The following is a 144,179-nucleotide window of genomic DNA, read 5'->3' as shown; positions in this document are numbered from 1 at the left end:
GAGACTACACACATGGCCGCCCACTTTTGTTCCAGGTTATCTACTTGTCAGACCACCTACCATCAACTATTGGACCCCTAAAGCCACTGCCATATCATAACCGGTTGTTGGGCATGTGCTAATTTAGTGGACAACTTCATTTACTTATTCAATTCAAACAATATATCAATCATTCCACTTTGATTCATGCTCATGTAAATCGAACCAAGTAGCAACATCAAATACCAGTTATGCGAAGATCAGGAGTGTCAACCTAAACTTCCATGATTATTCGTACAATTCTATTTACAAGTTCACACATAGTCGTGATCATATAACAGATTTATAACAAGTGTTTTTATACTAACCGAACGAGTCAGGGTACAAGATGAACACAACGTACAGCTTCACGAGAGGGGGCCCTTCCTGCCGATCGCAAGTTTTAAGGAGGAGTAGGGTTTGTTGTGTCGCAGATTTTGGAATATAGAGATGTCACGTAACATGCCATTATAATGCCCAGATAACGCTAAATGGGCCGGTGATCCATCTTGGGCCGAGATCAGATTGAGACACCAAAAAATATGTTAACTGGGTTTTAATGTTGTAGGCTTAAATGGTGTGGGCCGAACTTAAGCGAGTGTAGGGCCGAGATAAAAGAATTAAGGAAATCTGACACACTCACAAGCATACTCGGATACGTTACACGTTAGACACGTTTATAAAAGTTACTAGCGTTTAACAGGATATTATAGTACGGAACATGTAACACGTAGGAGAGAATTAACGAAGAGCTAGGATCACTCGTTTAAACGTTACAACCCTCGAAAGTTCAGGTTGTCACATCATCCCCAACTTGAAAGAAATTTCGTCCCGAAATTTGACAAATAAGCACCAAGAAGTGAAGTGATAAATCAAAAGTGTTGCGAATTATTCTCGGGTGCCACATCATCCCCAACTTGAAAGGGAATTTCGTCCCCGAAATTCACTAGTTGCATCGGAATTGATTCAGCAGATTCGCACGATTGCGGATACTTAGTCTCGAGTTCCGACGAACTCCCATAGTTGGAATTTGGCAGTGCTCGCAAACCCTAACCTCCTGGGGCATGATTTCAATAAGCACCTTGACAATTGCAACATGACATTAGACACAGACTCTAAGAAGGTATCGCAAGCGTTTCGTCGGACAAACACTGCTTTAGACTCGTGACGCAGATGACATAATGAACGTTACCCAATTGGTCGGGTAACTCGAGTTTTAGGCGACGTGACCGATTCTTTCCAGTATTCCGAATAACCCAACATAACGTAAATTAAGCTTGTCATGCTACCCAAACGTACCACACCCTCCCAGGGTGTTGTGTATTGCCTAACACAGATCATGCATAGATCAAATTCAGGGATGACAGGAGTTGGCACCTCGTGCCTAAAAGCTTCCTCTCTGAGAGGGACATTCCCAACTGTGAAAACTCGTCAGTTTTCTTGATTGCGAGAAAGTGTGCTGGTAACTTGAGTCTATCAATGATCACCCAGGTGATAATGTTTCCATTTTGAGTTGTAAGTAGACTAGTGACAAAATCCATGGCATCCTGTTCTCATTTCCATTTACATTCCCACATGTCGGATTTCGTTCGCACACATAGCTAGGTGGGCCTTCATGCCCGATCACCAATGCAAGATTTATAGATCCTAATATCGCTCATCAAACCCAGACGACTAGAATATCGAGGCCGACGTGTTTTGCTCATCACGAGTTCCCTACGGTTGCTGTATAATGAGACCCACATTCGTTCCAAGAGGTAACGAATATTGTCCATCCTGCAAAGGGTTGCTTCTCCATGCCCCGCACGGGCTTAACTTGAAAATTCTCTTCCTTCAATTCCCTAGTTTCAACAAAACGAGTTTGATCAGGTATGATAGGGTAGATAGTGAGTTGCAAAGCTCGTGCACGTTCCGGTTTCATAGCTGTATTCATACAAAAGTTCCCTCCAGCGATGTCATTAACTGATTTAACTCCCTCATAACCAGCGTACACGGGAGGCCCTTGTGATCGGTCTAAGTAGTGCATTCGGTACCGTCCAGGTGATGCCTCCATCTTAATTCCAAGGACCATGGCTTCCATCGCAGGTCGTGAATCATGTCGTCCTTCCTGTAAGTCCACCACGTGGGCGATCTCCTTCTCGTGTTGCATTGATGTGTAACTGGGACTCGGATTCGAACCATCATGGTATACCGCCAGATCATCAGTACCCTCGGATAGAAGTGATGCTCAAAGCGTTGCAGGGTTGGGTTTCAAAAGCTGAAGAAACGTTTCCCTGTTTTATTTCCCATGAATTCACAGCTCCCTGTTGTGCTAAGGAGGTTGGAGTTGCGCCATCTTCGAAAATCTCATGATGAATCTGCGATAGTATCCAGCGAATCCAAAAGATTGCTGTATCCCAGAAGGAAATCAGGATTTGCATAAGGTCAGTCTGAAATTCCACCTAACGATGTGGAAGTAAACCAGGTAACTCTTCAGAAGACACGTCAGAAAATTCACGAATAACTGGGACATACTCGATCTTCCTTTCTTAAAGTGGCGAATCAGTGACGAGAGCTAGAATAGCAGGGTAGCCCTTCAGTAGACACTTCTGGGCTTTCATGACTAAGACGATGCCAACAATGTCACCATTACGATGATCTTGAACTGATAAGGATTCCCCACTAGGGAGAGGGATACGCACGATTTTCTCTTTACAGAGAATTTTTCGCTCAACGACTACGTCAAAACTTACAAGAATATCGGAAAGTGGGTCAATGTCGAACACTTGACCCATGAGATCAAGTTTACAACCAAAAAGGACATGAGAAGCTTCTATGGATTTACTATCAGCTAATTCTACTACATGCTTATTCACAAGAGGGGTGGGAGTCAGTTCTATCTGACAACTGAACCCTAGAGGCACATAACTCCAATCGAAACAAGAGTTGAATAAAACAGAAGCTAAAAGATCATTCAAAGAAGACGTACCGGCCTCAGCATTACCCTTCATTGCGAGTTTCCCCCAGCGCCAATAGTAAATGCTCTTCCACGTGCTCCGTTCCCACCATTGTTCCCATTGTTGTCATTCCCAGTATTGTTGTTGTTGCCAGCATTCTGATTAAGCTGAGGGCAATCCCGCTTAAAATGACCCTCTTCACCACACTGAAAGCACCCCTTCTGATTTCCCCGATTCTGTTGTGGCTGTTGCCTCTCCTGTTGCTGTGGCTGCTGCTGCGGCTGCCTTGGAAGCCAGACCCTACAATATTTAGCCATATGACCCACCTTGTTGCACCTATGACATACCCGGGTGCACGGTCCGCGATGGTGGAACATACACTTATCACACTTTGGTAGTTTTCCCGCGTAAGAACCCTGATTTGAATTGTTGCTCTGATTCTAGTTCACAGAAGACGACTGGCTGAAACTACGGTGGATACTGTTGTCTGCCCTTTTCTGAGATTGGCTGGCACTGGTTGCTTTGTCAGTATCGTTCCATTTTCGCTTGTGATCACTGGCAGGTGGGGTAGCTGTAGCAGTCGAGATAGTAGCAGAAACACGTGGCGGCAAGTTGCCACGTTCGACCTCTTGGTCAGTAATCTTATGTGCCAAACGGACGATACGGGGCAGATTGTCTAGGTTTGCAGCAGTAACGTACCCCTTAACAGCTGGTGCTAAGCCCTTGAGATACAACTCAATTCGCCGAGGTGGGGGTCGAGACATGTTAGGGCACAAAGTTGCTAAATCATTAGACCTCCTAGTGTATGCTTCAATCTCAGATCCCTCCATTTTCAGATTGTAGAACTCGTTCTCCAGTTTCTGAATCTCATCACGAGGACAATACTCCTCTCGCATCAACTCCTTGAAATCATCCCAAGTAGTGGCATTCGCCATCTCAATACCCAACATCTGAACCTGGGCATTCCACCATGTAAGGGCACCATCCTCGAGTGTGCCCGTAGCATACTTCACTCTGTCCCCAGCTGGACAGTTACACATTGCAAATACTGATTCTGCCTTCTCGAACCATCGCAGGAGTCCTACAGCCCCTTCAGTCCCGCTAAAGGTCTGTGGCTTACAATCCATGAACATCTTGTACGTACAAGCAGGTGGAGCAGGTGGATTGTTTTGATTCGCAGGTTGACCTAAGACGAAAGAACGTTCAACGCACAGGTAAGATTCGAGTATACGACACAAGGATAGAAAGTAATTGGCACATATCGTACCAGCCTGGTAAGCCGCTAGGGCTTCAGCTACACGAGTGTTGATCAAGTTGGTCAGCTCAGCTTGCGTCATCGCGATGTGACCACGTCCATGTCCTCGTCCACTCATGATTCTATGGGAGAAGAGGGAAAAGGTTACGAGTCGAAGTGAGGTACAGGTCAAGTATCACGTTGAAATGTACAATCTACCAAGTTTTCACACAATAGGGCAGAACCCTTCTCATGCTCGTTAAGCCTCACTGGGACTTGCATGCACCTCACGTTATTATTATGTGTGCACCCATAATAATAAGGCGATTTGCATGCTTATCTCAGCGCCTCTTAACTTGCGCTAAAAGGTTCCCCACGTTCAAATAGCAAGCGAAAGGTTTTATATGATCAAGAATCACAATAGTCGATGGGTAGTGCCACGCTAACAGTTCACATAACAGGGGTCGGTAACATAAGGGCTCATACTGTTGTGCCAAGTGTGCATTCACGTGTAATGTTATACATAAGTGTACACTAGATATACTATGTAATAGTAGATAAGAAACGAACCTTGCAGTCTGGAGCTGAGTGTCATGGTCGATTTCGGATTTGTTCGGTTATAGTCTGGTTTTATGAAAAACGTTTTTCCCCTTTCTAAAACCAAGTTCACTATAACCAATGGCTCTGATACCAAACTGTCACACCCCCAAAAATACCACCTAGGGAATGTCCCTGTTAGGCGTGTGATGTACCGACAACGAGCCACTAATTACATTGAACCCATTCAAGTTATAAATAAAATCATCATTTATTACTGAAAAACATCGTCAATAAGTTTGAGTGAAAACCGACATGTTCAGCGGAAGCAAATAAAAGAAAACATAATTAACTGTTTCAAAATAAATGTATGTAATCAATAAACTCAGCATTCGTATCCAATCAGCACGACCCATGACCACTCCAGCTACTTCAGACAGCAAGTTCCAAATCCATATAATCTAACGACCTGCGAGCATGCAACAAGTGTATCAGACAACGCTGGTGAGTTCATAGTTTTACGAAAACGTTGATTACCAAGTGTTTAGTTAATCCATTGAATTTAATTCCGAAAGTAATGTTGAAAACAATGTTGATAATACCCCAATACAAGACGGCTTCTGATTATTTTGCCCTTTCTCCAATGCTCCTATCAAAGCATTGGTCATGACTAGGTCATTAGTTCAACACCCGTCCTCCCAGGTACGGGGTGAGGTTGCCAAACCTAAGTAGCGCTACTAACTAATACCATGTTACAACCCAGGTAACCAAACAACACGGAGGGACTTTAAAGGTGATAGGAAGAGTATATTATCCAACATTCCCGTTTTTACCCAAAAGACTTATCCATCCCAGGATACCCACTGACTGTCCCAACCACCGGGACGCATGCTCAATAGAGATGAACTCACCTTCGGTTTGCTCGGTTAAGTTAAATGCTCGTTAAATAGTTGGTCCATCAAACCCTATCGTAGTTACCAGATACAGTCAGTTTTATGAATTCAAAATCCTCGTATATAGTCACACGTATTGCTCAAGCAACAACGACCAAACATGTAGTATCAATACCGACACACATTCACATTGCAAGCTAGGGTCGTACACGTATGTTTTATTTTATTACATTTACGAGTTTGCCAATCACAAGAGAATAAGACTCAAGTCAGTTAACATGCAACTCAATTGTTACTCACACAAGTGTTTCAGCCCACTCTAATATGTTGTGAATTTTCATAGAATAGTTACCATGCTACCATACACAATACATGTGATCTATTTATCTAATACATAACACCATTATCATCGACAGTAACGGTATAATGAAATCAAAGCGAATATTGAACAACATGTCCTTTCTACAACCATTTGATTAGAATCACCTCAACAATTATTACTATTACCTTAATCAATCTAATCTATCCTAACCGTGCATACACAGGAATCATTTTGTACTCGGCCCACAAGTCAAATACGTTTCTTCAGGCCCAACTACCCCCTACACGTGCAGCCCACTTTATTTTTTTGTACCAGGAGTCAAATACCCATTTGTATAACCCAACCCTAAACCATTCCAATACACACCATAATGCATTCAGATTGCAATACATATGGTTGAAATTATAAACATGAATCCATTCAAAAAAAAGTCAAGGCATCGCACACAGATTTCTTGCATATCAAAATAATAAGCCACCTAATTAACATGTGACATGATGCACAGAAAGTCTTTTAAGTTACTGACAATATTATTAGAATTCTCCACTTTGTCTGATTTGATTGAGACTACACACATGGCCGCCCACTTTTGTTCCAGGTTATCTACTTGTCAGACCACCTACCATCAACTATTGGACCCCTAAAGCCACTGCCATATCATAACCGGTTGTTGGGCATGTGCTAATTTAGTGGACAACTTCATTTACTTATTCAATTCAAACAATATATCAATCATTCCACTTTGATTCATGCTCATGTAAATCGAACCAAGTAGCAACATCAAATACCAGTTATGCGAAGATCAGGAGTGTCAACCTAAACTTCCATGATTATTCGTACAATTCTATTTACAAGTTCACACATAGTCGTGATCATATAACAGATTTATAACAAGTGTTTTTATACTAACCGAACGAGTCAGGGTACAAGATGAACACAACGTACAGCTTCACGAGAGGGGGCCCTTCCTGCCGATCGCAAGTTTTAAGGAGGAGTAGGGTTTGTTGTGTCGCAGATTTTGGAATATAGAGATGTCACGTAACATGCCATTATAATGCCCAGATAACGCTAAATGGGCCGGTGATCCATCTTGGGCCGAGATCAGATTGAGACACCAAAAAATATGTTAACTGGGTTTTAATGTTGTAGGCTTAAATGGTGTGGGCCGAACTTAAGCGAGTGTAGGGCCGAGATAAAAGAATTAAGGAAATCTGACACACTCACAAGCATACTCGGATACGTTACACGTTAGACACGTTTATAAAAGTTACTAGCGTTTAACAGGATATTATAGTACGGAACATGTAACACGTAGGAGAGAATTAACGAAGAGCTAGGATCACTCGTTTAAACGTTACAACCCTCGAAAGTTCGGGTTGTCACATTTATGATGCACACTTAACATAGCTTTCGTAATACTTGAACGATAAGTAGATGTATCAAGTCAGCTTTGGCCAGAAGTGATACATCAGAAGCTCATTCAAGTTAAGCCATTTTGGTTTTGTAAAACATTATTTGATCCTCATTAATTAACTAATTAATTACAAAAACCAATCATTTAATAGCAAACCACCCGTTAGCGCGGATCGAACTCCGCGGTGAGTTCACTGGGGTTTGCGGGGAACAGCGTGCCCCCGCCCGGGGTTCGGGGCGGAGCCCCGAGCTAAATCTTAGTTCACATTAAACAGCCTAAAATAATGAGGTTTCGAGTCAGGTTTCGACTGAATTATGAGATCTCGAGTCAGTTATGAGGTCACGAGTCGCAACCTTGTTGTCACGAGTCGGAACCATGGTCTCGACTACTATATCTTATGAGATCTCGAGTCATGATGAGGTCTCGAGTCGCAACCACGGTCTCGAGTCGCAACCTTATGGTCTCGAGTTATGACGTTATGGTCTCGAGTCACAACCTTATGGTCTCGAATTATGACGTTATGGTCTCGAGTCGAGACCTTTGTCTCGAGTTGTAGACCTTTGAGCCCTTATGATTTCGAGTCGAGACCTTATGGTCTCGAGTCGAGATCTGTTGGTCTCGAGTTGTGAAGGTTTAAGGACCTGATGATTTCGAGTCGAGACCTTATGGTCTCGAGTCGAGACTGATGGTCTCGAGTCGTAATCTGATGATCTCGAAGCTTCCTGTTAACAACTGTGAATGTGAAAGCATAACTGAAAATTCGAATTCTAATGGATTATGAGATATTATTTCCTATTTTAAGATGATCTAATTTTATCAGCATATTTCGAAAATTATAACTGTTTATCTAATAACAGTTTTCGAATAAACTTAAAAATTAAAATTGGATCAAACATGGAAAAAACACTCATTAATCCTAAAACATTCCAAAACATAATAGAATTTTCGAATTTTCCTAAGAACATGATGAACCCTAAAAACATAAAACATAAATTCTGGAACCCGAAACCTGAATTTTAATAGTTTTTCTAAACAGATTTCGGTCTAAACATAACCCAGTTGAAATCGAGTGAACATATAATTAAATCCTTTTTCCCGAAAACAGAGATCTCGAGTCGATCTTCATGACTCGAAACCGGCTGTCACCGTTTTAAAGTTACAAAAAATCCGTTTTCCAAGTTTCAATCCCAGAATTATGGATACGAAAACAGAACTGACTAATCAACATATGCTCTGATACCACATGTTGGTTCAGTTCTGTTTATACATGAAGGAAAACATGAAAACATACCTTTGATTGCATCAGCACAGGCCAGCAGAGAATCCAGATATAGATGCAGCAATAGTGTTTGACATAGTTGTCAGTTTTGTCTGGTTCCTCCTTAGGGTGCAATCTAATGATGGTGACTAAGAAAACCGAAAAGGGTATCGGCTGTAGGAGAGGGAGGTCGAACATTATGATGTTATGACTAATAGGGTGTCTGATTGTGTAACTGAGTAACCCCTTAACCTCCATATAATTCTCCTTATATAAGCACCCAGGAGGAAACCCTAATTAGTTAATAAGGGTAATTGGGCCCATCAACAATTACCAACTAATTATTTAATAGGATTGTTATATATTTTGATCTATATAATGTAAATGATTATAATGGCTACCAGATTAAATATAAAATAAATATATTTAATCTTACACATCAAACCAACTATTATTATCCATACATCCATCGTTTGGTGATATAAGAAAGTTACTGTGACGGTTTTATCGTCGGGAAAAGTGGGTTTAATCTGATTTAGTGTTCGTAAGACTTTATAATAATATTAATAATAATCAATCATTAGTATCATCATTACATAATTATTGGTTTTCATAATAATGATTGTTTAATTATAATAGTTTATATTATATTCTAATTAAAAATAATAATAATAATAATAATAATAATAATAATAATAATAATAATAAAAAGGGGTTTGTTTGGTTTGTGAAAAGATTTGATGGGTTTCGAGGTGCGGTTCAGAAAGCGGGTTCATTCGATCGCGTGCAAAGTATTTGAGTTGGCGAGTACACGGGTTCTTGTTTGGTTTGTGTTTTGAGGAGAAAAACAAAAGTATCAACCACCCGCTGAAATCATGGCATTCATATTTCACAAACCTGTGGTTCAAGAAATGACTGTTGAAGATACACTTTCTGTTTTCTGTACTCCTGAGTGTAGGGAAAGGGTTGAAGCTTATAGAATACACAATGCTGAGCTAATTCAAGATTATCAAGATATAAAAAAATAAAAATTTCACATTATCGAAAAACAAAAAACTTTATAAAGAAAAGATTGAAGCTCAGCGAAAAGATATCATCAAACTCAAAGATGATGTAAGTGTAAAAACAGCCCATTTTCTTGAAGCTCAGGAGAAAGTATGCATTTTAACTAAGGAACTGGAAGATATCAGAAATAGATATCAAATAAATGAACTTAATATTAAGAAATATGATTCTTCCAGCAAACTAGTTAAAAACTTGTGTGATCAACAGCTTGCATACAAGAAAAAGAAAGGGTGTGGTTTGGGTTTTAATCAGGCTCCTCCTCCTTATAATGACAATTATACTTATTTACCTATGACAGAGGAGGAGATGATGAATGAAAGTAAAATGACTTATGGTTCCAAAAACAACAAGTCGACTTCTCATGACAGACAAGTTGAGAAACAGAAGTCTACTCCATTAAATTTTGTTTCCAAAGGCTTTATTGATGCTAACGTTTCGTCTTCATGTGCAGATGATATTTCTGAAGTAAAGTGTGGAGATGTTCATGGGAGTGAACCAGTCGTTATTTCAAATATTTCTGAACCTTATTTTGAACCTTATTCTGAACCAACTGAATCTGACATTGCTTTTAGTCGTTCTTTATTTGCGTCGTTTTCTGCTTATGTTTCGTCTTGTGAGCCTGTTGTTTTGGGCAAAACTGATGATGTTTGTGTTGATAATTTGAACAATAAGTGTGGTGATGATTGTTTTTCAGCTAATGTGTGTGATCCTAATGTTTCTAACGTTTCAGTTAATGACAGTGTTACAGGTGAGGTCCCTCAGGACGCATTCAGTGAAACCACTGAAACGACTTCTCAAGAAAATCAAGAGTATCCTGATTCTTCTTCTGAATCTGTCTCAGTGGGTGTCCCTAATGTTGAATCTAGTGGGACCCCATTGGAAACAGTAGTTGAAATTGAACCTGAATCAGTTTCACATGATAAATGCGTTGAGGAAATGCATATTGATGAGACTTCTGCACGTTCAGATAATGAACCTGAATTAGTTTCACATGACAAATGCATTGAAAAAACGCATATTGATGAAACTTCTGCATCTTCTGAAATTAAAACTGAACCAGATGTTGCAAAAGAAGAAGTGGTCACATTAACTGAAAAGTCACAAGAAAATGTTTCTAAAAGGGAAATTAAAACAGAAACTGAATCGTCTTTTCAAAATGATCCTGTTAAAATTATAAAAGACGAAAAACATCATCCGTCTGAATCTCATGCTTCTACTAGTTCTGATCAACAGGTACAGAAGGAATCAGAAAAGGCACATGGAACACAAGCAAAGCAACCTAAGAAAGCTTGGTCATCTAGACCCATCGGATCAGCAACTGCTGCTATTACTCCGAATCTCCATACATTGAAGCGACAGACTTGTTTCAACTGTGGAATTCCTGGACACATTGCTAGAAATTGTGTTCATCGTCCAAAAGTGCAGCAAAATGCCAATACTCACTCTTGTGCTAATGTTTGTGAGCCGGTTCACAAAAGGCAAAATGAGCCAAAACGAGCAGATCAAAGTCGGGGGTATACGAAGTCTGCTTATCAAGGACAATCACGATCTCATAAGGCTCGTGACAAGGTGATTGAAAGCTCCAATAAGGGAGAAAAGACGAAGAATGGTGCTCAGAGCAACAAGACTTCTGCAAACAACAAATACAAGCACCCCAATTTGTCTTCATCTAAGAGAAATGTGCAGGCACATCCAGCGCAAAAAGGACCGGTTTGTCCTTCAGGACCTGCTAGAGCGAATCAAGCTGCTCCAAACGTCTTTCCGATGAAAAGACAAACTTGCTACAACTGTGGCATTGCGGGTCACATTGCTAGAAACTGCACAAGGCGTCCCTACGTACCCTACTATATGCAAAATCAGAGGGTTACATTAAAGAATAACAATCATTCCAAGCCAATGAAGGTATCTTCACCAAAGGCAATGAAGAATGTGAATCCCAAGGTTAAACCTTCTGATGGGGATTGGAACACTGCCAAAAACAAACGTAAAGCTTCTCAGGAACAAAAATGTTTTTCTAAAACTAACAAACCTGAAACAGCTAAAGTTGCTCAACCGAAGGCAACAAATGCGTTTGCTAGACCGAAACAGATTTGGAAACCCAAATCCAAAGCAGCAATGTCTCCAATCTTTGAAACAAAAGGGGACTTGTGTTTGAAGGAAGTGTCTTACTTTGATGCTTCAGGAAATCCCAGGACCACGATGGCCTGGGTACCAATGTCTTACTAATCTCCTTACTTTTCAGGAACAACCAAGGAGGAGTTGTTGACAATCTCTGGAATGTTGATAGCGGTTGTTCCAGAGATAAAACGGGTAACATTTCACTGTTGCAAAAAGTTCAAATTTTTTTTACAGATGATGTGTTTCCTTTGGAGGAGATAAAAGAAGTAAGAAATGATCAGCAAAATGTACCGTTTAAATTCAGTACTTTGATTTGAATATTGATTAGTCTTTAATCTGATGATAGAACGGTTGAACAAAAATATTTTCCCTTTTTCTTAGTTTATAACCTTGTATATAAAGTGTCCTTTCTCTTGTAAATGGTAAATTTGCGCAAAAAACCAAGATTTATGCACAAATTTAGGGGGAGAGAGAGACATATATAGAGTTTAGGGGGAGAAAATGAGAAAAATATAAAAACATTAGAAAAATGAAAAAGCCAAAAAGAAAAATTGCATGATATGGGAAGTGAAATAAATGTTCGTGTTAAAGGGTTTGACTAACACATGTAAGGTGCCATAGCTGAAAAGACTAGGATCTACTGCGATATGTCGATAGGCTTGACGCTCAACATGATAAAAGATACTAAGTGATATAAACATAACGAACTATGTACCATGTGGGTAACATACCAACGGTGTATGATTTCATGGTCTTAAATCTTGCGTTGATAGATAGCCAACATCTGAGGTTTCGGGTCTTTATATTTTTGAATCATCCGGGAATATCTTGGCTGTCTTTTTGTTCAGAACTAAAATTGTACATGACCCCAGGAAAGAAAGTCACTTGGAATTAGCTCATTTCTATTTGAATGTCTGTATGTTAACCCGATACACACAATTTTGATTTGATTCTGAAATCTTCTCTGAAAAAGTCGTGTACCTCCTCTGCTGCATCCAGATATATGCTGACCTGGAGGTGCTAGGCAACGACAGCTTCTGCTGCATCCAGATACATGCTGACCTAGCTGTACGTTGTCGCGCTATAAATCTAATACACCCGAAAGAGGCCCTCAAGTGCCCAAAAGAAACCCAAAGAAACCTATATCAAATTGAGAAAAACTCGTTTGATCTGTATATTATACCATCTCTGCAAAAGATCTATTCTGTTCTCTTCTCAACCTATTCCCAGTTAAGATTTCAGAAATCTGGATTGGACTTGTGAAATATGTGGTAGGAAAGATACTTGCATGATAGAGTGTGCTGTTTATATTTCCAGGATTTGATTAGTATTTATTTGGGCGTTCATTGTTAAGAAATCAAAACATGATAAAACAGATTATATGCAGACCTAGACATAATCAGGATATCTTAAAGGATGTCATCAGTATACTCACCTGCTACGATGAATCGTTGTGCTTACCTTGATCGCGGGGGTATGTCTTGGAATGGGACACACAGGTATAATAGTATAATATCACCTTAAGCATATCACGAAGTTGAAAATTGAAAGTTGAGCGTTAAAGTTTAAGTGGACAAACATATTGGCAATCGCATAGTCCAGTTTGATTAGGCTCGAACTGAAAAGTGTTCCTTAGTCTGCCTGAGAACGAATTTTGATCCCATTGAAATTGTAATTGTATATTATGGTAGTTGTTTATATTTTGAATTTTTATTTGTTTTAGTTCTTAAATTAAAAATTAAAAAAAATGAAAAATTCAAAAATCCAAAAATAGAGTGCTTATTTGTTTTTTAAAAATTAAAAATTATAACCGTTCTTGAAGATTTGACTGATCATCAAAAGTTGAAAGAATTTAAATTGTGAAATCCAAGTACAAGTACTTGGATGTACCTAGTGTTTATATGGTACTCTCCCTGTGGCATAAGAAATGTTTGCTTATGGGTTTGTGAGCATGTGCAGAACTTGATTTCAATAAAGGACAGGGGTTGATGAAGAAGGAGATGCTGTTAGTTGCTGAAGAAGTCTGAAGCAGCACAACAACAAGATGTACCTGAGTCAGAAGAACCGGATACGAGACGCCGTCTGACAGTGAAAGTACATTTGAAGAAGTACCGTGAACCTGCTTGAAAGACAAAGACTGAAGAAGAAAAGAGCTGTTGAGAATCCTCCTCTCACATTCTTTTTGACAAAGATTTTCAAGCAAAGCTGATCGAGATCCTGATATGAAGCTAACCACAAGAGCTGAAGAAAGAGACCCAGTGCTGAGAGTTCAGAAGTCAAGAACTTCCACAATATCTGCAGCATAGCGATAACCATAGACTACGTTGAAGATGTTGCTGATTTCAAGTATGAAGACAATTTGATGGCATCAGTCTAGGGGGAGATTGTTAGGCCCTGAAGTGTGAGACTGACGCATCAAATTAATCCAACGGGCTATGGTTACAAACTGGGCTTTACCGGGTTAGTTTATATTAGGTTTTGGACCTTTATAGGTCACTTGGGCCAAGCTTTAGGCCATGTGGGCCAAGCAGGCCCAAGGGGAGCCCATGTAGGGACTTGGGCTTGAGTTAGTATATAAACAAGTTTACAACTTGTTTTAGGGTTTGAACTTCTTGGAACTTCATAGTTACAAAATTTCTACAGAGAGAGAGGGAGGCGATTTGGTTGTGAAAGATACTTGTACCAGACGTTTTGCTAATTCATAGTAATAGAACGTGTGCAAGTATTAAAGGTGATTTTGGTGTTCTTGATATTTCATATTTTCGTGTTTTTCTTGAATCTCACCAAGTTTGGATTCCGCACAAACTTGGTGATTGTTTGATATCATTGAAAGATCCGGTTTCACGGGACTTACAACGCTTACCGAGTTGTGGGCTGCTGCCAAGTACATTTTAAGCACTTCGTTAGGTCGTGCGCTGTCAGCATGGGTAATCTTTCTATGAAATGTTTCATGTCTTGCAGGGCTTCTTCCGCTTCACCGGTCCATTTGAAATTCTTTTTGTTGAGGCAATCTTTCAACGTTTTAATAAATGGCAAAGATTTTTCAGCATGCCTTGCTAAGAACCTGTTGATCGCCACTAAACGCCCATTTAATGCTTGCGCTTCTTTCAAAGTTCTTGGAGAGGGCATCCGCGTTATGGCGGCTACCTTTTCCGGATTAGCTTTAAAACCGTCCCGGGTGACAATCACTCCTAAGAACTTTCCTTCCTCTACCCCGAAAGAGCATTTCTTGGGATTGAGTTTGATGTTGTACTCTCTCAGCTTTTGGAAAGTTTCCTCAATGTCTTCTAGCATTTGTTTCTCTTCCCTACTTTTGATTACAAGATCATCAACGTATACTTCCAAATTTCTGCCAATTTGTGTTTTGAAAACTTTGTCCATGAGTCGCTGATAAGTGGCCCCGGCATTTCGTAGGCCGAAAGGCATCTTTGTGTAACAAAAGATGCCCACATCAGTATGAAACGCCGTTTTTTCTTCATCTTCTTTGGACATCTTAATCTGGTGATACCCTTTATAAGCCTCTAAGAAGCACTTGTACCTATAAGGGACCAGGGAATCAACCTTGAAGTCAATTTCAGGCAGTGGGTACGCGTCTTTGGGGCATGCTTTATTTAAATCTTTGAAATCAATGCACATTCGCCAAGTTCCATCGGGCTTTTTTACCAACAAAGGTTGGATACCCACGTATGGTATTGTGTTTCTCTAAGGATTCCAGCTTCCACCAATTTTTGTACCTCTCTAATAACCGTTGCCTTTCGATCTGGAGCGATACTGCGTTTACCCTGTGTGACTGGCTTAATGCCTGGGAGCGTTGCTAGCTTGTGCCCTGCCTTATCGCGGGGTATTCCTGTCATGTCAGAATGTTCAAAGGCGAAGATATCGACATTCCTTCTCAGCAGTTGTTTCAAATCGTTTTTGATCTCGGGAGAGAGGTTGTCCCCGATTGTAACTGTCTAATCCGGGTGGCGTGTGCTTAATACCCACCTTTCTGGACCAACGGCTCCGGTGGGGCCTTGGCGACATCTTTTGGCGTTTAATACCTCTCCTATCTTGTCACGAAATATTGTTGCAACACCCCGCGGGGTAGGGAACTTCATAAAACCTCGCGCCGTAGAAACGATTGCGTCCAATTTCCCCAGAGTGAACCTTCCAATGATCACATTGTGATATGACTCAGCGCGTACCACGAGGAAAGTTAGGAGTATGGTTCTTTCTCTTGGTTCTTGTCCAAATGTAACTGGAAAGGTAATCTGACCAATTGGGTCCACCTTTTCTCCTGTAAAACCTTTGATGGGGGCGTGCACCGACTCAAGCAGCTTCCTGTCTTCCGACTGCATTCTATTGAAACAATGCTCATAGATAATGTCTTCTGAACTCCCAGTATCTACTAGGATTATTCTCATGCGGTAATCCCCTACTGCAGCGGATATGATCAGGGCATCCGTAGTGAGGTGTAAATCTTCCACGCGAGGTTCAATAGTCATGGTTGCTAACATCCAAGGTTCGAGCGTGGAGAAACTCCGCTTTGCCCCTTTTCCCTTGTCGGCGTGTACTATATTAAGTTATCGCGGTCTTTTTCCCGCCGCCTTATCATTCTCTTCCTTGACGGCGGGCGGGCCCTGCTTGATGTCTCTCACTAAGTGTGCCAGTTTGCCCGCTTTCACGAAATATTCAATTTGCTTTTTTAACTGAAAGCAATCATTCGTATCATGGCCGCTTCCCTTATGGTATTCACAATATTTACTTGTGTCTTTGTTAGGATTATCTTTCAGCGGCTTTGGAGGATTAAACTTGAGGTTCTCCGAGGCCAAGATCTCTGCGGGCGTTTTGCTCAAGTTGGGATATTCGGATCGCGGTTTAGTGGAATCATTCCTTGAATAGGTATTTCTGGGTCTATCATACCGCGAGTCCGTCCTATCATTCCTGTGGTATCTGTCTCCTCTGCCCTTAGCTTTAGCCCCTCGTTGTTCTCTTTCTTCCTGGTTTTTCATGGCCACTTTCTTTCTGTTGGCTGCATGACTGGCGGCCATGGCCTTTTCTTGTATAACGTATACTTTAGCGATCCTTAGTATTTCGTCAATGGTGGGAGGTACGTCGTCCCTTCCATGAAGTGTCCTTAACAACTCATCGTCGTTTACTCCTTGTAGGAAAGCTCCACATGCTAGATCGTTTGTAATGCCTGGAATTGCCAGGCTTTCCTTATTGAACCTAACGATGAAATTCTCCATCGTTTCGTTGTCTCGCCACCGGATGTGGAGAAGCTCGTTCCGATCTTTTGTGTGTCTGTGTTGCTGGCTAAATTGCAAGATGAACTTTGCCTCTAGATCTTCGAAACTGTCAATTTCCCCCGTAGGCAGGCTGTCCCACCAAACACGAGTTGCGCCTACTAGTGTTTAGACGAACATCTTGCACCAAAGGGGCATGGGCCAACAGGCTATTTCTCCTGCACTTTTGAATAGGTTGAGATGATCGTCTGGATCACCTAACCCATCGTACTTGCCTACCGTCTGGGGCATCTTGGGTTTTTCCTTGATAGGGGCTTCCGCTATCCTTCGAGTGAATTTGGATTTGAAGGTTGCATCTACTGGTTTATATGGCCTGGTAAGTTCGTCTTCCTCCACGTTGATGGGTTGCACAGGAGGGGTTATCCCGCCTTGGCTGACACCCTAGGTTACCGTAAGTGGGATTGGAGCAACGTTGATTGTTGAGCTTGGGCCACTTCCTGGGGAGAAACGCGGTCTAGATGTATTTCCTCTATCATATAGAGGTTCCGCCGAGGGAGGGGTCTGACTGTAGACCGGTTGGGATGCTGGAAGAGCCCACCAAGGCGGCATAGACGCTGCATATGGCGGCTGTTGAGAATAACCTTGTGGTCCTCCCTGCGGAGCATACATTGGCGTGTTATATGGAGGCAAGTACCCGTATGGGGGTGCAAAGTAATATCCAGGAAAGTAAGCCGGATTCCCCGGGGTCACAGGGGCATTCATGATTCCCGCAGGCATAACCACAAGCTGATGAGGTGGCGTGGACAACGCCGCTGTAAGCGCCGCCGAATACAGGGGCGGCATGGCGTAAGTAACTGCAGGCTGATAATAGAAAGGTGTGCCTCCCTGCGATATAGTGGTGCTAGGGCTAGCCGATGTGATAACCGGCGCAGTGCTGTGACGTATGGTCTGTGCATTGGAGGTTGCGGTTGAGGAAAAGACGTGTATGCTCATTGTGATTGGTCCACCTGATTGGAGCTGTAAAGGAGTGTACGAAAATAAATTTGTCGCTCTTGTCCCAGAAGAAGCTGCGACGGTATCGGCAAAACCTGGTGGGGGTCCCTCTGCCTCAAACTCCAGGTCGAGTGACCTGGTTACAATCGGTGAGACCGGCGTGGAGACAGCGGGGTTTGTTTATTCCAACGGATTGCCAGTTAACATCGCCTGACTCAGTGTTGTTGCTATGTTCTGATCGCTTGCCATTGGGGTTCGGTCTTGTTGTTGCTACTGATCTGGTCCCACGGATGGCGCCAATGAAGAAACACTAACCTTCACGGTAGTATCCAACAAGGACTTCTACACCTGGCGATCGAACAACTTAACTGCAAAACAGAACACTGTTAGGACTCGTTACAGGAATGGGGTTATTCCTGTAACCACCCTCCGGCGTGAGAATAAGTCTCGGTTTCGGGAGTAAAAGAATGTGTATAGAGAGAGAAATAGTATGAAAGTAGATAGATCTATACCTTAGATGTTTACCTCTATTTATAGTTTACTATTAGGGTTTCCCTTAACTTATGGGCTCCGATAGGTTAGGGATTTGCATGATCTTCCCAAAAAGTTGGAGATTTGGTTGTGTAACCTTCCATGCAAAGATGGAATATTCTAGAATAACCGTTTATAATTATTTGTTTATAATAAAATAGTAGGTAATGACCGGGTCGGGTTGGCCGATGCGGGTCATACCTCGTCACATTCTATACTTAATCACCACATTCTTGCATACAATTTCACCTTCTAGCTTTACCTAGTCATTTCATCAAACACTTGGTGCACGTACAACATTTTAAGCTCTATGTACATGTGTTTTATGCATAACCTACTAGTAAACTTCACTAAACTCAATCATTCAACTAATTTCACATGATTCATCCATCCTATAACATAATTGGCTATCATTACATTAGTGATTATGCTTCCATTCAATAAAATTACACCATTTCAAGACCATCATTCATCAACATACTACTAGAACAAGTGGGTTTCACCACATAAACAACAAATTCACCCAAACCATGCATAATCGATGTTCTAGATGATGATTCTAACACATGCTCATAATCAATTTCATACCAATTCGCGGATTAGAACATAACCCACTTCGTGCTAGATCACCAATCTAGAATTTAAGACATACCTTATGATCCCCTTGTGAAGGTGATCATTATTCTATGCTCGGTTATGAATTTAAGCTTCGTTTGGCCTTTCAATTTGATGAAAAAGATGAAGTTAGGGTTCTTGGCTCCATGGGAGCCTCCTGCTCCTTCTCGAACACACGATGTGTGTGTATGTGTGTATTATGTTTTTATAAATTCAACTTTCATTTACTCCACTTTAGTCCCTCAAGTTTGCCATTTATTATAATTGACACATGTGACACCTGTGTCACTTCAACCATCAAACAAATTCCAAAACAATGAAATATTGTATCTCATACTTGGGATTCGTAAAAATATGTGTATCATTTGCACACATCAACTCTTGTTCGATTTTAAGCTTTAAATCGCTCTCTGGAGGGTTATACGCGCTCTGATGCGTAAAAATAACCAGTTTAATCCAACGAACACTCCGGAATAGTGACATAGGCTTAACATACCTTAAATAACTTTTACATAACTTAGAAATAAGTTTTGAAGGCTTTGTTATGGCAAAAACAAGTTAATTCGCTTACAGGGACTAAACTTGACAAACTGCGAAAGTATGCCAATTTGAACTGTAACGAACATTCCGAAACATGTCCATAAGTTAAACATACCATAAACATCCTTTACATAGCTTAGAAATAGGCTTTGAGGTGTTTTGTATGCTAAAACAAACTTTTGGATCATTCAGGGACTAAAAGTGTCAAAAAGTGCACAAGTTTGCACTTTCGCGCATAACTTACGTTCTGAATACATCCGGACATCCAAAAATTTATGTAAGCATCCTTATATTATGCCTTAGTGTTTGGCATGAGAAAAATCCATTCGTCGCGTCATTTGGATCGTTTTTCGCGCTTATGCGCATTCCGTCGTAATTAACCGAACATCGCGACCGTACGGCCAAACGAACCGACATCCGAGATATTTTTGAGCACATTTTAAGTTCCCTATACTTTAACATCATTTTAGAGCTTTGAAATGGGGTTAACGGGGCTTAAACGTGTCAAAAATGCATCAAATACCAAGTTTTGGAGCTGCAGGGACCAAAACTGTAAATCTGCCAAACTAAGGGCTTACGGACCATAAGCCAAAACCCATAGGGTCCGTAAGGAGTCCCCAGTACAGCAGATTCATTGAATCCACTTGCAGTTGGCCTTTCGTTCGTTCAAGGGGCAATGCCCTTTCACCCAATCAAGGGCCAATGGCCATTTTCAGTAACCATAACATTTTGACAAGTGGACGCTTAGGATCGTGGCACGAAAATCAAGAAACGATCCTAACGGCTTTGCCTTTCCTATAAATACCCCCCCCCCTTGTTGCTAAAAACTCACACAGTCTGATCAAAATGCTCTAAGTTGATGCCATTGCTTCATACCTGAGCTCTTTGATCTAGATTAGCATTCGGGGACCCTCCGTAAATCTTCTTTCGTTCTTTTATTCGCTTTTCGAGTCCGAAAGTCAACGTTTTGTTGACTTTCTGCATTGACCAGCCTATGGTCAACCAGAAGTTCATGGAACTTCATAACGTGAGCGTGATCACGATGGTTATAGTCCGTAGTGACTATACCTACTAATTACCACGTTATCTAGGCTCAGTGACGAGTCGTAGTTTCGGCCAAAATGCGCATACTTGCGTGTTTTGTAACCAAACTACTTGTGAGCATCAAAGCCTTTTGTTTTGATGCCGAACCTGTTTTCTAAACTTAGTTAAGCATGTTCTAACATGCTTAGCTCGTCACTTTTAGTATAGTGCTTATATAGGGTCGTAAGGTAAGCGATCTAAACCATCGCTTATACTTTCGAACCCGACCCATTTGGTCGATCATTAGGATCCGACCAAACACATTAGGTGACCATAGCTATAACCTTCCGAGGTTATACCTTGTGGTCACGATGTTAGGCATTCCAAACGCGTTCTACGCGAACGACGCGCTAAGGTAGCATAAGCTACCTAAACGGGTCGTAATGGGCCGTAAGCACTTAGGTTAGGTTTCATTTTAGTATGTAGGCTTTGTTAAACCATATTACATGAGTCTCCATACTCGTTTGGTTTACGAACCCGCATACTATCCGATCCTCCGATTTAGGTCCGGTATATTAACATAGCTACCTATTAGGTGCCGTTTGATATTCCGTGATCTCTAGCATTGTTTGGTTATCATACAAGAACTTCTAAGCAATCTCAGGTGAGTACATAGTTCCCCTCTTTTACTGTTTTCAACTGTTTTGGGGTGAAGCATGTGTACCTATCTGTTATTTTCATGATTCAAAGTATAATTGATTATACATGTTAGTATTTATCTTTTGACAAACTAAATGACTATCTATGGTTTAAACACTGATTTCTCAAAGATTACAAAAGTAATTGTTGGAATAGTACTTATTTTGTTCACCAGACCGATTGGTAGTATGATATAGCGCTATAGGACTAGACACCCCATTCCTGTTGTCATGGAATGTCTGAAACCAATTTGTTTCTCCATCCAAATAGGGATTTCCTTTGTGGTATCCTTATAGTCTCAAAGGTGTAGTTTGATGCACTAGGTCTGAATGAATTCTTAAATCGCACCTTTAAAGTATATTTTGATATACTCCCAAAAAGTATAGTTTGATATACTCTCATGTGTGGTATTGTACAGAACCAACCTATGCATTTTATCAACAAACCAAAACATATTTTTAATATGTTATTTACAAATCCAAAGTATACTGTTAATATGCTACTATAAGGTTATTCATTTAACCTTACATTATTTTACAAAGCATAACTTTTGATTTATTCAAACACCTTGTTTTGTACAATTTTTACTTGTGGTTTAAGAAATCTCATTTCACTTACCATACATAACTTTTGTTTATACATTACATGGTTTACATTTAACTTGAGTTATACAATAACCTTGGACTATTGGTTTAAACATGAACATTTTATATTGGTGGTTTGGTTTGCGAAAGTGACTTAAGTAACGAGGCGGGTGTAATATGATACAAGCATGGTGGATACGCTGCTGGTACTTCCTATATATAAGTGTTTGTATGGTATCACATATCGTAGCGTTATTTGAATCATTTCAATTTAGGTCATATAACATTTTATACAAATAACACACTTTTCACAAGACAATGATTTACAAACGACTTATCTTATACAAACTCATTTTACATGGTTATCCATTTAACCACACAGTGTTCTCTTATTTTTACATATCATCTGATTTTACCATTTTTTTTAATGATTTACAAGACAAAGCAAATTACAAGGTTGATGACTGACTGTTATTAAACGTTTTCTTTAAACTCAAGTCATGAATCCCATTTTCACAAAACCTATGTATCTCACAGGCATTTTTATGCTGACGTACCTATTTTTACACATGTTTCAGGTGCCGTCTTGAGATGATTGTTGATATATGCTACATTTAGGATGGACTCGTGCCTTAGCAACTTTAAAACTTGGAAGATCATAGTTGTACTTATTTGATTGTATTAGAACAATGAGTCCATTTAATCAATAAAACAATATTTAAATTTCCGTGTGTTATGAAACAATGATTCTGTTACAACACTCCCCGACGTTTCCGCCACGTTTTGTTGTTCCACGTGGTCGGGGTGTGACAGAAAAGTTGGTATCAGAGCCAATGGTTATAGGGAATTAGGTTATTAGTAATGCTTTGACCTAGTCTATAACCTTCCTAGGACCCTAACGCGAGTTTACTTGTGTTTAGTCATAAAACAATACCGTCACCTATCCTTAGGCGACGACCACAACAAGAACATAAATTTCAAAACCGCTTTGAAAACTAATCATTTGTTCTAGGATGATTGATTACTAGGTTTTGAACCCTCTGTTATAAGGTTTTGAACCCCTTTGAATTTTCAAAACTCTCGTCAAAGTTTTGGGTCCTAAATAGTGTGAACACGTGCAAACTGGAAGAATGAATGCCTGTGCCTTGGGATTTCTGTCTAAGGTTAGAGTGTTCGTACAAATCCACATAATCGGACCAGTCACTCTTACGTGGGAACTCTTGGGGTGAGTGTCCACTTATAGGCGAGCATGTCTTTGCGATACACTATAAGGATCTATTTGCTTTGATTCAGCCTTGGTGCTGTTTGTTTGCTTCGTGGTTCAAACAAATGACCATCAACCATGACTATGGTCGGTAATTGTAACATCCTATTCTTACCCAATACCATTTCATTTGCTTTCTTCCCTGTTTCTCTTTTAGAATGCCTCCTCGACGTGAAAACCAGATAGCAACGGCCGAGCTGGCAGAAATTATTGCGCAGCAGATGGCTGCCCAATTCCCAAATCTCTTCGCTCAATGGAACTCAAGCCATCAACAACAACAATGCTCCATGCAATTTCAAGATTTTTAACTCGGCTAAACCACTCAAGTTTAGTGGTTCTGAGGGAGCAACTGGGATTCTTCAATGGTTCGAGAGCATTGAGAATACTTTCCGTCACGTTCAGTGTCCTGAAAATCGCAAGGTCGAGTTTTCTTCGAGTGTGTTTAAGAAGAGGGCTCTTACGTGGTGGAACGGGGTTATGAGAGACAGCGGTGCTGAGGTTGCATTAGCACGGACTTGGGCCGAGCTTAGGGCTCTTATGATGAAGGAATTCTGTCCTCGTCATGAGCTTAGGGCTCTAGAAAGGGAATTTGATGATTTAAAGCAAGACAGTGGGGAACATCGAGCCTATACTGACCGCTATGAGGAATTGAGCTTGTTATGCCCTACTATGGTTACGCCTCTGGATAAGGCGATTGAGAAATACATTGATGGGCTTCCTGATGTAGTTCAGGATATCATTACTGGCAGCAACCCTACTACTGTCAGACAAGCCATTGAATTGGCTGCCACTCTAACTGAATCCCATATCAGGAAGCGCAAGCTGTTTCGGAAGGGCGACTTAAGACCATCTGACAAGACTGCTCATGTGGAACCAAAGGAAGAAAATGCTGAGGTGTCCAAGAAGAAGAAGCGCAAAGCCTCTCAAAGCTACGCTGTAACTGCTCAAGACAAACAAGTTGCACCGAACCAGCCAACACAACCTCGTAAAAGACAAAACTATGTTGGTACCGCACCTTTGTGCAACAAATGCAACCGTCATCATCTAGAGCAAGAGCAGTGTCACAAATGTACCCACTGTGGGCGGTTGGGACATTTGATCAATGTTTGTCGTTATGCAAATCAAGCTGCTGCAAACCCTGCTGCTGTTCAAGCACGGTTCCCTCCAGGGTCATGTTATAACTGTGGTGACCTTACCCACTACAGGAACAATTGCCAAAGGCTTGTTAACATACCTCCAGCGCGTGGACGAGTGTTCAACATCAATGAGGCAAATATGAACAATGATGCAGCAGTGAACAATTAGTGTTTTGTGTTTCCTTGGTTGTTATCTTTTGACACTTCAAGACAATTCCGTTGTTACATAAATAAGATTTGTTGTTTTTATTTCTGCAAAATTTATGCGTTTGTATGAATGCTTGATGAAACCTTATGATGTCAACCCAAAGACAAACTACTCGTATGGTTCTATCATATTATGATCACTTGTGATCTCCCCAAGAACCTTAAACTCTCGTTTCTTTTAAGAAACAAAGTCAAACTCTTATTGAGAATCCCTCTATCTTTATAGACAGATCCTTAAAAATCATTAAAGTACCAAATGAAATCCATGGATTGGATTCCTAGTGTGCTTTGAATATCCATACCTAAATGTAACAAAATAAAGAATCAAGTTAACTAAATTTGTGCTTATGTGCTTTCTTACATGTTTTGTGGTTGTATATGATCCATCCAAATCCTCATAGAATCATTCATATCTCATACGAGAGATTCATAATAGGATATCCAAAGATACTATCTTAAACCCTTAATGGATTTCAACATTGTAGTTAAGTCCCTCTGGTTATAAAGTATTATTCTATAATTGGACCTCTTGAATGGTCTACTTAAATAGATTGATCTTGAAAATCTGATTAGAAATATCATGTGATGATGTAACTAAAAATGATCCCTTAAGTGGTCTATTTGAAGAGATCGTACGACGGCCTAGTTAAGAAGATCATGTGCTGATCTAGTTAAAAAGATCGTTCGTTGATCTAATTAAAAGGATCCTTTGGTGGTCTAGTCGAATCGCTTCATGTTTATTCAAGTAATTTTTCCTGCGCATTATGAAATGGACTGTGCGGACTGTGCAAGGAATTACGTAATTATGGAGGCCTACATAATTATGGAATTCAGTGCACAGGAGCCACAGGAAGCTTCATCATGTGTTAAGACCTAGTGACAAGAATAATGTTACGGGAGAAGTCTCGGACCTCGAACAATGTCATTTATTCTCACGCTCTCCCAATTCTGATCTCAATCACACACCAAGTTTCCTATGATAAGTCTTCATAAGAAACGTTCTTCTGTCCGTAGTTCAAAATTCCATGTTTTATTATTACAAGGAATTCACTTTGAGGGTTAACAAATTCGCTAAGAGTCCTAACATGGCCCCGAGTTTTACTTAAGGGTTCAAGGGATCTATTAGAAGGCGAAACCGTCACAACTGTCTTCACAAGTTTCCTCTAGAATTAAATTTCGGGACGAAATTTCCTAAAGTAGGGGAGACTGTGACACCTGTGTCACTTCAACCATCAAACAAATTCCAAAACAATGAAATATTGTATCTCATACTTGGGATTCGTAAAAATATGTGTATCATTTGCACACATCAACTCTTGTTCGATTTTAAGCTTTAAATCGCTCTCTGGAGGGTTATACGCGCTCTGATGCGTAAAAATAACCAGTTTAATCCAACGAACACTCCGGAATAGTTACATAGGCTTAACATACCTTAAATAACTTTTACATAACTTAGAAATAAGTTTTGAAGGCTTTGTTATGGCAAAAACAAGTTAATTCGCTTACAGGGACTAAACTTGACAAACTGCGAAAGTATGCCAATTTGAACCGTAACGAACATTCCGGAACATGTCCATAAGTTAAACATACCATAAACATCCTTTACATAGCTTAGAAATAGGCTTTGAGGTGTTTTGTATGCTAAAACAAACTTTTGGATCATTCAGGGACTAAAAGTGTCAAAAAGTGCACAAGTTTGCACTTTCGCGCATAACTTACGTTCTGAATACATCCGGACATCCAAAAATTTATGTAAGCATCCTTATATTATGGCTTAGTGTTTGGCATGAGAAAAATCCATTCGTCGCGTCATTTGGATCGTTTTTCGCGCTTATGCGCATTCCGTCGTAATTAACCGAACATCGCGACCGTACGGCCAAACGAACCGACATCCGAGATATTTTTGAGCACATTTTAAGTTCCCTATACTTTAACATCATTTTAGAGCTTTGAAATGGGGTTAACGGGTCTTAAACGTGTCAAAAATGCATCAAATACCAAGTTTTGGAGCTGCAGGGACCAAAACTGTAAATCTGCCAAACTAAGGGCTTACGGACCGTAAGCCAAAACCCATACGGTCCGTAAGGAGTTCCCAGTACAGCAGATTCATTGAATCCACTTGCAGTTGGCCTTTCGTTCGTTCAAGGGGCAACGCCCTTTCACCCAATCAAGGGCCAAGGGCCATTTTCAGTAACCATAACATTTTGACAAGTGGACGCTTAGGATCGTGGCACGAAAATCAAGAAACGATCCTAACGGCTTTGCCTTTCCTATAAATACCCCCCCCCTTGTTGCTAAAAACTCACACAATCTGATTAAAATGCTCTAAGTTGATGCCATTGCTTCATACCTGGGCTCTTTGATCTAGATTAGCATTCGGGGACCCTCCGTAAGTCTTCTTTCGTTCTTTTATTCGCTTTTCGAGTCCGAAAGTCAACGTTTTGTTGACTTTCTGCATTGACCAGCCTATGGTCAACCAGAAGTTCCTGGAACTTCATAACGTGAGCGTGATCACGATGGTTATAGTCCGTAGTGACTATACCTACTGATTACCACGTTATCTAGGCTCAGTGACGAGTCGTAGTTTCGGCCAAAATGCGCATACTTGCGTGTTTTGTAACCAAACTACTCGTGAGCATCAAAGCCTTTTGTTTTGATGCCAAACCTGTTTTCTAAACTTAGTTAAGCATGTTCTAACATGCTTAGCTCGTCACTTTTAGTATAGTGCTTATATAGGGTCGTAAGGTAAGCGATCTAAACCATCGCTTATACTTTCGAACCCGACCCATTTGGTCGATCATTAGGATCCGACCAAACACATTAGGTGACCGTAGCTATAACCTTCCGAGGTTATACCTTGTGGTCACGATGTTAGGCGTTCCAAACGCGTTCTACGCGAACGACGCACTAAGGTAGCATAAGCTACCTAAACGGGTCGTAATGGGCCGTAAGCACTTAGGTTAGGTTTCATTTTAGTATGTAGGCTTTGTTAAACCATATTACACGAGTCTCCATACTCGTTTGGTTTACGAACCCGCATACTATCCGATCCTCCGATTTAGGTCCGGTATATTAACATAGCTACCTATTAGGTGCCGTTTGATATTCCGTGATCTCTAGCATTGTTTGGTTATCATACAAGAACTTCTAAGCAATCTCAGGTGAGTACATAGTTCCCCTCTTTTACTGTTTTCAACTGTTTTGGGATGAAGCATGTGTACCTATCTGTTATTTTCATGATTCAAAGTATAATTGATTATACATGTTAGTATTTATCTTTTGACAAACTAAATGACTATCTATGGTTTAAACACTGATTTCTCAAAGATTACAAAAGTAATTGTTGGAATAGTACTTATTTTGTTCACCAGACCGATTGGTAGTATGATATAGCGCTATAGGACTAGACACCCCATTCCTGTTGTCATGGAATGTCTGAAACCAATTTGTTTCTCCATCCAAATAGGGATTTCCTTTGTGGTATCCTTATAGTCTCAAAGGTGTAGTTTGATGCACTAGGTCTGAATGAATTCTTAAATCGCACCTTTAAAGTATATTTTGATATACTCCCAAAAAGTATAGTTTGATATACTCTCATGTGTGGTATTGTACAGAACCAACCTATGCATTTTATCAACAAACCAAAACATATTTTTAATATGTTATTTACAAATCCAAAGTATACTGTTAATATGCTACTATAAGGTTATTCGTTTAACCTTACATTATTTTACAAAGCATAACTTTTGATTTATTCAAACACCTTGTTTTGTACAATTTTTACTTGTGGTTTAAGAAATCTCATTTCACTTACCATACATAACTTTTGTTTATACATTACATGGTTTACATTTAACTTGAGTTATACAATAACCTTGGACTATTGGTTTAAACATGAACATTTTATATTGGTGGTTTGGTTTGCGAAAGTGACTTAAGTAACGAGGCGGGTGTAATATGATACAAGCATGGTGGATACGCTGCTGGTACTTCCTATATATAAGTGTTTGTATGGTATCACATATCGTAGCGTTATTTGAATCATTTTAATTTAGGTCATATAACATTTTATACAAATAACACACTTTTCACAAGACAATGATTTACAAACGACTTATCTTATACAAACTCATTTTACATGGTTATCCATTTAACCACACAGTGTTCTCTTATTTTTACATATCATCTGATTTTACCATTTTTTTTAATGATTTACAAGACAAAGCAAATTACAAGGTTGATGACTGACTGTTATTAAACGTTTTCTTTAAACTCAAGTCATGAATCCCATTTTCACAAAACCTATGTATCTCACAGGCATTTTTATGCTGACGTACCTATTTTTACACATGTTTCAGGTGCCGTCTTGAGATGATTGTTGATATATGCTACATTTAGGATGGACTCGTGCCTTAGCAACTTTAAAACTTGGAAGATCATAGTTGTACTTATTTGATTGTATTAGAACAATGAGTCCATTTAATCAATAAAACAATATTTAAATTTCCGTGTGTTATGAAACAATGATTCTGTTACAACACTCCCGACGTTTCCGCCGCGTTTTGTTGTTCCACGTGGTCGGGGTGTGACAACACAACTCTCATCCCTTAATTGTTTCTACCATATTCTTAACTAGGTTAAATAACCTAGTCATTTATTTCTTGATGTACCATATCATAACATTTAACGAATATAAACATTCGGGTTTTGGGGTGTTACATCACGGATCTGAACTATCTTGTCTGTCGTCTCCAGAACTATATCAGGTCCTGACAATTGGGTTTCTCCAACTTCCACCCAACAAACTGGCGTTCTGCATTTCCTTCCATACAATGCTTCAAAAGGTGCTGCTTGAATGCTTGAATGATAACTATTATTGTATGAAAATTCAACCAAAGGAAGATGGTCATCCCAACTTCCACCCAAGTCTATAACACAGGCTCGTAGCATATCCTCAAGCGTTTGAATTGTACATTCGATTTGCCCATCAGTCTGAGGATGATAAGCAGTGCTGAAATTTAATCGAGTGCCTAAAGATTGTTGAAAGATTTTCCAAAAATGCGATGTGTATCTTGTATCCTTGTCAGAGATAATAGATACTGGCACTCCGTGGAGAGATACAATCTCATCCACGTATAGCTGAGCTAGCTTATCGGAGCTGTGCTGTCACACCCCGATATTTCCACGTATTACCGGTGGGCCCGGTGGGGAGTATCATGACGTAGTTGATATCATCCTAGTCAAACAACACAAATTATAAATGCACAGCAGAAGCAAAAGATAGATTCATTTCAACTGAATAAAATTGTAATATTAAGTATCACAAGATAGTTGAAACAGATCCACAGGCGGATCGAATAAAAAGGAAAGCTGTTCAACAGACTTTGACATCTAGAGCTTGCGAGACTTGATTATTGATGCCTGGAGTAGCCAGCCTATTACGTATAGTACCTGCACTTAGCTTGAGCAAAGTATAAGTCAAATACAGCAAGTGCACATAGCTTTTACTGGGCTCCTAATCAAGGTCCTATGCACGACTAATGATCACTAGGAATGAGTCTTGAGCTCCAGGAACCTCCAGAAATGAAGTTGTGAAGATATCAAGTGAATGAGCCATTGAAGACCCCAACTCATGGCCTTTATATAGGTGTTTTGATGCAAGTAGATCATGCCAAGCAAGTCTATAGATGTTATGGGATCCTTCCAAGTGTCCCTAGGCCACCATAAACCATCAATCAAGCCCCTAGAATCAAGAAATGGTGAATTGAGGCGGTGTAACCAGCTGAAACAGCCACCTGTGATGTTTTTCTGTTGCTGGCAGTCCCAGGCGGCCTGCGTAAGGTCCCCATAGACCCTTACACGGCCGGTATGAGGGTCGGGTCAGGTCACATAACTTTCATTTATTACGTTTTGGCCCCTGTTCAAACGTGGTTTTGAGCTTGTTTCTTGCACTTTTGGCCCTCCAACTTGATTTTTAAGGACCTCAAGACTTAACCAAACATTGTTAAGTCCTAGGTTAACTTTGTGATCACCCGCAAAGCCTTTAATTTCAACATTGACGCTTTTAACCCCTCGTATACGAATTTTATCATAACTAAGCTAAACTGAATTAAGAAAGTTTAAGAGGTGTTAATGATGTAACACCTCGAAAATTTATTTCCAATAATATATTGACACGTGTCATAAGCTTTGAACGTGTGAAAGAATACTTTAGAGGGACTAAAGTTGATAAACAGAGAAAATATGTGAATATAAGGGTTCAAAGTGTCAACAATGGATAAATATATCTTTCAATAACCCTACATGATGTTTATACCCTTAAACGAATAAATCATGGATCATACGAAGCTAATTATGAAAGAAAGTGAGGAATTACAAACTACAGGGGTTAAATGTGTCAACATGTTTAAAGTATACCTCTGAGTGACCTTTTAGTGAACCCTAAGCTTTGTAATGATTAATTATACTCACAAGAATGTGTGATAAAAATTTCACAAAGTTTCGTTATCGTATGAAAAGTTATGATAAAATTCGTATACGAGGGGTTAAAAGCGTCAACATTGAAATTAAAGGCTTTGCGGGTGATCACGAAGTTAATCTAGGACTTAACAATGTTTGGTTAAGTCTTGAGGTCCTTAAAAAACAAGTTGGAGGGCCAAAAGTGCAAGAAACAAGCTCAAAACCACGTTTGAAAAGGATCAGGGGCCAAAATGTAATAAATGAAAGTTATGTGACCTGACCCGACCCTCATACCGGCCGCGTAAGGGTCTATGGCGACCTTACGCGAGCCGCCTGGGACTGCCAGCAACAGAAAAACATCACAGGTGGCTGTTTCAGCCGGTTACACCGCCTCAATTCACCATTTCTTGATTCTAGGGGCTTGATTGATGGTTTATGGTGGCCTAGGGACACTTGGAAGGATCCCATAACATCTATAGACTTGCTTGGCATGATCTACTTGCATCAAAACATATATATAAAGGCCATGAGTTGGGGTCTTCAATGGCTCATTCACTTGATATCTTCACAACTTCATTTCTAGAGGTTCCTGGAGCTCAAGACTCATTCCTAGTGATCATTAGTCGTGCATAGGACCTTGATTAGGAGCCCAGTAAAAGCTACGTGCACTTGCTGTATTTGATTTATACTTTGCTCAGGCTAAGTGCAGGTACTATACGTAATAGGCTGGCTACTCCAGGCATCAATAATCAAGTCTCGCAAGCTCTAGATGTCAAAGTCTGTTGAACAGTTTTCCTTTTTATTCGATCTGCCTGTGGATCTATTTCAACTATCTTGTGATACTTAATATTACAATTTTATTCAGTTGAAATGAATCTATCTTTTGCTTCTGCTGTGCATTTATAATTTGTGTTGTTTGACTATGATGATATCAACTACGTCACAATACTCCCCACCGGGCCCACCGGTAATACGTGGAAATATCGAGGTGTGATAGGTTGGTATCAGAGCCAACACTGAGTGAATTAAACACTAGCCTTTTGTGTTTAATCTCAGTTACACAGTTGCACATTCTCGAGTCTAGACAAAGAACATAGGACTAATCCTAATTCGTTTTATTTTGTCCTTTATTTGTTTCCTTTGCTATTTTTTTTATTAGCCCTTAAATTTAAAATAACATTCCTATTATAAGATCTACCATTATAATAAAATGGCAAAATCTAAAAAGGACAAGACCTAGCCATGTGTTACCTTAAGACAGGGCCAAGATGGTAGTTCCTCAATTAGATTCAGATCCTTATTAACATCTCAATTTAGGATTGTTCTGCGTTAAATATTAAAAAGAATCTTAAAGGTAAAACCTAGCCTAAATGTCATTGCAGACATGGCCAAGATGGTAAAACCTATTCAAAAGATTCAAATCCTTGTTAACATCTAAAGATATGTTAACATTAGTGACAAAGATGTGATTCGATAAAATCGCATAAGTCATCCTTAAATTGGATTACTCCAATTTTTCCTTATTAAATAATCATCCCTCTAAGATGAAGTGCCTACGGGCTATAATTAACGTCCCCTAAGACTAAAGATAGTGGTAGCCTACAACTCCCTGTCAGGAAAAGGTAATGAACTTTGATTCAACCTTAATACCTCGATTCTGTAAAATCCTGGTTTAATAATTAAATCTCTCTACGTGACTAGGCCTTTTTGTGCAATTATTAACTTATAATTTAAGGTTATGATAAAGATCCTGAATATGAATATATTTAGCAAATTAACCAAAAATAGTTATTAAAACCATGGTTAATAAATCGTCAAGAACGATAGTACTGTATAGGCTTCTAAATAAACCTTGTCCATATTTGATTTTATGTAGCGATTAAAGCTACATGGCTAGGTCAGAAGAGGTAAACAGTCATCCGGTGGAAAACCATGAAAATACTAAGATACATGTGACCGGTGCGGAACTGCAAGCACTGATAGATAATGCTGTTGCAAAAGCTATGGAGTGACAGTATAATGAATCTAGTGGGACGCATAGTAGAACCTCATCAGTACCCCACTCTAAATATGTCCCTAAAACTCATTCAGAAGCTCACAGCAAGCCACCCTCTAAGAAAAATGAACCCAAGAAAGAGGATGTTCAACATTCCTCAAACCAACACAGTATTCCATTTAAGAGGATAGTGTTCGATAATGAACCGCATACCAAGTCTTGTACCTATAAGTACTTTGTTTCCTGCAAACCCCGGGATTTCACTGGGGAGAAAGGGGCAATTGATTGTATGACCTGGTTGGATGAGATGGACACAGTAGTTGACATCAGCGGTTGTGCTGAAAGGGATGTAGTGAAGTATGTATACCAATCATTCAAAGGATAGGCATTAGCGTGGTGGAAGTCTCTCATTCAAGCTGCTGGGAAGATCCCACTCTACAATTTGTCATGGGATCAGTTTGTTGCTCTCATTAAGGAGAATTACTGCCCTCAGCATGAGGTTGAAAGGATTGAGTCAGATTTCTTATCATTGGTGATGAAGAATCTAGATTGTCAAGCTTACCTCACCAGTTTCAATACCCTGTCCAGGCTAGTTCCGTATCTGATAACATCGAAACCCATGTCACACCCCAACCACATAAAACAACAAGACGTGGCGGAAACGTCGGGGAGTGTTGTAACAGAATCATGGTTTCACAACCATGGATAAAATACTTTTGTTTTATTGAATCATTGAAATCTTTGTTCTATTACAAATCAGATAAATACAAATATTATCTTTCAAGTTTATAGTCGCTAAGGCATGAGTCCATCCTAAGTGTAGCATGTATCAACAATCATCACAAAGCAGCACCTGAAACATGTGTAAAAATAGGTACGTCAGCATAAAAATGCATGTGAGATACATAGGTTTTCTTGATTTAGGATTCATGACTTATAAGTTTAAGGAAAAATGTTTAAGAAAAGTAGTCATGATCCTCGAAAAAGGTTTTCTTTTATAAATCATACTAAAATTTATAACAAATCAGATGATATAAAATAATAATACATAGGTAATTAAATAATTAAGAAAAATGAGTTTGTATAAAATATATTGTTTGAAAAACAATATTTTGATCAAAAGGTTTATAGTATATGCAAAAATATACTTTGGTTTTAAGAAAGTCGAATAAGTAATATATCAAAATATATTTCAGTTTCAAAATCGTTTACCCAAGTGTACTAAATAACGCCACGGTATGTAATGTGATGAAAACACTTATATATAGGAAGTACCAGCGGTGTATCTACCATGTTTTCATCACATTACACCCGTCCCGTTATCTAAACACTAACCAAAACCCAATTGTTAAACAAATAGTATATTAAATATACTTTTGTTGTTAAAAATAATAATTTTCAATAGTACATTAAAAATATACTTTGGATTTATAAATAACATATTAGACTATGTTTTGGATTGAAAATAACATATTAACTATGCTTTGGTTTTTAAAATAACATATTAAACTATGTTTTAATGATTAATAAAATATATGTTGGTTTTGTACAATATCACATATGAGAGCATACCAAACTATACTTTTGGGAGTATAACTAAATATACAAAAATAATGTGATTTAAGAATTCATTCAGACCTAGTGCATCAAAATACACCTTTGAGACTATAGGAATACCACAAAGGCAATCCCTATTTGGATGGAGAAAAATAAATTGGTTTCAGACATTCCATGACAACAGGAATGGGGTGTCAAATCCTATAGCGCTATATCATACTACCAACCGGTCTGGTGAACAAAATAAGTACTATTCCAAACATTTATTTTATAATCTTTGAAAAATTAGAGTTTAAATCATAAATAATCATTCAGTTTGTAAAAAGATAAGTACAAATATGTATAATCAATTATACTTTTGAAAACATGAAAATAACAGATAGGTACACATGCTTCACCCCAAAATAGTTTGAAAACAGTAAAAGAGGGGACTATGTACTCACTTGAGAGTGCTTAGAAGTCTTGAACAACTACCAAGCAAGCTAGAGGGAGCACGGAATCAAACGGCACCTAATATAGGTAACTACATAAATAAACCGGACCTAAATCGGAAGATTGGATAGGATGAGGTCTCGTAAACCAAATGAGTGTGGGAACTCATATGATATGGTTTAACAAGGCCTACATACTAAAAGGAAATCTAACCTAAGTGCTTACGACCCATTACGACCCGTTTAGGTAGCTTGCGCTACTTTAACGCGTCGTTCGCGTAAAACGCGTTCGGACCGCCTAACTAGTCCTATGACAAGTATTATATGCCTAAACATGTTTAATTATGTTGCATAATCAGTTAAGTGACAAAAGTTTGGGTTACATATGCTTAAACATAAATTATGCATAAAAAGGGTATTTTGGTAATTTTCCTAAGGCATATAAACTACCTATCATATGACTAACTAAACGAAGTGACCATAAGGTATAACCTCGGAAGGTTATTCCCTATACAACTATGGTCACCTAATGTGTTTGGTCGGATCCTAAAGATCGACCAAACGGGTCTAGTTCGTAAGTCTAAGCGGGTGTTTAATCCGCTTGACTTACGACTCTATACAAGCACTAATCTAAAAGTGACGAGCTAAACATGCTAAAACATGTTTAGTTAAGTTAGAAAACAGGTTTTGGTATCAAAACAAACGGTTTTGATACATAGAAGTAGTTTGGTTACAAAATACGCAAGAATACGCATTTTGGCCGAAACTACGACTCGTCACTGAGCCTAGATAACGTGGTAATCAGTAGGTATAGTCACTAGGGACTATAACCATCATGATTACGCTCACGTTATGAAGTTCAAACAAACTTTGCATTGACCATAAACTAGTCAATGCAGAAAGTCAAACGCAGTTTGACTTTTAAGCTAAAAACGAAAGAAAAGAACGAAGGAATACTTACAAAGGGTCCCTGCAAGCAAATCTTGATCCAAGTAGCTCAGGTATGAAGCAAAGGCTTCAACTTAGAGCATCTTAGATCAGATTTGAATGAGAAAGAAGTGAAACTATGGTGGGTATTTATAGATTTGGCACAACTGTTAAGATCGTTCATCGAATAACGTGCTTCGATCTAGGCCGTACACATGTGCCCATGGTTTTGTGAAACCATGGGAGCCCCTAGAATGGCCCATAGTACCAAAAATACCATTAAATACCAGCTCCTGGTTTTGCAAAACCATGGGTTAAAACCATTAACACTTCAAAATTTGACTAGGTTCATTGAATCTGGTCAGAAATTTCAAAAATGGTCCATGCACTTGTAAAATTTGATTTTTTGCACTTTTAAGCCCCGCTAACCCAATTTCAAGGCTCTAAAATAAAGTTAAAGTATAGGGAACTTAAAATATGCTCAAAAACATCTCGGATGTCAGTTCGTTTGGTCGTACGGTTGCGTTGTTTGGTTAATTACGACGGAAATCGTAATGAACGCAAAAACGATCCAAATTACGCGACGAATGGAATTTTATCATGCCAATCACTAAAATAAAATATTTTAATGATTACATAAATTTTTGGATGTCCGGATATATTCAGGACGTAAGATATGCGCGAAAATGCAAACTTATACACTTTTGACGCTTTTAGTCTCTATTGATCAAATAAGTTCATTTTAGCATACCGAACCCCTCAAAGCCTATTTCTAAGATATGTAAAGGATATTTAGGGTATGTTTAACTTATGGTCATGTTCAGGAATGTTCGTTACTATACAAATCGGTATAGTTTCGCAGTTTGACACAATTAGTCCCTGCGATCGAACAAACTTGATTTCAACACACCAAACCATCCAAAACTTATTTCTAAGTTAAGTGGAGGTTATTTAAGGATGTTAAGCCTATTTCACTATTGCGGAGTGTTTGTTGCATTAAACTGGTTATCAGTGCGCGTATAACCTTCCAGAAAGCGATTTAAAGCTTGAAATCGAACAAGAATTGATATGTGCAGACGATACACATATTTATACAACTCCCAAGTATGAAATACAATATTTCATTGGTTTGGAATTCGTTTGATGGTTGAAGTGACACAGGTGTCACAGTCTCCCCTACTTTAGGAAATTTCGTCCCGAAATTTAATTTTAGAGGAAACTTGTGAAGACAGCTATGATGGTTTCGCCTTTAAATAAATCCATTGAACCCTAAGTAAAACTCTGGGCCATGTTAGGATTCTTAGCGAAATTGTCAACCCTCAAAGTGAAGTCCATGTAGTATCAAAACATGGGGTTTCGAACTACAGACAGAGGAACGTTTCTTATGAAGACTTATCATAGGAAACTTGTGTGTGCTTGAAATCAGAATTGGGGAGTGTAAGATAAAATGACATCGGTCAAGGTCCAGGACTTCTCCCGTATCATTATTCTTGTTACTATAGGTCTTAACACATGACAAAACTTGTTGTGGTTTCTGCGCACTGAATTCCATAATTATGTATGCATCCATAATTACGTCATTCATTGCACAGTCCGCACAGTTTATTTCATAATGCGTAGGGGAAAAATCAATTGAATAAACATGAAGCAATTTGACTAGACCACCGAAGGATCGTTTTAACTAGATCAACGAACGATCTTTTTAACTAGATCAACACATGATCTTCTTAACTAGACCGTTGTATAATCTTCTTAAATAGACCACTTAAAGGGATCTTTTCAATTATATCATCACATGATATTCCTAACCAGATTTTCAGATCAATCTGTTTAACTAGACCACTCAAGGGGTCCAATTATAGATTAGTACCTCATAACCCAAGGGACTTAACTACAACGTAAAAGTCCATTAAGGATTTAAGATAGTACCTTTGGATATCCTATTATGAATCCCTCATATGAGATATGGAAGATTCTATGAGGATTTGGATGGATCACATAAAAACACAAAACACATAAGAAAACACATAAGCACATAATCACATAATTGTTTAACTTGATCTTTACTTTGTTATCTTTGGACACGGATATTTAAAGCACGCCAGGAATCCAATCCATGGATTCCATTTGGCACTTTAATCATTAGAATCTAAATATGAAGATAGGAAGATCTTAATAAGAATTCGGCTTTGTCCTTATTGAATCGTAATGTACGTATTAAGGCATACGAATAATTCAATTAAGGGCTCCGATTTGAGTGATATTCATCCACAAGGATCTAATTATGAGGATAGAAAGATCCTACATGGATTTTGGAATTTGTGTAACGAGAGGTGCTTCGACACCTTGCACTAGGCGTGCTTAAGTCGATACACAAGGTAGAAAGTTCATGAGGTTGAGGCGCTAGATATGCCAAGGCGACATATGAAGCATAACTTGAAGGTTAAGCAGCAACAGGGTTTGCAACTGCTTTGCTTTGAACAGCAAAGCGACACATGTTAACCAAATGTCTCCATCGTCCACCGTGGGTACATTTGTAACAGGGTATTTGATTTGGATGATGACGGTTGCATTGATTGCTCCAAGGAGCGATTCCCTTGCATGGCTTCATCTCTGAGACGAGTCATGGTGATAGCTAAATCAACGGTCTTCTGGAGTACGACGCCTATTTGTTGGGCAATTGTAGCACCTCGTCCGGACACTCGAGTCTTGTTGCGATGAAGAGGCATTATGAAGAAAATGGAAGACATGGGAGGAAACAAGGGAAATGAAAACAGAACGCATAAAAATTGCGATCATTTGTTTGCTACCTAAGGCAAACAAATGAGACGGTTACTAATCAAAGTAAATGGGTCAATATAATGTATCGCGAAGACATGCTCGCCTATAAGTGGACACTCACCCCAAGAGTTCCCAAGTAAGAGTGACTGGTCCGATATTGCGGATTTGTACGAACACTCTAGCCTTAGACAGAAGACCCAGGGTACAGGCACCCACCCTTCCAGTTTACACGTGTTCACATTATTTAGACCATACTTTGACGAGATTTTGAAAACTTAGAAGATTCAAAACCTAGTAATCAATCATCCTAGAACAGATGATTGGTTTTCAAAGTGCAAACTGTTAGGAAACTTTATTTGTAAGTATTGAAGAAAATCTCAATCAACTGGATCTCTGAAGAAGATAACAGTCCTGAAGATCACAGCAAGATGAAGAAAAACAGATAGGACAACTGAAATGCAAAGTATCTACTACAAAGAATCACAAGTTGATCAAGAGTTGATTTGGATTATCAGAGAAGGTCATTTCCGATGGATCTGATGATATTTCTGATGAAATATCATTAGTTTCTGACAATTCTGATCATCAGACTTTCTGATGATTTGTTCACCAGAATTTCTGATGAAGTGGTTTATCAGAAATTCTGATGAAAGCCCCACTTGTCTAAAAATCACAACTCTATCCTGCCACCCATGACCGAAGCATGACATTATTGGTTTTCATGATTACAAATGCAACTTGAACGATGGATTCAATGAATATGTCAAATTGCTACTTGATGCAGGACTTATTGCATGAATAAACAATTGTTTATTCATGTCCACAGCCGTCTATAAATAGAAGGCTCGAGAGGCAGAAGATACTTGAGTTTGAAGCTTAGCATTCATATACAAACACTCAAACTCCACTGCTTCTCTCACCCACAGAAATCAAGATTCATTTGTATTAGATAATAATCTTACAATCACCTTGTTAAACTAATTTGTTTCAAAGTGATATAAACTTGATAATTCTGTAGGTCTTGTTTCTTGAAAGTCTGATTTCCATTTCCGCACATCTTTTTCACATATACTGAAATCACTTGCCATATTACGTAAAAAGAAGTTGTTAAGGCCATACTGGGTCCAACAATTGGTATCAGAGCAGATTGAATAAATTATTTTCAAACGATCAATCGCTCTTCTCCTTTTTCTAAATATGGCCAGCTTTCAAACCTGGAATATTGCTTTCAATATTGGTTCTATGTCCAAACCTCCGACTCTGGTCAGGGAGGAATACCCCCAATGGAAAATCAGGATGGTCAATTTCCTTAATGGTCATGACCGAGCTCTGTTTAGATCCATTGAAAGGGGTCCACATATACCAATGACTGAAATACCTGCAACTCCAGCAACTGACCAACTACCTGCTATCCCTGCCTCCCGAACTCCCAAAAGTGAAATACTTTGGAGTGAGGAAGACAAGGAACTGGTAGCAGGGGATGAAAGAGCAAAATCACTCTTAATAATGGTCATCCCCAATGACATATTTTCACAAGTTGATGCTTGTGCATCAGCCAAGGAAATATGGGATCAGTTGGAAAATCTTTGTGAAGGAGGAGAAAGGATGAAAAGAAACAAGAGAACAAACAACGTCTCATCCTATGAAAGGTTTAAAATTTTACCTAATGAAAAGTTAAATGACACATATCAAAGGTTCACAAAACTTTTAAACGAGCTAAAGAAATTTGGAATAACTAAATCAAATGATGTAAGAAACATAAAATTTCTTGATGCTTTGCCTAGAGAATGGAGAAGTCTCACAATGACTTTGTCCTCAACCTTAGAACTAGGAAACATGAGTCTTCATGACTTATATAGCATCTTGATCCCCAGAGAGGAAGAAATATTTGAAGAAACCATTCAAAGAGGGGGATCTTTAGCTCTTATCTTGAACTCACAAAGACAAACAACTTCCAATGATCCACAACCATCAAACAGCCAGAGTTTTGAAACTTCTGATTCATCGTCAGATTTTTCAGCTTTTGCTAATGCAATAGCACTGCTCACTAAAACATTTGAGCAGAGGTTGAGAGGAGGAGGCCAGATGTACCAGAGGAGTGATAGAAGGAGGATGGATGATAGATCTAAAGAAGAAGTTAGATCTAAGGATAAAGGAAAGGCTGAGGTGGTGTGTTACAAGTGCAAGCAAAAAGGTCATTATGCATCTGAGTGTAAGACCAAGAAGCTGAAAGATGTTGCTTACTATGAAAAGAAGCTTGAGGAAGCTAAGAAGCAACAACAGCAAGTCAGCTTAATTGCTGGAACAGATACATGGCTATCTGATGATTCTTCTGATGAAGAAAAAGAAGAAGAAATGGCCAACTTCTGTCTCATGGCATTTTCTGATGACATACCAGAGACTTCAGGACAACAGGTAAGTTTAGACAATCTTGATCTTAAACACAAGCTAAATGAGCTCATGTCAGATTTTTTAAACTTGCAAGTTAAACATCAATCAGATGGTAAAAAATCTGATGAGTTGCAGGGGACCTTGAATAAAATCATTCTTGAAAACCAATTACTTATAGAACAAAGTTTAGATCAAAGAGCTAAAATTGAGTTCTATGAAAATGAAAGAAGAGATCTTTACAAGAAAATCAATGATAAAGAAATTAATTTAAGAGGTTTTCAAGAAGCAAAAGAATTCATAAATTTCATAGAGTCCACTCCAAAGAACAAAGGAGAAGGTTTGGGTTATGTAAGAACAAATAATAACAAACCCACTGTCTTTGTAAAAGCAACTCAACAGACTTCTGATAAATTCTTATCAGAATCTGATTCTGAAACTTGCAAATCAACATGTTTTGAATACTCCTTTGATAAGCCAAATTTTGAACCAAAAAGAAGTGAATACAGTCAAGAGTTTGTAAAAACTCCAGAAGCAGTTCACTCATCTTTTCAAAACTATCCCTTCATTCCATCACAAGAAGGAAAATCAGAAAATTCTGATGATTCCTGTATATGTGTTGAAATACTGAAGCTTGTTCAACACCATCTCCAAAAGAAAAAGAAAAATTATGTTAATGGCTCAGCATTTAACAGACATTCTGATGAAAGGTCATCTAGAAGAAATAATAGAACCAGAATATCATCAGAAAGTGTACCCAAGCATGCCTGGGTACCTAAAACCCTCTAATCATTTCATTTCAGGACCATCATGTGCAGCAGATCTGGTACTGCGACTCAGGAAGCTCCAAGCACATGACTGGAGATAGGAGCTTACTCAGCAACTTTGTCTCAAAGCTGGGTAAAATGGTGAACTTTGCAAATGAAATAAATGAAAGGAACGTAAGAAAATCTGACCATTGAAGAAAGTAGCCTACATAGGCTTAAGGTATATTCTGCTAAATCATGGTCAAAATTGTGATAAAGTTATCTTTGATTTATAACTTGTTTAAAAAAAAGGAATCATAAGAAGAAAAAGTGCTTTTCTGATAAAACACCAGAAAATCTGATAAATTATAAGAAAATCTGATACGTCATCAGAAATTCTAACAAGTTATCAGAATTTCTGGTAACAAATCAGAAAACTTCTTGAAACAAAATTATTTAATGATTATTTGAACAAGTTCATACATTTCATCACCTTTATCAATAACTTAAATTGACAAATTCATAACTTATAATTGTGTATTTTCTTAATTTTATTTTTTTTTAAAATTGAAAACGTCATATGACAGAAGATTTTCTGGGGATTGATAGTAGGTGTAGAGATTTTTTTTTTCTTCTTCATTAAATACACTGAAATGACAACAGTATGCAATCATGATAGAAAACTGAAAAATAGCCGCCTAAATCATTTAATGAAGAGAGTTCTATCTGGGTTATTCTTAATGTCACCTAAGAAAACAATTAAATAACCAAGATTGTGGTAGACAAAATACAGTGGGTAGATACCATTTATGGCAGTTCTTAAATTTACTATATATGTTTACCACATTAAGCAAAAACAATCACCTTCACTTAGAAATTCAGAAAATCTCTTCATCTTCATCTTCACTCATACAGACTTTCACAAAAAAAAATGCTTACTATAAGAGCTGATCGTTTCCCACTACCTCAACATCCATACCACAACCTCAAACGCAGAACCAGTTTTGAGGGTCCTCTCTGGGATGGATGTCAAACTGTGGTAAACATGCTTATGGCAAGTAACCTAGGGTATGCTCTCACTGCCAACATAACAATATTCCCTGAAATTCTTCAAACATTCTGGCAAAACGCAACATTGTCAGAAAGTCAAGATAGAGGGAGGATATGTGTTGAAACTAAAGTTCTCAATCAAACTATCAAAATAACTTAAAATACCATCAGAACAACTCTTCAACTCAATGATGACAATAATGTTCTGATGTTCTCAAACGATGAGATTGAAGAAACTTTGGAGCACATGGGGTATAATCCTGAAAATGATCCCAGAGCAATCAACAAAAATGGCTTCATCAAACCATGGCAGTTTCTGATCACTCAACTAGGTGCATGCTTCTCGAGGAAGACCATAAATCATCATGAAGCATCTAATAAGTTGTTAGAAATTTGTCGAGCTGTCACATTGAAAGTTCCTTACAACTCCTCTTATTATTTAATGAGAGACTTTGCAAGCAACATGTGGTCAAGCAAGCCATTTTTGATGTATCCTCGTTTTCTGATGAAGATAATCACAAGCCAACTGGGCTTTGGTGGAATCCCTGCTGGTTATCAAAGAGCAGAGCTGTATCTTCAACAAAATGCAAGCATAGCTTTACTTAGACCAACAAATAAAAATTTTGGTTTAGTAACCGAACAATGGGTACTTCTTGAGATTGAACATGGAGATGGAATAGATATTGATTAGAACCCTTCATGAATAGATCTTATGTGTGTAGATGGTATGTTATATATATATATATATATATATATATATATATATATATATATATGTTTATATAAAATGCTACATGTTTTGCTTTAAATTTTGCTTTATAAATGGGAAATGGATAAATAAGAATGATAATCGAAAAAAAAAAATTCTGGTAACCAAAAACAAAATCTGGTAAAAGAATCTATTTTTCTGTTAAAACAAGAAAATATCAAAAAAAGACCAAGAAAGCAGGAAGATATCAGAAAAACCAGAGTAAGTCTTCTAAATTTACCTCATTCCCTCTCAACATAAAAAAAAGGTTTATCAAAAGTATTGAAGTGATTAAAAAAATCTGATAAAAACAGTTACAAATTTAGGGGGAAAACACATCAAATTCTGTTGACTTTATTTGATCATATCAAAAAGGGGTCAAATAAAAGTCAGATCAAAGGAAATACATATTTTTCAGCAGAAATTGTTGAATGACTGAAGACATGGAATTTTGACTTACAAGAAAAGAAATGATGAAGATGAAGAAAGCTAATTGGACCTCCTCAAAAAAGTAGGGTCCACAAAAATGGAAAGGTGTCATATAACCGATAATGTTTCTCCAATCTGAATTCAGATGAAGCACTTCAGTGAAACTACAAGTTAAAAAGAACAAGTTGAAAGGGCACAACCACGATTACACGATTAATCATCATTAAAGTCTTGATACCCATGATCTAACGGTTATATCATGAATCAAAAACCGACATCCCATGATCAAACGGTAATAAAGACAATTAATGATCTTTTAACCGCCACTACATGACACGTTCCATATCCTCTCAACTCCATAAACCCACAACATTCTGCTAAAAACCTTCATTGTATAACCCTTAGCAGAAAATTCAAAAATCATACCTTTCTCACAAATTCCAAACCAAAGCAAACTTTGTTCCTCACTCAAAATCCCTAAATTCCAAACCCTAATTCACAAACTTCAAAAATGGCCGAAGTAAACCTCAACATCCCAATTGTTCAACATGATGTACCTTTCATTGAAGACAATGAATTTCTGCCAATGAAAGAAAACAATTTGCTGATGAATACAGAGCATTCAGAATATGATGTGAGATGTCAACTTCTGATAGAATATCTCATGAACTGTCCAATTTCAGGAGCTCTAACAAAAGAGAGAGAAGTACCAGAAAAGCTGCTACAACAATTTGTTCACACCTTTGATGAAGTTGAAGAAAACCAACTCTCTGCCCATGTATGGGAAAATGTTTCCGTAACATTAACTCCTGCAAGGGTAAGAGAATGGCTTGAACTACCTATCCTTGATAACTATGTTGAAGCACCAAGCAAGAAAGAGCTATTAAGCTTTATTATTGGGATTGGTTACAAGTACAAGAAGATCAACAAAATTGGTTCAATCAGAAGAAATGAATTACCAGCAATATGGCAAGTGATGATGGAAGTATTAAACAAATGTCTCACTTCAAAAATTGGAGGAACTGATCAGATTAATCAAGCTATTCTAACAATCATGTATGGACTCATAACTGGGTTCATAATTGATTATGGATTAGAAATTTTTAACCTGATCAAAAGGTCAATCATCACCAAAAACGGAAAAATAATCTCACATCTACCATATCCGAGATTAATTTCTATTTTCATTTCTGAAACATTTGCTGCAAGAGAAATGGAAATTCCAATTCTGGAAAATCTGTGGAGATCAAACACAATAAAGGCCTGGAGTTCTAATCATGGATGGGAATCTGACAAAGATATTCCTATATTACCAGAAAGCATGCTATGTTTCATTTCACAAGATTCACAGTTCAGAATACAGCATGAGACACTTCTAACCAAATCAGACTCCACAACAGAAAGAGCCAGCAGAGAAGTTTTCAAGTGCTCTTCATCACTGGAAGGAGATGAAGAACAAAAGTCAAGATCATCAAAAGAGGCAGGAGGAGAAGGAATTCTGATGATTACCAACGCACCAGATGATGCTGAAAATGATCAAATTCATGAAGGAAGAATTCATCAAGATTTTGATATGCTATAAGAGATAGCACAAGAACATCATGCAGAATCACATATTGCTGGAAGAATTCATGAAGAAGCTCAATTTGGTGGCACTGAAATTGAAACAACTGAAGTAATACATCATGATGAATCTCATATCGCTGGTACATCTTTCTCAAGAACTGTTTTAGTTGATACTCACTCAAAACAAACTAACTCAGAAAGTTCAGTAAATGTTTCTTACAACTTAGAACATAAAGAAACTGATATTGATAAAGAGGTTACTAGTGCTTTTAATCTCAACTCTGAATCAGAAAATGAGGAGGAGTATGAGGTCTTAACAGATAGAGATCAGGAAACTGATCAAGGAAATCTGGAAAAAGGTAATATGTTTACCTTAAAAACTTATGGAGAATCACATCTTGATGTGATTCAAGGATATAAGGTAATCCAGGATGAGAGTATGTCACTCACCTCTGGTGGAGATGATACTGGTAAACTTAAGGCTGCACCAAAATCTGGTAAAGCCAAAAGTAATCCTATCATTTCCAAAACAGCAGCAAATGTGTTTGCAGCTGGAATGTTAACAGGAACATCTGTTGTTTCAAATATCACTGAAAAACTCATGAATCAAGAAAATCTGGAAGCTATGTTGGAAAATGTTTACAAAGTATGCAAAAATCCAGTAGAAGAAAAACTTGATATGTTGCTGTCAGAAATACAAGGTCAAAGGGCTGAAATGAAGACTTTGTCAGAATCAGTGGAAGCAAAAAAGAAACAGACTGATGATAACATTGAAGCACTAAAGTCTCTTCAGAAGATGAAAGAAAAAGCACCAGAACTCAACATTTCTGCATCAGAAATTCAAATGATTCTCACATAAATAGAAAAGATCAAAACACAAGTTGTAAATGTGATGGAGTCAAGACAGTCAAGCAGTGGAAATCGAGTTTTGGAAGAAGTTACCATTCTAAGGGCAAGCAATAACAGTATCACAGATGCCCTTGAGAAACTGTCAAAAGAGTGTGCTGAAAATCAGATGAAAGTTCAAGCTGAATTCAACCAAGTTCAGAAAAACATGGACAGCAACTCAAAACTGGCAAGAGAAACACAACAACTAATGGAGAAGATGCAATTCAATATTGCAAGTTTAGCCAAAGTGGATCCTCAAGAACTCATGAAGGAAATTCCTGTTTCAAGCTAACATCAGAAAGCTCCAAAGTCAACTCCTCAACAATCATCAACCACACCAATCACCAAAGCAGATACCACAATGATGGGACCACCTCCAATATTCCAAAAGAAGAAATGCTGAAAAGGCTAGCAGCTGCAAAACCTCAAGTCATTACAAATTTGAAACTGCTAGCTACCGTTCCAAATCCAACAATATCTGATGACTCAGCAATAAGCAAATATATGAATATATAAACAATGAAGGAATGGGAACAAGAAGGTGAGTCAGAGGCAAAGTCAAAGATTGTTAAGAGAAAAATCTCAGAAACCAAGTCTGTCCTGGTTAAAGAAATTGCCAGAGATGTAATGATGTTTCCTGAATACAATCTGGTGAGTTACTACTTGACAAAAGAAGATGAAATGCCAAGATCACTATCTTCTACCAGACTGGGTTAAGAGAAGAAAGAATGAAAAGAGGGCCATACAGCATTCACAAGCACAATGAGAATCCGGTAAGGAGAATTTTAAGGATGGATGAAGTGAAAGTTACAACTGATGATATAGGAGGAACTTATGTACAAAATAGATACACACTTCAAAGAGAAAATGGGGATGAACAGAAGGTGACTGATGAAGAATTAGCTGACCAGTTGCATCCTTTGGACATTTTGTTCATGAAGGATCACTATGAAAAGGAAAAGAAAAATAACCAAGAGGTCAGAAGGGCATTGAATGGCATATCAAAGGCTGGAATATTGCTATTTGAAAGAATGGCTTTTTCAAACTTTGATCTATGCATCAATTATGAACATGTGCACAACAAAAAGGTGTACTTTAGATCACCTAAAACAAAAGTTCCCTCAGAAATACTGGATGATGCAAGATCTGGAGACATCATTATGCAGACAAGCAAAGATGGAGAATAAGAATATGGTGTAATCTTCAGAGACCAAGACAATAACAAAGCTCTGTTCAGAAGTGTTGAAATCTGTAAGTACTCAAATCAAACCCTGAGGTATATCTTAAAAACCATGAACAAGAGACAAGAACATCTTCAGAAGATAGAGAAGAACTTTGAGGGAAGCAGGAAAGAAATTAAGCAAATGATTGAAGAATGGATCCAAGCAAGAGAATGGTACAAAGACATGTATGATAGATGCAACAAGTATATCTCCTACAAAAAGAAGATAAAGAAAGGAGATGTGCATAAGAGAGTGAAGCTGAATTAAAACTTGTTTATTTTCATCTTTTATGTAATTTGTTGTTCAAAACTTTAGCAACTGGTTTAAATTTGCAAGTATTAAGTTTCCACTGTTTGGAAATTTTATATTCATGAGGTAGTTCATTTTCTTACAATACTTAGGGGGAAACTGTTAGGAAACTTTACTTGTAAGTATTGAAGAAAATCTCAATCAACTGGATCTCTGAAGAAGATAACAGTCCTGAAGATCACAGCAAGATGAAGAAAAACAGATAGGACAACTGAAATGCAAAGTATATACTACAAAGAATCACAAGTTGATCAAGAGTTGATTTGGATTATCAGAGAAGGTTATTTCTGATGGATCTGATGATATTTCTGATGAAATATCATTAGTTTCTGACAATTCTGATCATCAGACTTTCTGATGATTTGTTCACCAGAATTTCTGATGAAGTGGTTTATCAGAAATTCTGATGAAAGCCCCACTTGTCTAAAAATCACAACTCTATCCTGCCACCCATGACCGAAGCATGACATTATTGGTTTTCATGATTACAAATGCAACTTGAATGATGGATTCAATGAATATGTCAAATTGCTACTTTACGCAGGACTTATTGCATGAATAAACAATTGTTTATTCATGTCCATAGCCGTCTATAAACAGAAGGCTCGAGAGGCAGAAGATACTTGAGTTTGAATCTTAGCATTCATATACAAACACTCAAACTCCACTGCTCTTCTCACCCACAGAAATCAATATTCATTTGTTTTAGATAATAATCTTACAATCACCTTGTTAAACTAATTTGTTTCAAAGTGATATAAACTTGATAATTCTGTAGGTCTTGTTTCTTGAAAGTCTGATTTCCATTTCCGCACATCTTTTTCACATATACTAAAATCACTTGCCATATTACGTAAAAAGAAGTTGTTAAGGCCATACTGGGTCCAACAGAAACGAAATTTGTGTTCTTGTTATGGTTGTCACCTAAAGATAGGTGACAGTATTGTTTTAAAACTAAACACAAGATAACTTGTTTTAGGGTCCTAGGAAGGTTATAGTCTAGGTCAAAGCATTACTAATAACCTAATTCCCTATAACCATTGGCTCTGATACCAACTTTTCTGTCACACCCCGACCACGTAAAACAACAAGACGTGGCGGAAACGTCGGGGAGTGTTGTAACAGAATCATTGTTTCATAACCATGGATAAAATAATTTTGTTTTATTGAATCATTGAAATCTTTGTTCTATTACAAATCAGATAAATACAAATATTACCTTTCAAGTTTTAAAGTCGCTAAGGCATGAGTCCATCCTAAGTGTAGCATGTATCAACAATCATCACAAAGCAGCACCTGAAACATGTATAAAAATAGATACGTCAGCATAAAAATGCATGTGAGATCATAGGTTTTATTGATTTAGGATTCATGACTTATAAGTTTAAGGAAAAATGTTTAAGAAAAGTAGTCATGATCCTTGAAAAAGGTTTTCTTTTATAAATCATACTAAAATTTATAAGAAATCAGATGATATAAAATAATAATACATAGGTAATTAAATAATTAAGTAAAATGAGTTTGTATAAAATATATTGTTTGAAAAACAATATTTTGATAAAAAGGTTTATAGTATATGCAAAAATATACTTTGGTTTTAAGAAAGTCGAATAAGTAATATATCAAAATATATTTCAGTTTCAAAATCGTTTACCCAAGTGTACTAAATAACGCCACGGTATGTAATGTGATGAAAACACTTATATATAAGAAGTACCAGCGGCGTATCTACCATGTTTTCATCACATTACACCTGTCCCGTTATCTAAACACTAACCAAAACCCAATTGTTAAACAAATAGTATATTAAATATACTTTAGTTGTTAAAAATAATAATTTTTAGTAGTACATTAAAAGTATACTTTGGATTTATAAATAACATATTAAACTATATTTTGGATTGAAAATAACATATTAACTATGCTTTGGTTTTGAAAATAACATATTAAACTATGTTTTAATGATTAACAAAATATATGTTGGTTTTGTACAATATCACATATGAGAGCATATCAAACTATACTTTTGGGAGTATAACAAAATATACAAAAATAATGTGATTTAAGAATTCATTCAGACCTAGTGCATCAAAATACACCTTTGAGACTATAGGAATACCACAAAGGCAATCCCTATTTGGATGGAGAAAAATAAATTGGCTTCAGACATTCCATGACAACAGGAATGGGGTGTCAAATCCAATAGCGCTATATCATACTACCAACCGGTCTGGTGAACAAAATAAGTACTATTCCAAACATTTATTTTATAATCTTTGAAAAATTAGAGTTTAAATCATAAATAATCATTCAGTTTGTAAAAAGATAAGTACAAATATGTATAATCAATTATACTTTTGAAAACATGAAAATAACAGATAGGTACACATGCTTCACCCCAAAACAGTTTGAAAACAGTAAAAGAGGGGACTATGTACTCACTTGAGAGTGCTTAGAAGTCTTGAACAACTACCAAGCAAGCTAGAGGGAGCACGGAATCAAACGGCACCTAATATAGGTAACTACATAAATAAACCAGACCTAAATCGGAAGATTGGATAGGATGAGGTCTCGTAAACCAAATGAGTGTGGGAACACATATGATATGGTTTAACAAGGCCTACATACTAAAAGGAAGCCTAACCTAAGTGCTTACGACCCATTACGACCCGTTTAGGTAGCTTGCGCTACTTTAACGCGTCGTTCACGTAAAACGCGTTCGGACTGCCTAACTAGTCCTATGACAAGTATTATATGCCTCAACATGTTTAATTATGTTGCATAATCAGTTAAGTGACAAAAGTTTGGGTTACATATGCTTAAACATAAATTATGCATAAAAAGGGTATTTTGGTAATTTTCCTAAGGCATATAAACTACCTATCATATGACTAACTAAACGAAGTGACCATAAGGTATAACCTCAGAAGGTTATTCCCTATACAACTATGGTCACCAAATGTGTTTGGTCGGATCCTAAAGATCGACCAAACGAGTCTAGTTTGTAAGTCTAAGCGGGTGTTTAATCTGCTTGACTTACGACTCTATACAAGCACTAATCTAAAAGTGACGAGCTAAACATGCTAAAACATGTTTAGTTAAGTTAGAAAACAGGTTTTGATACATAGAAGTAGTTTGGTTACAAAATACGCAAGAATACGCATTTTGGCCGAAACTACGACTCGTCACTAAGCCTAGATAACGTGGTAATCAGTAGGTATAGTCACTAGAGACTATAACCATCGTGATTACGCTCACGTTATGAAGTTCAAACGAACTTCGCATTGACCATAAACTGGTCAATGCAGAAAGTCAAACGCAGTTTGACTTTTAAGCTAAAAACGAAAGAAAAGAACGAAGGAATACTTACAAAGGGTCCCCGCAAGCAAATCTTGATCCAAGTAGCTCAGGTATGAAGCAAAGGCTTCAACTTAGAGCATCTTAGATCAGATTTGAATGAGGAAGAAGTGAAACTATGGTGGGTATTTATAGATTTGGCACAACCGTTAAGATCGTTCATCGAATAACGTGCTTCGATCTAGGCCGTACACATGTGCCCATGGTTTTGTGAAACCATGGGAGCCCCTAGAATGACCCATAGTACCAAAAATACCATTAAATACCAGCCCATGGTTTTGCAAAACCATGGGTTAAAACCATTAACACTTCAAAATTTGACTAGGTTCATTGAATCTGGTCAGAAATTTCAAAAATGGTCCCTGCACTTGTAAAATTTGATTTTTTTTGCACTTTTAAGCCCCGATAACCCAATTTCAATGCTCTAAAATAAAGTTAAAGTATAGGATATTTAGGGACGTAAGATATGCGCGAAAATGCAAACTTATGCACCTTTGACGCTTTTAGTCTCTATTGATCAAATAAGTTCATTTTAGCATACCGAACCCCTCAAAGCCTATTTCTAAGCTATGTAAAGGATATTTAGGGTATGTTTAACTTATGGTCATGTTCCAGAATGTTCGTTACTATACAAATCGGTATAGTTTCGCAGTTTGACACAATTAGTCCCTACGATCGAACAAACTTGATTTCAACACACCAAACCATCCAAAACTTATTTCTAAGTTATGTGGAGGTTATTTAAGGTATGTTAAGCCTATTTAACTATTCCGGGGTGTTCGTTGTATTAAACTGGTTATCAGTGCGCGTATAACCTTCCAGAAAGCGATTTAAAGCTTGAAATCGAACAAGAATTGATATGTGCAGACGATACACATATTTATACAAATCCCAAGTATGAAATACAATATTTCATTGGTTTGGAATTTGTTTGATGGTTGAAGTGACACAGGCGTCACAACCCAAGCGAATTGCTCGCTTCATTGGGGGTTTGGCCCCAGAGATAAAAGCCAGTGTTAAGGCTTCAAGACCTGCTACTTTTAGATCAGCAGCTGATCTATCTCTGTCTCTTACCTTGGATGCGGTCAGGCTAAGATCGCTCAAGAATTCTGAAGAAGGTAAGAGAAAGCGTGAGGATGATAACTCACGAGGGTCGGAGAAGAAGCACAAGGGAAACATTGATTCCAAGAAGTTTGGATCTGGAAAGAGTAATCAACGAACAGAGGAGAAGCCAAAGTGCACGACTTGCCAAAAACGCCACTTTGGAACATGCAGGCTTGAGACCAAGTCTCAATCAGGATCACCTGCATGTGGGTTATGCAAGTCTAAAGAGCATAAGACTGTTGATTGCAAGAAGATTAAAGATGCCACTTGTTACAACTGCAATGAGAAAGGGCACATCAAAACCAACTGCCCTAAATACACCAAAAAGCCAGAGGAAGCCAAGAAGACCAACGCTAGGGTCTTCCAGATGAATGCACAGGAGGCGATTCGGAACGACAATGTGATCACAGGTACCTTCCTCATAAATGATGTTTATGCAAGAGTGCTTTTTGATTCAGGAGCTGATAAGTCATTCGTAGATAATAAGTTCTGTAAGTTGCTGAATTTACCTGTTAAAACCCTAAGTGTGAAATATGAGGTGGAATTAGCTGATGGTACCTTAGAAACCGCATCAACCATGTTAGATGGATGTTTCATATCCTTTAGGAACCACTCTTTTCCATTGTCCTTACTTCCTTTAAAGTTAGCCGGTTTTGACATAGTTTTAGGCATGGATTGCTTATCGCATAACCAAGCCCAGATCGTCTACAATAAGAAGCAAGTGGTGATCAAGACTCCGTCTGGTGAGCCACTTACCATTCAGGGAGATACCCAGTATGGACTGCCTGAGCAAGTGTCTATGCTCAAGGCATCTAGGTGCTTGAAGAAGGGATGTGTCATTTATATGGCACATGTAACCATTGATGAGCAGAAGCCCAAGGTTGAAGATATTCCCGTCATTTCTGAATACCCAGAAGTTTTCCCTGAAGAACTACCTGGTTTACCACCAAATAGGAAGTAGAATTCAGAATTGACATTATCCCTGGAGCAGCGCCTGTCGCAAGAGCGCCTTATAGGTTGGCACCAACAGAAATGAAGAAGTTGAGGACACAACTAGATGATTTTCTAGCCAAAGGTTTTATTAGACCTAGTTCATCTCCTTAGGGAGCGTCAATCCTGTTTGTGAAGAAAAAGGATGGATCGATGCGTCTATGCATCGATTATCGCGAGCTTAATAAGGTTACTATCAAGAATAGGTATCCTTTGCCCAGGATCGACGATCTGTTCGATCAATTGCAAGGGGCAAGCTACTTTTCTAAGATCGATTTGAGGTCAGGCTATCATCAACTGAAGGTTAAAGATGAAGATGTACACAAGACTGCATTTAGGACTCGTTATGGTCATTACTAGTTCCTAGTGATGCCTTTTGGGCTCACTAATGCACCTGCCACATTCATGAATCTCATGAACCACGTCTGCAAGCCCTATCTGGATAAATTCGTCATCGTCTTCATCGATGACATCCTCATTTACTCAAAGAATCAAGCTGATCATGAGGAGCACCTCCATTGCATTCTGAAATTGCTTCAGCAGGAGAAGCTTTATGCCAAATTCTCGAAGTGTGAATTTTGGCTTCGTGAAGTCCAGTTTCTTGGACATGTTGTTAGTGAGCGTGGTATCCAAGTGGATCCCGCGAAGATTGAAGCTATTATGAACTGGCAAGAGCCGAAGACGCCTACGGAGATTCGCAGCTTCCTAGGACTAGCAGGATACTACAGGCGATTTATTGAAAACTTCTCAAGAATTGCAGCACCCCTGACTCTCCTCACCCGCAAGAATAGCAAGTTTGATTGGGGGCCTAAGCAGCAAGAATCCTTCGATATTCTGAAGCAGAAGTTGAGCAACGCTCCAGTACGAACATTGCCGGAGAGGATTGATGAGTTTGTAGTATATTGCGATGCATCACACACTGGTATGGGATGTGTGCTTATGCAGAAAGGCAAAGTCATTGCCTATGCTTCACGCCAGTTAAAGGTGCACGAAAAGAATTACACCACCCATGATTTGGAATTGGGTGCCGTTGTATTCGCACTAAAACTATGGAGGCATTACTTGTATGGAACCAAGTGCGTGATCTATTCTGATCACAAAAGCCTTCAACACTTGTTCAATCAGAAGGACTTGAACATGAGGCAGCGAAGATGGATGGAAACTTTAAATGATTATGATTGTGAAATAAGATACCATCCAGGCAAGGCAAATGTAGTCGCTGATGCCTTGAGTAGAAAGGAACGAGTAAAGCCAATAAGAATAAATGCCAAGAGCATTGAAATAAAGAATAGTTTGAATGAAAGGATATTAGCTGCGCAGAAGGAAGCTGTATTGGAAGCTAACTATCCTGATGAAAAGCTAGGAGTAACTGAAGAACAGTTATCCTATGACAAGTACGGAATCCTGAGATTAAATGGACGAATATGGGTTCCAGTTTATGCAGGACTTCGGGATGTCATCCTCCAGGAAGCCCACAGTTCCAAATATTCCGTTCATCCTGGAACTGATAAGATGTACCAGGAAGGCAAACTATTGGTGGATAGGCTTGAAGAAGTCTATAGCTGCCTATGTAGCTAAATGTTTGACAAGTGCAAGTCAAAGCTGAACATCAGAAGCCGTCAGGTTTACTGCAACAGCCTGAAATTCCCACTTGGAAATGCGAAATGGTGACAATGGATTTTATCACCAAGTTGCCAAAGACAAAGAAAGGAAATGATACTATATGGGTGATAGTAGATAGACTGACTAAGTCAGCACATTTCCTACCCATTAAGGAGACTTATAGCTCCGACATGTTAGCCCAATTGTACGTAGATAAGATTGTATCTCTGTGTCACAACCTGATTTCCACGTGTCTCACCGGTGGGCCTGGTGGGGGATTACCGTGACGTAGTTGGCAACAATATAGTCAAACCACACAATTATATGAATGCACAGCGGAAGCATAAAGATAAATATATTTCAACATTGATTGTAATATCAAAGTATCACCATTGTTGAAATAAAATCCACAGGGGATCAATAATAAGATAAAAATAATTGTTCAACAGACATAGGCATCTTAAGCTTGCGAGACTCTTTATTGATGCTACGGAGAAATATCCAGCCAATTACGCTTAGTACCTGCATTTAATCTTTTTGGGAAAATACGTCAGTTTACACTGGTAAATACATTCAACCGACACTTTTGTAAAATGTTTATTAAAATTGATTTGAATGCACAAGGCACAAACTCTTTTATAACTTGGGAGAATTACTTACATTTATAATCTTGTGAACGGATTACATGTTCCTTATGCGTTCAGTAGCCCGGATCTTGTCCGGGTTAAAGATTAATAGACACACCACATAGCATAAAACCGTGGCGGGTAAACCAACGGCTATACCTTTATAATTATGGACATAATTCCGGGTGTACGCCTACACCCGGATGTCAAGGTCGTGGCCATTTCGTAAAATGCTGCCAAGGATATCCGGGACATGGTCATTAACCCCCTAAAGGCTTTAAGTAACAATACTGTTTAAACGAGCCGATCAAATTTATTCAATTACCCACTCAACGGTGGAGAATTTGATGCCCGATCAAGCGGTATGCTATATACCGTAACCCAAGCCCGTATAACGGAAAATAAGTTAAAAGTATTTACCTTTGCAAGTATAAATCCTTAATCGAATAAATTGCAAATAGCTTTTACTGGTCTCCTATTCTGGAACGAAGGTTTAAAATAACCTATTAGAATCCTAACGGGTCTTTAATTTAGCCGTAGCTTAGACCGGTCAGTTTCAAAGGATAATTACGGTTTAATCGCGTGAAAGGCGAAAACCGGGAATGGAATGTGATTTGTACCCAACAAGTTTGAAGACTTGTTTTATATGGGTATAATAACCACACTCTGGATTTTGGGGTCAAAACAATATGGTTTGACCTGTTTCGGCTAGTTTATGTAAACTAGTTACATAAGCCGAACCGTGCACGCAAAAGGCGCAACGGGTAACCGTAAGAGTCCTACACTGGTTTCCTAAGTCAATATGCTTTAAAGAGGTTGTGGTATCAGTAGGATACCTTCCATAATGCCCGTAACGAGTTTAAGTTCATATTATGCCCTGTAGGGGTATTTCGGTCTTTTTAAAGATTATAAAAGAGGTTTCTGAGTTCTACAGGAAATCTGAGTTTCCCGAACAGTTTATAAAGTCCAAAATACTTTATTTATTATTTAAAATCAGTATCAACTGGAATCGGGTCAAAAGACCTTGTATAACTTAAGTTATGGCCGAAAAGGGTATATTCAGTATTTACCGAACCGTTGCCATAACCGCAGGTTATGAGCAGGTTAAAAATAATTAAAAATCTTTAAAAATCCCAAAATATTATTTTACATTAGTGTGTAAAAGGTTTGGTGTCGAAATCTGGGTTTAGATAGGCGTTATGCTAATTGCGCTATTTAATTACTAAAGTTTCCGTAATTGCGCTATTTAGCATAACTCCTATTCTGGACCTCGAATTGACGTGAAATTTTAGGGACATGCTTAGAAATCAGTAACTAAGGTTATGGTCCTTTCACATGTCCGAAATTCTCGTTTTAAATTAAAAAGGGCGTTACGGTCAACTTTTAAGCACTTAACGGAAAGGTGTAAAAGACTCGGACAAACAACGAACCGGTCACAGAGGGTTATACCATCATGTAACCTGGTCCTAAGAGAGTCCTAAGGCATATCTAAATCATACTTTAACGGGTCAAAACTGAAGTCAAAGCAAAAGTCAAAGTTTTGCGACTTTCGGCTCCGAACCGGGTCAAAACAGTAAATGGTCGGATCAAACAAGCTTAGACTAGTTAATATACTTATTATCATGTTTTATGAGTGTTTAAACAGGTTACACACCATCTACATTACTGGTTATGCATGAAATCGCAAAATAGCATTTCTGTTGACTTTTTCTAAGCACGTTTGACTCGACATTCGGACTAGTTAGAGTGGGAATCAGAGGGTGCCCTTTTGGGGGTTTAAAGTCCACATGATTACCAACATATAACTACCTTTGATTCAACAAACCACTGGACCATTTGTGATTTATCGTAAAGTCAATCGTTAATTACGACGGATTGACTTTTAAGCTAAACTATGCAAAAACTAAGCCATAAAAGGGTAGGCATACTTACAGAAGCTTGGTGCACGACTAGTGATATTAGAAGAATGCTTGAGAGCTTCAGAAATGATCAAGAAGGCAGGTTTGAGGTGTGTTGAACAATGGAACACTACCTTGCCTTTTATAGTGAAAAATTTAGCTCAAGATCATTACAACTCAACCTACAATGGTTCATGGATGATCAGCAGGTGTCCCTGGGTGCTAGGGGACATGTAGAGGGCGCCCATGCTTCAATTAATGCATCAATGATCGTTTCCAAGCTCAAACAGTGAATCTGTCCAAGTTTTCTGTATCTGGCACTCTCACGCGGCCCGCATTAAGAATCAAGCAACCCAGACGCGGGCCGCCTGAATCCTTAAGTCAGAAAACAAATCTGCAGGCGGCGCGTGGCCCGCATTAAATCATGCATATCTTCCACGCGGCCCGCATTAGACTTGATTTTCAAGATTTTCATATCTTTTGTAATCATTAACCTGACCTTTCGGTTTCGAAGGGGTAACTTTACGATTTGGCCCTCGATTATTTACGAATAAGGGCCTCGTGACTATTACCCGCATTGTTAAGCCCTCGGTTGATTTAATTACTATCCGAAAAAGCCTTAACTTTTATTGTTGACGCTTTTAACCCCTCGCATACGAATTTGATCATAACTTTCTCGTTTTAAAACGGAACTTCGCGGAATTTATATCGTATATTCCAGTGAGCATATTTTACTGTTACAAAGTCTCGGGTTCGTCAAAGGGTCACTCAGAGGTATAAATTAAATATGTTGACACAATTAACCCCTGTAGTTTGTAATCTCTCACTTTCTTCCGCGTTTCGCTCTGTACGATCCATGATTTATTCGTTTGAAGGTACGAGCATCATCTAGGGCTACTATACAGTATATTTACCCCTCGTTGACATTTTTAACCCTCGAATTTACATACTTTCAAGGTTTGTCAACTTTAGTCCTTTATTTAGTATTTAATACCACGTGTAAACTCATGACACGTGTCAACACATTATTGGACACAAAATTTCAAGGTGTTACATCCTCTCCCCCTTAAAATAAATCTCGACCCGAGATTTACTGAAATAAATAAGGGTATTTTTCTTTCATCGTGGATTCAACCTCCCATGTGAATTCGGGACCTCTACGGGCATCCCATTTGACCTTAACAATAGGTACATGCTTCCTTCGAAGCTTCTTTACCTGTCGATCTTCAATCGACAAAGGTTTTTCCACAAATTTTAAGCTCTCATCTATATGCACATCTGTATGTGGTATCACCAGTGATTCATCGGCGAAGCACTTCTTCAGATTGCAGATGTGGAACACATTGTGAATTCCACTGAGCTCTTCTGGTAAGTTTAGCTTATAGGCAACGGATCCGACACGTTCGATAACCTCGAAAGGTCCTATGTATCTTGGGCTTAGTTTGCCTTTCTTACCAAAACGCATCACCCCCTTCTAGGGTGATACTTTAAGCAACACTTTTTCACCTACTTCGAAGTGAAAATCTTTACGCTTTGGGTCTGCGTAACTTTTCTGCCTATCTCAGGCAGCCTTGAGACGGTCTCGAATCTGGACAATCTTGTCCGTCGTTTCGAAGACTATCTCTGGTCCTGATAATTGGACATCTCCAACTTCCGCCCAACAAACGGGCGATCTATACTTTCTACCGTATAACGACTCGAAGGGCGCAGCCTTAATGCTGGTATGGTAGCTATTGTTGTAGGAGAATTCGATTAATGGTAGGTTCTTATCCCAACTACCACCCAAATCGATCGCACATGCGCGTAGCATGTCTTCCAACGTCTGAATAGTACGCTCACTCTGACCGTCTGTCTGAGGATGGTAAGCCGTACTAAAATTCAAACGTGTGCCCAAAGATTGCTGGAAACTTTTCCAAAAATGCGACGTGTATCTAGTATCTCTGTCAGAGATAATAGACACAGGTATGCCATGCAAGGCTACAATCTTATCAACGTATAACTGGGCCAACATGTCGGAGCTATAAGTCTCCTTGATGGGTAAGAAATGTGCTGACTTAGTCAGTCTATCAACTATAACCCATATTGTATCATTTCCTTTCCTCGTCTTGGGTAACTTGGTAATAAAATCCTTAGTTACACATTCCCACTTCCATTCGGGAAGTTCAGGCTGTTGTAGCAAGCCTGACGGCTTTTGATGCTCAGCTTTGACTTGCGCACAAGTCAAGCATTTGGCCACATATGCGGCTACAGACTTTTTCAAGCCTATCCACCAATAATTTGCCTTTAGATCCTGGTACATCTTATCAGCTCCAGGATGAACAGAATATTTGGAACTATGGGCTTCCTGGAGGATAACATCTCGTAGTCCTCCATAAATTGGAACCCTTATTCGTCCATTTAATCGTAAAATTCCGTCCTTGCTAAGAGTTAACTGCTCCTCAGTTACTCCTAGCTTTTCTTTAGGATAGTTAGCTTCCAACACAGCTTCCCTCTGTGCAGCTAACAACCTTTCAATCAAATTATTCTTCACTTCGATGCTCTTGGCATTGATTCGGATGGGTTTCACCCTTTCCTTTCGACTTAAGGCATCAGCGACTACATTCGCCTTGCCGGGATGATATCTGATTTCACAATCATAATCATTTAAAGTCTCCATCCAACGGCGCTGCCTCATGTTTAATTCCTTCTGATTAAACAGATGTTGAAGGCTCTTATGATCCGAATAGATCACAAACTTGATACCATACAGATAATGCCTCCACAGTTTTAGTGCGAACACAACGGCACCCAACTCCAAGTCATGGGTGGTGTAATTCTTTTCATGCACCTTTAACTGCCTTGAAGCATAGGCAATAACCTTGCCTTTCTGCATAAGCACACACCCCATGCCAGTGTGTGATGCATTGCAGTAAACTTCGAACTCTTCGGTACCTTCAGGCAATGTTAGTACAGGAGCGTTGCTCAACTTTTGCTTCAGAATATCAAAGGACTCTTGCTGCTTAAGGCCCCAAATGAACTTTACTTTCTTCTTGGTCAAGGAAGTTAGGGGTGCAGCAATCCTTGAAAATTTTTAAATGAAACGCCTGTAATATTCTGCTAATCCCAGGAAACTACGAATCTCTGTAGGCGTCTTTGGCTCTTGCCAATTCATGACAGCTTCCACTTTAGCGGGATCCATTTGGATACCACGCTCGCTGACAACATGTCCTAGGAATTGGACTTCTTAAAGCCAGAATTCGCACTTAGAGAATTTGGCATAGAGTTTCTCATGATGCAGGAGTTTGAGAATACAGCGAAGGTGTTTCTCATGGTCAGTTCGGTTCTTCGAGTAGAAAAGAATGTCGTCGATGAAAACGATGACGAATTTGTCTAAGTACGGCTTGCAAACGCGATTCATGAGATCCATGAACGCAGCCGGTGCATTAGTGAGCCCTAAAAGGCATCACTAGGAACTCATAGTGACCATAACGAGTCCTAAATGCGGTTTTATGTACGTCTTCATCTCTGACTTTCAGTTAATGGTAGCCTGACCTCAAGTCAATCTTCGAGAAATAACTTGCCCCTTGTAACTGATTGAACAAATCGTCGATCCTCGGCAAAGGATACCTATTCTTTATCGTGACTTTATTAAGCTCGCGATAATCGATGCACAGACGCATCGATCCTTCCTTCTTCTTGACAAACAGGACTGGTGCTCCCCAGGGAGACGAACTAGGTTTGATGAAACCTTTAGCTAGCAGTTCATCCAGTTGTGTCCTTAACTCCTTCATTTCGGTTGGTGCTAACCTGTAAGGTGATCTAGCAACAGGTGCTGCTCCAGGGATGATGTCAATTCTGAATTCCACTTGCCTACTTGGTGGCAAACCAGGTAGTTCTTCAGGGAAAACCTCTGGGTATTCGGAGATGACGGGGATGTCTTCTATCTTCGGTTTAGGCTCATCAATAATCACTTGTGCCATGTAGATGACACAACCCTTCTTTAAACATTTTGAAGCGTTGAGCATAGTCACTTGCTCAGGCAATCCATATTGGGTATCTCCTCGAATGGTAAGCGATTCACCAGACGGAGTCTTTATCACCACTTGCTTTCTATTGCAGACGATTTGGGCCTGGTTGTGAGATAACCAGTCCATACCTAATACTATGTCAAAACCAGCCAATTTAAAGGGAAGTAGAGATAGAGGAAAAGAGTGGTTCTTAATGGATATCACACATCCATCTAACACAGTGGAGACGGTTTCTATGGTGCCATCTGCTAGCTCTACCTCATAATTCACATTTAAGGTTTTGACAGGCATATTCAGCAATTTGCAAAATTTATGATCTACGAAAGAGTTATGAGCGCCTGAATAAAAAAGTACTCTTGCGAAGACATCATTTACAAGGAAAGTACATGTGATCACGTTATCGTCTAGTACAGCTTCTTTCGCATCCATCCTGAAGACTCTTGCATTGGTCTTCTTGGCCTCTTCAGGCTTCTTGGCGTTTTTAGGGCAGTTGGTTCTAATGTGCCCCTTCTCATTGCAACTGTAGCAAGTTGCATCCTTTAGCTTTTTGCAATCCAAGGTCTTGTGGTCCTTGGACTTGCATATCCCGCAAGCAAATGACTTTGACTGAGTCTGCGAGTTTGATTCGAGTCTACACTTTCCAAAGTGATGTCTCTTGCAATTCTTGCACTTGGGCTTCTCACCAGATTGTTGCCCATCTCTCCTTGACTCAGACCCTTTCTTGTTGTCACCGTTTCCACGGTGCTTCTTGCTCGATCTTCGTGAAGTGTCATCTTCACGTTTTCTCTTCTCAGCTTCTTTGTTCCTCAGCGATCTTTGTCTGACCGCATCCAGAGTGAGGGACAAAGAAATGTCAGCTACAGATCTAAAGGTAGCTGGCCGAGAGGCCTTTACGCTTGCCTTTATCTCGGGGGCTAAACCACCGATAAAACGAGCTATTCTCTTTGGCTCCGGAGTTACCAGATACGGAACCAACCGGGACATTGTGTTGAAGCTCGTGAGGTAAGCTTGACAGTCAAGGTTTGTCATAACCAACGATAGAAAATCAGACTCTATCTTTTCAACCTCATGTTGAGGGCAGTAATTTTCCTTGATGAGAGAAATGAATTCCTCCCACGTCATGCTGTACAAAACAACCTTCCCCGAGGCCTGAACCAACGACCTCCACCAAGCCAGGGCTTCGCCCTTGAATGATTGCGAAACAAACTTTACCACGTCTCTCTCTGCATAACCACTGATGTCCACCACGGTGTCCATCTCGTCTAACCATGTCATACAATCTACCGCGCCTCCTCCCCAATGAAATCTCGGGGTTTGCAAGATACGAAATACTTGTAGGTGCAACCCCTGGCGCGAGAGGCATCAGTAAACACTTTTTCCTTAGGGCGGATACTGTTTTCATTCGATGAGTGTTTATCATCGTCCCTTTTTGGCTTAGAGGGTGGTTTGCTGTGAGATTTTGAGTGGCTTTTTGGCTTTGAGTGTGGTTTAGATATGGTTCTGCTCCGGGACTCGGTGTACTCTTCGTATTGTCGATCTAAGGCTGCCTTAACAGCGCCATCGACTAGAGCTTTTAATTCAGCGCCTGTCAAATGAACCTGGGCGTTATCATATTCATCTTCTTTCGAATGACTATTCACCTCATTTGGATCAGCCATTGTAACTTGAATCTGCTACAGAAGATAATGACAAAGTTTTATTTAGGAGTTTATTATGGAATTGTCTTTTATGGCAATTCATTAACCATGGTAATAGAGACCATATCTGGTTAATTCGTTACTCACTTTTATTTAGGTTTTGAACATAACTTATCCTAATTACAAACAATGTTGTTAGTGGCATAAAAAGCCTAGTCACAAGGACATTTTTATAATATAAGCCGGGATTTCAGAGAATCAAGGCATGAAGGGTTGAACCGTAGTCCTTTTACCTTTTCTGACCGGGAGTCATAGACTACAACTGCCTTTTGTCTTATATGACAATAAGTATGGCCCGTAGGCACTACATCACTAATGGATGTTTAATAAGTTTGGCCCGTAGGCACTACATCACTAATGGATGTTTAATAAATGAATCATCTTTATTGACAATTTTAACCCATGATTTACAAATCATTAATTTGGGCTTTGGAATCCTTAGAAGGATTCTTATATAAGAATGACGCGTGCGATTTTAACGAATCACCTCTGCCAAGAACGTTAACATGTTTACAGAGGTTAACAGGGAATCTGAATCTTTTAATCAGGTCTTACCATCTTGGCCGGGTCTTTTACTGACACCTGGCTAGGTTTCACCATTAAGATTCTTTATTTAGGCAGATTAATTTAAAAGGAATGAATTTTGATTTATTTCATATATAATATAACAAAAATGAAATTTATAACATAACATTCCATTATAATAATGATTACACGCTGCCCTAAACGGGACTTTTTAACTAAATAAATACCTACACCGAGGTTTACAGAAAACAAGTCCATGCAGGGACCAAGTACATAGACAGATGTCCGCACAGGGACTAAAAGATAAGTTCACGCAGGAACTGAAAGTAATTGTCCGCATAGGGACTAAACACGATAAATGTCCACGCAGGGACTAAAAATACTCTAAACAAATGTCCTCGTAGGGATTTTGCTTGTAATAGTAAATACTGTAATACATAAAGAGACTAATGATCTCGCTTCTTCCTTCCTTTTAGTAGGTTTGCTAGGCCTTTAAGGAATCCACGATTACTCTTACGTTCTTGTTCGAAGTCTCGTTCCACTCGGTTTAGACGGTGGAGGATTTCTTCTTGCTCCGGTGGAGAAAAACGTGGCTGCTGCGACGGTTGCTGAACCGGAGGTCTAGGAGGTATTGGATACCCATGAGCTGAGTAATCTGGTCTCCAAGAGGTTCCATGGAGGGCATTGTAATTAGCCGCTACAACGTATGGATCCGCATCATAGTTATAGTTGTAGTGCGTGTGAGTCGGCTGCTCAAACGGATTGTATGCGGTGGAACCGCCATATGCTGGTATAGGGTTATCATAGCCGAAAGGTGGTGGAGGTGGTGCAACTGGTGCAGAATTCACCTCTGAAGGGTGACCCGAAGGTTCACCTAATTGTGGTTCTTCAGGCACTGACGGAAAGTGACTCGCACTCGAGTGGCGAGGGGTGCTGAAATGGAATTCCCCTCCTCGGGTGGACATCCGCGCGCCTGATCTTCTACGCCTTGGCGGATCAGGAAGTACTGGTTGAACTGGTGGCAGTGGAGGCGGTGGCGTAACTGCCACAAACCGCGAATCCTCAGAAGGGTCCTGTTGTTGCTGTTGGTCATGAGGCGAGAAATGATGATAAGGTGTGAAGTACCAATCACATTGGTCAAACCTCGCCTGATAACTGTCGGGACCTTGATAGGGTGTTCCATGAAAGGATGACCCATCAGAGATCTCGATTGGATGATTGGGAGTACCTCTGGCAGGTTCTATGGGATCCGTGTCTTCATCCATATCTACCGCGTTATCTTCAGAGAAGTGATCCTCTGGTCCCAAAGGGTTATAACCTATTGGTTCTTGGACATAATCCGCTGGGTTGAATTGTCCTACGAAGAAAGGAGAAGGATCGCCATAAGAACGGTGCGAAGCAGATCGCTGGAGAGGTATAAACGAAGGTTGAGGGTTACTGGGATCGTTTTCCGAATTTGGTCCAAAAGAGTGACGGTAAGAGGGTGTTGAACTGTGCGAGGTAGAATGTCTTGCAGGCTCAAAGAGGTTTCTTCTACGTCTCTGAGGTTCTTCACTCCTTGTACTGGAAGGAGCTCGCATGTTCGAAGGTCCGGCCTCGTGATCATTGGGAGTGATGATCGGCCCTTTGCCTCTTCCTCCTCTTCCTCTTCTAATTGCTGGTGGCATATTTCCTGCTTTCAAAACTTTAAAATCACAATAAACAATAAAAGACAAACTGGAATAAAATTTCGAATTTGTCCTATGTTCTTGTCTAGACTCAAGTATGTGCAATTGTGTCATTGAGATTAAACACATAAGGATAGTGTTTAATTCACTCAATGTTGGCTCTGATACCAACCTGTCACAACCCGATTTCCACGTGTCTCGCCGGTGGGGGATTACCGTGACGTAGTTGGCAACAATATAGTCAAACCACACAATTATATGAATGCACAGCGGAAGCATAAAGATAAATATATTTCAACATTGATTGTAATATCAAAGTATCACCATTGTTGAAATAAAATCCACAGGGGATCAATAATAAGATAAAAATAATTGTTCAACAGACGTAGGCATCTTAAGCTTGCGAGACTCTTTGTTGATGCTACGGAGAAATATCCAGCCAATTGCGCTTAGTACCTGCATTTAATCTTTTTGGGAAAATACGTCAGTTTACACTGGTAAATACATTCAACCGACACTTTTGTAAAATGTTTATTAAAATTGATTTGAATGCACAGGGCACAAACTCTTTTATAACTTGGGAGAATTACTTACATTTATAATCTTGTGAACGGATTACATGTTCCTTATGCGTTCAGTAGCCCGGATCTTGTCCGGGTTAAAGATTAATAGACACACCACATAGCATAAAACCGTGGCGGGTAAACCAACGGCTATACCTTTATAATTATGGACATAATGTCGGGTGTACGCCTACACCCGGATGTCAAGGTCGTGGCCATTTCGTAAAATGCTGCCAAGGATATCCGGGACATGGTCATTAACCCCCAAAAGGCTTTAAGTAAAAAGACTGTTTAAATGAGCCGATCAAATTTATTCAATTACCCACTCAACGGTGGAGAATTTGATGCCCGATCAAGCGGTATGCTATATACCGTAACCCAAGCCCGTATGACGGAAAATAAGTTAAAAGTATTTACCTTTGCAAGTATAAATCCTTAATCGAATAAATTGCAAATAGCTTTTACTGGTCTCCTATTCTGGAACGAAGGTTTAAAATAACCTATTAGAATCCTAACGTGTCTTTAATTTAGCCGTAGCTTAGACCAGTCAGTTTCAACGGATAATTACGGTTTAATCGCGTGAAAGGCGAAAACCGGGAATGGAATGTGATTTGGACCCAACAAGTTTGAAGACTTGTTTTATATGGGTATAATAACCACACTCTGGATTTTGGGGTAAAAACAATATGGTTTGACCCGTTTCGGCTAGTTTATGTAAACTAGTTACATAAGCCGAACCGTGCGCGCAAAAGGCGCAACGGGTAACCTTAAGAGTCCTACACTGGTTTCCTAAGTCAATATGCTTTAAAGAGGTTGTGGTATCAGTAGGATACCTTCCATAATGTCCGTAACGAGTTTAAGTTCATATTATGCCCCGTAGGGGTATTTCGGTCTTTTTAAAGATTATAAAAGAGGTTTCTGAGTTCTACAGGAAATATGAGTTTCCCGAACAGTTTATAAAGTCCAAAATACTTTATTTATTATTTAAAATCAGTAGCAACTGGAATCGGGTCAAAAGACCTTGTAGAACTTAAGTTATGGCCGAAAAGGGTATATTCGGTATTTACCGAACCGTTGCCATAACCGCAGGCTATGAGCAGGTTAAAAATAATTAAAAATCTTTAAAAATCCCAAAATATTATTTTACATTAGTGTGTAAAAGGTTTGGTGTCGAAATCTGGGTTTAGATAGGCGTTATGCTAATTGCGCTATTTAATTACTAAAGTTTCCGTAATTGCGCTATTTAGCATAACTACTATTCTGGACCTCGGATTGACGTGAAATTTTAGGGACATGCTTAGAAATCAGTAACTAAGGTTATGGTCCTTTCACATGTCCGAAATTCTCGTTTTAAATTAAAAAGGGCGTTACGGTCAACTTTTAAGCATTTAACGGAAAGGTGTAAAAGACTCGGACAAACAACGAACCGGTCACCAGAGGGTTATACCATCATGTAACCTCGTCCTAAGAGAGTCCTAAGGCATATCTAGATCATACTTTAACGGGTCAGAACTGAAGTCAAAGCAAAAGTCAAAGTTTTGCGACTTTCGGCTCCGAACCGGGTCAAAACAGTAAATGGTCGGATCAAACAAGCTTAGACAAGTTAATATACTTATTATCATGTTTTATGAGTGTTTAAACAGGTTACACACCATCTACATTACTGGTTATGCATGAAATCGCAAAATAGCATTTCTGTTGACTTTTTCTAAGCACGTTTGACTCGACATTCGGACTAGTTAGAGTGGGAATCAGAGGGTGCCCTTTAAGGGGTTTAAAGTCCACATGATTACCAACATATAACTACTTTTGATTCGATAAACCACTGGACCATTTGTGATTTATCGTAAAGTCAATCGTTAATTACGACGGATTGACTTTTAAGCTAAACTATGCAAAAACTAAGCTATAAAAGGGTAGGCATACTTACAGAAGCTTGGTGCACGACTAGTGATGTTAGAAGAATGCTTGAGAGCTTCAGAAATGATCAAGAAGGCAGGTTTGAGGTGTGTTGAACAATGGAACACTACCTTGCCTTTTATAGTGAAAAATTTAGCTCAAGATCATTACAACTCAACCTACAATGGTTCATGGATAATCAGCAGGTGTCCCTGGGTGCTAGGGGACATGTAGAAGGCGCCCATGCTTCAATTAATGCATCAATGATCGTTTACAAGCTCAAACAGTGAATCTGTCCAAGTTTTCTGCATCTGGCACTCTCACGCGGCCCGCATTAAGAATCAAGCAACCCAGACGCGGGCCGCCTGAATCCTTAAGTCAGAAAACAAATCTGCAGGTGGCGCGCGGCCCGCATTAAATCATGCATATCTTCCACGCGGCCCGCATTAGACTTGATTTTCAAGATTTTCATATCTTTTGTAATCATTAACCTGACCTTTCGGTTTCGAAGGGGTAACTTTGCGATTTGGCCCTCGATTATTTACGAATAAGGGCCTCGTGACTATTACCCGCATTGTTAAGCCCCCGGTTAGTTTAATTACTATCCGAAAAAGCCTTAACTTTTATTGTTGACGCTTTTAACCCCTCGCATACGAATTTGATCATAACTTTCTCGTTTTAAAACGGAACTTCACGGAATTTATATCGTATATTCCAGTGAGCGTATTTTACTGTTACAAAGTCTCGGGTTCGTCAAAGGGTCACTCAGAGGTATAAATTAAACATGTTGACACAATTAACCCCTGTAGTTTGTAATCTCTCACTTTCTTCCGCGTTTCGCTCCGTACGATCCATGATTTATTCGTTTGAAGGTACGAGTATCATCTAGGGCTACTATACAGTATATTTACCCCTCGTTGACATTTTTAACCCTCGAATTTACATACTTTCAAGGTTTGTCAACTTTAGTCCTTTATTTAGTATTTAATACCACGTGTAAACTCATGACACGTGTCAACACATTATTGGACACAAAATTTCGAGGTGTTACACTCTGCATGCCGTACCAGTGTCAATTATCTCTGACAGAGATACCTGATACACATCACATTTTTGGAAAAGTTTCCAACAGTCTTTGGGCACGCGCTTAAATTTTAGTACGGCTTACCATCCTCAGACGGATGGGTAGAGTGAGCGTACAATTTAAACTTTGGAAGACATGCTTCGTGCATGTGTAATTGACTTAGGTGGTAGTTGGGATAACCACCTGCCATTGATCGAGTTCTCCTATAACAATAGCTACCATACAAACATTCAGGTTGTGCCTTTTGAGGCATTATATGGTAGGAAATGCAGAACGCCTATTTGTTGGGCAGAAGTAGGAGAAGCTCAATTATCAGGACCTGACATAGTTTTTGAAACGACGGACAAGATTGTCCAGATTCGTGACCGCCTGAAAGCTGCCAGGGATAGGCAGAAAAGTTATGCTGATAAAAGGCGAAAACCTCTCAAGTTTGAGGTTGGTGATAAGGTTCTGCTTAAGGTATCACCCTGGAAGGGGGTGATGCGATTCGGTAAGAAAGGTAAGTTAAGCCCAAGGTATATAGGACCATTCGAGATCATCGAATGTGTAGGAACAGTGGCTTATAAGTTAAACTTACCTGAAGAGCTCAGTGGTATTCACAATGTATTCCACATCTGCAATCTGAAGAAGTGTCTAGCAGATGAATCGCTAGTTATACCATATATAGATGTGCACATAGATGAGTGCTTGAAATTTGTGGAAAAACCTTTGTCAATCGAGGATCGACAGGTTAAAAAGCTTCGGAGGAAGCATGTACCTATTGTAAAGGTCAAATGGGATGCCCGCAGAGGTCCCCAGTACATGTAGGAGGTAGAGTCCACAATGAAAGAAAAGTACCCTCATTTATTTCAGTAAATCTCGAGGTCGAGATTTCTTTTAAGGGGGTGAGGATGTAACACCCCGAAAATTTATGTCTAATAATGTATTGACACGTGTCATAAGCTTTGAACGTGTGAAAGAATACTTTAGAGGGACTAAAGTTGACAAACAGAGAAAATATGTGAATATAAGGGTTCAAAGTGTCAACAACGGATAAATATATCTTTCAATAACCCTACATGATGTTTATACCCTTAAACGAATAAATCATGGATCATACGAAGCTAATTATGAAAGAAAGTGAGGAATTACAAACTACAGGGGTTAAATGTGTCAACATGTTTAAAGTATACCTCTGAGTGACCTTTTAGCGAACCCGAAGCTTTGTAATGATTAATTATACTCACAAGAATGTGTGATAAAAAATTCACAAAGTTTCGTTATCGTATGAGAAAGTTATGATAAAATTCGTATACGAGGGGTTAAAAGCATCAACGTTGAAATTAAAGGCTTTGCGGGTGATCAAAAAGTTAACCTAGGACTTAACAATGTTTGGTTAAGTCTTAAGGTCCTTAAAAATCAAGTTGGAGGGCCAAAAGTGCAAGAAACAAGCTCAAAACCACGTTTGAAAAGGATCAGGGGCCAAAATGTAATAAATGAAAGTTATGTGACCTGACCCGACCCTCATACCGGCCGCGTAAGGGTCTATGGGGACCTTACGCGGGCCGCCTGGGACTGCCAGCAACAGAAAAACATCACAGGTGGTTGTTTCAGCCGGTTACACCGCCTCAATTCACCATTTCTTGATTCTAGGGGCTTGATTGATGGTTTATGGTGGCCTAGGGACACTTGGAAGGATCCCATAACATCTATAGACTTGCTTGGCATGATCTACTTGCATCAAAACACCTATATAAAGGCCATGAGTTGGGGTCTTCAATGGCTCATTCACTTGATATCTTCACAACTTCATTTCTGGAGGTTCCTGGAGCTCAAGACTCATTCCTAGTGATCATTAGTCGTGCATAGGACCTTGATTAGGAGCCCAGTAAAAGCTACGTGCACTTGCTGTATTTGATTTATACTTTGCTCAGGCTAAGTACAGGTACTATACGTAATAGGCTGGCTACTCCAGGCATCAATAATCAAGTCTCGCAAGCTCTAGATGTCAAAGTCTGTCGAACAGTTTTCCTTTTTATTCGATTCGCCTATGGATCTATTTCAACTATCTTGTGATACTTAATATTACAATTTTATTCAGTTGAAATGAATCTATCTTTTGCTTCCGCTGTGCATTTATAATTTGTGTTGTTTGACTATGATGATATCAACTACGTCACGATACTCCCCACCGCGCCCACCGGTAATACGTGGAAATATCAGGGTGTGACATGTGCGTTTCTTTAATCGGCAAGAAGTGAGCTGACTTGGTCAACCTGTCGACTATAGCCCAAATCGTATCATTCCCACGCTTCGTTCTTGGTAACTTAGTGATAAAATCCATAGTTACCATTTCCCACTTCCAAGTAGGCAGTTCAGGCTGTTGAAGCAAGGCTGACGGCTTTTGATGCTCGGCTTGTACTTGTGCACACGTCAAACATTTAGCAACATAAGTGGCTATAGATTTCTTCAAACCTATCCACCAATAATTTGCCTTTAAGTCCTGGTACATCTTATCACTGTCAGGATGAACTGAATACTTTGAACTATGAGCTTCTTGGAGAATCACATCTCTAAGTCCTCCATGAATTGGAACCCAAATTCGACCATTCAATCTTAGGATTCCATCCTTGCCACATGACAATTGATCAGTAGTCACGCCTAATTTCTCATTTGGAAAGTTAGCTTCCAAAAATGCTTCCTTTTGAGCGGCCAACAACTTTTCATTCAAGCTGTTCTTCAGTTCAATGCTTTTGGCATTGATTCTAATAGGCTTAACCCTTTCTTTCCTGCTCAAGGCATCAGCAACTACATTTGCCTTGCTAGGATGATACCGTATTTCACAATCATAGTCATTCAGTGTTTCCATCCAACGACGCTGTCTCATGTTAAGATCCTTTTGGTTAAACAGGTGCTGAAGTCTCTTGTGATCAGAATAGATCACACACTTTGTTCCATATAAATAATGCCTCCAAAGCTTTAGTGCAAATACAACGGCACCCAACTCCAAATCATGGGTGGTGTAGTTCTTTTCGTGCACTTTTAACTGACGTGAGGCATAGGCAATAACTTTGCCTTTCTGCATAAGCACACAACACATGCCAGTGTGCGATGCGTCGCAGTAAACCACAAACTCTTCAATCCCTTCTGGCAATGTCAACACAGGAGCATTCCTTAACTTTTGTTTAAGAAGCTCCAAAGATTCTTGTTGCTTGGGACCCCAGTCAAACTTTATATTCTTGCGCGTCAATGAAGTTAGAGGTGCAGCGATCCTTGAAAAATTCTCGATGAAACGCCTATAGTATCCTGCTAGACCCAAGAAGCTGTGTATCTCTGTAGGAGTCTTCGGCGCTTGCCAATTCATAATTGCTTCAATTTTAGTGGGATCCACCTGGATACCACGCTCGCTCACAACGTGTCCAAGAAATTGGACTTCACGAAGCCAAAACTCACATTTAGAGAACTTAGCATAAAGGTTTTCTTGTTGCAAAAGTTCAAGAATACATCGGAGATGTCTTTCATGATCGGCTTGATTCTTCGAAGATATAAGTATGTCATTAATAAAAACAATGACAAACTTGTCCAAATACGGCTTACAAACGCGATTCATGAGGTCCATGAACGCTGCAGGTGCATTAGTGAGCCCGAAAGGCATCGCTAAGAACTCATAGTGACCATAGCGTGTTCTGAATGCAGTCTTGTGCACATCCTCATCCTTGACCTTCAACTGGTGATAACCTGACCTTAAATCGATCTTTGAAAAGTAGCTTGCTCCTTGAAGCTGATCGAACAAATCGTCGATCCTGGGCAAGGGATATCTGTTCTTGATGGTTACTTTGTTCAGCTCGCGATAATCAATGCATAGACGCATTGATCCATCCTTTTTCTTCACAAATAGAATTGGCGCTCCCCAAGGGGACGAGCTAGGTCGAATAAAACCCTTTGCCAATAAATCATCTAGTTGTGTTCTCAATTCTTTCATCTCAGTAGGTGCCAATCGATAAGGTGCTCTTGCAACTGGTACTGCTCCAGGAATAATATCAATTCTGAACTCCACTTGCCTATCTGGAGGTAAACCAGGTAGATCTTCAAGGAAAACGTCTGGATATTCAGAAATAACATGGATGTCTTCAATCTTGGGTTTTGGATCATCAATGGTTACCTGTGCCATGTAAATGACACAACCTTTCTTCAAACACTTAGATGCCTTAAGCATAGACACTTGCTTAGGTAACCCATACTGCGTATCTCCTTGTATTGTTAACGGGTCACCATAAGGAGTCTTGATAACCACTTGCTTCTTATCACGACTATTTCGGGCTGCATCAAAATGAAGAGTCCGACCATTCACACCACTCCTTCATCCCGTTGCAGCGTTCGGGTTCTCACCGTGCCTTTCAGGACCCGACCCCATACTTCCAAAGTCGGTTCAATCCGGTAAACCAGGTTCAAGAACCAGAGGGTCCAAACCCTCTGGGGCCAGCTGATCACTATCCTAAGATGCAGGATATGGAGATGGATGATGACCCCGATCCTGAGATGCCACCATCCGGGACGCCCACGCATCCCATCGAGATTTCTGACGGATTATCTTTTCATGGTTCGCCATACAGGGGCCCTGACAGTTTTGCTGGAAGATGGGCCACATACAACTGGGAGTTCACTCCCCCTTTCAACCTGCAACACCAACAGCAGCAGGATCCCTCTGAGGATTCGCGTTTCCAGGCGGTTACGCCACCGCCACCGCCACAGCCAGAGAGGCTGTTGTCACACCCGATATTTCCACGTATTACCGGTGGGCCCGGTGGGGAGTATCGTGACGTAGTCGATATCATCATAGTCAATTAATCACAGTTTAATGCATAGCGGAAGTCTAAAAGTAATTTATACAAACCGAGTTGAAAGTAACATAAAATATTACAAACGGATTGTAGAAGGATCCACACGCGGATCTAAAACAAAAGAAATATTGTTCAACAGATTTTAAGCATCAAAAGCTTGCAAGACTCTTTATTTGATACTAGGAGTAGCCAACCCATTACGCTTAGTGTAACATTTGTGCTTGTAATCATTGTGAACAGTTCTATTATCAATAAAACAATGTTATTTGATCCCAATGTTTGTTTGGTTGTGTTTTACATTTTTCATATTTTGACTTTTGTTCAATTTCAAACTCTACATCGCTTTCTAGAGAGTTATACGCTAACTGGTGCTAAAACGTACTCAGTTTAATGCGACAAATACTCTGGAACATCAACATATACTCAACATACCTTAAATAACCTTTACATAACTTAGAAATAAGTTTTGAACGCTTTGGTGTAGCAAAAACAAGTTAATTCGCTTACAGGGACTAAAATTGACAAACTACGAAAGTATGCCAATTTGAACTGTAACGAACATTCCGGAACATGTCCATAAGTTAAACATACCATAAATATCCTTTACATAGCTTAGAAATAGGCTTTGAGGGGTTTGGTATGCTAAAACAAACTTTTGGATCATTCAGGGACTAAAAGTGTCAAAAAGTGCACAAGTTTGCACTTTCGCGCATAACTTACGTTCTGAATACATCCGGATATCCAAAAATTTATGTACGCATCCTAATATTATGCCTTAGTGTTTGGCATGAGAAAAATCCATTCGTCGCGTCATTTGGATCATTTTTCGCGCTTATGCGCATTCCGTCGTAATTAAGCGAACATCACGATTGTACGGCCAAACGAACCAACATTCGGAACATTTTTGGGCATGTTTCATGTCCACAATGTTTAGGCATCATTTTAGGGCCTTAAAGTTGGCTTTACGGGCCTTAGAAGTGTCGGAAATAGCTTAAACACGCAACAGGGACCAAATATGTAAATTCTGCAAGTGGTGCAGATCAGACGGGGCCAGGCGGCCCGCGTAAGTTTGGCCTGCACCTTCACGCGGGCCGCGTCAGACTAACAGATCAGATAAGCTCGATTAGTCACGAATCTCAGCAGATTAAACCTCGTCCACATGTTTTCACTTGCCCTTTCAGCTCACTAAGGGGCATTTTCAGTAACCACAAGTTTTCGACAAGTGTACGCACGAGATTCGATCACGTTTTTCAAGAAACGATCCTAACGGTTCGGGAAATCCTATAAATACCCCCCCTTTTTTTGGTTAAAACCCACAAGAATCTGATCTAAGCTCTAAGTTGGAACCTTTGTTTCATACCTGAGCTATTTTGATCTAGATTAGCATTCGGGGACCCTCCGTAAGTATTCTTTCGTTCTTTTATTCGCTTTTCGAGTCCGAAAGTCAATGCTTTGTTGACTTTCTGCATTGACCAACCTATGGTCAACCCGAAGTTCATGGAACTTCATAACGTGAGTGTGATCACGATGGTTATAGTCCGTAATGACTATACCTACTGATCACCACGTTATCTAGGCTCAGTGACGAGTCGTAGTTTCGGCCAAAATGTGCATTCTTGCATATTTTGTAACCAAACTACTCGTGAGCATCAAAGCCGTTTGCTTTGATGCAAACCTGTTTTCTAAACTTAGTTAAGCATGTTCTAACATGCTTAGCTCGTCACTTTTAGTTTAGTGCTTATATAGGGTCGTAAGGTAAGCGATCTAAACCATCGCTTATACTTTCGAACCCAACCCATTTGGTCGATCATTAGGATCTGACCAAACAAATTAGGTGACCATAGCTATAACCTTCCGAGGTTATACCTTGTGGTCACGATGTTAGGCGTTCCAGACGCGTTCTACGCGAATGACGCGTAAGGTAGCATAAGCTACCTAAGCGGGTCGTGATGGGTCGCAAGCACTTAGGTCAAGTTTCATTTTAGTATGTAGGCTTTGTTAAACCATATTACACGAGTCTCCATACTCGTTTGGTTTACGAACCCGCATACTATCCGATCCTTCCGATTTGGTCCGGTATATTAACATAGCTACCTATTAGGTGCCGTTTGATATCCCGTGATCTTTAGCATTATCTGGTTATTATACAAGGAATTCAAAGCAATCTCAGGTGAGTACATTGAACCCCTCTTTTACTGTTTTCCAAACTGTTTTGGGGTGAAACACATGTGCCTATCTATTACATTCATGCTTTCCATGTTTTCACATCATATGCCTGCTATGTTGTTAGTACATTATAGTACACGATTTCATTACATTTTATGCTATGTATGCCCATTGTGTGCGTACTTAGAACATTGATTTACATTACATTTCTGTTGCATATGTTTACTCAGCATATGGACACATTGATTTACATGAACATTTCTGCTGCATATGTTTACTCAACATATGGGCACATTGATTTACATGAACATTTCTGCTGCATATGTTTACTCAGCATATGGGCACATTGATTTACATGAACATTTCTGCTTCGTATGTTTACTTAGCATACTTAGTACAATTGTTTACATCACATGCCTTCATTTTGTTATGACATTTGGTTTGTTTAACATGGGACAATACATTCATTAACATTGATCACGCCGTTCGTTAGTAGGTAGTGGTACCATAGGAATTGACAACTCCCGTTTCTGAAATCCTGGGTTTGATAGGATTGGAAGGAATGACCGAATTCGATATACATAACTTAGATAAACCTTTGATTTGTTTAAGGGTTTATCGCCGCAGTCTCAAGGCTTGGATGTATGCATGTTTCACAATACCGCATAAATGTTAATATCAATAGAGCATGCATTTTTCCACAGAACATAACGTTGATTTAAACCACGTTTTACTTCAACGACTTGTTTTGTGCATTTTACATATGGTTTAAGTTGATACATTTCGCTTACCATACATGATACATTTTGGGATACACATTACATGATTTACATTGAACATAAACACGTTGACATTGACATACACATTTGGTGGTTTACATTGAACATAAACATTTGACATGGTTTACACAATAACACTTGACATTTGGTTTATACATGAACAATTTACATGGTGGATTGGTTTGGGTAAATGGTTTGAGTAACGTGGAGTATGTAATATGATGCAAACATGGTGGATACGCCGCTGGTACTTCCTATATATAAATGTTTGTATAATATTACATATCTTAGCATTATCTAAATCATTTCAGTTTAGACATATAACATTTTATACAAATAACATACTTTTCATAAAACATTGTCTTACAAAACAACTTATTATATTCAACTCATTTTACTTGGTTACTCGTTTAACCTTACACTTATCTATACATATCATCTGATGTTATCGTTTTTCCAATGGTTTACAAAGCAAGACAAAGTACAAGGTTCATGACTGACTGTTATTAAACATTCTTTAAACTCAAGTCATGAATCCCATTTTCACAAAACCTATGTATCTCACAGGCATTTTTATGCTGACGTACCTACTTTCACATGTGTTTTCAGGAGCTGTTCCATAAGATGTTGATCACAATACTAGGGCGGACCTGTGCCTTAGAGCCTAACAATGAAGATAGGCTAGTTTAAATATGTTATGAACTTTGTATTTCTTGTTTTGGAACGATGTAGCACTCTTGTTTATAAATAAAATACAACTTGTATGCCATGGTTATGAAACAATTAATTCTGTCCTCAACACTCCCCGACGTTTTTCGCCGCGGTTGCATGTTATACGCGGTCGAGGTGTGACACTTAGTACCTGCACTTAACCTTTTTGGAAAATACGTCAGTTTACACTGGTAAATACAATTAACCGACTCTTTTGAAAACATTTAAGAAAATTGATTTAAATACAAAAGGCACAAATAATCTTTTATAACTTGGGACAATTATTTAAAAATAATCTTGTATACAGATTTATATGTTTGTCATCCATTCAGTAGCCCGGGTTAGAAGTACCGGGTTAAAGATTAATAGACACGCCACTAATATAATCCCATGGCGAGTTATCCTCAACGAGTGGTTTATATCTTTTACATACGCACTGTCAGGTGTATGCCTACACCCCGTGCTTAAGTCGTGACCATTCCTAATGAATGAGCCGAGGATATCCAGGACACAGTCATTAACCCCCCAAAGGCATTGCATCAAACAAAACATATTCAAACGGGTTATCTCAATGATTTAACCATTAATTGATTAAAGATTCAATACCCGGCCAAGCGGTATTATTATGATACCGTATCCCAAGCCCGTATAAGGGAAATAGGTTAAAAGTATTTACCTGAGCTAAAATATAATTTTAATCCCATCCGTATATCAAAGCAGCAAGTACGGTAGCTTTTACTGGTCTCCTAAATCTGGAACGAAGGTTTTAATAACCTATTAGATTCCTAACAGGTCTTATTTAAGGTTAAACTTAGACCGGTTAGTTTTAAAGAAAGGTTTACGGTTCAAAACGCAAGATTAAGCGAAGACCGGGTTAGAATGTGGTTTAGACCCAACAAGTATGAGGACTTGTATAAAATGGGTAAATTAAACACATTCTGGATTTTGAGGTAAAAATGATAAGGTTTGACCCGTTTCGGTTAATTTATGCAAACTAGTTACATAAACCGTACCGAACGCGAAAAATGCATAACGGGTAACCAAATGAGTCATGAACAGGTTCCATAAGTTAATATGCTTAAAATATGTTATGATATCAGTAGGATATCTTCCATTATGCCCAAAACGAATTTAAAACCAATTTAAGCCCCGAAAGGGTATTTTAGTCATTTTAAGGTTTATAAAAGATGTTAAATAGTGATCTGAGGTTTTAGTCTAAATTAGTCAATAAAAATATTTATTTTAACAAGTTATATCAGTAAGATATTATATATATGTGAAATTTATCATTTATGGCCAAACTATGCACAGTAGGGGCATTTTGGTCATTTCATATATGCTGTAAGGGTCTAATTTGAAAATCTGAGTTCAAAACTTTCACTTACTGTTAAAGTATAAAAGTTTACTTATAATATCAGTAGGTAATAAGTCTTAAGTGTTAAATATAGTTTTAACACATACTATGCGTTTAAAAAGCGTAAAAGTCGGTATTTGACGATTTTCGGGTTATTTAAGGAAATATGTGATTTTGATCAGTTTCTAAGGCTTAAAATATTTTATTTAACATATGAAATCGGTAGGAAAAGGTTGGTATCAGAGCCAACATTGAGTGAATTAAACACTAGCCTTTTGTGTTTAATCTAAATGACACAGTTGCACATTCCTTTACTTCCGAGTCTAGGCAAAGGACTTAGGATTAATCCTAATCTTATTTATTTTTGTCTTTTATGGTTTTCCTTTGTTTGTTTCTTTTGTTGCTTTGACAGGAACAAGAAAATGCCACCACATGTCAAAGGCCGAGGCGGAAGGGGAAAAGCCCCAATTTTAACATGGAATGATCACGAGGCTGGGCCATCGCACCGGCGCACACCATCTACTTCTATCGGATCGAGTCCTCATGAAGATTGGATGACCTACCTAGAGCCAGCGAGACGCTCTGTCTCGCTTAGCTCCTCGCCTTCTTATCACGATACTCCCCACTGGGCCCACCGGTAATACGTGGAAATATCTGGGTGTGACACAATACCTCACTCAAGCAAAGTTTGACCTCCTCGTGTCAAACAACTATGATTAGGAATAAGCTTCTAAAATAGAGAGCTTATCCGCATATCTGGACAACTTGAATATAAAAAGAGGATAGAGACTCATTCTCACACTTCAATGAAAGGAAACTTCTCATATAGGTATTGAAAGAAAATAACCTCCATCAACAAGAAGCTTATCTTAGCATAAAAGAAGCTCACTTCCAAGAACAAGAAGCTCACCTTTACAAGAAAGAAGCTCACGACTGAATAAAATAAGATCACCAACATGCACCCTGCACACACAAGAAGCTCATTCCTATACACACTTCACTTCTTCATGCTTGGTACATTGCTTATATCAACACCACAACACTTTAAATACCGAAAGATTTTGGGGAAGGTAAGCTGCTTCATTTATAAACAAAATTCGTGAGCTCTTGTCTAGCAAAAAGAAAAGGGCTAGAACAAAGCTCCGAAGGTCATTGGGATGCGCAACCAAGACGCTCACATAAATAGGGCTTAACATGAATATTGGGGTTATAGATCAACAACATACAAGGCATGTAGTGAACTATTAGAACTTATGTTCAAATCCATTACTTGCCTATAGTAAAGTCCACTAATGCGATAATTCCATTTATGCATGGATATTTAGACACCTTTCAACAAGGATGGGGAGTTTTAGAAGTATATATAACCATTCCTTATAAGCTAGAAACGTCCCTTGTGTGGAACAAATCTTAGATATGCCCCGAAGAAATCGTAGCTTCCCTACTATGTTGTCCCATCATGACAAAATCAAGAAGCTGCCACACCATATTTGTTAAGACAACTAAAGAAACTTGAGACAGAAGCTTAGAACCTTTAAAACACCAAAGGAAGATAAAGAACTTAAAAGTTTCACAACAAGTTCAAACGCTTCACATCAAGCTTAAAAGCTTAGAAGCAAATAAGCCCCAAAAGAAGCATAAAAGCTTCATACAAGACAAAAAAGATTCATAGTTGATAGCTTCCCCAAATAAGCTTCACACGTCATAGCTTCTCCTGATAGCTTCTTCTGATAAGCTTCTCCTAATAACTTCTTCCGATAAGCTTCTCCTGATAAGCTTCACATATGATAGCTTCTCCCAATAAGCTTCACATACGACCGCTTCTCACAATAACTTCAAAGCTGGTCGCTAACAATTTCAGACATCAGCTTCTTTCCATGAGCTTCATGCCTACATAGCTTATTATTGGAAGCTTCATCCTTGAACAGATAACTTATGAGTCACAAGCACCATAACTACGTCACGACTACTTGTGATTGGGGGCTGATGACGTGGGTGCCCGAAGGCTCCCACTCAGCAAAGCCAGGAAGCTGGAAGCTGGGAGCTCCCTGCCGGGAGCTTAGCAGCCCAAACAGGAGAACAAGCCTAGTGGGCCAGCCCGACCCATCACAACCAAGCCCATTAAGGTTAAAATGTAACATGCCTATAAATAGAGGGTCTTCCCTCTACTTCAATCATCCCACTTTGGCTTGGACATTCCAGCCATTTACTCTCTCTCGCTTTCTCTAGAATCTCATTCTCTGTCTAAAATCACATCTCTCTTAAGAACACAAGTCATTAGGCTAAGCTGCTTCCCTTCTGAGCTGCTAAGGTCACGAGCTCATGAGGGATTACACCAGCAGTTCCTAGTCACGAGCTATGCGACCTAGAATCACCACAGCTGCTAGCTAACTGCTAGATCTCGACCACAAACTCCATAAACATTCTTTATCTCTCTTATGCTTACTCATACATCTATGCTTCATGTTTATACACTATTCTTGGATAGATTACTAATGTTGAGCGTCATAGGGTGGTCCAGAGACCGAGTCTCTGGCCCCTTCTAACGGGTTCTTTCGTGATATAGGTACAAGCTAGGAGGTGACGAGGCTGACACGAGGAGCGTTCATACCTTTCCCTAATCTTATCCTTGTTGTTTCAACATTAAAATTTTTAACATGATCACCTCAAATGTCACTCTAATCCGTTTTTGATATCCGGATTCCATCCTAAATGAAAGACTGGAGATGCTCTTAAACTGATACGCCCTACTATATATTCATAAATCAACATGTACACTACGTCTTGATATATATAAATTTAACATTTTGTGCAATTTATGAGAGATATTTATCAGAAATACTTTATCGGTATTTTATGGATTTTTTTAATCCCTTTAAAACGCATTACCTTATATCTTAAAACAAAAAGTCGGTGGCCGCCACATCACATCCACCGCCTTTACTTTTATATATATACATTGTTAGAGCTAATGAAAATCAAATTGAAGCTTGGCTTGGTGGTTGTTGTGTCTCAAACTGAAGAAGAGGTCACGTGTTCGACTCTTTCTTCAATTAAGAAATAGGAAATTTAAACTGCACCCATTAAGATTTCCTTTTTTCTACCTTTACAAATGCACTTTAAATTTCTTTTTTACTGCAGTTTAAATTTCCTTTTTCTTAAGATTCCTTTTTTCCAGTTACAATTTTTTCCCTTTTCAAATGCAGTTTAATTTTTTTTTATTGGAGTTAAAAAATTTTAAATACAGTTTAAATTTCCTTTTTCTTAATTGGACACCTATAATTTAAACATTTAGTTCTAATTTTGGTAATTGATAACTTTGACCCGTCAACCTTTCTTCTTAATAACTTGGCCTCTCATTTTATTTGAATTGCTTTTACGAGTTTACATCGTAGCGTGTCACACATTAATATGTTTTTTTATCTATGCCTAACCATATTAATGTCTAAATAATTTTTACGATTTTACATGGTTGTCTAAGTTACCATCACAGTTTTACACCGCAACGATGGAGAAATTCTCTTTTTTTTTATCTATGTCAAATGACGTTAATCTCACAAACATGCCATGTGTAACAATGTAAAAACGCGTAATTTCACGTGCGGGCATTACACGTTAATGTCATCATCATACATTGTAACCGCAATACTTATATAGGTTACACTGAGGTAGATCAGATACGCCGAAACACGTGTTTTTCTATGATTAACACACCACATAACGTACCACCAACTATAAACAACTAAGGTGCCGCAGCCGTAACACGCGACGTGTAGCGTACCTGTCGGTTTAAATTCGTCTTTCAATGGAAACGACTAACGTTTGACATAAACTTTTTCCTAAAATGAGCATACTCAAATATAATATGTTTTTATCCTTATTTTGTGACCGAAAGCGAGTCAAGTCAAATATAATAGTTTTTCATACAACGGTGATTTAATATTTTTCAAATCGGATCAACTATCGCGTTGCGGCAGCGGGTGAAAGTCCTAGTTTCGTATTAAAAAAAAAAAAAGTGAAGCAATTAGCATTCTTTAACCGACACAAAAGGAAAGAATGGAACTGTATATCGGTTGTCATGTACGACTGTCACCTTTCCACATGTCCAGCTCAGCACACCTCCGTACCCAACAACAAAGACCGTCAAATATTCCGGCTCTCTTCCGTATCCCCCTGTACCCGTCCACACCCTATCTTTTCTTCTCTTTTCTCTTTCTCGGTCTACACTACTAAATTCTCTCCCCCTCTCTCTCTAAAATCTCCGTAAAATCCTCTCCTTTAGGTCAGTTTTGCAGATTCCTTACAGTTATCCGTTACAATCACGTCTTTGTACTCGTCAATTCATGTTCCAATCACTGTAAACGGCGTCTTACGTGTTTAGATCTGTTGTGTTTCGAACAATCTGTATGCTAATTGATGTTTTAGTTCAGTTTTTGTGTTTATGTGTTTGTTGAATTTGATTGCTGTGTCGGCGATTGATGAGTTTGTATTGTATTTGTAACGGATCATGTGAATGTTGATTGAGTTGTGTGTGTTTTTGATGCAGTTAGGGTTTTGATTGATAGAAATGTGGATGTTAATTGATGTTTTAATTCGGTTTTTATGTTATGTGCTTGTTGAATTTGATTGTTGTGTTGGCGGTTGATGAGTTTGTAATGTATTTGTAACGGATAGTGTGAATGTTGATTGAGTTGTGTGTGTTTTTGATGCAGTTAGGGTTTTGATGGATAGAAATGTGGATGTTAATTGATGTTTTAATTCAGTTTTTATGTTATGCGTTTGTTGAATTTGATTGTTGTGTTGGCGGTTGATGAGTTTGTGTTGTATTTATAACGGATCGTGTGAATGTTGATTGAGTTTGTGTGTGTTTTTGATGCAGTTAGGGTTTTGATTGATAGAAATGTGGATGTTAATTGATGTTTTAATTCAGTTTTTATGTTATGCGTTTGTTGAATTTGATTGTTGTGTTGGCGGTTGATCAGTTTGTGTTTATTTATAACGGATCGTGTGAATGTTGATTGAGTTCGTGTGTGTTTTTGACGCAGGTAGGGTTTTGATTGACAGAAATGTGGATGTTAGTTGTTTTTACGTTATGCGTTTGTTGAATTTGATTGTTGCGTTGGCGATTGATGATTTTATATTATTTTTGTAACGGATCATGTGAATGTTGATTGAGTTTGTGTGTGTTTTTGATGGAGTTAGGGTTTTGGTTGACAAAAATGTGGATGCTAGTAGATGTTTTGATTCAGCTTTTATGTTACGCGTTTGTTGAATTTGTTTGCTGTGCTGGCGATTGATGGTTTGAGTTGTATATGTAACGGATCGTGTGGATATTGATTGAGTTTGTGTGTGTGTGTGGATACAGTTAGGGTTTTAATTGACGGAAATGGGGAGTCGGTTGAAGGAGGATGAGAGAAATGAAAGAGCGATACGAAATCTTCTGAAACTTCCTGAGAATCGGAGGTGTATTAACTGCAATAGTTTGGTACTATTTTCATATGTTCATGTGTTTTTCGTTAGTCATATAGTTTTTATATTAAATTACTTGCAATTTTCTTTTGTTGAAGTTTGCAGTTTCTATAATTAAGTTGTTTTACACTCCAGGCCATAATTAGATCCAACTTCAAATTTTGGAAAGATTAAGAGCTTTTGTTTGTTTTGTAAGTAATTTTGAGAACAATGTGTAGGTGATCACCCTGGTCTAGCCGTAGGATGTACAATGTTTACCCTTGGCCCACTTTGCACTCTGTTTTAGAAGAGGTTTATATTGTAAAATGGATTCTAGTTGTGGGATGTTGGTGAGTGGGAAAGTGGAGTACTTTGGAGTTTGGAGTTTGGAATTACTGTAGTTAATTTTAATCATTTTGAATTCTAGTTATTTTCTTCATACGTCCTACCAGTTACTTTCTAATTGGTTCTCTACTGATGCCTATTTGAATTCGTTATATCCAATATTAGCTAATGTTTTCCAGTTGTTTTTAAGATGAGTTAGATAATGCTGAACTTTTTCTTAGGCTTTCATGGGATTGAGTTTGATAATGGTGAGCAAAGGTAAGAATAAGGTGACTATGAGATCTTTTTGTGATGCTATGCTTCTTAAAGGTGAGTGGCTGAGTGCAAGAATGGAAAGTCTAGGAAGCTGTATTAATGAAGAGGTTTTTCTTCAATTAGATCAAAGTGGCACATGGAAAACGTTTGAGATAAAGGTCCTTCGAACCTGGTATTATGTTGCTTCAATTAGATGACATGTATAAGTAGTTGTGATCCTCCAAATGATAACAACAACTTTTTGAGACAAAGTTCTATTTAGAAAAAAGAAACATTTCTGTCTTAGGAATAATAATGAGCTTGATAGGCTGGAGTGGTGGTGTAATAGTATTTACCATCATTTATACTAATCTGATTGATAGAACAACGATCCAGTGGTAGGACATTGGAAACTGGGTCTGGATCGGTTTTCATGGTCCTGAGCTTAAATCTAGTTACAAACATCAAAAAGAGTGCTAAACCCGTTAGTAGGTGACCCGATAAGGAACACCATCCAACTGTCAACTCAGTCGGTTGTTTTAATATGGACCATACTCATGTAGTGAGAAACCTGTTATCTGTGTGCACAGCCTGGAGGATGGAAAAGGATGGTTTTTTTATAGAAAAGTATTGGGTCAAGTCCAATGGGCCGGATCAGTTCGGGCCCATGCCAAGATATTGAGTTAAATAGAGGAAACCTATACACAGATACTTAAAGACTTATTATGTTCAGTGTTTTTGTTAATTTTTGGTTTCGGCATTGAAGTTGGTTTGAACACAATAAGAAATATTGACAATTATGTTGCTAGTAAGTTTTCAAGCCCAGCTACACGGTGTAGCCTACACCAACTATTGATTTCAGTTACTGATGTTATATATTGCGTTTTTCTTATGACCACTAAAGTTAAATGAAATGTAACTAGAAATCTTAATACTGTTGCTTAGTATGTTTCATGTTATTTGCTTAACAGGGGCCTCAATATGTATGCACAAGCTTTTGGACATTTGTTTGCACAACTTGCAGTGGCATACAGTAAGTGCCAACTTTCTGTGGTTGAAGAATAGATTGCATTCTTATGGGGATTAACTATTTAGTTAAATGTTTTGTATAAAACATCTCCTAACGTTATTCATGAATACATGTTAAAACATTTACATCATCTTTCTACAGCCGTGAGTTCACTCACAGGGTAAAATCTGTATCGATGGCCAAATTTACTACACAAGAAGTTAGTGCCCTTCAAGGAGGAGGAAACGCGGTAATTATGTTGCATAAATGCTTCTCTGTTTATTTTGGTGATAATCCATGTGGGGGCCACCCAAATGTTTAACTTTTTTCACCAAGGTCACCCATACATAGTGGTCAATGGTGGCTATAGCAACCGCTATAGCGCGCTATGTAGCGAAGCGACCAAGTGTCGCTATTTGGGTCATAGTGACCAATAGCGTGAATAGCGACAATTTTTTTTATGTAAATAGCAATTAGATATAGCTATAAAATAGCTGGATTTATAGGTTTTTGTTAAATATACATGTAAAATAGCATATATACCAAGGTATTTTGATATAAAATACATATAAAAATTTTCAAAATTCTTTTTCTAGTGTATCGCTATATATAAAATAGCGGTCGCTATTCGCTATTAACAACTATGCACCCATATATTGAAACTAGTTTATATGCCATCCAAGTTTGTATTCGGTTCCATTTATTCCAAATCCGGAAAAAAACACACCCTGAATACTATAAAAGAACAAAAATACACTAGTTTTTTACATTCAATCATTGCTTATTGATAGCTTCATACAATGGTATAATTGTCTCCTTAAACCATTTACGGGGATTTTTGTCATTAGACAAGTTCTATGCCCGATTTGGTATAAACGAATATGGAGTACATACTTGGGCGGCCTATAAAGTAGTTTCAATACATTACTTTTGTCATTTTATATCCAACATATTTTTTGTAGCTGGATTTATTACTAGTATTTTTTACATTGGATTATTACTTATTGCCAGCTCGCTACAGTGATGTTTTTTATTTCAAAACTTTTAAAGGCATTTTCATCGTAAAGCATGTTTTTAGCAGGATTTGCTAGTTTTTCATATGATTAGTTGCTTATTCATGGCTCAATACAACAATATTGTTGTCTTTCAAAAAATTTTAAGGGCATTTGTCGTCATTAGGCATGCTTTTTGCCAGATTTGTGGGTAAACAAAACCAAATACATACTCAATGGCCTATAGTATATATACATTGGTGGCCTCAACATACATCATCCAATACTTTTATTACTGTACCGCGTGCAATAATCTACATAAATCTACCAAGTTTAACATGTTCCATTTTGCAATAATAGAGTGCCAAAGAAATCTATTTTAAGGAATGGGATGCACAACGCCAGTCCTTACCTGACAGCAGGTATGTGATTTTGAGTCTTCTGTAAAGCAATGTTATGCTTTGTAACAGAAATTGTAATCCTGTAATTTTTAATGCTTCTAGTAAAGTTGAGAGGCTTCGGGACTTTATCAAGCATGTCTATGTGGATAGAAGATACTCTGGTGAGAGAAGCTTTGACAAGCCTCCAAGGGGGAAAATGGTATCACGCTTAACTTATTAAATAACAATCCTTAATACATGCTTTGTAAATATACAGTAGATTCCAGATACACATGCCTATTATCCGTTTTGGGATCTATAATTATTAGAGGTTCTTGTGTTGGGTGACGGTTAGTATATGTCAAATTTTAAATGGGCCAGGTTTGGGTTGGGCTTGGAACTTTGTTTGTCTAAGAATTATATTTATTTTTAATAAACATTGAGGGTGTGATATGATTGCAAAAATTATATATTATTTCAATAGTATACTAAGTTTTTGTATAAACTACTTACGAGATTTTTTGTACTTAAAAACACTCTAGTTGACTTTCGACCTTTTTGGCACGTTTGCATCTAATCTACTCATGTATTTTACCTGCGTCACTGCGTGGCAAAATGGTTGGTTTGGGTAACGGGTTAGAATAGGTAAAGTTTTGAAATGGGTTGGAACCGTTTGGCCAAAATTGTTTTAGTCCAAAAGTTTCAATTTTTATGAACATATAGTGTGTTGGATATGATTACAAATTTACAGTAATATATTATTTCCATAATAAACTATTTTGACTTCTATGTATCTCCAACCCCAATTAACCCGTTCATTAGTAAATGGATCGAAATTGCCGTCTTTAATCGTTGATGGTTTTCTACAAAGTGATTTACGAGTTTTGTACGCAATAGTTTAAGTTCTTATGTACACTGTATTGTTCTTTGATTTTGGATACATCTCGATATTGAACAGGGGGAAGGAGAAGGTTCTAGAAGTCCACCATACGACAATGACCGGCGTTATAGTGATAGGCCTAGTCCAGGTGGAAGAAGTGATGGAAGTTCCAGAAACAGTTACGATGAAAGACGTAGTCCTGGGTATGATTCAGATTTCAGGAAAAGCCCCGCACGTCCCGATATCGTTAATGACTGGCGACGAGAAGATAGATTTGCGAATGCAAAAAAATCTGATGATGGGAAGAGTTTTGATGGAGGTTTGAAGGTTGAAGGTAGGTCTCCTGATCGCCAAAGTGATTCAGATATATCGAGCCCGCCGATAGTTAGGCCCGTTAGGGAAATACTGGGAGAAAGTGTTTCTCCTCTTCGGGTTATTGAACCTCCAAAAGCTAATGGTTCAAAGCCAGCAGATGGCTCCTTCCAAACACAGGTGACTTTTTTTTCAATCAGGTTTTAATGTTAAACTAGTGGGTTACCACCCGCGCTTCATAGCGGGTTCGAAACGTGGATAAAAATAAGTAAGTTGCGAGAGTTAAAGTTGTTTGATGTTTTATTTAAGGGGCTAAACAGGTCATTATTAAAGTTAAGGGGCTAAACATGTCATTATTAAAGTTGAGGGGCTAAAGTTGTTTATTATTAAATTTGACCGATTAAAGTTGTTTGATGTAGTTAAGGGGCTAAACATGTCATTATTAAAGTTGAGGGGCTAAAGTTGTTTATTATTAAAGTTGAGGGCTAAAGTTGTTTTAATTGAGGGGCTAAATAAATATGCCATTATTAAAGTTGAGGGGTTAAAGTTGTTTGATGTTGACAAAATAGCATATTTATTTATAATATTTGTATTATATAATTTGTAACGTTGTGATTTGGTATATACTTTTCTTGTTTGCTCACTTGGTTAATACTTGTGAGGCAAGCATATGCATTTAAAATAAAGATGGCAAACTGCGATTGGGGGGGGGGGGGTTGCGTATGCGTAGCAGGTCGAAAATGGGTAGGGATCAAAATGATTAATTTTTGGTATGGGTGCAATTAACTTGGAACACTTTTTGTCCAATATCATTAGTCTTTTAACATAAGTAGTTTGTTAAATGCGCTTATAAAAATTACATCAGTTAAGTAGTAATATACTTCTTTGCATAAAAATGCAAATTTAATGCGTTAAAACTAGGGGCGGCAATTATTGACCCGAACCTGAACCCGCCACGAAAAAAACAAGTTTACTAACACGACCCATTTAGAATAACGGGTTGGGTTTGGGTTGACCCATTAACCCGATTAACAATTAGAAAAAAACTTTTATATTTTTGTTTTTTCCATTTCTGTTTTACATGGTTACTCATAATAATGTTAGTTTTGACACATTATATGATTTACTTGTTACACTCATACTCACCATTAAACATGTTATCAATAACCCAACTTGTATGACTCATTTAAAAATATGGGTTAAACAGGTCGTGTTCGGGTTGACCCAAATTTATATGTGTGCGGGTTAGGGTTGAAATCTTTGACCCGAATAATAATATGGGTCGGGTTCGGGTTGAACATTTCAACCCATCAACCCAACACGATTGACACCCCTTGTTAAAACACACTTTTAGCTACTGCTGCTCATTTTCTTATAAGATATTCTTTTATTTTTTTCTTGTTTGACCCGTTGAAGGGTATAACCCAAATCAGTCTGCTAACAAGTAAATGAGTCGATATTGTCACCTTTGATTTAAATTTGTTTGGAGACACTTGGAGTTGCAAGTCTGGAATCTGTTCTTATAATATGGAAGTTTTCTTTTCTCTAATGCATTTACAGAATTTGTAACATGTTTAACTATGAATACAATTGTAATACTTGCTAACATGTTTGTGATTATTCATTTGTCCTTTTGTTTTCAAGTTTCAACATAATTTAAAGCCTAATTCGAAATTGTTTCCTGTTGCAGAGAACTGCTTCTTCCAGTAGCCTAGCATCTTCAACTGGGAATCCAACCGAACTTAAAACAGAAACTTCATTAATTGATTTTGATGCTGACCCTGAACCACTTTCAACTGCCCCGGGCCCACAACCACAACAAATCGTTCCACCACCAACTGTGGCACAACCACCACAATCATCAAATGATAATTGGGCCAGCTTTGATTCATCTCCCGTAATAAAATCCACTCAACCTTCTACAACAAGTTCTAATTTACTTGATATGCTTTCTGAGATTTCAGTTCCTGCACCGGGTAACAATCCAGCAGTTGCAACTACACCGCCATCAACGTTTAATGCCTTTGGCGACTCTGGTTATGGTGGCCAGTGGCAAAATGTGGTTAGTCACCAGAATCCTGTTCCTGCTACTGGAATTCAGCTACCTACTACATCGTTAAATCAGGTTGGTGGTGGTTATTTGCAAAAAAATAGGTTCATCCTTTTCAAGCGTCTTTTGTGGACTGTTTTTTTGGGTAGATGTGGCAAGATGGGTGGTTGGGTTTCAGGTCAACACGGAACGTTATAGTATGGGTTGGGTTGACTCAAAATCACATTTTTGTTTGTTTTACAATTTTTAGAGATATTATCTGGTTAATTATGGGCATAGAAAATATATTATTTCAGTAGTAATTTTTTTTAGAGATATTATTTAATTATTTGATTAAAATGATATAGGAAGTTCTAACCTGTGTAATACATAGGCCTCTAACCTAGTAATATAATGATTATAATAATAATAATAACAAATAATAATAATAATAATAATAATAATAATAATAATAATAATAATAATAATAATAATAATAATAATAATCTGAATCTTTGAATAAAAAGATTTTAAGTACCGTTCAGGTTGACTCAAAACCACTTAATTAACTTTTTTTAAGTTTATGTAATAAACGTGTTTATCATGACAGCAAGAGGATTACGATAATGATCTAATTTACGAATAAGACAATTTATGAGGCTATAGGTATTTTGAATAGACTTTGGGCGACTTTCAATATGTTCCCTACAAAGTATATTACCAATTGACCCAAAATGACCCATTTATAAGTATATAGGTCAAAATTGTCACCTCTAGCTCTTTGTATCAATGATTATTTCACACTATATTTACAATCTTATTCTACATGCAACTTTTTGCAGCCATTGAATACTTCTGGTGGAGATACCCATGGGCTTTTAACCGCTGGTACATTTTCTCAAGTTACATCCAGTATCGAGGCTAAACCTTCTGCCAAACAAGAGCTACCTGCGGTAATGGCGTATATATTTTTGTCAGCTCCATCTTGTGTTTCGTTTTTCTCCTGTATTTGCTAGAGTTTACAAGATGGGTGATTTGGCAGGATCGATAACAGGGCAAATCTGTTGTTGACATAGATCGTTTTTAGTACGGGTTGATAACGGGCTTGGGTTGACCCACAAACACTTTTTGTCCATTTTTTTATTATTTTTAAATAATAAGGATATTGTTAAATAGTGGTTAAAAGGACAAAAATGAGTGTTGAAACTGGGTCATTTTCTGTAGTCAATATGGTCTTGGGCCCGTTGGGTTACTTTTGTTCATATTGTAAATGTTCTATAAATAATAATTATATAACCATGATTGTCAAAAGGTTTTTATAAATAATGATTATTTGCCCCAACAACATATGTTGTTCAAATATTATATAAAATACGAATGTGCTCATCATGATTAAAGAAACAATGTTACTAATCTAGAATTTGAATAAAATAATTTAGAATGGGGTTGTATGCATTAAATTAGACCTCGATGACTTTCACCGTGTTTGACTCATTTCCCTATTAGCTATTATTAGATTAATCACAACCTAAATCAATCCATTCACAAGTAAATATGGTTTTCTATTTTCCACTTTTAATAAATGTGTTGCGTATGCAGGATTTATTTACGTCAAGCTATCCATCCTATACTGCTCAAGGTCCAGGCTGGTACTCTGCTCCACAATATAGCATGGGATACAATATGCAATATAACCTTCCACAGGTTTGATGCAACTTACTTGCCACAATAACGTCATTTTTCTGGTCATAGGTTTTGTCCCGGATAGAAAATACATGTAAATTGAACAGTAAATACAAGTATATAACAAGGTAGAAGATAATGATATTAATTAGCAACCCAATATTTGAGAGACAAGACCTACTTTTGTTTAAAAGATAACTGAGAACTCTCCTCGTAATGCTCACTCATTCAATTTTTTTTTATTTTATATATTCCATACCCTACTAAAACTACCAAAGGCAATTGTTATTTAAAAGGCAACTAGTGGGTTACCACCCGTGTTCCGCAGCGGGTTAGAAACGTAGATAAAAATAAGCAAATCGTGAGAATTAAACTTGTTTGATGTTTTAGTTAAGGGGCTAAACATGTTATTACTAAAGTTAGGGCTGTAAACGAACCGAACGAACACGAACAAGGCCTTGTTCGTGTTCGTTCATTAAGGAAATAAATGTGTTCACGAACGGTTCATGAACATTTACCGAACGAGATTTTATGTTCGTGTTCGTTCGTTAAGGAAATGAGCGTGTTCGCGAACGGTTCACGAACACAAACGAACACAAATAAATTTGGCGAACTCGACGAAGGATAAAGATAGATGGCCCAGAGAGTAGCACTCGAACTTGAATCTCTTATTATGGAACGGAGGTCGATCGTATTCGTGTATGTAAATAATGAGAAATGAAAGGGAAATGATGCATAAACAAGGTGAAAGTGGGTTTCCTAGTTTAATTGTTAGGGAAATAAAATAAATAAAAGTTTAATAATATAAAAAGTACAAATAAAATATAAGAAAGTACAAAGATCTTCAATTAAAACACAAACATACGAACATAAACGAACGCAAATCAACGAATGTTCACGAACACCTTACCGAACGTTCACGAACATAATCGAACGAACGAGACCTCTGTTCATGTTCGTTCATTTAACTAATTGAACGAAATTTCTTGTTCACGTTCGTGCGTTTATTAAACGAACGAACATAAACGAACTTCCCGCCAAACGGTTCACGAACTGTTCGCTAAACGTTCGGTTCGTTTACAGCCCTAACTAAAGTTAAGGGGCTAAACATGTCATTTCTAAACTGAGGGGCTAAAGTTGTTTATTATTAAAGTTGAGGGGCTAAAGTTGTTTTAGTTAAGGGGCTAAACATGTCATTATTAAAATTTAGGGGCTAAAGTTGTTTATTATTATTAGACCAGAATTATATATTCGTTTGTTATTTTTTTATTTGGTTTCCATAGTTATCTTTTCCTTATTTATCTAGGTCTAATAGTGTATATATTGTCCTGTATAATTCTCTTCTTCAATCAATAACAATTACAATTTCCCTTTAGTGAGTTTGATTTGGTATCAGAGCAAATCAACTCCTAATCTTTCTCTAACCCTAATCGGCGCCCTACTGCGGATCTTCAACCTCCAGCCGACGCAACTTCCGGTCAATAACCCCTTGCTTCAATGGCGGCTATTATCAATTTCTCTCATCAAGAAAAGACAACCCACAATTCCCACAAATTCCCCTTCACTCTCAAACCCACCAATTATGGCTACTGGCGTTCCATGCTTGAATCCTTCCTAACATCCCATAACCTGTTTGGTTACGTTGATGGTACGATCCCCTGTCCAGAACAGAAGGTACAAGTCGGCGATGCTACAACAGACAATCCCAGCTACACTCCTTGGATTTCGAATGATGCTCACATTCGAACATTACTCATCTCAACAGTCTCAGAAGAATCTTACCAGCACGTTCAAGGTAAAACCTCCAGTGCAGTTTGGCAGTCCCTGGAACGGGCCTATGCGCCCAACACTGCCTCACACGAATTCTTTCTCAAAAGCCAACTCATGCGCATCACTATGAAGGGTGATGAAAAACCAATTGACTACCTCTGCAGGGTCCAAGATTACGCTACCGCTCTCGCCAACATCGGACAACCGGTAAAAGATAGCGATCTCGTTATGCACACCCTTGCAGGGCTTCGTGAAGAATACACCGGTCTAAAAGGCAGCGTGCTCGGGAGAAAACCTCCTATCTCGTTCAATGAAATCTATTCGCTGCTGTCCGATCATGATTATGCAGTCAACAAAACATTCAGCCCCAACCCACAGGCCCTTCTTGCCACGGCTCAGCCCCCAAATCAACAGCCATCGGCTGTCCCAACTTCCCCCAGCCTTGAACAACTTCAACAGCAGCTTCAACACATTCAATTAGCTGCTTCTCAACTGGGGTATCAACTGCATCCGAACCCGCCACAGCCTCAAGCCTATTTTGGATCTAGAACATTCAGCAACAACCGAAGTGGTAGAAACAATCGTGGCCGGGGAAACTCGCGTGGATCTTTTACTCCACGCTCTAGAGACAATGGTGGCACCAGGCAGTTCTCTTGGGCTTCAACTCAGAACACCGTTTTTGGCCACTGCAATCGGTGTGGAATAGGCCACTTACCCTCTCAGTGTCCCAATCAGCAATCCCAGCACACTCAGCAGTCACGGCCTCCTCCTCAGGCTAACTTTACAGCTTTTTCGGATGCTGCTTCATCCTCTGGAACTGCTTGGAAGCCCGACACTGGTGCCACACATCATGCCACCCCAGACTTATCCAGCTTGGACAATTCTGAGGCATATTATGGTAACAATTCCTTACTTGTTGGCAACGGTTCTTCTATACCAATTTTTCATATTGGCTCCTCAAAAATCTACTCTTCCAATAAAACCTTTAATCTTTCTGATATACTTCATGTTCCTACACTTAAACAAAATCTTTTATCAGTTCAAAAGTTTTGCCTTGATAATAATGTCTTTTTTGAGTTTCATTCTTCTTATTTTCTTGTGAAGGACGAGTCTACACACACTACCCTCCTCACGGGCCCCAGTGAACAGGGTTTGTACTCTATCCGCCTTCCTCAACTCAAGACTTTACCCAAGGTTGCATTCACTGCTGTCAAGGCTTCCTCAGATGTTTGGCACCAACGCTTAGGACATCCACATGCTCAAGTTTTTAATTCTATTGTTTCTTATTGTTCTTTACCAGTTTCGAATAAATTATCAAAACATTTATGTTCTTCTTGTCAAATGGGAAAATCATCTAAATTGCATTTACCTGATTCTACTTTTCGTAGTCATCATATTTTGGATCTTATTTATTGTGATGTATGGGGCCCTACTCCGTCACCATCTCTTGATGGTCACCGTTATTTCTTGTTATGTGTTGACCATTACACCCGCTACATGTGGCTTTATCCCCTATCTCAAAAATCTGACGTTTACGCCATTTTAACCAACTTCGTCACCATGGTTGAACGCCAGTTCAACACCAAACTAAAATGCATTCAATCGGATTGGGGTGGCGAATTTCGACCTCTAGCTTCTTTTTGCCGTAACCTCGGTATTATTCATCGCCGTCCTTGCCCACACACAAGCGAGCAAAACGGTTTTGTGGAGCGTCACCATAGACATGTTGTTGAAACGGGCCTTTCACTTATGGCTCATTCTCATCTTCCTCGGCGGTTTTGGCATTTTGCCTTTGAAACAGCCGTTTACCTCATAAACCGCCTTCCCTCCCGAGTTTCTTCAAACAAATCCCCATTTGAACACACCTATGGCAGAAAACCAGATTATTCGTTTTTACGGGTCTTTGGTTCTCAATGTTTTCCCTATCTTCGTCCCTACAACCACAACAAAATCGACTTCCGTTCCACGCCTTGTGTGTTTCTTGGCTATAGCCTCTCACATCACGGCTACAGATGCTTCGATCCTCTAACCGAGCGTATTTACATTGCTCGTCATGTTCGCTTTAATGAACACATCTTTCCCTACGCTCCATCACCAAAACCAAACCCACCACCACCCTCTTCCCCTTATGTCTCTATCTTTCCTAACCCACCGCCCGGCTTTCCGGCCGAACCTCCATCTTCATCACCACCTACAGCTGACAGCCCCTCCCCTATCCCTTTGGTTCGATCAGCTCCTACGGCTGACACCAACACACCTTCTCACACCTCGTCACCCACAGCTGAATCCACCTCCATATCATCTTTTTCGGGTCCGTCATCTTCGTCTCATTCTTCCGCTGCCCCCATCGTTAATCAACCAGCAGCTACCCGATCCAGGCCTGCCAATTTTCGGCAACATCCTAAACAGCCGGATCGGTACAATCCAGCTGCTTACACCGCCACCGCCCCTTCTTCTCTACCTGTTGAACCCACTTCCTTTACCATTGCCAACAAGTACCCTGAATGGCGCCATGCTATGTCCGAGGAATTGGACACGCTCTATAAGAATGGTACGTGGACTCTTGTTCCACCTGTTCCTGATACTAACGTGGTTGATTGCAAATGGGTTTACAGGTTGAAAACTGATGAAAACGGGAAAATTAGCAGGTACAAAGCACGCTTGGTTGCAAAGGGTTTTCATCAACAGCATGGTGTTGACTATCATGAGACATTCAGCCCTGTTATAAAACCGACTACCATTCGGACTATTCTGTCCCTGGCTGTTACAAATCGGTGGTCCTTGAGACAATTGGATATTCAGACAGCATTTTTACATGGTGATCTTGCAGAAACGGTCTATATGCGCCAACCACCAGGCTTCGTTGATCCCAATAAACCGGATCATGTCTGTCTACTTAACAAGTCTCTTTATGGTCTTAAACAGGCACCTCGTGCCTGGTCCAACAAACTGTCTACCACTCTTATTCAGTTGGGATTTCATCGGTCCAAAACGGATCCTTCATTGTTCATTCTCAACTCCTCGGGCTTACTTATTTATCTTCTGGTTTATGTTGATGATATTATCATCACCGGGAATGATTCCAACACTATTACCAACATTATTGGGCGTCTCAATTCCCTTTTTGCCCTTAAAGACTTGGGTCAGCTTCATTATTTTCTTGGAGTGGAAGTTATTCACAAGAATTCTGATCTTGTCTTATCGCAACGAAAGTACATTGCTGATATACTGTACCGGGCTGGTTTGGCAGATTGCAAGCCCATCTCTACTCCCATGAGCACCTCTCATGTGCTCCTTCCCGATGACAGCCCTTTACTTGATGATCCCTCTCGTTACCGGCAAACCGTTGGAGCTCTTCAATATGCTACTCTTTCTCGACCAGACATTGCCTTTGCCGTTAATCGGGTTTGTCAATTCATGCATGCTCCTACCGAGAATCACTGGTCCGCTGTCAAACGTATACTGCGCTACTTGAAAGGCACGACCAACATGGGTCTTTGGATTCATCATAACACAGGCTATCGTTTGCAGGCCTTCTCTGATTCTCATTGGCTCACTGATCTTCGGGCCTTTTCCGATTCTGATTGGGCTGGTTGCCCTGTCGACCGTCGCTCTACGGGGGGATTTGCCATCTACTTAGGCTCTAATCTTATTTCTTGGTCGGCTAAGAAGCAGAAAACGGTTTCTCGCTCTTCAACAGAATCAGAATACAAAGCCATTGCAGACACCGTTGCTGAATTACTTTGGCTCAAATCACTTCTTCATGAACTCGGGTTGGACAGTGGAGCTCCTACTCTTTGGTGCGACAATCTTGGCGCTACCTATCTCACTGCTAATCCAGTCTTTCACGCCCGCACCAAACATGTTGAAGTCGATTACCACTTTGTTCGCGAACAAGTCTCACAGGGCAAACTCAATGTAAAGTTCATCTCAACAGGGGATCAAATTGCTGATATTTTTACGAAGCCGCTGCCTTCAGAGAAGTATAATTTTCTGCGATCCAAGTTACAGATTGCTGACCGCCCTGAACTTGCGGGGGTGTATTAGACCAGAATTATATATTAGTTTGTTATTTTTTGATTTGGTTTCCATAGTTATCTTTTCCTTATTTATCTAGGTCTAATAGTCTATATATTGTCCTGTATAATTCTCTTCTTCAATCAATAACAATTACAATTTCCCTTTAGTGAGTTTGATTATTATTAAAGTTGAGGGGCTAAAGTTGTTTGATGCAGTTAAGGGTCTAAACATGTCATTATCAAGGTCGAGGGGCTAAAGTTGTTTATTATTAAAAAAATTGAGGGGCTAAAGTTGTTTGATTTAGTTAAAGGGGCTAAACATGTAATTATTAAAGTTGAGGGGCTAAAGTTGTTTATTATTAAAGTTGAGTGGCTGTAGTTGTTTATTATTAAAGTTGAGGGGCTAAAGTTGTTTGATGTTGACAAAATAGCATATTTATAGTATATAGAATTTCATATATATCTTTCTCAAAAGTCAAACTCTCATGTGTGTGTTCATTAAGTTTACCATGTTTATCCATTTCATAGTAAAAAAAAAATCAGTTTTGTATAAAAGTTTGTTTTACCTAATAAATGAAGATAACATAATATAAGAAAGTTGTTTTCCTCTATGTATATTACCGTTATACTTCACTGATTTTACTTTATATAGCATGAAATCAATAAATTTGATGTTTTGAAAGGGTAATATGTTTTGAAGGTAATATATGGACTTAAACCTATTTAAAAAGCAATACCAATCTTATTATTAAAGTACTAACGTTGCTTCTCTATATACATTTTTATCGCTTTCATGGATCTAAAAGTTATGTTTCTTAATATATAAACGCTACTAAAGTAGTTGTGGTTTATAATTGTAGCAGCATACGCCACCTGCTTCTGTACAGTCATCAAATCCATTTGATATCAACGAATCACCTTCAGTTCAATCTACAGCAGTAAGTCTATGAGTTATATGTTCGTTTTTGTTTTTATCGTTTTATTAATCGAACAGAATTATTATTATCTTAACAGATCAACGTGTTTTATAATTCTTAGAAATAATGCTAAAACATGAATTCTCATATTGGTCCTCTGGTCAGATGCTTATATTGTGTCAAGAATCACAAAAGCTTATATTTTATATATAATAGCTTTAATATTTTCTTTGATACAAATTGCTCTTTTTGTAGTTCCCTTCCATGGCACCATTACAAGATGCTTTACCAAACATGGGACCCGCATCTAACATACAGCAAATCACGGGTCTAGGTGCTCCGGCACCGACATGGATGACCCACCAATCAATGCCTTCTGGTATTGTCCTTTTCTCCTTGTTTGTGCAACATGAAATCCACGTTCAAAGGTGGCAGTTTTGACCCGTGTACTTAGGATTAGGTCGATTGGGTTGTTTCTAGTTTCAAATGAGCCAAATACTTTTTTAGCTAAAATTATAATGACTCAAATGGGTCAAAAGTCGCTCAATATGTATATTAAGACATACAACCTTCTAAATTGCTTTGGTAAAATCTCAATATAATTACCGCAATGGTATTGTGCTTGTTATAATATACAAGGCATTAATAACTTTTATAAACTCAAACGGGCCAAATAAAAGAATTTACGTGGAAAGAGTCAAATGGTTTGAAAGTTGCCCCGAGTGTATATCTAATCCACACAGCCTGCTAGATCAATCATGTTTAATGAATTAACCTTTTAATAAAAGAATAGTAAATTGCCATTTTAGTCCCTGTGGTTTCCTTTTTTTGTCATTTTCGTCCAACCCACTTAACTCCATCCAAAACAGTTAAGTCAGTGGTGTTTTGGTCACATTACAACTTATTCATACCCGAACCAAAAAATGATCTGTTACCTAACCCATCCATCTTACCAGTCCCACTCACATATATTTATTACATATGAATGTATTATTCTCACTACTTGATTTATTGTATAAACATCAGGTCCATTCATGGGACAGGTACCTCCAAACATCCCACCTCAACCCAGGTAATAATCTCACCACAATTCTATTTATGTTTCTCATAACTGCAAGAAATTAATATTCTTAACCAGTCTTTGCCTAGAACAATTAAATAATTGCAAATCTCAAAAATTAAATGTTTTTATCTTGCCCTTGAAGTTGAACTTCTTAGTAAAATGCTCTTATGACTTACTCATCTGTTGAACATTTATATTCGGCCACGGTTCTTATATTCAAAGTCGCAATTGCAAACTTACAGTTTTAACTGGTTCGCTGTTAATTAACTTAACTTAGTATCATATTGTGTTTTATTTGCAGGCTGCCACAAGTAGGAACATTTGGATACGATATGACATCGTTTGCTTCCATGAATAACACAAATCAACAACAAAGTGGATTTTATGCTGCACCTGCTGCTACGCCAAACACCTTCTCTTCTAACCCGTTTGGGTAAATAAAGAAACCGAAAACTCATTATATATTGAATGATTATTCAACAAGTATGCAAAATCATCTAATTTGCTTGCTCGAGAATCGTCAAAGAGGGTTCCTGTTGTAGATTTGTATTTATCAACTTCATCAGTTGGTAAATTAAGGTGCAGTTTTCCGGCCAATGTAAAATCTGTCATGTTGTAAGGAAAAAAATTTTAAAAAAATGGCGGTAGAAGTTTTATTAAGATTTTTGTTTTTTTTTTGGTGATTTTGTTTGTCTTTATTGTTGCTTTTTTTTTTTTTTATAAATTGTATAATGGTTGTAAAACTTGAGTTATATTTATTATTCTTTTGTTTACTTTTTATATAGCTTTCAACATTATTCGGTTTTTGTTCTTGTGATATTATGAGGTGGGTAAAAAAACTTGCAAACCTTGTAGTTAACTTTCATGTAATCATAAATTTTGTTGACTTGCATAATTGTGCACATCTTGTGTTGCTGTAAGGATCCACCGAGAGGTTACCTCGATATGTCAGTAATCAATATGTGTTGGGCCTAAACGAGTTGTGTTTAGCACTTGAACCGGCTAGAGATACTTTACGAGTCCCTAATCTAGTATGGATGTATGATACAGTCTTGTCTACATTTTGTTGGAGTCATTATTCGTTACCATCCGTTTCTGTTTCCAATTTTCATTTGTCACAAGTGATGGTCCATGTTAGCCAATAGGCTTCAAAGTAGGAACGTCACATCGCAGTTCGCAGCGGAGGCCTATAGCCCATAGGCATGAAAATAAAGATCACTCTGGTGTAGCCGTAGCCCATAGGCTTCAAAGTAAGACCATTCGGTTGTGGGTGGGGTTCTTAACGTGTAGGCTTTAAAGTAGGAAAAACCTGTTTCGTAGGCTTGAAAATAAGGATCACTAGCCATACCCGAGTTTTGAAGCATGTAGGCTTCAAAGTAAGGAACTAAGGATCACCGTCCCTCATTTTCTGTACTACCAGGGGAATATTGATATACATGTAATGAAGTAAGGGCTGAAGTGGGGGTCGGAGTCTGACGGGTTTATCAGGTGTGACAGGTTCAAATGCCAGGATGTTCCTCCATCGCTTGCAACAAAATCTTACTTGTTGGTGTTGTGCTTTTCAATAATTTTACGTTCTTGTAACAAAGTGGCATGATATACATCGAGTTGTGTCGTGAACTTATGTATGCTATGTGAACATTGTTTTACATGCTTGTATGATCTTCTCCGAACTTGTGTGATGTCTTGCGAAGCTAATTTTAGATAATCATGGTAGAGGATTTTTTATACAATATTACAAATTTACAATCTTGTAATAACTTGTTGGCAATGTATACTCTATATGCATATGATTGTCTTATGAACTTTCACACATGTGTTACAAACATTGCTTTCATGTTCCTGTATAATATTTTGTGGCCATGATCCCATCTTAGATTTGAAAGTATGCTCTTGTTGCGTCAAGGGCGCATATTAAGAACCACACCATCATCACAACCTCCACTACATCTTTTGGTGATAAGATTAGTTTGACGGCAAACAACATTAAGAAACACGAGTTAGGACCAGGGTACAAAACATGTTAAGACTTGAAACTTCATGGACGAAGAATGTTTAAGGTGAACCGAACCTAATGTTTGGAGCAAACCTCATGGACTAAAACTGCAGTTTATTCCCTGGTCTAGCTGAAATGACAAACTTACCCCTCATGTAAGGCACACATGGGGGGTTATTAATGAAGAAGTTGACGGGCGTTAGAACCAAGGACTAATAGTGTTAAAGGTGAATGCAAGATGATATTTAGAACAAACCCCATAAACAAAAACTTCAATTTACTCTATGTTACATGAGACATCTTTTGTGTAATTAAACATATTACGTCTGTAAACAAACTTTGTAGTTTAACAATGTCCAATTTTCCACATGGATGAGCTACCGAAAGCATAGATCCCAAAAATCGCTAAAAATAGGTACCTATAGCACTATAAAAAGTGCTCGGTACGGTATTCGAATGTAAAAGTTAGCTAAAATAATGTACCGTCTCGATCCAGAAATACGCCAAGAATGAGTACCAATTACCAAATGATACTGGTATTTAACCCCTTGTTTTCCGCTACATCACATCCAAGAAACACCACCTACCTTACAACAATCGGTAAAAGTAGTTAACGATTAAAACCTGAACCAATAAAATAGTAAAATCTTCAAATAAATAATAAATAAATAAAATAGTAAAAAAATGTCATTTTAGTCCTTGTGGTTTGGGTCATTTTGTCAGTTTAGTCCAAAATCATTATATATTGAATGATTATTCAACAAGTATGCAAAATCATCTAATTTGCTTGCTCGAGAATCGTCAAAGAGGGTTCCTGTTGTAGATTTGTATTTATCAACTTCATCAGTTGGTAAATTAAGGTGCAGTTTTCCGGCCAATGTAAAATCTGTCATGTTGTAAGGAAAAAAATTTTAAAAAAATGGCGGTAGAAGTTTTATTAAGATTTTTGTTTTTTTTGGTGATTTTGTTTGTCTTTATTGTTGCTTTTTTTTTATAAATTGTATAATGGTTGTAAAACTTGAGTTGTATTTATTATTCTTTTGTTTACTTTTTATATAGCTTTCAACGTTATTCGGTTTTTGTTCTTGTGCTATTATGAGGTGGGTAAAACAAACTTGCAAACCTTGTTTCGTGTAATCGTAAATTTTGTTGACTTGCATAATTATGCACATCTTGTGTTGCTGTAAGGATCCACCGAGAGGTTACCTCGATATGTCAGTAATCTGTTGGAAAAATAAGTGAAAATAGCATTTTTCACAAATATAGGAAAATGATTTTTTCCTATTTTGGACTAGAAATAAATATAATAAAATGAGCGGGTTTTATGTATTTATTTGTGGGTTTGTGTTCTATGTTGGAAGAGCTTCGCAACGAACTAAACCACGTCCAAAACCGAGCTAAGATGAAAGAGATATCGATGCTCAAAGTTGGGTGTTTGGAACATTCAATGTTGAAACTAAAGGGAAAGTAGCACCTTGTCCCACATAGGAGGAGAGATGGAACTTAAATGGGTATTTAAGGTGGAACTCTCCATCCTTATTGTTTCATGGAAGCACACACTAGTGTCCTCGCGAAGGGTACGGAGCACCCTGCCTCGCGCGCGTGGCGCGGGCGATGAGGCGCAATGTGGCGCTTTGATGGCGCACTTTGCACTTCGCACGCTTGAGAGACGCCTTTGTATTTTTTAACGCGCGCGCGTGGTGGAGCACAAGGGTTGCAAGGACCCGATTGAGAGCCGCCTTTGTATTTTTGACCGCGCGTGCGTGGTGGAGCACAAGGGTTGCAAGAACCAAGTGGTAGGTGATGCGGCGCATGACGTGGCAATCATGCGCATGCGCGCGCGAGTACACATGGCGCGCGGTTGCGCGCATGGTGCATGGGTCCTGCTGTGTCATGCGCGGCGCACCAGAGTGAGCCAATACGGCGCGACTGTGTGGCGCGCACGTATAGGCTTACAGGTGATGTGGCGCACACGCGCATGGACTTGAGCCAAGAGGACGCACCGCGCATGGCCTTGAGCCAAGAAGCCGCACCGCGCATGGACGAACTTGAGCCAAGAGGCCGCACCGCGCATGAGCGTGCAGACCTGGGCGCGCGCGCGCGCAGAAGTTTCCAGCATTGAATGACTAGGCAGTTTCAGTCTAGCTTCGTAACTGACGAGTTAATGGGCTTTGACTGAGAATTAAATGACGTATTAAATTGCATTGAAGACGTTTAATGCAATTTAAACCTCTCATTTAATTCGTTTTGACTGTTTCAACCTAGGAGCTGTATAAATACAGCTCCATACCCACATCAGAGAGACACCAGAAACACAACAGTAAAAATTCAACTTTCTCTCTACAAAGTTCAGATCTTCTCCAGCATTCTTCAAGGTAGTCTTCGGGTTGTAGGTTTTCTCCGGCAGTACGCTGCTCCGGCTGTTGTACCCTGGGAAACAAAACGAGTACTCCTGGGAGACTCGGAATTTGTTTTAAGGGAAGCGTGTATTCACGTGCCTCAGCCACTCTGCTTCTACTCCATTTCTTGTATTTTGGTTTATTTCAGTTGTATTCGTACTAGTATTTTAGCTTTCTAATTTCTGTATTGTAATCGTATTAATTAAATTTGTTTTTTATTTTATTTAATTACGCGAACGGTTCCTACAATCTTAAAACAAATTTTTAAAACCGTTCGTGTAATCAAAACCATTCTGTTTGTGATTCAAACCAGTTTTGTTCACTCAGTTTGTGTTTTAAAAACAAATTTTTTTTAGTTTTCATCTTCAAAGGAGCGACTTTGGTTGAAAACTATTTTGGTTACATTCGATCTTGTCCTAAATTACTAATAAACTTTCTGACTTGGTCTTCAAAGTTGGACTTAGAAGCCAATCAGTAAGTTATAACTAACAAAAATTTTCTGTTTCGGTCTTCAAAGTTGGACTTAGAAGCCTAAACAGTAAATTTGTGGTAAAAAATAAAATTTAATTGTTTACTTCTGGTTTTTGCGTAAATCAGAATTTTTTGACTAAACCTTTAAAATTTTAATTTTTCAGCATGTCGAACGAAAACGTCAACATCAACAACATGAATGTTGTGACGGGAACCTCCCTCAACGCCACCACTGTGGGAGCATCCACAGTGGCTAATCACGCTGAACGAACCGAGAAGTTCTCGGGCCTACACTTCAAGAGGTGGCAGCAGAAGATGTTCTTCTACCTGACCACCATGAACCTTGCGAGGTTCTTAACTGAATCCGCTCCCCAACCTGCGGAAGGGGAGACCAGCGATCAGGCTCTGAACGCGGTAGAGGCTTGGAAGCACTCGGATTTTATTTGTCGAGGCTATGTGTTAAACGGGTTGTCGGATGCGTTGTATAATGTTTACTACAACGTCAAGACTTCCAAAGACCTTTGGGATGCATTAGACAAGAAGTACAAAACGGAGGATGCTGGCACAAAGAAATTTGTGGTAGCCCGTTTTTTGGATTTCAAAATGGTTGATTCTAAAACAGTTATGAATCAAGTCCAAGAATTCCAAATTATACTTCATGACATCTCTGCGGAAGGCATGACACTTAGCGAGACATTCCAAGTGGCAGCGATGATTGAAAAGTTACCTCATAGTTGGGTTGATTTTAAGAATTATCTTAAACACAAACGAAAGGAAATGACTATAGAGGATCTTATTGTTCGTCTTCGCATTGAAGAGGACAATAGAATTGCCCTAAAAGGCAGCGTTGCGCAGACTAGTGCTAGCGCAAATCTGGTTGAGCATGGGCAATCCTCTAAGGGCGCGAAGGGCAAGGGGAAAAAGGACAAAGGGAAAGGGAAAGCAAAGGCTAGCAACCTTGGACCAAAGAAAGGGGTTATGAAAAAGAAACCTCAAACGTTCCAAGGGACTTGTTACAACTGTGACGAGCCGGGGCATCGGGCTAACCAATGCAAGAAACCAAAGCGTGAGCGTGCGCACAAGGTGGATGAAGATGGAATGCCTTTGGTGGCAATGATTTCCGACAAAAGCGCAATGATGGATGAGGTCAATACTGTGACAACACTCCAAAAGGATGGTGGGTTGATATGGGCGCAACCCGTCACGTTTGCGCAGACAAAAGTTGTTACACCCTTATATTTATACTAGAATTTAATATACTATTTTAGGGTGGAGTTATTGTAAAAAAGACCAAAAGTGTGAGAAAGATAAGAAAGAATTTCAACCATTAGATCTAAATTAATTGAAAAGGGTATGATTGTAAATGCACTAACAAATTCAAATATGGTAATCCTTGATTTAAGGATTTGGAGAGAGAAAATCCTTAATTTAAGGAATTATAAGTTTATAACCGTCCATAACATCATTCATTTTAATTCTTTTTGCATCATTCACAGAATCAGTTCATGACATGGTGTTTTAAAAAAATTCATAGTTCAGTTCATGGTGTTTTTACGAAAATAATATAACATCATTCAGTAAACAAAAAACACCATTCAGAAATAAAATAACACCATTCAGAAACAAAAAACACCATCCAGTAAACAAAAAATAACATCATTCAGTAAACAAAAATAACACCATTCAGTAAATAATATAACACCATTCAGTACAAGAATATAACACCATTCAGTAAATAAATATAACACCATTTAGAAAAAGAAAAAAAAATACCATTTAGAAACAAAATAACACCATTCAGAAAAGAATAACACCATTCAGTAAAAAATAACACCATTCAGTAAAAAATAACACTATTCAGTAAAAAATAATACCATTCATAAAAGATAACACCATTCAGTAAAAAATAACACCATTCAGTAAAAAATAACACCATTCAATAATCCTTACATCTCTGTATCATCTTCTTCTCCGATTCCGGCACCACCACTGCCGGTCCGCCACCGCCGTCATCGAACACAACCACCCAACAGTAAAATCTCATGGTTCCCAACCGCCGCCGCCGTCTAACCCAACCACCCGCCGTCGTCGAACCCAACCACTGCGGTCCGCCACCGCCGTCGTCGACCACCACTGCCGGTCCGCTTCCGATTGATGTTTGATCTTCCGATTGATGTTTGATCTTCGTATTGATGTTTGATCTTCATATTCGTGATGTTTGCAGGGATTATGTTCTGAATATAGAAGAAGAAAGAGAGAGAAAGAGAGAAATTAGGAACATGATAGAGAGAGAACGAAATTGTAGGGATTTTGGATTGAATTGATTTACAAAATGAAGATAAAAAGACACAATTGCCCCTAGATATTTCAATTCAATCCAAATTAATATAAATATTTTACATTTTGGTCCCTATTGATCTCAACCATTAGATCAAAAGATCTAATGGCTGATATTCTTTCTTATCTTTCTCACACTTTGGGCCTTTTTTTACAGGATCCTAACTCTACTATTTTATACCAAAAGGCGTTAAATTAACATAAGTTTCAAAACTATTACATCCTAAGTCTACTAAGACAAAGGTTGAACGTAATATTGTTGTTTAAGAAATTGATTACAACAAAAGGAACACTGATTAACAAGTTCAAACATAGCGGAAGCTTCAAAAAAGAGTGTTCGGTTCATCATCTTGTCGCTTGATCGCCATCCATGACCTCCTAATTACCTATGAATCAACCATTAAATTGTTAGTTCTTGATGTATATGAATGATAAAATTCCGAGACTTAACACCACAATGAAACAATAAAAATGTAAAAGTATTCCAGGCTCCACCGTAATTTACGGCACCACCGTAAATTACGGTGAGTGCTGGAAATTCCTGGTTACACCGTAACACAGGAGAAATCCACCGTAAAACATTGGCCTCTACCGTAAATTACGGTGACACCGTAATTTACGGTAGCACCTGGGAATTCAGGTTTTTGTTTGGTTTGAGCATTTCAACCAAATTCCCAACTCTCGGGTTTCAATATTCTGCACTATAAATTTTAATAAAAGTCTAACATTTCTAGTATGCCACAATATGACCATTATATACATCAACTTATCACATTTAGAAATGTAGCTCATGTCTTGCTTGATTATTTGACCCGTTTGGCTTGTCTACGGGAATCCTCCCTTTTTGACAACTACCAACGAGTTTATTTCGTTATTCAAACAAGCATTCAATACAACAATGTCATCGCTTCGATTCATAATAACTAGAGACTTTGACGATCAACAACTATAGTCTAAATTCACTTAATATAACAAATCATGTTACATACCTTTTAAAGTGAGCCCTTCAAACGTGCGTCCACACCGGTTTGTCCACTAGATGCCCCGGCTTCTTTTCCTAAAGAGTTCAAGCACTTTATGTTTAGAACTCCATGTTTAACTCACCTAACGCACATTCGTGATACTTTATATTTATGCGTTTAAACTTAACAATTCAGTTTTCTTTTAAAACCTTCTTTGAGGCATTTCATCAAACATTATGAGGGCAGAATTTCTATTTTATTTATTTTCATGTTTATAAGTTGCTAATTAGCCAACTTAACTTCAATTAAGCCATCATATGTCATGTAAACATCACCTATTTCCTGGAACTATCTTCTAAGGTCGAATTTTACTAGAGTAACCACTAAGAACCCTAGAATTCATCATCACCTTGTAAAACCCACAACCCACCTTCAAGGTGTTCATGGAGTTTTCTGAATTTAGTCATGATTTCACATGTAATTGGTTGAGTTTAACTTCTAAACACCAAATTGATTCTAAATTAACCAAATAACACTCATGCAACATCAATTTTCCAGATTTCACAACATCATGAGAAATTCGAGCAAAGAATTAACACAAGTTTTTACATACCTTAGAATCCTTTCGTGATGAGGATCACTAATCTATGTTTAGATTTCGTTTTTGAACAGATTTGGGCTTTCAATTTGATGTTTTTGTGAGTTTAGGGTTTTGCAATGGGGGTGTCGCCCCCTTCTTCTGTTCTGATCGACCAACACTCCAAAATTTGGAGTGTTTGGTTACTAATTGTTATTTAGTTTTAATTTTTGACAATTCCAGCCCCTCAACTTTGTTCTACACATTATTTAGTAGGTTTTACCCTTTCATTAGTTATTTCTAGTCTATCAACTAACTAGGTTAAAAGTTTCTAGTTAGTAAACTTCCGTTTATTAATAATTTATAATTTTTAACAATAAGTTTTATATTTTCGGGGTGTTACAAAAGTCTCTTTACCACCTTCAAGGCGCTTTCTGGAGAAGAGAAGCTATATATGGGAAATGCAGCCACCGCTGACATCATGGGTGAATTACATTGCTGTGTTGAATTACATTGCTGTGTTGGCGATTGATGAGTTTGTAATGTATTTGTAACGGATTGTGTTAATGTTGATTGAGTTGTGTGTGTTTTTGATGCAGTTAGGGTTTTGATTGATAGAAATGTGGATGTTAATTGATGTTTTAATTCAGTTTTTTATGCTACGTGTTTGTTGAATTTGAGTGCTGTGTTGGCGATTGATGAGTTTGTAATGTAATGTATTTGTAACGGATAGTGTGAATGTTGATTGAGTTTGTGTGTGTTTTTGATGCAGTTAGGGTTTTAATTGATAGAAATGTGGCTGTTAATTGATGTTTTAATTCAGTTTTTATGCTATGTGTTTGTTGAATTTGATTGTTGTGTTGGCGGTTGATGAGTTTGTGTTGTATTTATAACGGATCGTGTGGATGTTGATTGAGTTTGTGTGTGTTTTTGATGCAGTTAGGGTTTTGATTGATAGAAATGTGGATGTTAATTGATGTTATAATTCAGTTTTTATGCTATGCGTTTGTTGAATTTGATTGTTGTGTTGGCGGTTGATGAGTTTGTAATGTATTTGGAACGGATAGTGTGAATGTTGATTGAGTTGTCTGTGTTTTTGATGCAGTTAGGGTTTTGATTGATAGAAATGTGGATGTTAATTGATGTTATAATTCAGTTTTTATGTTATACGTTTGTTGAATTTGAGTGATGTGTTGGCGATTGATGAGTTTGTAATGTATTTGTAACGGATAGTGTGAATGTTGATTGAGTTGTGTGTGTTTCTTGATGCAGTTAGGGTTTTAATTGATAGAAATGTGGATGCTAATTGATGTTTTAATTCAATGTTTATGTTATGCGTTTGTTGAATTTGATTGTTGTGTTGGCGGTTGATGAGTTTGTGTTGTATTTATAACAGGTCGTGTGAATGTTGATTGAGTTTGTGTGTGTATTTGACGCAGGTAGGGTTTTGATTGACAAAAATGTGGATGTTAGTTGTTTTTACGTTATGCGTTTGTTGAATTTGATTGTTGCGTTGGCGATTGATGATTTTATATTATTTTTGTAACGGATCATGTGAATGTTGATTGAGTTTGTGTGTGTTTTTGATGGAGTTAGGGTTTTGGTTGTGGATGCTAGTAGATGTTTTGATTCAGCTTTGATGTTACGCGTTTGTTGAATTTGTTTGCTGTGCTGGCGATTGATGGTTTGAGTTGTATATGTAACGGATCGTGTGGATATTGATTGAGTTTGTGTGTTTGTGGATACAGTTAGGGTTTTAATTGACGGAAATGGGGAGTCGGTTGAAGGAGGATGAGAGAAATGAAAGAGCGATACGAAATCTTCTGAAACTTCCTGAGAATCGGAGGTGTATTAACTGCAATAGTTTGGTCCTTCGAACCTGGTATTATGTTGCTTCAATTAGATGACATGTAAAGTAGTTGTGATCCTCCAAATGATAACAACAACTTTTTGAGACAAAGTTCTATTTAGAAAAAAGAAGCATTTCTGTCTTAGGAATAATAATGCGCATCATAGGCTGGAGTGGTGGTGTAACAGGATTTACCATCAATTCTACTAATCCGATTGATAGAACAACGATCCAGTGGTAGGACATTGGAAACTGGGTCTGGATCGGTTTTCATGGTCCTGAGCTTGAATCTAGCTACAAACATCAAAAAGAGTGCTAAACCCGTTAGTAGGTGACCCGATAAGGAACGCCATCCAACTTTCAACTCAGTCGGTTGTTTTAATATGGACCATATTCATGTAGTGAGAAACCTGTTATCTGTGTCCACAGCCTGGACTGGAGGAGGGAAAAGGATGGTTTTTTTTTTTTTTTTTTGTAGAAAAGTATTGGGTCAAGTCCAATGGGCCGGATCAGTTCAGGCCGATGCCAAGATATTGAGTTAAATAGAGGAAACCTATACACAGATACTTAAAGACTTATTATGTTCAGTGTTTTTATTAATTTTTGGTTTTGGCATTGAAGTTGGTTTGAACTTTGAACACAATAAGAAATATTGACAATTATGTTGCTAGTAAGTTTTCAAGCCCAGCTACACGGTGTAGCCTACACCAACTATTGATTTCAGTTACTGGTGTTAATGTGTTATATATAGCGTTTTTCTTATGACCACTAAAGTTAAATGAAATGTAACTAGAAATCTTAATACTGTTGCTTAGTATGTTTCATGTTATTTGCTTAACAGGGGCCTCAATATGTATGCACAAGCTTTTGGACATTTGTTTGCACAACTTGCAGTGGCATACAGTAAGTGCCAACTTTCTGTGGTTGAAGAATAGATTGCATTCTTATGGGGATTAACTATTTACTTAAATGTTTTGTATAAAACATCTCCTAACGTTATTCATGAATACATGTTAAAAAATTTACATCATCTTTCTACAGCCGTGAGTTCACTCACAGGGTAAAATCTGTATCGATGGCCAAATTTACTACACAAGAAGTTAGTGCCCTTCAAGGAGGAGGAAACGCGGTAATTATGTTGCATAAATGCTTCTCTGTTTATTTTGGTGATAATTCATGTGGGGGCCACCCAAATATTTAACCTTTTTCACCAAGGTCACCCATATATTGAAACTAGTTTATATGCCATCCAAGTTTGTATTCAGTTCCATTTATTCCAAATCCGGACAAAAACACACACCTGAATACTATAAAAGAACAAAAATACACTAGTTTTTTACATTCAATCATTGCTTATTGATAGCTTCACACAATGGTATAATTGTCTCCTTAAACCATTTACAGGGATTTTCGTCATTAGACAAGTTCTATGCCCGATTTGGTATAAACGAATATGGAGTACATACTTGGGTGGCCTATAAAGTAGTTTCAATACATTTTTTTTGTCATTTTATATCCAACATGTTTTTTGTAGCCGGATTTATTATTAGTATTTTTTACATTGGATTATTGCTTATTGCCAGCTCGCTATAGTGATGTTTTTTATTTTATAACTTTTAAGGCATTTTCATCATAAAGCATGTTTTTAGCAGGATTTGCTAGTTTTTTTTCATATGATTTGTTGCTTATTCATGGCTCAATACAACAATATTGTTGTCTTTTAAAAAATTTGAAGGCATTTGTCGTCATTAGGCATGCTTTTTGCCAGATTTGTGTGTAAACAAAACCACATACATACTCGATGGCCTATAGTTTATATACATTGGTGGCCTCAACATACATCATCCAATACTTTTATTACTTTACCTCGTGCAATAATCTACATAAATCTACCAAGTTTAACATGTTCCATTTTGCAATAATAGAGTGCAAAAGAAATCTATTTTAAAGAATGGGATGCACAACGCCAGTCCTTACCTGACAGCAGGTATGTGATTTTAAGTCTTCTGTAAAGCAATGTTATGCTTTGTAACAGAAATTGTAATCCTGTAATTTTTAATGCTTCTAGTAAAGTTGAGAGGCTTCGGGACTTTATCAAGCATGTCTATGTGGATAGAAGATACTCTGGGGAGAGAAGCTTTGACAAGCCTCCAAGGGGGAAAATGGTATCACGCTTAACTTATTAAATAACAATCCTTAATACATGCTTTGTAAACACACAGTAGATTCCAGATAGACATGCCTATTATCCGTTTTGGGATCTATAATTATTAGAGGTTCTTGTGTTGGGTGACAGTTATATTTATTTTAAATGAACATTTATATGGGTCAGGTTTGGGTTGGTCTTGGAACTCTGTTTGTCTTAAGAGTTATATTTATTTTTAATAAACATTTATATTATTTCAATAGTATACTAAGTTTTTGTATAAACTACTTACGAGATTTTTGTACTTAAAACACACTCTGGTTGACTTTCGACCTTTTTGGCACGTTTGCATCTAATCTATTCATGTATTTTACCTGCGTCACTGCGTGGCAAAGTGGTTGGTTTGGGTAACGGGTTAGAATAGGTAAAGTTTCGAAACGGGTTCGAACCGTTTGGCAAATTGTTTTAGTCCAAAAGTTTCAATTTTTATGAACATTTAGTGTGTTAGATATGATTACAAATTTACAGTAATATATTATTTCCATAATAAACTATTTTGACTTCTATGTATCTCCAACCCCAATTAACCCGTTCATTAGTAAATGGATCGAAATTGCCACCTTTAATCATTGATGGTTTTCTACAAAGTGATTTACGTGTTTTGTACGCAATAGTTTAAGTTCTTATGTACACTGTATTGTTCTTTGATTTTGGATACATCTCTATATTGAATAGGGGGAAGGAGAAGGTTCTAGAAGTCCACCGTACGACAATGACCGGCGTTATAGTGATAGGCCTAGTCCCGGTGGAAGAAGTGATGGAAGTTCCAGAAACAGTTACGATGAAAGACGTAGTCCTGGGTATGATTCAGATTTCAGGAAAAGCCCCGCACGTCCCGATATCGTTAATGACTGGCGACGAGAAGATAGATTTGCGAATGCAAAAAAATCTGATGATGGGAAGAGTTTTGATGGAGGTTTGAAGGTTGAAGGTAGGTCTCCTGATCGCCAAAGTGATTCAGATATATCGAGTCCGCCGATAGTTAGGCCCGTTAGGGAAATACTGGGAGAAAGTGTTTCTCCTCTTCGGGTTATCGAACCTCCAAAAGCTAATGGTTCAAAGCCAGCAGATGGCTCCTTCCAAACACAGGTGACTTTTTTTTTTCAATCAGGTTTTAATGTTAAACTAGTGGGTTACCACCCGCGCTCCGTAGCGGGTTCGAAACGTGGATAAAAATAAGTAAGTCGCGAGAGTTAAAGTTGTTTGATGTTTTATTTAAGGCGCTAAACAGGTCTTATTAAAGTTAAGGGGCTAAACATGTCATTATTAAAGTTGAGGGGCTAAAGTTGTTTAGTATTTAACTTGACCGATTAAAGTTGTTTGATGTAGTTAAGGCCTAAGGGGCTAAACATGTCATTATTAAAGTTGAGGGGCTAAAGTTGTTTATTATTAAAGTTGAGGGACTAAAGTTGTTTTAATTGAGGGGCTAAGTATGTCATTATTAAAGTTGAGGGGTTAAAGTGATGTTGACAAAATGGCATATTTATATTTGTATTATATAATTTGTAACGTTGTGATTTGGTATATGCTTTTCTTGTTTGCTCACTTGGTTAATACTTGTGAGGCAAGCATATGCGTTTAAAATAAAGATGGCAAACTGCGACTGGGGGGGGGGGGGGGGGGGGGGTTGCGTATGCGTAGCAGGTCGAAAATGGGTAGGGATCAAAATGATTAATTTTTGGTATGGGTGCAATTAACTTGGAATGCTTTTTGTCCAATATCATTAGTCTTTTAACATAAGTAGTTTGTTAAATGCGATTATAAAAATTACATCAGTTAAGTAGTAATATACTTCTTTGCATAAAAATGCAAATTTAATGCGTTAAAACTAGGGGCGGCAATTATTGACCCGAACCCGCCACGAAAAAAACAAGTCAACCAACACGACCCATTTAGAATAACGGGCTGGGTTCGGGTTGACCCATTAACCCGATTAACGCTTAGAAAAAAGAACTTTCATATTTTTGTTTTTTCCATTTCTGTTATACATGGTTACTCATAATAGTGTTAGTTTTAACACATTTTATGATTTACTTGTCACACTCATACTCACCATTAAACATGTTATCAATAACCCGCTTAAAAGCTAACAACCCGCTTAAAAATCAACTTGTATGACTCATTTAAAAAGATGGGTTAAACAGGTCGTGTTCGGGTTGACCCAAATTTATATGTGTGCGGGTTAGGGTTGAAATCTTTGACCCAAATAATAATATGGGTCGGGTTCGGGTTGAACATTTCAACCCATCAACCCGACACGATTGACACCCCTTGTTAAAACACACTTTTAGCTACTGCTGCTCATTTTCTTATAAGATATTCTTTTTTTTTTTCTCGTTTGACCCGTTGAAGGGTATAACCTAAATTCAGTCTGCTAACAAGTAAATGAGTCGAGTAAATTGCCAAAATCGTCCCTGAGGTTTGGGCATGTTTGTCATTTTCATCCAAAATAACATTTTTGTACCATATAGTCCTTCACTTTTGGGATTTTTTGCCATTTTCATCCAAAAGTCTTGACTTTTTTGTCAAAATCGTCCCTGGGATTTGTGATTTTTTGTCATTTTCATCCAAATGTTTGATAGAAAATATAAAGCAAATTATACGTTTGGATGAAAATGGCAAAAAAATCCCAAAAGTGAAGGACTATATTGTACAAAAAATTTGTTTTGGATGAAAATGGCAAATATGCCCAAACCTCAGGGACGATTTTGGCAATTTACTCAAATGAGTCGATATTGTCACCTTTGATTTAAGTTTGTTTGGAGACACTTGGAGTTGCAAGTCTGGAATCTGTTCTTATAATATGGAAGTTTTCTTTTTTCTAATGCATTTACAGAATTTGTAACATGTCTAACTAAGAATACAATTGTAATACTTGCTAACATGTTTGTGATTATTCATTTGTCCTTTTGTTTTCAAGTTTCAACATAATTTAAAGCCTAATTCGAAATTGTTTCCTGTTGCAGAGAACTGCTTCTTCCAGTAGCCTAGCATCTTCAACTGGGAATCCAACCGAACTTAAAACAGAAACTTCATTAATTGATTTTGATGCTTTCCCTGAACCACTTCCAACTGCCCCGGGCCCACAACCACAACAAACCGTTCCACCACCAACTGTGGCACAACCAGCACAATCATCAAATGATAATTGGGCCAGCTTTGATTCATCTCCCGTACTAAAATCTACTCAACCTTCCACAACAAGTTCTAATTTACTTGATATGCTTTCTGAGATTTCAGTTCCTGCACCTGGTAACAATCCAGCAGTTGCAACTACACCGCCATCAACGTTTAATGCCTTTGGCGACTCTGGTTATGGTGGCCAGTGGCAAAATGTGGTTAGTCACCAGAATCCTGTTCCTGCTACCGGAATTCAGCTACCTACTACATCGTTAAATCAGGTTGGTGGTGGTTATTTGCAAAAAAAATAGGTTCATCCTTTTCAAGTGTCTTTTGTGGACTGTTTTTTTGGGTAGATGTGGCAAGATGGGTTGTTGGGTTTCGGGTCAACATTTTTGTTTGTTTTACAATTTTTTAGAGATATTATCTGGTTAATTTATGGGCATAGAAAATATATTATTTCAGTAGTAATTTTTTTAGAGATATTATTTAATTATTTGAATAAACTGATATAGGAAGTTCTTGTTGGGTTCGTAGGCTTTAGGGTAGCCGGCCCTAATTAGGGTTAGCCGGCCTTAGTTAGGGTTAGCCGGCCCTAGTTATTAGGCCCACTTAGTTAACTTGTTGACCAAGTAGGAAACCCTAATCTTGTTCTATAAATACCTATGATGTAATTGTAGTCTGTGTCATTCTGAAAACAGTTGTGAGCCTCTAATAAAAGTAAAACCCTAGTTGCAACCCGTGGACGTAGGTCACCTTGACCGAACCACGTAAATTCTCGTGTTCTTTATTTTCTGCTAGTGTGTGTGTGTGTTTGTTCCGCTTCCGCTCGAGCCTACTCTGATTCGATACTCCTAACAAGTGGTATCAGAGCCAAAGGTTCAGTAAAGTACACGGTTCACACGGTTCTTGCAGGAGAAGGAGAGAGCTGGACGAGAGATCTTGATCTGCTGTTGCTGCCGTCGCCGCTGACTTGTTTACGGCCCGTACATATTCTCTGGTTACGGCTCGTAAGGTCTAGGGTTTGCGCCGTAGGGTTTGCTGTTGCAGATCTGGTGGTTTTGGGGTGTTTGGCAATTAGGGTTTCGGTTCTTGAACCCTGGTTATTCGCTGATTTTACGCTCGAGTTTGCAAGAGAAGTCGCTGGTTCGGGTACTTTGGGTTTCTGATTTATTGAAAGTTGCTCGGGTTTCGGTTGCTTGGTTCCTTGTGGTTTTTTCTGGTTTTCTCGTTTGTTATGGCTGAAGACGGGAAGTTCCGAATCGAGAAGTTCAACGGTACTGATTTTGCATGGTGGAGAATGCAAATAGAGGCGTTGCTTGGTGAATGCGATTTGGATGTGGTACTGGAAGAAAACCCTGCTGGAATGGATAAAGCCGCCGAAGCAATTTGGAACTCAAAGGACAAAAAGGCAAGAGGTAAAATTACATTGGCTTTGACGAGGAGCGTTGCATTTAATATCATGAAAGAAACAACTTCTCGTGATATGTTAGAAGCTCTGTCAAATATGTATGAGAAGCCGTCTGCCGGTAATAGGGTGTTCTTGATGAGGGAACTGTTTAATATGAGAATGAACGAAGGCAGTTCAGTTGCTGATCACATTAACGAGGTCAATTCAATTTTGTCCAGGTTAGCAACTGTGGGCATGAAGTTGGATGATGACACTCAGGCTGTGGTTTTGTTATCTTCCTTACCTGATAGCTGGTCAGGATTTGTGACAACGGTCACTGAAACTGCTGGAACTGGAAATTTGAAGTTTGATCGGGTCCGGGATAGTGTTTTGGGTGAAGACGTTCGCCGGAGGAACACTAATGGAGGATCTACTTCTGGTATGCTCAGTGCTAGCAGGGGAAGAGGTAAAAACAGAAGCAGTGGGAGTCGTGGGAAAAGCTTGTCTAAAGCTGGGAAGAATGTGAGGTGCTGGAACTGTGGTGAAAAGGGGCATGTTAAAAACGAGTGTCCTGATCCTAAAAAAGAGGATGGTAAGCAGCATGTAAACAGTGTTGTGTCAGATGAATCTGACGGTGACGTACTGGTTTGCTGTGAAGAGTCTATAGATTCTTGGGCTATGGATTCTGGTTCTTCGTTTCCCGCCATGCACAACGGGGAGACGATGGTGAATCTGAAAAAAGGAGACTTTGGAAAGGTACGATTAGCTAACGGTCATGTTCTTAATGTTACGGGTATGGGAGATGTCAATCTGAAGACTCCACTGGGCACTACATGGAACTTAAAGAACGTCAGGGTAATTCCAGGTTTAACGAAGAAACTTATTTCTGTTAGTCAACTGGATAAACAGGGACTAGATGTTAATTTTGGTGGTGGGAAGTGGAAGGTGATTGATGGAAATCTTGTTGTTGCCTACGAGAGGAGACGAGGATCGTTGTATCTAGTTGAGATACCTGTTGAGGGAGTAGCCGTCCCTGTACAACATAAAGTCTGGTTCACTGAATCTAGTAAGCGGACAGTGGCGGATCCAGGAATTTTTTTCACTGGGTTCACTTTTTTAGATACTCCAATTTCATATGACTGAACATAAAAAATTTCGGGTCGGTTCGACAGTTCGGATCGGGTAAGATTCATCACATAATAAAAAATTTCGGGTCGGTTCGACAGTTCCGACCAATTTCCATGCTTTTATGTGTACCATTTTGGAAACGTCTTAAGTTATCACCATTTATGTAATCAAACCCAATTTATGTATAACAAACAGATAGTCAATTAACAGTATTCAAAGATCAACAATGCTGACTAACTAAAGTTATTTAACAGTATAACAAATAGATAGTCAATTAAAGTATTCAAAGAACATAATCTCAATCAGGGCCGTTCCAACCTATTTGGAGGCCCAAAGCGAAAATTTATCTTGGGGCCCTTTTCAAACAAAATTCTTGATCATTTTCTTTTATAAATAAATCCTCTTGTAGTGCTCTTTTTTTATTGGCATCCATTACTTCCTTATCCCTCAAGACAATCCCAGATTTTTGAGATAATAAAACCACAAGTCATTACGGGTTAAAACGAGCCAGTTACAAAGATTTTAGGCATAAAATGTGACCATTATCTAAAGCGACTTTGATTATAATCTTAGTCACATTTTAATTCCTATTTCCAAATCAACTTATACAATATTTAAGAGAAATAAACAAATAAGAAAATATAAGAAACTTCTGAAAAACATATAAGAAAATATAAGAAACTTCTGAATTTTAAATATTCCAAAGTATATAAATAGGTATGGAAAAAATGACACATATATCAGTACTCTGTAAAAAAGTTTGATAGAACATAAACTTCAGAAAGCATTTTACAACTATTAATGTTGTCAAATGTTTCAACTTCAAATACAAATTAAGATTTCAGCAACAACAGCGTTGGTTTGTAGCAAAAAAGAAATAGCAGCAGTGTAGCAAAAAACATATTGCAAAAACAGTCAATACAACAAAATTGGTGATAAAATTAGGGCAAAAATAGTGTATCTTCAGAAACACATTCACTAAAGGGCCGGCCTTGATGTCAATTGGTTGTGTAATAAACAGATAGTCAAATAAAGTATTCAAAGAACATAATCTCAATTGGTTGTGTAATACACATATCTAACAAAAAGTTATTTGTGAGCTTAGATTAAGAATTTAGAAATCAGAAACACATTAAGACTAACCTGTCGGCGGAGGCGGAACCACGGAGGAGGATGGCGCCGGTGTCGGCAATCAACGGAGGTGACTGTGGAGGCGATTTGTCACTTCATCACTTGTTCTCTGAGTCTCTGACTGTGGTGTAGAGGTGATTCATTTGTTTTGTTATAACCCTAAATGGGTTTTACATTAAAGGAAAAAAAATAAAAGAGAAATAAAAAACGGAAGAAAAATTATTAATCGTGCCTTATATGGGATTCGAACCCGGGTGTTTTGGGGAAAATAATGCGGACATAACCAGTGGAGAAACAAGGTTTTTTTGTTTATGGGTTCCCTTTATATTTTACTTATGGGTTCCTTTTCAGTTTGTTATATATATTTACACTAAAAATTAAAAACCGAATGTGTTCCTGGGAACCCGTACTTTCTTAATAGGTCCGCCCCTGTAAGTGGAAGAGGGTTCAATTTGCGAACTTGAATCCTGGTGCTTTGGGGATGTCAGTTGAATGTGGTCGGGGGTCTAAGTTTAAGTCAGTCAGGGGATTTGGTGATAGTGGGAGCATGCATCGTGTTCCGGGTACAATCACAAAGAACCGTTGGGTTTTGAAGACGAAGATTCCGACTAAAGAAAAAAGCTCTCCTGGAAATAGTTTGCAAAATGTGGAGAGTGGTATTAATTCTCGGTGTATCTCTGGAGCTGGTGGATCGTGCAAGCCGGTTGAGATAGAGAATGGGTCTGATAAGACTGTTGGGTTGGAGCTTATGGGAGCTTCAACTGGTCTCTCAGGTACTTGATGAGAGGTGTGGTTGCAACTAGGTGGCTTGGATGTGACTGAAGTCTTAGCTTGTTCTTGGAACTGGAGGCTGGGAAGACTTGAACGTAAAGATTACTAAAGTTATTGGTGATGGGTTTCTTGGATGCACTTTGTGGACTATGCAAAGCCTCCGAGTGGGAGATTGTTGGGTTCGTAGGCTTTAGGGTAGCCGGCCCTAATTAGGGTTAGCCGGCCTTAGTTAGGGTTAGCCAGCCCTAGGTATTAGGCCCACTTAGTTAACTTGTTGACCAAGTAGGAAACCCTAATCTTGTTCTATAAATACCTATGATGTAATTGTAGTCTGTGTCATTCTGAAAACAGTTGTGAGCATCTAATAAAAGTAAAACCCTAGTTGCAACCCGTGGACGTAGGTCACCTTGACCGAACCACGTAAATTCTCGTGTTCTTTATTTTCTGCTAGTGTGTGTGTGTGTTTGTTCCGCTTCCGCTCGAGCCTACTCTGATTCGATACTCCTAACAGTTCTAACATGTGTAATACATAGGCCTCTAACCTAGTAATATAATAATAATAATAATAATAATAATAATAATAATAATAATAATAATATAATAATAATAATAATAATAATAATAATAATAATAATAATAATAATCTGAATCTTTGAATAAAAAGATTTTAAGTACTGTTCAGGTTGACTCAAAACCACTTAGTTAACTTTTTTTAAGTTTATGTAATAAACGTGTTTATCATGACAGCAAGAGGATTATGATAATGATCTAATTTACGAATAAGACAATTTAGGAGGCTATAGGTATTTTGAATAGACTTTGGGCGACTTTCAGCATGTTCCCTATAAAGTATATTACTAATTTACCCAAAATGACCCATTTGTAAGTATATAGGTCAAAATTGTCACCTCTAGCTCTTTGGATCAATGATTATTTCACACTATATTTACAATCTTATTCTACATGCAACTTTATGCAGCCATTGAATACTTCTGGTGGAGATACCCATGGGCTTTTAACCGCTGGTACATATTCTCAAGTTACATCCAGTATCGAGGCTAAACCTGCTGCCAAACAAGAGCTACCTGCGGTAATGGCGTATATATTTTTGTCAGCTCCATCTTGTGTTTTGTTTTTCTCCTGTATTTGCTAGAGTTTACAAGATGGGTGATTTGGCGGGATCGATAACAGGGCAAATCTGTTGTTGACATAGATCGTTTTTAGTACGGTTGATAACGGGCTTGGGCTGACCCACAAAACACTTTTTGTCCATTTTTTAATTATTTTTAAATAATAAGTATATTGTTAAATAGTGGTTAAAAGGTCAAAAATGAGTGTTGAAACTGGTCATTTTCTGTATGAGTCAATACGGTCTTGGGCCCTTTGGGTTACTTTTGTTCATATTGTAAATGTTCTATAAATAATAATTATTTTAATCATGATTGTCAAAATGTTGTTATAAATAATGATTATTTGCCCCAACAACATATGTTGTTCAAATATTATATAAAATACGAATGTGTTCATCATGATTACAGAAACAATATTACAATACTAATGTAAAATTTGAATAAAATAATTTAGAATGGGGTTGTATGCATTAAATTAGACTTCGATGACTTTCACCGTGTTTGACTCATTTCCCTATTAGCTATTATTAGATTAATCACAACCTAAATCAATCCATTCACAAGTAAATATGGTTTTCTATTTTCCACTTTTAATAAATGTGTTGCGTATGCAGGATTTATTTACGTCAAGCTATCCATCCTATACTGCTCAAGGTCCAGGCTGGTACTCTGCTCCACAATATGGCATGGGATACAATATGCAATATAACCTTCCACAGGTTTGATGCAACTTACTTGCCACATTAACGTTATTTTTGTGGTTATAGGTTTTGTCTCGGATAGAAAATACATGTAAATTGAACAGTAAATACAAGTATATAACAAGGTAGAAGATAATGATATTAATTAACAACCCAATATTTGAGAGACAAGACCTACTTTTGTTTAAAAGATAACCGAGAACTCTCCTCGTAATGCTCACTCATTCAATTTTTATTTTTTTATTTTATATATTCCATACCCTACTAAAACTACCAAAGGCAATTGTTATTTAAAAGGCAACTAGTGGGTTACCACCCGTGTTCCGCAGCGGGTTAGAAACGTAGATAAAGTTAAGCAAATCGTGAGAGTTAAAGTTGTTTGATGTTTTAGTTAAGGGGCTAAACATGTTATTACGAAAGTTAAGGGGCTAAACATGTCATTTCTAAACTGAGGGGCTAAAGTTGTTTATTATTAAAGTTGAGAGGCTAAAGTTGTTTTAGTTAAGGGGCTAAACATGTCATTATTAAAATTTCAGGGCTAAAGTTGTTTATTATTAAAGTTGAGGGGCTAAAGTTGCTTGATGTAATTAAGGGTCTAAACATGTCATTATCAAAGTAGAGAGGCTAAAGTTGTTTATTATTAAAGTTGAGGGGCTGTAGTTGTTTATTATTAAAGTTGAGGGGCTAAAGTTGTTTGATGTTGACAAAATAGCATATTTATAGTATTTCATATATATCTTTCTCAAAAGTCAAAATCTCATGTGTGTGTTCATTAAGTTTACCATGTTTATCCATTTCATAGTAAAAAAAAAAATTAGTTTGTATAATAGTTTGTTTTACCTAATAAATGAAGATAACATAATATAAGAAAGTTGTTTTCCTCTATGTATATTACCGTTATACTTCACTGATTTTACTTTATATAGTATGAAATCAATAAACATGATGTTTTGAAAGGGTAATATATTTTGAAGGTAATATATGGACTTAAACCTATTTAAAAAGCAAATACCAATCTTATTATTAAAGTACTAATGTTGCTTCTCTATATAATTTTTTCTCGCTTTCATGGATCTAAAAGTTATGTTTCTTGTTTCTTATTATATATAAACGCTACTAAACTAGTTGTGGTTTATAATTGTAGCAGCATACGCCACCTGCTTCTGTACAGTCATCAAATCCATTTGATATCAACGAATCACCTTCAGTTCAATCTACAGCAGTAAGTCTATGAGTTATATGTTCGTTTTTGTTTTTGTTTTTATCGGTTACTATTGGCTGAGCTTCAAGGTTAATTGCCAAAAATCTATTTATTAATCGAACAGAATTATTATTATCTTAACAGATCAACGTGTTTTTTAATTCTTAGAAATAATGCTAAAACATGAATTCTCATATTTGTCCTCTGTTCAGATGCTTATATTGTGTCAAGAATCACAAAAGCTTATATTTTATATATAATAGCTTTAATATTTTCTTTGATACAAATTGCTCTTTTTGTAGTTCCCTTCCATGGCACCATTACAAGATGCTTTACCAAACATGGGACCCGCATCTAGCATACAACAAATCACGGGTCTAGGTGCTCCGGCACCGACATGGATGACCCACCAATCAATGCCTTCTGGTATTGTCCTTTTCTCCTTGTTTGTGCAACATGAAATCCACGTTCAAAGGTGGCAGTTTTGACCCGTGTACTTAGGATTAGGTCGATTGGGTTGTTTCTAGTTTCAAATGAGCCAAATACTTTTTTAGCTAAAATTATAATGACTCAAATGGGTCAAACCAATATGTATATTAAGACATACAACCTTCTAAATTGCTTTGGTAAAATCTCAAGATAATTACCGCAATGGTATTGTGCTTGTTATAATATACAAGGCTTTGATAACTTTTATAAACTCAAACGGGCCAAATAAAAGAATTTACATGGAAAGAGTCAAATGGTTTGAAAGTTGCCCCGAGTGTATATCTAATCCACACAGCCTCCTAGATCAATTTATTTGAAAATTTGGATTATGAACAATACTGATTTTATAAATCATGTTTAATGAATTAACCTTTTAATAAAAGAATAGTAAATTGCCATTTTAGTCCCTGTGGTTTCCTTTTTTTTTGTCATTTTCGTCCAACCCACTTAACTCCATCCAAAAAAGCTAAGTCAGTGGTGTTTTGGTCACATTACAACTTATTCATACCCGAACCAAAAAATGATCTGTTACCTAACCCATCCATCTTACCAGTCCCACTCACATATATTAATTACATATGAATGTATTATTCTCACTACTTGATTTATTGTATAAACATCAGGTCCATTCATGGGACAGGTACCTCCAAACATCCCACCTCAACCCAGGTAATAATCTCACCACAATTCTAATTCTATTTATGTTTCTCATAACTGCAATAAATTAATATTCTTAACCAGTCTTTGCCTAGAACAATTAAATAATTGCAAATCTCAAAAATTAAATGTTTTTATCTTGCCCTTGACGTTGAACTTCTTAGTAAAATGCTCTTATGACTTGCTCATCTGTTGAACATTTATATTCGGCCACGGTTCTTATATTCAAAGTCGCAAACTTACAGTTTTAACTGATTCGCTATTAATTAGCTTAACTTAGTATCATATTGTGTTTTCTTTGCAGGCCGCCACAAGTAGGAACATTTGGATACGATATGACATCGTTTGCTTCCATGAATAGCACAAATCAACAACAAAGTGGATTTTATGCTGCACCTGCTGCTACACCAAACACCTTCTCCTCTAACCCGTTTGGGTAAATTAAAAGAATGAAATCTCGTTATATATTGAATGATTATTCAACAAGTATGCAAAATCATCTAATTTGCTTGCTCGAGAATCGTCAAAGAGGGTTCCTGTTGTAGATTTGTATTTATCAACTTCATCAGTTGGTAAATTAAGGTGCTGTTTTCCGGGCCAATGTAAAAAACGGTGTCATGTTGTAAGAAAAAAATCGAAAAATTGGTGGTAGAAGTTTTATTAAGATTTTTTTTTTGTTTTTTTTTTTATGGTGATTTTGTTTGTCTTTATTGTTGCCTTTTTTTATAAATTGTATAATGGTTGTAAAACTTGAGTTATATTTATTATTCTTTTGTTTACTTTTTATATAGCTTTCAACGTTATTCGGTTTTTGTTCTTGTGATATTATGAGGTGGGTAAAACAAACTTGCAAACCTTGTTAACTTTCGTGTAATCATAAATTTTGTTGACTTGCATAATTATGCACATCTTGTGTTGCTGTAAGGATCCACCGAGAGGTTACCTCGATATGTCAGTAATCAATATGTGTTGGGCCTAAACGCGTTGTGTTTAGCACTTCAACCGGCTAGAGATACTTTACGAGTCCCTAGTCTAGTATGGATGTATGATACAGTCTTGTCTACATTTTGTTGGAGTCATTATTCGTTACCATCCGATTCTGTTTCCAATTTTCAGTAGGAACATCACATCGCAGTTCGCAGCCGAGGCCTATAGCCCATAGGCATGGAAACGTATGGGCTGAAGTGGGGGTCGAAATTTTCTGTCAGGTTATCATTTTATGGGGTGTGACAGGTTCAAATGCCGGGACATTCCTTCGTCGCTTGCAGCAACATCTTACATATTGGTGTTGTGCCTTTCAATAATCTTACGTTCTTGTAACAAAGTGGCATGATATACATCGAGTTGTGTCGTGAACTTATGTATGCTATGTGAACGTTGTTTTACATGCTTGTATGATCTTCTCCGAACTTGTGTGATGTCTTGAGAAGCTAATTTTAGATAATTATGGTATGGGTCAAGTTATTCTACAAAGTCTTCTAATTGTAAGAAGTGTAAGAAGGATTTATAGAGTGACAAGTGTCTAATAACCTAAAACTAAACCCACTACATCACCACCAAAAACCTAAACACCCACCTCCCCCCCCACCACCACCCAAAAACCTAACCCCCCCACCCCCCCAAAAAAAACCTAAAAAAAACTAAACACCCACACCCACCCCCCACCCCCACCCAAAAACCTAAACCCCCTCCCCCCACCCCCTCGGCAAAAAAAAAAAAAAATTTTTTTTTTTTTTAGGGTGGGTGATGTGTGGTGGTGGGGGGGGGGGGGGTTTAGGTTTTTGGTGGTGGTGGATGTTTAAGGTTTTTTTTTTTTTTTTTTGTAGTGGGTTTTTTTGTGTAGTGGGTTTTTTTAGGTTATTGGACATTTGTCACTCTATAAATCCTTCTTACACTTCTTACAATTAGGATCCTTTGTATTTGATCCTAATCCATCATGGTAGCGGATTTTTTATACAATATTACAAATTTACAATCTTGTAATAACTTGTTGGCAATGTATACTCTATATGCATATGATTGTGTTATGAACTTTTACATATGTGTTACAAACCTTGCTTTCATGTTCTTGTATAATATTTTGTGGCCATGATCCCATCTTAGATTTGAAATTGAAAGTATGCTCTTGTTGCGTCAAGGCGCATATTAAGAACCAGTGGCGGATCTAGAAAATCTTCATAGGGGTAACGTCTTAAAAGAAAGGGGGTAACGAAATCGAAAAAACGTTAAAAAAATGTCAATTTTTTTCCAAAATTTACACTACCGCCGGAGCGCCAAGGGGTAGCGGAGGCTACCCCTTCTCATATGGTACATCCGCCCCTGTTAAGAACCACACCATCATCACCACCTCTACTACATCTTCTGGTGATAAGATTAGTTTGATGACAAACAATATTAAGAAACATGAGTTAGGACCATGGTACAAAACATGTTAAGACTTGAAACTTCATGGACGAAGAACGTTAAAGGTGAACCGAATCTGATGTTTGGTGCAAACCTCATGGACAAAAACTGTAGTTTATTCCCTGGTCTAGCTGAAATGACAAACTTACCCCTCATGTAAAGCACACGTGGGGGGGGTAATTAATGAAGAAGTTGACGGGCGTTAGAACCAAGGACTAATAGTGTTAAAGGTGAATGCAACATGATATTTGGAGCAACCCCCATAAACAAAAACTGCAATTTACTCTATGTTACATGAGACAACTTTTGTGTCATTAAACATATTACGTCTGTAAACAAACTTTGTAGTTTAACAATGTTCAAATTTTCCACATGGATGAGCTACCGAAAGCGTAGATCCTGAAAATCGCTAAAATTAGGTACTTGTAGCACTATAAAAAGTGCTCTATATATTCGAAGGTAAAAATTAGCTAAAATAATGTACCGTACAATATCGTATCGATCCAGAAATACGCCAAGAATGAGTACCAATTATCAAATGATACCGGTATTTTTTGGTAATCAGTACCAACCCCTTGTTTTCCGCTACATCACCTCCAAGAAACACAACCTACCTTACATCAATCGGTAAAAGTAGGTAACAATAAAACGTGAACCAAAAAAATAGTAAAATCTTCAAATAAATAATAAATAAATAAAATAGTAAAAAAAAAAACATCACGTTGATGAACCAATAATTTTATTTACTTCCATTTATATATATATGAGAGTTAAATATCAATTTAGTATCTGTGGTTTAGGCCATTTTGTCAGTTTAGTCCACATGTTTGAAACGTTGTAATTTTAGTCTAAATAGTTTTAAACGTTGTCATTTTAGTCCGCTGGGTTAACTCCATCCTTTTATTTTTGTTAACTGAAGGGCATTTCGGTCATTTTAAATGTAATTCTGTTAACCAGAAGGGCAATTCGACCATATAAAATGATCGAATTATTCTTCTAGCTGACATAGAAAATGGACGGAGTTAACCCAGTGGACTAAAATGGCAACGCTTAAAACTATTTGAACTAAAATGATAACGTTTCAAACATTTGGACTAAACCGTCAAGATAGCCCAAACACAAGGACTAAAATGGCATTTAACTCTCCATTTTTATATAATCTCTTTGGAGGCCCCTTGTTAGTGGTTGCGCTGGTACTCCGGCTGAAGTATCACATATGGCGGCGATTTGCACCTCCGTGCACTCCTTCTCACCACCGGCAGTTGCACCAACCTCCAGATTATCGTCATCGGCTTCCACATCTTCTTTATCGTCAGTTTCGTTGTTTTCGAGACGCCGGAGGGTGAAAACGGCGTCGTATTCGATGATTGTGTGTATGGCTCCTGATGAAGAGAAGCTCACTCGCCGTAACCCTCTCGATTTCCCTGTTGTAAGTCTTTGTTGTTACCTGTTTGTGTTCTGATTGTTGTCTAGGGTTTCGTTTTAACTGATTTATGTGCTAGCTGACTGTTATTGTTATTATATGACCTATTAATTTGATGTTAGACGCCTAATTCTTTTAGTCATCGGTTAATCGGTTCGGTTAATTTCGGTCAGGGGCGGATCTACATACTATACGACAGGTTCATGCGAACCCATCGAGTTTCGAGATTTTAGTAGAAAACATATATAAAAAATCTGAGTGAACCCATAAATAATTTATGAGATGAACCCATAAACAAAGTTGAAGAGTGGTACAGTGGCAAAGAAATTGGCTATTACTCAAGAGGCCCCTTGTTCGATTCTGTTTGTTGTCATTTGTATGTTATTTTTTTTTCACCAAATTCACCATAACCAATCCCTTGGGCCTTACATAGTTATCTGCTATGGGCCAGAGGGAAGTTCATCCGTCGCTTGTCTCAAGTTACTCATTCTAATCTACAATACTAAAATCATTCTAATATAATATACCAGTTGAAGAGTGATTTAAACAAATTGTTGATGAATTCTTCATTTTGTTTCTCGTGATTTCACTGGATTATGTAGATGTGTTAGTTTATAAATGGTTTAACTGGATAACTCAAAATATTTCATATGCTTTATTCGAATGATTTTTTTTGCGTAATGTGGTGTCGTGCACTTAGTTCAGTGTTTGCTTCTAAGTTCTAACTGGTACAGATTTTTGCTTAATCTAAATGTGTTCACATTTGTGTTGTTGTTCATGCTAGTAATAAAATTGTTTTGTCATCATAATTAACATTTGGATTATTCATAATATAAGGTTTTATTTTTTGATAAAAAAAAGTGTTTGCGGGTCAGCTCGACCCGACCCGAACGGTCGAAATGACCATAAAACTTTTATGTCCAGTCCTATAAACTTGGAGCCTCTAAAATAGTGAACCCACTGGAAAAAAATCTTGGATCCGCCACTGATTTCGGTTAATAACCAAACCAACCAAGTGCTAAAATTTTTGCTTATAAATACATGTAATGGAGGTATAAGTACATGAAATTGCTGTATAAATCAATGAAAGGATAAAACATGAAATACATGAAATGGATGTATAAAAGCTAGAAATATACGAAAATATAAATGGTTCGGTTCTGTTAATTTCGGTTAACTGATGGTACAAAAAGTAACCGATAACTGACTTCCGGTTAATTAGGTTTCGGTTAATTTCGGTTTGGTTTCATCGGTTTTCGGTTCGGTTATTGCTCACCTCTACCGGAAAAGTACAGATACCCAAAACTAGTAAAAGTATAAACCGAGTACCGTACTGATATAATCTGTACTGTTCTGGAAGTACAAAGACCGAATACTGAAACTGACTAGTACCGAAACCGAAAACCTTAAAATGATACCGGTACTGATTTTCTTCAGTCGGTACCAGTTCCTCGTACGGTATTGGTACGGAACCGGTATTTGGTGAAAAGTACTCATCCCTAGTTTAGTTAACCTAGTTTTGCCAAGAAGTATAGAACTAATTGTGGAATTCTGTACTGTGGTTGATGTTAGAAGTGGATTTTGACTTCCGTAAGCTTAGTTTTATCAAGTTTTTTCGTTAGTAGTGTTCCATTTATATATCATTTTAGCAATTGATTGTAAGAAATCTGGTTGTGAGGAATGTGTAAATTGAGTTTTAGCAATTGACTGTTCTATAAGCATAAGCTTAAATGTATATTAAGCATAAGCATAAGTTTATACTACAGAATAAAGCGATTAGAAGGTTGTACGCTTAAAAATTACACTTCGGGCAACTTTGAACCTGTATGAGCCGTCTCGTTTTCAAATTGACCAATTCATAAGTAAATTGGTCAATTGGGTTTTCATTTCCAATCATGTTATTTTTCAAAAGTCAAAACAGTTGACCAATTTGCGGTATGTGGCAGGAATGGGAGAGACCTAAGCCTGGTAGACGGCCCGATATATTTCCTCAATTCAGCCCAATGAAAACACCATTACCACCCCCATTACCATACGACCCATCGCCAGAAGAGGAAGAAGAGGAAGATGAGGAAAACAAAGAAGAAGAGGAAGAAGATCCCGATAAGGAACAACAACCCGAGACCCGCCATGGTCACTGAGACATTGACCACGGACCAATCTCCGATTTTCCTGACCGAACAGGAGTGCTTGCAATGAGATGAAAAGAGTATTTAGTGTACCATAGCTGAGTCAGTCGTTGTAGTGTATTTTTGGATACCAAATTTCTTTTTCTTGTTTATTTGTTAATGTAAACCGGCCCATGACTTTGTAGAATCGACTTTTACATGGGAATAAACGGGTCTATCCTTTCGTTGTTTGAATTTATAAGAACATGTCTAGTGGTTTGGGTGAATAATGCCCCCACCCTTGGGCGTTTTTTGCCATGTGGCAGTCCAGTCGGCAAGGGGCATTATTGGGCGTTTTTCTAAAATGGGTGTAGTGGGGTGTGGGCATTATGTTAAAAGAGTGTAAAGAATTAAATAAAAATAAAAAATCCAACAAAAAAAAGCTATTGGACTAAAAAGGAAGATTAAATGTTATTGGCCAACTCAAAATGTTCAAAGCGTGATTCAAAACACGCGGAGGGTTTTTTTTTTGCAAAAAAACGCCGAAACACGCCGGCAGGGGTGGGGGGTTTGGCGTTTTCGGGCGTGTTTGGGGGGGGGGGGGGAGGCGACTACGGGTGGTCTAATTGGTTTTTTGAAACTGGTAGTACAGCTTGCTATAGAGCCGGCCAAACCTGGACGGTTGGGTCAAAATCGAGTCAACGTAAGGAACTGTGAACCGGATTTTTTCTGTTTAAAACTAAACTGATTTGTTTGTTTTAATACGTTTGGTTGATTAATATTTGAACTTATTATATGTTTAGCTTAGACCTAGCAAAACAAGCGGGTTGGATGGCAGGTCATAGCGGGTTTGTCTTGGGACATGTTTGGGTCAGAACATAGTTAACTAAATCGCAGTTCGCTCTGATACGGGTATGCGGTTCAGGTTCGTAATTCGCTAGAGGGGATGTATTCGGTACGGAGAGGCTAGGTTCATTTTGGTATGAACCGGTACGGAGTACTATAGAGTCCGGTTCAGTCTACCCAATTTTAAAGAAAAATTACCAAATTCATTCATCCAAATTACCAAATTCCAAATGTGAAAGCGAATTTGGTATAAATTGTATTGCATTTATACATATTCCTGGATTTAATTGCTTTAATGTGAAGACAAATTTGAAATTTGGAACAACTGTATGGAATCGAAGAGACGTCGCGAATTACTGGACGCGTTTTCACGCCAAAATTGTACTAGACATTCGGGCGAGTTGAATATGCGAACGCCCTAAAAACTTGAATTCGTGAAGATCCAATTATCAGAACGCAGTAAAAATGATCCAACCGGCGACCTGAATCATTGAAATCGTGAATTGGATTTCTGGCTTGGAGCGCCGACTGGAATCATTGAATTCGCAAATTAACGAATTTCGTTTGGTACAGTTCGTACCAATTTGAAATTCGTGTCAAATTGAGCGAATTTGGTAACCATGGGTCAGAGCGAGTTCATACCAAAAGAGGCCAAGTCGAAAAAGGTTGACAAAAATGCTTGAATTATCAAAACATAACAAAGATCATATACCCAATCATAACATCACATTCAGCATATAGGGAACTTCAATAACAAACAAATTCAACCAAAATATTCTATGCAAAATTATGTAAAAAACACTTTTAGCCAAAAGCAGTTGGGAATGGTGATCTTTTGCCAAATGCCATTCGAAACGACGATTCCCTGCAAAGTTGCCCTTGGCATTGGCGATTTGCTGTAGAATTCACGAGATAAACTTTTTTTTTCTTTTTGATTTATGTAACAAAGGGTCATTTGTTTTCAAACCACCACCCCAAATTAAACAATTTCATTCTGGAAACCCATCTTCCCATTTTTACTACTTTTAAAAAAGTTTACAAGTCATTGTTTCTTTCTATTGGTGATTCCGCCTAAACAAACAACTGTTGTTTCTTAGTAGAACTGGAGAGCACAGAGTTGATTATATTTTTTCGAATCCTACAAAATCAAAAGAAAACTGGTTAGTACGAGTTAGAAGGGGTAATGAGAAGCTTTGGAATTTCATTCTTGAAAATCCCTTTCCACCCAAAGTTACGGAATACATAACTTTGGTTGGTTTTGCGGATGTTATCATGTGTGATAATAGGAGGGTTGACAATGCGTTGATATCCACCTTAGTAGAAAGATGGTAGCCTGAAACCTAACACGTTTCATATGCCTTTTGGAGAAGTAACGGTAACACTATAAGACGTGGATGTTATCATGTGTGATAATAGGAGGGTTGACAATACATATATTTTATTTATAACAGCTTTAATATTTTCTTTGATACAAATTGCTCTTTTTGTAGTTCCCTTCAATGGCACCATTCCAAGATGCTTTACCAAACATGGGACCGGCATCTAGCATACAGCAAACCTCGGGCCTAGGTACTCCGTCACCGACATGGATGACCCACCAGTTAATGCCTCCCACCAGTCCGTCATATGGATCATCAATGCCTTATGGTATTGTCTTTTTCTCCTTGTTTGTGCAACATAAAATCCACATTCAACGGTGGCAGTTTTGACCCGTATGCTTAGGCCAATTGGGTTATTTATAGTTTTAAACGAGCCAAATAAATTTTTTTAGCTGAAAAAATAATGACTCAAGTCGCCCAAATTTTATTTCTAAGGCATACAACCTTCTAAATCGCTTTCATAAAATCTCAAGATAACTACCACAATGTTATTGTGCTTGTTAATATATGCAAAGCATTAATAACTATTATAAACTCAAAAGGGCCAATAAAAAAGAGTAAAATGACAAAATCGTCCCTAAGGTTTAGTCATTTTTACTTGTTCCAACCAAAATGACTTTTTTGTACATTTGAGTCGTTCAGGTTTGCGTTTTATTGCCATTTTCATCCTTGAGTTTGTAAATTTACTGTGACTTTCGTCCCTCGAAATTTGGCCCTTAGGGATGAAAATGCAAGATTTCAAACTTTTTGGATGAAAATGGCACCTCAGGGGTGAAAGTCGCAAAAGTGGTCAAATCTGAGGGAGGAAATCCGTATTTTACTCTAAAAACAATTACCTATAGAGAGGAAAGAGTCCAATGGTTCGAAAGTTGCCCCGAGTGTATATAATGCATACGGCCTCCTATATCAATTTATGTGAAAATTTGGATTATGAACAATATTGATTTTTTTAATCATGTATAATGCATTAACTTTTTAATAAAAAAAGAGTAAAGTGCCATTTTAGTCCCTGTGGTTTTCAATATTGTCATTTCGTCCAAACCACTAACTCCATCCGAAAAAGTTAAGCGAGTGGTATTCTGATCACTTTACAACTTATTCATACCCGAACCAAAAAATGATCTGTTACGTAACCCATCCATCTTACCAGCCCTACTCACATACCTTAAATCAAATGATATTTATTACATATTCATGTATCGTTCTCACTGTTTGATGTATTGTTTGAACATCAGGTCCATTAATATGTATTGTATGAACTATACATATTCATGTATAGTTCTCATTGCTGTTTTTTTTATAAATTGTATAATGGTTGTAAAACTTGAGTTATACATGTAATGAGGTATGGGCTGAAGTTGGGGTCGGATATTCTGACGGGTTTATCAGGTGTGACATTCAAATGCCAGGACGTTCCTCCATCGCTTGCAACGAAATTTTACATACTGGTGTTGTGCTTTTCAATAATTTTACGTTCTTGTAACAAAGTGACACAATATACATCGAGTTGTGTCGTGAACTTGTGTATGCCATGTGAACTTTGTTTTATATGCTTGTATGATCTTCTCCGAACTTGCGCAATGTCTTGCGAAGCTAATTTAGATACTCATGGTTTCGGATCTTTTATACAATATTACATATTTAGAATCTTGTAATAACTTGCTGGCAAACGAACTTTCACATATGTGTTACAAACCTTGCTTTCATGTTCTTGTATAATATTTTGTGCCTATGATTCCATCTGAGATTTGAAAGTATGTTCTTGTTGTCTCAAGGGACAAGGGTGCATATCAAGAACCTAAACCATCATCACAACCTCCACTACATCTTCTGGTGATAAAGATTAGTTTGACGGCAAACAATATTAAGAAACACGAGTTAGGACCAGGGTACGAAACGTGTTATGACTTGAACACCACGGACGAAGAACGTTAAAGGTGGACGGAACCTAATGTTTGGAGCAAACCTCATGGACGAAAACTGCAGTTTGTTCCCTGGTCTAGCTGAAATGACAAACTTACCCCTCATGTGAGACACACATGGAAGGTAATTAATGAAGAAGTTCTCAAGCGTTAGGACCATGGACTAACAGTTTTCAGCTTGGATGAGCTACCGAAAGCATTGATCCCGAAAATCATTAAAAATAGTTACCTGTAGCATTATAAAAAGTGTTCGATATTTAAAGGTAAAAGTTAAGTAAAATAATGTATCCAAAAAATACGCCAAGAAAAGACACACCACCTACGTTAGATTAATCGTTAAAAGTAGGTAACGATTAAAACGTGAACCAATAAAATAGTAAATCTTCAAATAAATAAAATAGTAAAAAAAAAATCAAGTTGATAAACACATAATTTTATTTACTTCCATTTTTTATATAATCTCTTCAAAGGCGGTTGGTAGTGGTGGCGCTGGTACTCCGGCTGAGGTATCACATATGGCGGCGATTTGCACCTCCGTGCACTCCTTCTCACCACCAGCAACCTCCAGATTATCTTCATCTGCGTCCACATCTCCTTCATCGTCAGTTTCGTTGTTTTCGAGACGCCGGAGGATGAAAACGGCGTCGTTTTCGATGGTTGTGTGTATGGCTCCTGATGAAGAGAAGCTCACTCGCCGTAATCCTCTCGATTTCCCTGTTGTAAGTATTTATTGTTACCTGTTTGTGTTCTGATTGTTGCCTAGGGTTTCGTTTTAACTGATTTATGTGCTAGCTGGTTGTTATTGTTATTATATGATCTATTAATTTGATGTTAGACGCCTAATTGTTGTTTAGTTTAGGCATGCGATTGAACCAATACCTTACCGAAAATAGGGGGGGGGGGGGCGCACAATTCGGTTCAGTTATTAGTATTATCCGTAACTGAAGTCATCAGTTAAACGGTTCGGCTAAAATTTTTGCTTATAAATACATGTAATGGAGGTATAAATACATGAAATGAAAGGATAAAACATGAAATGAATGTATAAAGGCTAGAAATATATGAAAATATAAATGGTTCGGCTCGTTTAGTTTCGGTGAACTGATGGTACAAAAAATAACCGATAACCGACTTTCGGTTGATTTCGGTTTGGTTTCATCGGTTTTCGGTTCGGTTTTGGTTAACGGTTTGGTTATTGCTCACCTCTACCGAGTAGTACGGATGCCAAAAACTAGTAAAAGTATAAACCGAGTAGTGTACTGATAAATTCTGTATGGTACGGGAAGTGCAAAATACCGAAAAATACTGAAACTGACTAGTACCGAAACCGAAAACCTAAAAATGATACCCGTACTGATTTTGTTCAGTCGGTAACGGTTCTTCGTACTGTATTGGTACGGTACCGGTATTTGGTAAAAAGTGCTCATCCCTAGTTTGGTTAACCTAGTTTTGCCAAGAAGTATAGAACTAAGTGTGGAATTCTGTACTTTTGTTGATGTTAAAAGTGGATTTGGCCTTCTGTAAGCTTAATTTTATCGAGTTTTTTCTTTCGTTAGTAGTGTTCAATTTAGATATTCTGACCGATATTTTGCACCGATGTCTCGGTTGGGGACCAATAACCGATATAACTGATATGTCGATGATATAGCGGGATATTAACTACATAGATCCAAACACTCAAAACTGAATATTTTTATTTGGAAACACAGTAACAGGATGCTCAGTTTGCAAATGCAATTCCAAACACCTTCTTGTAAAGAATAGAAGAATAAAAATATGCAAAATATTGACCCCTAATATCACCAACAGGGAACATGCTAACACAGTACAATACATTGTCATGCCATTTTCTTGAAATGTCTAGATCTTAACGTAACTGGGCCAGAAATAATCCAACTTTCGCATCATATATGTTAATACGTTATATGTATTCATGTAAATTATCTTGTTTGTTTATAGTATCAGCATAAGAATCAAATTTAGTCCATTATATCCAAGTGACTTAATCATAAACCATCAACATTGATGAGCTGTGTTTAAAAAAGCGCGCTTAAAGCGAGCTTTAAGCGTGAAGTGCTGAAGCGCTGGAAACATCGCTTTTTTTGGTCTGAAGCGTTACATTACGTGAAGCGCTGTGAAGCGAGCTTTAAGCGCGAAGCGATGATGGTTTGAAGCGACGCTTCAGCCCAATCAGGTCACTTTTGGGCCATTTTTTAAGCCCAACAGTCTTTAAATAGGGTTAAATGAGGCCTGTTTCTTTACCCTAAGTGTGTTTCGACTTTAATTTATGTTTTAACTATGTTTTTTATGTGTTAAGTGTGTTTTTTAATCATGTTTTTGTGTTTGTTATTGATTAACAAGTAGAATAGGTCATATTGATGTGTACAATATATATATATATATATATATATATATATATATATATATTTTAATTTTGAGCGCTTTGTATACGTGAAGCTCTCGCTTCGCGCTTGAAGCTTCGCTTAAAGCTTTTGGAACCAAAACGCTTCGGAGCGCTTCGCGCTTTTTTAAACCAAGTTGATGAGGAAAGTGTTTATGCATTTCCGCTTATTTTAGGGTGAAACACGTTTTTGGTGGATTCGAATTTACAGGTTTATCCGCTTATAACTTATAAGCACAAGTTGTTTGAATACGTGATCCCAACACCCCTAGATTTGTTTATTTTCTGTTCATTTAAGTCATTTTCGTTGAACCATCATTTATTTTTAGCTGCAATTGTGGTTATGTTCATTTATATGTTATCTCAAAGGTCAAAACAGTTGACAAATTCGCGGTATATGTCAGGAATGGGAGAGGCCTAAGCCCGGTAGAAGGCCCGATATATTTCCTCAATTCAGCCCAATGAAAACACCATTACCACCTCCGTTACCATACGACCCACCGCCAGAAGAGGAAGAAGAGGAAGAGGAGGAAAACAAAGAAGAGGAGGAAGAGGATCCGGATAAGGAACAACCTGAGACCCGCCTTGGTCACTGACCAGTCTCCGATTTTGTTGACCAAACAGGAGTGTTTGCATGTGAGGTTAAAAGAGTATTTAGTGTGCCATAGTTGAGTGAGTCGTCGTAGTGTACCAGTTTTCTCTCTTTTTTTATTTATCAATGTAAACCGGCCCATGACTTTGTAGGATCGTCTTTTATTTGGGAATAAACGGGTCTATCCTTTCGTTGTTTGAATCTATAATGGTTTAAAAACTGTACGGCTGGGACGTAACTTGGTTTCTTTAAACCGCTAGTAAAGCTTGCTATAGAGCCGGCCAAACATGGGCAGTCGGGTCAAAATCGAGTCAACATAAGGAACTGTGAACCGGATATTTTTTGTCTAAAACTAAACCGATTTGTTTGGTTTTATATGTTTGGATGACGGGTTTGGGTCAGAACGAGTTCATACCAAAATCAACTAAAAGTTAAAAAAGGTTGACAAAAAAGAAGTATCAAATGCCAAAAATAATCATAAACAAACAAATTCAACCAAAATATTCTATGCAAAATTATGTACAGATGTAAAAAACTCACAAACAGATTAACATAAAACCATTACAGTTTGACTGCTGATGTCAAACAGACTGCAAAACAACGAACACCACATGTAACAAAATGTGTCATATACTTATTGTCATATACTTATTGTCATAAAGCTATACTTTGTAACATTTTCTTGAAGCCATTTTAAACTCTAGGGGCTGATGTGGTTTTTCCACTGATAAATCTCAATTTACAGTGGCCTTCTAAAGAAACACCAAGTTAATCCGGAGATTATTTTGTGGTTTGTGTATCGTCTAAATAAGGTTAATCTTCCTTCTTTCTCGACAAACACCTGTAATGATCCTGCAAAACAATCAACACACCGCGAAGCTCGTTACAATGAGGAGAATAGGGGGTTCTCCTTGTAACCACCCTCCGGTGTGAGAATAAGAACTTGTTTTGATGATAAAAGTGTGTGTTAAGTGAGAAGCAAGAGAGCGATCCTTAAACTTGTAGTTGAAGTTCTCTATTTATAGCCGAAGTGAGCAGTGAAGGAGATGGGTTGATGGGCCTTGGGCCTGAGACCGACAACAAGGAATATCCGTTTTGCCTCCCCTGTCACGACCGTTAGTGCTTACAGGCGAGGGCATAGTTGGTCCGTTTGCGCACGTTTAATGGATCCACGTGTCCTGACGATTGTCCTTATTGTCAGGTCTAGCATCAGCAGTTTAGTGGAGATCATGGAGCAGTGCTCGGCGCACGCTGATTGGTGGCACGTACGTGTCCTTGTGTACTTATCCCTTGCATGATTGCTCATCGTGCAGCATTACAGAGTACAAGCTGTTGTGCGCTCGCTGGTCTACTGCTCCGTCAATCCTACCGTTTGTACTGTCCAACACTGCCTTGATGGCGCACGTGTCTTCTGCGCTTCTTGGACTTGCGCCAATTCATTTGCAAAAATAACTAAGTGTTGGATTTATTTTAATCTGGGTATGGCCTCGCAGGCGACCCAAGGTTAACTCGTGTAGTCAGCGCAGGATTAGGGACCATACCCCTTCAAGTCCCCTAGTTCAGTGCTTCTTCCATGCGCGAAAGCAAGTGGTTGGAGCTCAGGACTAGAAAATAAAAGGTATCTGTGCTTTGACTCAAAGGTCTTAGGAATCATCACATAGGTTAGAAAGCTGGTGCAGCATGAGTTGCTTCTCGGCTATGCGGCACAGCTATGAAGCTTCTCTACGGCGTTTTAATTCCGTTTTGCACGACAAATGTTTGATATTTGAAAAGAGCATCTTCTGACAAGTTGGTGGCGAAAGTGACGATTGATGTGATTGCTAACATTGTGACTAGGGCTGGCAATTTTACACGAATACATGAATACACGACACGAACCTACACGAAGTTAACAAGTATCGTGTATCAAACAGGTAGACACGAGATTACCTGTTAATTTTTGTGTATAAACATGTTAAATACATATTTACCTCTTAATACCCGTTAGTACACGATAAGAAATTAAATTAAATAAAACTCATCAGCCATGTGCGTGTGGGTTCCTTAATTCCTTTCTATTTTCATTCCTCGTTCAATTCAGAAAGAAAATAAAACCCTAAATTCCCTCTATAACTCTCAGATAGCATGTCGTGTTCGTGTTTTTGTTCGTGTTAACAGGTATTAATAGGTAATTTTCGTGTATAACAGTCGAACAGTCGTGTTAACAGGTAATTTTCGTGTATAACAGTCGAAAATTTTGGTTCGGTTTTCGGATTACCATTTTTAATAACCGAAAAAAAACCGAACCGAATCGAAACATATATTTTTGTGTTTAAGTTTAAGTTGTTTAAGTGCTTAACCCATACTATTAGAACTTATTAACTTTATTCTTGAATATTACGTATTCATAGTAAAGGCATTAACATGTTTATTTATATTGAGATGATTTATTTATTACCTACAACAAATAACAAATTTAATATATGAATGTAACACCTCGGAAATTCATGGTGAATAATATGGCAACATGTGTCCAATCAACTCTCAAAGATTCCCGGTAAGTTGGACGGAGGGACCAAATACGTAAATATGAGGAAGGACCAAATACGTATAATCTGAGTTAGATGTGGTAACATAATAAACATGTTTTGGCATATTGGACTTACCATAGGCTCATCCGATCACCCGATACTGCCTATGCGCGTATGGTTGACTTATGTAACATAGTTTATATAAGTTAGTCAAATCGCGTCAAAACCTTTCCAAATCAATTCTAATCAGAGTGTATGATTGTTTGACCCGTATTATACGAGTCATAGTACTCGTGAGGGTGCAAACCACATTCTATCTGGTCTCCGCTTAATCTAGCAAACTGTGCCTATTTATTATAAGTTAACCGTCCAAGTCTTATGACTTAATAAGACTCGTTACCATTTTAACGGATCATAGTTTCGTCCATTCTAGACTAGAAGCCTCCAATAAATTGCGCCTGTATTAGTTGTTTCGATTAACGATTGTGCTTAAATATCTTTGATTTGTAAAGATAAGCTCAGGTAAATACTCTTAGCCTATTTTCCCTATACGGGCTTGGGATATGGCATTAGCCGCTTGGTCAGGTATGGGATCAATGACGAATGACGTCCAAAATCCAAATAACACGTTTAATCTGTTATACTTTATAACTTAAACATTGGGGGTTAATGCGACCGTGGCCTGGATATCCACGGCTCACTTAATTACAAGTGGCCACGACCTAAACGCGGGGTGCATGCATACACCTGACAGACGCTATTATGCTATATCATATTTTTATTAAAAAGTGGTGTGTCAGTTAATCATGTATCGGAGTTTAGTTTTGGGCCCCATATGTATTGACAAATATGTAATATTGGTAACAAGAGATATCACTTTGTCCCAAGTTATTTATAAATTTATATACCAGATGGTATAAAATGGTTTTGAAAGGATTTTCAAAATGTGTCGGTTAATTGTATTTACCAGTGAAAACTGATGTATTTTCAAAAATACGCGCAGGTTAGCAAATACGGAATATGCTGGAGCTGCTCGGTAAATGCATATTGGAATTTGCGACTCCACGCAAAGCCTAGTAGTCTTAATATTCATTTTTGTTATTTTCGATCCGTCTGTGGATCTTTAGTACATTTTCCGTCAGTATAATTATTTGAACTTTTGGGATACTTGTACTTTGTAATATTATTTATAATCCCAAGACTTCCGTAGTGCTAAATGTGAATATCTATATCAATCGTCACACATAAACCCCAAGTCCGGGCCCACCAGGAAATCAGGGTGTGACAATAAATTACATAATCTTAAAAGTATGATAAAAGATAATTTCTTAAAAAGACTTTGGAGAAACATAAAATAGATTAGAAGGTTAGGTTTATGTAAATATAATCCATTGGGCTATAGCCCAATGGTGTTGGTGAGTTAGATAAGGTGTAGAATAGGTGGAGGTCATGGGTTCAATTCCCATGGCATGCAAGTTTAGCCATTCAAAAAAAAGGTTTATGTAAATATTATTAATTAAAAAGGTTAAATATAATAACTTTAATGTAAACATCTAAGAAAGATTCTTAAATTTTAAATTATACTTTTCATTTTTGAATATTACATAATTTTTTTTCAAAAACCGAAATAACCAAAAAATCGAACCGAACCGGGATAAAACCGAAACCAAATGGTTTTACATAACCGAAAACCAAATTTCGGTTCCGGTTTTGGTTCCGAACCGAACCTAATCGTGCACACCCCTAATATACCGTGACGAACTAAACTAATATCGACATCGATACCAGTATCGCATATTATCAAAACCGGTACATGTATGTGTTTATTATGTTTACAATTGATGAAAAACACGTGTCAATATCCTTTTAGAAGTATATCACAATTTTTGTTTTTTTTTTTTTTCTTTCGATTACTATACCGAGTGTTGGTACTTTAAAGAAGCTAACCGATGCCGATCAAAACTGAATTCCTACCGCATTGCACTTAGAATCCAACTAGTTCAATATAACGAAAAAGATTTACGTTGGGCTTATAATTTTAAGAACTTGAGTGAAGTTTGAATTTCAAATTGATATTATAAATCTATGTATTTAATATGTTAGTCAAATTTGTTAATGAGTTACTTTGTAAAGTACCATTAATTTCTTATTCCATTTCTAACACGATTACCTTTTTTTTAACATTAGTCATGTTAATTTCGTTTTGAATTGTAATTTTAAATTAACAAAAAGTTAGTCTAATATGTTAATGACTTATTCCATTATTTTCTATTTCCATTTATATCAAACTTCCCTTAAAAAGTTGAGAATTGTAGTTTCTATTTTTATTTTTATTTCCATAATATAAATTTGCAACAAATTGTTGCATTATGTTGTTGTACATCAAGTATAGGAGGTTTTTCAAAAAAATTTTTGTAATTTTTCACTTTTAAACCAAAAGTTTTCATCATTTGTATTTTAACACTTTTCATTTGTTTACTTTTTACCCAAAACTTTTTATCTTTTATAATTTAAGCCAAAACTTTTTTATTTACAACTTTAGTCCCCCATACTTTTTATCTTTTGCAATTGTTTCGTTTTACGTTTCGTTCTAAATTTTGTGAGTTAATACACCGCAACGTGCGTGTGTGGTTCAACGTTTTTCGTCTGTTTTTTTTACATTTGATAGGTATGTCGCAACGTGTCTATTTTCCCTCTTTGGCAAGTTTGCCCCAACGGGTGGATCCTACATTGACTTAGTTATTCTTTTCTACGTTATTTTGAGAGTTAACACAGCGCAACGTGCGTCTGTGGTTCAACGTTTTTACGTCTATTTTTTCCATTTAACAAGTTCGTCGCAATGCGTGTGTCCTAAATCGACATAGTTATTTTTTTCATGTTATATGTTTTGCTCTTATTTCTTCGCATTAAGATGCTGCAACTTGAGTATTGATGGTTGCTACCAGCGGTGTGCCATTGATATTATTTGGCATAGTTTTAGACCCCCGCCGCAACGCGGGGGTCCTTAATTCTAGTTTTATTTAATTAATAAGACCACACCACCAATATTTTTTTAAAAGATAACAAAAAGACAAATCTACTTAATTCTAAATCTTAATTTCATTATTATGTTTTATTTTAAAGATTTTTATTTCAGTATTTAAATCTACTTAAGTATACAGAACTACCAAAATTAAGATGGATTAAATCAATCAATTAACTACCAATTTTCGTTTATGTAATTTAAACTAATTGATTTCAACTAAATATGGTAAATATCACTTTTAACTTTTGTAACTATTCAATGAATTTTAAGAAAATTTTAAATTTATTTAAATTACATCCTAATTTAAATAACTAAAATTTGCTTATAAAGTACATCTTCACTTTTAACCAAAAAAAAAAAAATTCATACATGACTAATGTTATGGCGCATTATCAAGAGTATAAAACAGAGCTCGCATGATTACTTGTATTAGATAACCACATAAATTTTATAAATAAGAAAATAATGTGGTGTAAGGATTTTTTTTTAGTGAAATTTAAATTAGTTATTATTTTTCTTTCAATGTATATGTTGTTTTAAAGTATTTTAAAAAAGAAATTGAGAGTATTTCCATTTGTTAAACTGCGTGTACCGCGGGGCTATAACCTAGTAAATAATATATATGCCTTTCATCCATAAGGTCTTAATTTTAATTTGATAATGTGTTCGTTAACATTTAGAAAAAAATTACACAAACAGGATAAAACACGAACTCAAAACACGTAAACACGAACACGACACAAATCTCAGCTTTTCGAAACACTAACACGAACCTGTTAATAAACATATTACACGAAAGGACTGGTTAAGACACGAAAAAATTACCGAAGTATTATACGACATGTTTAAGACACGAACATGATCTGTTAAGACACAGTTTAAGACACGAACACACCTGTTAAGACACGAACACTACCGAATTGGGGAAGCTGTGAATCGAATTGGGAATGGTGGTGTTTCTTAGAGAGATTTGAAAATTAAGGTTTGGATTGTGGAAAAAGAATCGTGTGTGTTT

General features: G+C 37.9%; 5 protein-coding genes and 1 long non-coding RNA gene across 10 annotated transcripts; 4 read left to right on the top strand and 2 right to left on the bottom strand.

The window, feature by feature from the left end:
• Positions 1-15,748: 15,748 nt before the first annotated feature.
• On the bottom strand, positions 15,749-16,279 carry LOC110875265. Its single transcript, XM_022123464.1, has one exon. The coding sequence runs from the start codon at positions 16,277-16,279 to the stop codon at positions 15,749-15,751; it is 531 nt and encodes a 176-aa protein (XP_021979156.1).
• Positions 16,280-83,085: 66,806 nt separating this feature from the next.
• LOC110877169 (probable ADP-ribosylation factor GTPase-activating protein AGD14) lies at positions 83,086-102,981 on the top strand. 4 transcript variants are annotated; one of them, XR_004866377.1, is made up of 15 exons: positions 83,086-83,241; positions 84,325-84,444; positions 85,958-86,019; positions 86,158-86,245; positions 87,348-87,409; positions 87,491-87,587; positions 88,326-88,739; positions 90,250-90,684; positions 91,431-91,541; positions 92,188-92,292; positions 98,921-98,998; positions 99,233-99,356; positions 100,004-100,049; positions 100,342-100,532; positions 102,810-102,981. XR_004866377.1 is itself a non-coding variant. In XM_022125340.2 (14 exons), the coding sequence occupies exons 2-14, from the start codon at positions 84,346-84,348 to the stop codon at positions 100,475-100,477; spliced, it is 1,854 nt and encodes a 617-aa protein (XP_021981032.1). In that variant the 5' UTR covers positions 83,086-83,241; positions 84,325-84,345; the 3' UTR covers positions 100,478-100,834. The 4 variants fall into 4 exon arrangements, 3 of the variants coding, with proteins under 3 accessions (XP_021981032.1, XP_021981031.1, XP_035833193.1); XM_022125340.2 differs by lacking the exon at positions 102,810-102,981 and having other exon boundaries at positions 98,924-98,998; positions 100,342-100,834; XM_022125339.2 differs by lacking the exon at positions 102,810-102,981 and having other exon boundaries at positions 100,342-100,834.
• Positions 102,982-107,397: 4,416 nt separating this feature from the next.
• LOC110877167 lies at positions 107,398-119,751 on the bottom strand. The gene is made up of 3 exons (XR_002556803.2): positions 119,619-119,751; positions 108,233-108,300; positions 107,398-107,629 (listed from the first exon to the last, which is right to left on the bottom strand). It is a non-coding gene; the product is annotated as an uncharacterized LOC110877167 (long non-coding RNA).
• On the top strand, positions 110,503-125,345 carry LOC110877166 (probable ADP-ribosylation factor GTPase-activating protein AGD14). Of its 2 annotated transcripts, none has more exons than XM_022125337.2 (13): positions 110,503-110,650; positions 111,473-111,534; positions 111,673-111,760; positions 112,557-112,618; positions 112,700-112,796; positions 113,513-113,926; positions 115,804-116,238; positions 121,357-121,467; positions 122,122-122,226; positions 123,353-123,430; positions 123,712-123,835; positions 124,522-124,567; positions 124,860-125,345. In XM_022125337.2, the coding sequence occupies exons 1-13, from the start codon at positions 110,552-110,554 to the stop codon at positions 124,993-124,995; spliced, it is 1,857 nt and encodes a 618-aa protein (XP_021981029.1). In that variant the 5' UTR covers positions 110,503-110,551; the 3' UTR covers positions 124,996-125,345. The 2 variants fall into 2 exon arrangements, with proteins under 2 accessions (XP_021981029.1, XP_021981030.1); XM_022125338.2 differs by having other exon boundaries at positions 123,356-123,430; positions 124,860-124,997.
• Positions 125,346-128,117: 2,772 nt separating this feature from the next.
• Positions 128,118-130,745, top strand: LOC110877164 (protein TsetseEP-like). The gene is made up of 2 exons (XM_022125335.2): positions 128,118-128,387; positions 130,328-130,745. Exons 1-2 carry the CDS (start codon positions 128,175-128,177, stop codon positions 130,520-130,522), a joined length of 408 nt encoding a protein of 135 aa, XP_021981027.1. The 5' UTR covers positions 128,118-128,174; the 3' UTR covers positions 130,523-130,745.
• A 4,347-nt stretch (positions 130,746-135,092) lies between these two features.
• On the top strand, positions 135,093-137,832 carry LOC110877165 (glucosidase 2 subunit beta-like). The gene is made up of 2 exons (XM_022125336.2): positions 135,093-135,355; positions 137,442-137,832. Exons 1-2 carry the CDS (start codon positions 135,152-135,154, stop codon positions 137,631-137,633), a joined length of 396 nt encoding a protein of 131 aa, XP_021981028.1. The 5' UTR covers positions 135,093-135,151; the 3' UTR covers positions 137,634-137,832.
• Positions 137,833-144,179: the final 6,347 nt, after the last annotated feature.

The sequence above is a fragment of the Helianthus annuus genome, chromosome 9 (genome assembly GCF_002127325.2).
Source record: "Helianthus annuus cultivar XRQ/B chromosome 9, HanXRQr2.0-SUNRISE, whole genome shotgun sequence".
Classification (NCBI taxonomy): Eukaryota; Viridiplantae; Streptophyta; class Magnoliopsida; order Asterales; family Asteraceae; genus Helianthus; species Helianthus annuus.
Note: the sequence above shows the minus strand (reverse complement) of the source record. Positions and strands in the feature narration are given on the sequence as shown.

Coding starts and splice junctions, on each gene's coding strand:
- LOC110877165 (XM_022125336.2), top strand. CDS start 135,152: ATGGCGGCGATTTGCACCTCCGTGCACTCCTTCTCACCACCAGCAACC. Junction 135,356..137,441: donor ATCCTCTCGATTTCCCTGTT/GTAAGTATTTAT, acceptor GGTATATGTCAG/GAATGGGAGAGGCCTAAGCC.
- LOC110877164 (XM_022125335.2), top strand. CDS start 128,175: ATGGCGGCGATTTGCACCTCCGTGCACTCCTTCTCACCACCGGCAGTT. Junction 128,388..130,327: donor ACCCTCTCGATTTCCCTGTT/GTAAGTCTTTGT, acceptor GGTATGTGGCAG/GAATGGGAGAGACCTAAGCC.
- LOC110875265 (XM_022123464.1), bottom strand. CDS start 16,279: ATGACTATTGAACCTCGCGTGGAAGATTTACACCTCACTACGGATGCC.
- LOC110877169 (XM_022125339.2), top strand. CDS start 84,346: ATGGGGAGTCGGTTGAAGGAGGATGAGAGAAATGAAAGAGCGATACGA. Junction 91,542..92,187: donor CCAAACAAGAGCTACCTGCG/GTAATGGCGTAT, acceptor TTGCGTATGCAG/GATTTATTTACGTCAAGCTA. Junction 100,050..100,341: donor AACATCCCACCTCAACCCAG/GTAATAATCTCA, acceptor TTTTATTTGCAG/GCTGCCACAAGTAGGAACAT.
- LOC110877166 (XM_022125337.2), top strand. CDS start 110,552: ATGGGGAGTCGGTTGAAGGAGGATGAGAGAAATGAAAGAGCGATACGA. Junction 110,651..111,472: donor GTATTAACTGCAATAGTTTG/GTCCTTCGAACC, acceptor TTTGCTTAACAG/GGGCCTCAATATGTATGCAC. Junction 121,468..122,121: donor CCAAACAAGAGCTACCTGCG/GTAATGGCGTAT, acceptor TTGCGTATGCAG/GATTTATTTACGTCAAGCTA.